Here is a 144,179-nt window from a genome sequence, read left to right as displayed (position 1 = left end):
TGAACACGTCTTCGTGGACAGATTTACAAGTTCGTCCATCTTCCCATCTTTAACTTCAAACTCCACTCGATTGATAGGCTTAACCATAAAGCGATGTGCATCATTGAACCATTTGCTCAACTGCCTAGCAACTCAAAGGCTGAGGGGCATGGTCACCTTGACGGCCTCCTCGTACCGGTCATGGAACCAACGTTGGAACATGTCTCTGATGAACTCAATCAAAACAGTGATTGGCATTTGTCTTGCATGCTTTAAGCATGAGTTAACACATTTCGCAATGTTGGATGTCATCATTTGGTATTGCCTTACCGGTGAACAGGCACATGCTTATCTCTTAGGGCCTATTCTCATAAGGTCAGCGTGGGCTTCCGTGTGAATCTACTTGAGCTGGTTCATATGTTTGTTGAAATGGAAAGCCTTATAGTAATCTCGAGCGAGGGTGAAAATCATAGAAACATCGTCGGGCTTGAACTTGTTTTTAAAGTTTTTCTTCTAGTGGTACCCACATAAATTGTGGTGTGCTTCTGGGTATACATTTTGAATTACTTTCTTAATGCCGAGATGCTTATCAGAAATGAACATAGTGTTTTCAGGACAACCAACCGTATCATGCAGCTTGCTAAGAAACCACGTCCATGAGTCTTCATCCTCAACATGACCGATTCCAAAAGCAACTGGATATACACACTCGTTCGCATCTTTGCATACAGCGACAAACAGAACACTTTTGAACCTGCCTTTTAGATGTGTTGCATCAGTTACAACCGTAGGACACATTACATCCCTAAACCCCTAAATACAAGCCCCGTATGCCTAGAAACAATATTTGAATCTTTTTACCTCACCAGTAGCCATTGTAGTAACTGTGTCAAGATTTTCTTGTTCCAACATATAAAAATACGAGGGTAGTAGTTGAAATGACTCCTCTGGGGGATCGAAAACAAGCCTCTCCGCATACTTCTTCGCTTGCCAAGCCTTACCATACAGGCATTCCAATCCCCACTGAACCTTTATCTCACCAATTATGTCCTTAGATCTCAATGCTACTCCATTAGCCTGAAGCTTGTGTGACATAAGTTCACCAATTATCTTCGCACTCGCGGTTGCAAATCGCCCTTGCAAACCATCGACAGTACATGTGTGTACTTTGTGGAACATCCAAACTTGCCAATATTCTCCTCCTTCAAGTAACTTCGTTGCACGTATACTGAACTTGCATGTCTTGTCTGTAACGACCCCTTCCTTGGTCGCTATCGGCATCCGAGACTTTCAAAGAATTTTCGCTAAGTCCCGAACAAGCCTCATTTAAAACTTTCGCTAGATTCATTAAATACATATAATCACGTGTGTAAGTGAATATATAAAAATTAAACTACTATCTACTCCATTCAAAATAATAATAATTCACGTTTATGAGTTGACAACATTTTTCAACACCTAGTAAATTTCGTTTTAACATAACACTAAACAGCGGAGCGACTAAGAGCGAGGCTAAGAGATGCCTTTACCTACTCTGCGGTGGTCCGTATGCATCGATGGTTACACATTAGACTGATCTCTATCTGCAAAAAAAGAAAATAAGAGGGGTGTAAGTCTCATAGACTCAGTGATAATCATCGACCCCGTGAGTAAGCGAAGAAGAGAAACAACATAAAGGTGGAATGTTTATAAACTCAAGAGTAAGGGTAGAAAATACATTCCATAAAAATGAGAGATTTTGTTTTATACCTTGCAATTCTTAAAAATAATAATCCCCAAATAAACATGTATGAAAACAGTTGTATGTAGGATACAAAAAAAATCTTTCAACATCGACATCCAATCATCATTAAATTCAATGACAAGTGAGAAATGAAAATTCTCAAATATAAAAAGGTGAATTAATTGATCACCAATGAATAGGTAAATTTGCTTGCCATTAAATAAATAAAAATTTTCAAGTATTAATGCCATGCATAGTAAAATAAAAAATCTACAAATGACCATCATACTCGAGTAGGTTTAATATAGCCCTTAGGCTTACTATCTCAGACATCATCACCTACTCATGGGAACTGTCCACGCCACCATATAAATTAGGGCTTCAGGTCCCCCTTTTACCTACTCGTGGGAACTACCCACGTCACCAAATATAAATCAGGGCTTCAGGTCCCCCTTTGCCTACTCGTGGAAACTACCCACGTCACCAAATATAAATCGGACCTTCAGGTCCCCCTTTGCCTACTCGTGGGAACTGCCCACGCCACCATATGAATCGGGGCTTCAGGTCCCCCTTTAAAATCAAATATAAAAAATCATTGCAATTTGAAGCATTTGTAAATCATAATAGTTTGTAAACAGTATAATCATAAATCAATGTTGTGCTTATTTTATCTCAAAGCATGGTATATTTACCAAATCAGCTTGTCACATGAAATAAATAATTTATCAAGTTTTATAAACTAACACAAAGGCCATTGGCCCAAACATCTCACAAACTTGCAAGGTACGATTTTTGAAGTGATATTTAAAAACATGTATATATATATATATATATATATATATATATTTATATTTATATTTAAAAAAAATAGATATAAAATCCTTATCACAAGCACAAATAANAATAGTATATATATATATATATATATATATATATATTTATATTTATATTTAAAAAAAATAGATATAAAATCCTTATCACAAGCACAAATAACCTAAGGCATTCTACCAACTTATGTTATCCACAATTTCGTCAACTATCAAATGTCACCTATATAATATATTATAAGGAAATAATTTTAAAATCTAGCACCCACTTACCTCACAATAGCGGGACGCTACTTCGCTATTATTTCGCTCGTGTACTTAGCTATTCTCTCTTCTTTTTCGTTTTTCTTCTTCTTCTTTTTTTTCCTTTTGTGCCGCTGCTCTTTTTTTCCTTCTTCTTCTTTTTCTTTTTCTTCTTTCTTCCCCCTCGTCGCAGTGCTCCTTATCTCATTCTCCTTATTTTTCTTTCTCTTATTTCTTCTCCCTTGTCGCCGTGCTCCTTCTCTCCTTCTCCTTCTTTTTCTTTCTCTTATTTCTTCCCTCTTTCTTCTCCCTTGTCGCTATGCTCCCTCTTTCCTTTTTTTTCTCTTTCTTTTTTTTTTCTGCTCTGCCGTGCTCTCTCACTCTCCTTTCTTATTCTCTTTCTCTTGTTATTCTATTTCTCTTCTCTCTTTTCTCTTCCTCGGGCCCCCCATTCTCTTCATTCTCTTTCTTTTTCTCTTTCTCTCTTGTCTTTTCTCCCTTTGTTTTTGGCATCATTGACTTTTCTTCTTCTCTCTCTTTTCTTTCTTCTCCATTTTGACCGACCCCTCTTTTTCTTCTTCTCTCTTCTTCTTTCTTTTCTCCTCTTTTGTCTCTTATGAGTGGGACATCACATTGTCCTTACAACCAACCTCATAACGAGCTGTACATGACCTTTTTACTCTTATCCCAAACTGCTCTTTTAGAGCCAATACGTTCAAAGCTCGTTTCAACTCGGCCTTTGAGGAAAACATTCTTCCTTTGTATAAGCAATCATCGACACATCTCAACTCCTCAATTGTAATTGTTTAGAAGGAGAACATTTCTGCACCTGAAATTATTCACGTACGAGATATCCCTGCATTTCCCATTTCTTGATAACTATCATGGAGCAATGTACTAGGGGAACGAATCCCGTTCTCATCAACGATAGGGTTATTATATATGGGGTCATCACACTGAACATCTCATACATCAACACCTCAAATAGGTTCCGTTTCGCCTTAAACATTATTGCAAATTGGAATGTCACTGTCATAAAGCCAGTCCTCGTTTGAACTCTCATCATGCCATTCATCAGGCCCATCATCCAAATTGTCATCAAATCTATGTTCATCGGCAGGGAACAAATCCTCATTTCCCTCATCAGATGTAGTATTATCCTCGAGCGTTGTAGTGTCACCCTCCAACGTCGTAGTATTATACTCTAGTATTGCATTCTCATTTGAAAATGCCATTACACTCTGTACAGTTTCACCCGATTGTTGCATTTATTGGATATAAGTAACTAATTGGTTCGATGCACATCCTGATCGGAATTGTGTAGCCAACTGTTCTATGAATGTCGTGTGTCTACCGGGCTGCTCAAACTCTTGTGCATACGTCAATTGCCATTGTTGTGGGTTACGGACTGAATGCTGTGGTATATGTGAAGCATTGTATATCTCATTTTGATTGAGCTTATTACCATGTTGTTCAGCTTTTTCATGTGACATAACATTTGTTTGGCGTCCCTTAATGCTGACATACACAGCCGGAACATTCATTTGTTCTAGCAGAATTAATGCAACATCTTCATCGTCCTTGATAATTGGCCGTGATAGCTTTCCAGGTGTACTAATCAATGCATGTAACTCAATCTCGTTAATTTTTTAGTTTACCCCAACAATATCTTCAACCAACTTCATCAATCTCACAAACGACAAATCACTCATAACCCCTAGCATTCGTGACTCGCCACCCTTGTAAATGCCATCCATCCACTGACCACCGTGTCTTATCACAAGTCGCACAATTGAAACCCCACTGAAATTTTGAAAACAACAATAATTTGTCAATCATTTAACACATTACATGACATGCCGTGTTCTAGAATTTGTCAGTCATGTTGTAACACGCCATGCATATAACATAACGTCATGCATATAACATAAAATATTGTAATACGCCATGCATATAACGTAAAATGTTGTAACACGCCAATGCTGACACGCCAATGACTATAATTACTATGTCTTTACACGAACTGGCCTAAAATGCCCATGGCGTGTGACACGCCAATCAATGTAATTATTAACTCGTTACACGAACTGCCCTAAAATAACCAATGTCGTGACATGTTAAAATAACGCTAACACATGTTATAGATGCATGGCGTGTAACAACTCTGGGCAATGTTTCTAATCCATATTCTAATTTACACCAAATGTTTCAAAAATTTAAGTGTTACAGCAATAAACCCAATAACATACCTTGATGTCATCTCTGCTATAGGGTCTGTTAATCTACGACAATATGGCTAGATATCAAGAGATAGACCACAACCCGATGACGATGTTGCTTAACAGAGAGTTGACAGAGCTTATATAGTTCAGAGAGCTGAGAGAGTTGATGACGATGTTGCTCAATAAAGAGTTGGCAGAGTTGAGACAGTTTAGAGAGTTGAGAGAGAAAGATGTCGAGCTCAAACAGCTGAGCATTTATTTATTTCTATTTTCTCTCTGGTGGGAGAGAGATATCGGGACCTTAATTTGAAACGATATTTTTAAGGGCATTTTGGTCTACTCATGCTTCTTTTTGGCTAGAAATAGATAACTTTATATGAGTGTTTATTGCTGAAATCACCTTATCAAGAGATCCATTTCTCACAATTTTCTCTTAACATATTTGTGTTTTCCTTGGGTACTAAATGCTGAATTATTTGGCTTTGCAGGTATGAGGAATACATTGATTACGTATTCCCAGAAGAAAATCAGACCATGAATCTCAAGATTTTGGAAGCTGTTACAAGTGGAAAAAGCACAAGATCTCTTTTGATGAGGATTAGGAAGACATTTTGTTTTAACTTTCTCGCAACCCTTGCAAACGTAAATACAAGCATGCCAGCTTAGCTGTGTTATTCAGTTGTGCATGCTTTTTAAGGGAAGAAGTGTCTTGATAAATACAATTTGTTGGAGGTAGGAATCACAGCTGGAACTTGGTTCTAATTTGGTTTCTGTTCATTCCTTGTTTTAACAACTCCTCTTAATTGATTGTAGTGATTGATATACAAGTCTTTTGGCCAAAAAAAACTTAAATAGGACTTCAACTCTATGTGCTATTGGAACTTGGAACAGAAATGAAGCATGTTCAAGAGGAAAAAGCAAAACCAAAACATGGCAACCGATGGGAACAATGATCCCAAAAGGAAGCAGTTAATAGTACCATCTCTTTCCTGAATGTAGTACTATCAAGTAACAGTTGAAATCTTGGCATCAAAAGTTATGGATCCTTCTCCCGAGGTCAAACTCCCTCAGGTTACTGCTGAACAGATCCTCCTGGAATCTCGAAAGCAGCAAGAAGCAGAAATCCAAGCACCAAAACAAAAGCTTACAAACTCAATAGAACTCCTCGAGTATCATCTCCTCAAATTTGAAGACGAAATTTCCCGTGAAAGCTGGAACATCGGTGCCTGGATCAACTATGCCAAATGGCGCGAGTCCCTAAAGGATTTCATGGGAGCACGAATCGTGTGGCATCGCGCTGTGAAAGTTAATGATCAGAACTGCTCTCTTTGGCTCAATTACGCTAAATTTGAGATGAAGAACAAATTCTTCAACCACGCAAGGGATGTTTGGAACCGTGCCGTCACAGTTCTCCCACACGTGGACGTGCTCTGGTACAAGTACATCCACATGGAAGAGATGTTAGGGAACATTGGTAGAGCTCGCCAGATTTTTGAACGCTGGATGTCTTGGATGCCAGACCAACGAGTCTGGCTTTCTTACATCGATTTCGAGCTTCGCTGCAATGAAGTTGTTTATGCTCGTTTAATTTACGAGCGTTTCATTGAGTGCCACCCCAAAGTCGGAGCTTGGATTACATATGCCAAATCTGAAATGAGGAATGGGGAGATTGTACGAGCAAGGAATGTTTATGAACAGGCGACGGAGAAGCTGGCAGATGAAGAAGATGTGGAGCCGTTGTTTATTGCGTTTGCTGAGTTTGAGGAACAGTGTAAGGAAACAGAACGAGCTCGTCGTATATACAAGTCTGCTCTTGATCATATACCAAAAGGAAGGGCGGAGAATTTGTATGGAAAGTTTGTGGCTTTTGAGAAGCAATATGGAGATAAGGAAGGGATTGAGGATGCCATTGGAGGGAAGAATCCGCTGAATTATGATGGTGGTGCGGTCAGGTATGTGACTCACCATTTACTTGTTCCAGTTGCTTGGATCCATCATGTTACTGTCTTGCTGCAGCTTCAGTTGTTTGGTTTTTTGAATCAAGCAATTAGGGACTGTGGGGCTAAAACCACTGGGCATGCAAGTCAGTATAGCTTCTCATGTTCCATAGTCCCATAAATTTTGGGGCTCGTTTTTTCCTAGTTGTTCCTTAAATCCTCATAAAGGTGTTTTTCCTATTACCATAAAGGGTCTGTCTACTTGTGTGCCCTATTGGCAAGTTTTCATTTCCACATTTTCGTTCAATATGTTCTTTTTCAACGAACAGATGCATTTACAATGTTAGCATATTTGTGTTTTCCTTGGGTACTAAATGTTGAATTATTTGGCTTGGCAGTTATGAGGAATACATTGATTATGTATTCCCAGAAGAAAAACAGTCCATGAATCTCAAGATTTTAGAAGCTGCTTTCAAGTGGAAAAAGCACAGGATCTCTTCTGATGAGGATTAGGAAGACATTTTATTTTAGCTTTCTCGTAGCCCTTGCAAACGTAAATACAATCATGCCAACTTAGCTGTGTTATTCTTTTGTGCATGCATTCAGTTGTGCATGCTTTTTAAGGGAAGAAGTCTCTTGATAAATACAATTTGTTGGAGGTAGGAATCACAGTTGGAACTTGGTTCTAATTTGGTTTCTGTTCATTCCTTGTTTTAACAACTCCTCTTAATTGATTTTAGTGATTGATATACAAGTTTTTTGGCCAAAAAAAACTTAAATAGGACTTCAACTCTATGTGCTATTGGAACTTGGAACATAAATGAAGCATGTTCAAGAGGAAAAAGCAAAACCAAAACATGGCAACCGATGGGAACAATGATCCCAAAAGGAAGGGAAGCAGTTAATAGTACCATCTCTTTGCAAACACGTCACTTGTCTATGGATCCTGTAAGCAGAAGAAACATCACCCCATTTTTTTTATTTTCTTCCATTTTGTTGTTTGCATGTCATTTTGCTATCTAAATACCTTTTTGCTTAACAAAGTTGTTTTTATTTATTGTGTTTATGTAATGGGTTCTACTTCAATTTAGTTATTGTGTACTTATGTTAGCTTTGGTTGTTGAGTGCTGCAGTCCTTGGGAAGTTGATAATGGGCTTTTAATTTTGCCACCTAGCATGTTCTTGCCTGCTTATTTAATTGATGTAAAGGACGGAATGGTTTTATGTATTCGAATTTCGAAATAAGTATGCAAAAATTTTACATACATTTGCAATCTCGTTAGCTATACTTTATTCGACGATATACGGAAAGATCCCAGAAGAAATTAAACCAGAGCATGAATCTCAAGATTTTAGAAGCTGCTTACAAATGGAACAAAGCACAACATCTCTTGTGATGAGGACTAGGAAGACACCCCTTTCAATTGTTAACACAAGCTCTGCTGCTTTTTAAAGGGTAAATACAACACTAGGAATCACTGTTGGAACTTGGAATAGAAATGAAGCACATTCAACTTTTTTTCTTATTTGGTTTTCTCTTCATTCCTTGTTTTAATTTTAGATTGTTATAACAATCTTTCAGGGCAACTTCAAATCTTTCTCCTCCAAATAATAATAATAATAAAAAAAAGCACTCCCTTGTTAGCAGCTCTATTTTCTGTGCTTACACCAAGATTTCATATAAGGTTGCTCGTACGTATTTATTAAATTACAAAATATATATACCGAAAATATATTTTAATAACTATAAGCTAAGATCTAATAAAGAGAAGAGAAGATGCTTATATATACAAAGAAGTTTTGCATGGTGTGTCAGGCCTCATACTAGCAAACTAGAATGCGATAAAGATCACAAATAGTAACCTTATCATCCGATTCGACAAAAGTATTTCTTAGTGCAAAAAGGCTGCAATGATTAATTGCAACAATAATTTAAATGAAGAAACAAAGTTTGATGCGTCAAATTAAACTGATGTCTTCTGCTTCCAACTTGAAGCGGTAAAAAACGTGTTAAACTAGCATGCATGGAAATTAAGCAGCAACTCAAATGGCAGAGAGAGAAATAAGCATGCATGGAAGATTGATTCAGACACACAACACAAGAGGTGAAGCGGCCTGTAATTGTAAATAGGACTCAGGCTAAACGTACGCACCGTTTTGATACAAAGGCAAAGGGCAAGGAAGCATAAACGCAGAGCAACGTAACGTTTGGACAAATTTAAAACAAGAATGTTACCGTTAATCCTTCATTCTTTAATTGGTAGTTGTTAGTTATACAATTTAATTTTGTGGTCTTCTGTTCTCCTTTGTATATAAAGACCAAAAGCTTTGTAATTCTTCTGAATGAAAAGAAATTCTCTCTTTCTTCGTCATCATCAAGAGAAACATCAAGAAGGAAGATCCAAGATTACAATATAGCCTTACCCTTTTGGACTCAAAAAGATGATTGCTTTAGGTAGATAACATAGTCACCAAGCAGATTGAGGAATGAGACGCACCGTTTCTGCTTGGAGAAAATAAACTTGTCTAGAGTTACTATTTTTGTTTCTCGTCTTTTTCCGCTTTGTGCCTTCGCTGTACTCAACAGAACGGAGCAATACAAACTTTCTTGTTCTTATAATTTCTCACGAAGAAGATGGAGATACTAGGGGTAGACCGAATAAGCAACTTGCTAGATGAACTTCTACCAGACATCTTGTCCATCTTAAATACGAAAGATGTCGTTCGAACGTCTGGTTTATCTGAAAGGTGGATAAATGTATGTTTGGAGAGGTATGAAATCTTTGAATCTTGAAGGGTTTATAATGAGACGAGATAATTTTGATACCAATATGTTTTCAAGTTGCTCAAATGTTGAGACTCTGAAGGTTAATGATGTTCTGCTGGAAGCTAGCTTCAAAAGCTTCAGAATTTTTTCTTCCAGTTTGAAAAACTTAGTCTTTTCATATTCAACAAGTGAAGCACGCAGTTGTACGGTCCACTCCAAACCAAATTAGTTTTAGATACGAGGGTTATCCTTCTAAGATATTCTGGACAGTGAATCTTGATTCTCTAGAGGAAGTTTACTTTGATTCAAAGTGGAGCCCAAATAACCGACATGGATTTCATGTATTTGATGATGATGGTTGACAAATTTAGTCGTGCAAAATCTGCCACAGTATCTCTCTCTACCATTAAGGTAAATTTAGATTGATCTTGTTCTGATTTCCTTTTCTGGTGTCTTTATAACCATTTCTATTTCTGCAGATTATGTCTGAATTTCATAACTAAGTACTTCAATATCCAAAGCCATATACTGCTTTAAAGACGCTAAACTTGAAAGTTGGTGGGCAGGATGATGATTTTGAGATACCTCCCGGCGTGCTGGAGTACTTTATCAGCAGCTCAATTTGTTTGAAAATGTGCTAGAGGGGTGCAGCGTAAACACTAATTTCTAATTATGGACAATTAATATTTTTATGGGTGCTTTTCCTTTTTTATATGTGTATTTTATTCTACTTTCTTTTATTCTTAATCAAATTCATGTAGGTACCCATTGGGTTTTAGGTAGTCCAAATTTTGTTTTGAGACACTTGACTTAATAGAAACAGGTTTAGATAATTAAAATTGAAGCAAAATAGATCAAACTAAACAATAGGATTAAAACTGATAATCAAGGATTAAAACTAAATGAAATAAGCATGCATGGAAGATTGATTCAGACACACAACACAAGAGGTGAAGCGGCCTGTAATTGTAAATAGGACTCAGGCTAAACGTATGCACCGTTTTAATCCCCCAACAGCCAACAAGTGTAATGATGGTAAGAAAAATAATTCTCATCTGCATTTATTACTCTAGATTGTAGGAAACACTGCGTTTGTGAATGAGAAACTCTGAAAGCAGTTCCGAAAATGGCCACCTTAGTGCATTAATGTTTGTTTTTTTACTCTCATGATTCTCTAGAGTATCTGGACAAAAAAAATGGTATTGGATAGAGATTGTCATCTTTAATATTGAATAGCTTCAACTTTTAGTCAATGTCTTTTGTTAATGAAAGAAAAGCTTTCTCCTTTCATTTACTTTATTTATAGCACAAACTGCTCCAAGTCCAACTAGGCTGTGTCATAATTTGGTAATTTACATTTCTTTTCATTTGGTTTGATGGTGGTGGTGTTAGAAGGAGGATCTTTTGGCACTGCACAATGGCTGCACATGCTGCCAAAAGAAAGACTCGAATGGAAGTTAGCATGCTTGTACAAGATCCTGCAGTTTGCCAATCCATTAATGAGAACCATTGTAATTGGTGGGGTTTCCTTTATTTTTTCCATTCTTTGAATTATGTCCCGCTTTACAATTATATGATGATGTTACTCATGGAGTTTAGTTGACCTTGGAACCTTATCTATCTTCTCTGTTCTCAGGAAATACTTCCCTGAACACAAGCTACCAGAAAATGTGATTGCAACCGTTGATGCCAGAACTGCTGTTGGATATTTTCAAATAAAAAAAATATATGATTTCGTATCTTAATAAAAGAAAAAATTGTGACTGTTGGAAATTAAATTAAAAGAAGGGTTGTGTATGTTGGAAATAAATAAATAAGAAAAAGAGTTACATTTGTGGGAAAATACCAACAGGAAGCAACTCTTTGAAACATACACAAACAGTGTCTGTTGGGAACATGCATTTATGCCTATAAAAGAGACTCCCTTTATAACGTACATCAGAAAAACAAAAAACTTTCCTTCCTTTATCAAATTTCTCAAGTTTTCTTCTATACTATTTTCCTGCAGAAAAATATTATAAAAGTTTGATAATCTTGTTATATTCCGGTGAGTGCTCAGTGGATTGATTTCGTCAGTACAAAACGTCGTCAATCATTGGGCTTCATTGTATCTTCAAGGTTTATACACTAGAAACTCTTTTGCACACTACAAGTGGGGGCGAATAAAACCTTAAGAACAGTGGCATTGATACACGCCTTGAAGCCAATTTCTAAGTTTTTTAGTTTGGTGTTCTAACAATCTTAAGGTTTTATTTCTGTTCCAACAATGGCTGCTGCAAGTGGGACACTAAGAGAATTGGCTTCTGACTTTGTAAAATTGGATCGGTTTGATGGTGGCAACTTTCTAAGATGGCAAAAGAAGATGCATTTCCTACTATCAACCTTGAAAGTTGTCTATGTTTTGACCACACCTAAACCAGAAGAAGAAGAAATTGAGTCTGTTGTTGCAACCAGAGAAAGGCAAAAATGGGAAAATGCCGATTATATGTGCAAAGGTCACATCTTGAATGGTTTGGCTGATGGCTTATTTGACACATACCAGAATGAGGCTACTGCAAAAGAATTATGGAACAAACTGGAAGCCAGGTACATGACAGAAGATGCAACAAGTAAGAAATTTCTAGTTAGTCGCTTTATTAATTATCAAATGGTTGATGGGCATTCTGTTATAGAACAACTACGAGAAATTGAAAGAATGCTTAATCAGTTTAAACAATATAAAATGAAAATGGATGAAACTATAATTGTATCCTCTATTATAGACAAACTTCCTCCATCATGGAAAGACTTTAAAAGAAGTCTAAAACACAAAAAGGAAGAAATAACTCATGAGGCTTTGGCAAATCATCTTCGAATTGAAGAGGAATATAGGAAACAAGAACAATTTGCTATTTTTGGTGAAGCCAAAGTGCATGTAGAGGAAGGACAAACCACTAAACTTGCCAAAAAAAAGTTCAAGCAGATTGCTAATGGTCCGAAATTCAAAAGACAAAATAAAAGCACATGTTTCTATTGTGGAAAACCAGGGCATTTCAAGAATGAATGTTGATTATTGAAGAAGAAAAATAATTCTTGAAAAAGAATAGCTTCTGAAAATTTTATAGCTATGATTTCTTAAATCAATGTGCTTGAAGAAAATGATGCTTGGTGGGTTGATTCTGGAGCAACAAAACATGTGTGCAATGATAAGAGTCTTTTCAAGAATTTCGTACCAAGTGAGTGTGAAAATTTTCTGTACATGGGAAATTCTTCTACAACAATGATTAAAGGTAAAGGGACTGTTGAACTTCAATTCACTTCTGGAAAAACTTTAACTTTGAAAGATGTATTCTATGTTCCAGAAGTTAGGAAAATTTTAGTGTCTGGAAGTCTATTAAATAAGTTTGGTTTCAAGCTTGTATTTGAGGCAGATAAATTCATTCTGTCCAAAGGGAGAATTTTTGTTGGGAAAGGTTACATGTGTGATGGAATGTTCAAACTAAATATTGTCAATAATAAGATAGATGTTTTTGCTTATATGGTTGAATCTTCTTATTTATGGCATTATAGATTAGGACATTTAAATTATAGAAGATTGGATGACATGTATAAAATGGACTGAATTCCAAAATTCAATCCAAATATTGATAAATGTAATACATGAATGCTAACAAAAACAACTAGAAATCCTTTTCCTAAAGTTAAAAGAAATACCAAATTACTTGAATTAATACATAGTGATGTGTGTGATATGCATAGTACACTTACATTAGCTGAAAAGAAATATTTTGTCACATTCATTGATGATTTCTCTAGATATTGCTATGCATATTTGTTGCATTCTAAAGATGAAGTACTTAATAAATTTAAGGTTTGTAAATCAGAAGTTGAATTACAATGTGAATCTTTTATCAAGTGTTTAAGATCGGATAGAGGTGGAGAATATTATAGTCCAAGTTATTTTGCCTCCATTGGAATAATCCATCATATTTCAGCACCTTACACACCACAACATAATGGTGTAGCAAAAAGGAAAAATAGGGTCTTGACTAAAATGGTAAATGCTATGTTATCATATTCAGGACTTGGAAAAGGTTTTTGGAGAGAAGCTTTGTTAACAGCTTGTCATATATTAAATAGAGTTCCTGTAAAGGAAACTAAAATGACCCCATATGAGCAATGGAAGAAAAGAAAACCAAACCTTAATTATATGAAGGTTTGGGGATGTAGAGCTGTAGTTAAAATTTCGAAACCCAAAAGAAAGAAATTGGGTGAATGAGGAATAGATTGCATATTCATAGGATATGCACAATATAGTAAAGCATACAAGTTCATGGTAATTGAACCAAATGACTCAATTCTTGTCAATATTGTTATTGAATCAAGAGATGCAATATTTGATGAAAATAGATTCAAATCTGTTTTAAGACAACTACAGCCACTACAATCAATTCAGTCAAATGTCATTCCATTGGAACAAAATGAAGATAATGATGAATCTAGACCAGAAATAAGGAAAAGCAAAAGGGCTAGAAAGGTGAAAGATTTTGGTCTAGACTTTTATATGTTCCTTGTAGAAGGAATAGGGAAAAATATTGACAATAAGATTCCTTATTGTTTTAATTTAGAATCAGACCCTGTTACATATGATGAGGCAATGAAGTATCAAGATTCTGCATTTTGGAAGGAGGCAATCAATGATGAGATGGACTCAATAATGGAAAATAATACTTGGATTTTGGTTGATCTTTCACCAGGTTCCAAACCAATAGGTTGTAAATGGATTTTCAAAAAGAAAATTAAAGTAAATGGAACCATAGACAAATTCAAAGCAAGATTAGTAGCCAAAGGATTTACGCAAAAGCAAGGGATTGACTACTTTGATACTTATGCTCCAGTAGCAAGAATTGCTACAATTAGACTTTTAATCTCTCTTGCATCAATTTATAAGTTGGTAATTCACCAAATGGATGTCAAACAACATTTTTAAATGGTGATTTAGAAGAGGAAGTCTACATGGAACAATCATAAGGGTTTGTTGTTTTAGGATAAGAACATAAAGTTTGTAAACTTGTCAAATCATTGTATGGGCTTAAACAAGCACCTAAACAATGGCATAAAAAATTTTATGAAATTGTTTTAGCTAATGGCTACAACATAAATGAATTTGACAAGTGCATATATAGCAAATTTCAAAATGGTAAAGGTGTTATAATTTGCTTATATGTGGATGATATGCTAACTTTTGGTACGAATTTAGAACAAGTCAAGGAAACAAAGGAGTTTTTGTCAAAAAACTTTGCAATGAAAGATATGAGTGTAGCAGATGTCATTTTAGGAATTAAAAATATTTCGAGATGAAAATAACATAACTTTATCTCAATCGCACTACATTGAAAAAGTGCTTGAAAAGTTTAATCTTACTAATTGTATATCAGCATCTACACCCATGGATCCTCAAATTAAATTAGTACCTAATGCCGGTAGGGCTGTTGATCAATTACAATGTGCAAGAGTAATTGGTTGCTTGATGTATGCAATGACATGTACAATGCTAGATATAGCATTTGCTATTGGAAAGTTAAGTAGATATACAAGTAATTCAGGTACTTTGCATTGGCAAGCCATAAATCGAGTACTAAGATATTTAAAGAAAACAATTAATTATGGACTTTGCTATAATGGATATCCATCAGTACTAGAAGGATATTCATATGCTAGTTGGATTACAAGTTTAGAAGATCATGCTTCCACAAGCGGATGGATCTTCATGCTTGGTGGGGGTGCCATTTCTTGGGGGTCCAAGAAACAAACATGTATAACTGATTCTACCATGGCAGCCGAATTTATTGCATTGGCTGCTGCCACCAAAGAAGCTGAATGGCTAAGACATTTACTCTATGGTGTGCCTTTATGGCCTAAACCAATTTCTCCAATTTTATCCGTTGTGATAGTGAAGCAACTCTAGCAAAAGCATATAGCCAAGTGTATAATGGAAAGTCTAGACATATTAGATTAAGACATAGCTATGTTCGACAATTAATTTCTGATGGAGTGATCACTATAACTTTTGTGAGGTCTAGTGAAAACTTGGCGGATCCTTTAAAAAAAAATCTTGCTAGAGATCCTGTAAATAAAACCTCAAAAGGGATGGGACTCAAGCTCATAAATTGAAAGTCACCAATAGTGGAAACTCGACTCAACGCTTGGTATAACGTCAAGTCTTGAGTTCAATGAGATAAAGTACATCATTTGTATGTGGCTGCTAGCACTATAATATAATATATTTTATCCTAAGTGAAGTGCTAGGTACCCATAATGGTAAGGAAATGATGATTTATATATCTTAATAGACCCATAACATAATTTGTTAGAATGTTTTAGTTACGGGGGCATTCATGGGATCTACCTATGTGAGTGTGAAGTGTGGCCGCTTCTAGGAGTTCAAGAGCTTGGCTCTAACAGCACTCATGAAAAGAAGATACAGACTCATGGCCATAAAAGCATCGTCAGATACTGTGCATTCATTGGTATTGAAATCATTGTGTGAGATGTATTCGGTTAACCAAATGGAATAGCTGGTTCAAAGCATAGTCTACCATGCAATTTCGATTAACTTTAATATGTTTTCACTAAGTGAAGGTTCAATCGGAAGACACCTTCATTTATGCAATTGATTGCCAAGATTATCAAAAATTTGAATTAATTTGAAAATGGTAGGGGATTGTTGGATATTTTCAAATAAAAAAAAATATATGATTTCATATCTTAATAAAAGGAAAAATTGTGACTGTTGAAAATTAAATTAAAAGAAGGGTTGTGTCTGTTGAAAAAAAATAAATAAATAAGAAAAAGAGTTATGTCTGTGGGAAAAGACCAATAGGAAGCAACTCTTTGAAACAGACACAAACAGTGTCTGTTGAGAACATGCATTTATGCCTATAAAAGAGACTCCCTTTATCCAACAGAACGTACATCAGAAAAACAAAAAACTTTCCTTCCTTTCTCAAATTTCTCAAGTTTTCTTCTATACTATTTTCCTGCAGAAAAATATTATAGAAGTTTGATAATCTTGTTATATTCCAGTGAGTGCTCAGTGGATTGATTTCGTCAGTGCAAAACGCCGTCAATCATTGGGTTTTATTGTATCTTCAAGGTTTATACACTAGAAACTCTTTTGCACACTACAAGTGGGGACGAATAAAACCTTAAGGACAGTGGCATTGATACACGCCTTGAAGCCAATTTCTAAGTTTTCAGTTTGGTATTCTAACAACTGCTTCGCTTGGGGCAGATCATTGCCTTCATGCTGTACTTGCGCAGGTCTTTCAAGTTGTTTTATTATATATGTTGATGATTCTTGCACTCAAAAATGTGATTTATTTTTCCTTTCTGTTAAATTTTATGCTTACATGTTTTGTAAATCTTTCAAGAAATAGAACAGTTGGAGTTCGTCTTGGATCAGGAGAGAAGCTCGATTATATACTCCATCAGTTCCATGAATCAGTTGCTTGTAAGTTTTTATATTGGTTTTTGATGCTTAAAATCTGGCTAATTCATATGATTAGTACATGCTGTAGTAGCACAAGGTGTACATGCTGCATTGGCCCAGAAATATAAGATAATGTTAAGATGCCGGTCCTGACAGCAGTTGCTCAGATTCTAGACAGTGAGCTAACCCCGAAGAAAGCTGTTCTTGAATTAAAAAAATAAGCTAAACCATTCAGTTTTGTTATCAAACATTTATTTCTAGCTGTTAGCAGTGCATCAATCTGTTGATATTTTTTGTTTACTTTTATCCAACCCAACACATTTAGTTATGTAACTCGTAAATAAATAAATAAATTGCATTTCATTTTTTTTCCCACAATCAAGCAATTACTCTTACCTATCATGCTATTATTGATCAATATGTTGAGAAACTAAATTATTAAATTGTCTATCTCACTGCTTTAGATATTATGTACAACTCATAGTGGAAGATAATACTGCACAAATGGAGTTGGTGGTCTTCGATGGACCAACTGAAAAATTAGTGGGAGTAATAATTACAAGACTTACAGCGAAACCTCAAAGTAGTGAAAACAGGAATTGCCAATTACAAGACATTCGACTATGATGGAATAGGGGACCATTAACTCTTCACTCCAACTCCTCCGATGAGAATTGAACCACCAGAGCAACAACCTCTCCCATCACCAATTAGCAGCCAAGCGCCTTGAGAACTTTCCCACTTTGCACACCTCAAAAATATGCCACCACTAGCCAAGGAGAAAAATCGCCTACCAAAAAATATAAAACCAAGTATAAATAATACTTTGTTCCATACTTAGTCCATCATTGTCATTGAAAAAAATCGACATATTATTGCCATTATCACTTCAGTTAATAAAAAGATTTTGTGTTGACAGCTGCAACAACTTTAATTTCGCTTCTAATTTTTTCCTGGAAAGATTTGCTTCATTCCCAGAAAATCTGGGCCAATAGGAAATTTCTACAATGAGTCACTTAATTCCCACCAAATTTGCATCTGCTCTATAAAAGAATATTACAAATTTATAAAAGTTTAATTTTTTTTATCACTTCAGTTAAAAATTACATTTTAATACTAACTGATAAACAATGCAACAATTAATTAATCTGTCATATAATAAAAAAAAGTGAGAGAATAGGACATTTTATTAACTATTTTGATTTTTATATATTTTTAATGAAAAATATGATAAATAATTGAGAATTAATAGGGATATGGAAGTGAGGAAAAATAAATATTTATTAGGCATGAGAGAAGAGATAGACATTTTATTAATTATTTTAATTTTATATTTTTTAATATAATTAATTATATTATTATTATCAAATTATGGAGCCTATAAAAATTTGGAGCGGTTTGGTGGTTTTTCCTTAAAGCCGGCCCTGTGCACAAACGTTTTTCTAGTTATTCCTAATTGTAATCCAATTTCTTGAATTAATTAATGAAATTATTCTATCCTCAAAGACACTAAATTAGATTTTTTTTTTAAATTACCCGATCTTTCAAATTAGAGTTTAAGAATATATATAATTACTTGTCAAACCTTTTTCCGTAAACTTGAATTATTATTTTTTTACCACCTTAATGTATATGTCATTTACATGTATCACTTTGCATATTGAGAAACTTTATTCTTATCCATAGTTTAATTATATTTACTCTAAATGATACTTAATTCACATGTTAGATACTTACAAAATAAAGAGAAAAATAATATAATTTTTATGGGATATAATAACAAGGTTTAAGACTTCCACATGGGAAAACTAGGGTTGTCAACAAATAGAGTACCGATTAATTTTGAGGTACCTGAATCCGAACCCTATAAAAAATAAACCACCTGAATCCTATTAACTATCCGAATATTTTTTAAAATTACTACTTTGACCCTAATCCTAATACATCTCCACTACCTTATAATTACCCTAATCTGTTTAAAAACCCGATTATGTAAAAAAAATTATTAAAATACTATTCATGGGTACCCAATTACTCGAATCTGAATCCGTACCCATATCCATATACAATAATATTTCTCTTACATATTTCATATAATATACTAATAATTAAATTAATAAAAACACACAAATAATAAAATTTAAATTTAAATAATCAAAAACAAATATCTCAAACATCATTAATAAATTTATTAGTTATAATTTTTGTAATATTAACACAAAATAGAAAGTAAATATGTTTATATTTAAAGTGTATATATACTAAAAGTATTTTAATATATATAATAGTAATTATATTTCTTATAAATGAACCCAATGTATATAAAGTATATATATTAAAAGACATTACAAGTCAATTAATAATCATAGTTTTATTAATTAATTTAATTAACTATATGGATTTATCATTATTTACATGAAATTAAAAAAATAACTAAGTTTCCAAACTATTCTAATCTCACAACTTCCCTTTAGATTTATATATTATAAGTTTATATAAACAAAGATATATATTACAATTAATAATTTTATGAGTTATAATTTTTGTAATGTTAACACAAAATAGAAAGTAAATATGTTTATATTTAAAGTACTGTTATGAAAATATAACTTAAAAGAACAAGTGAAGAAAGAGAAGAAAGAAAGTATTTAGAGAGAGAAAGAAAGATTTTATTCAAGTGTGTATTTACAAATGAAATGAAGGGTCTATTTATAGACAAATAACCATTTATTTCGATAGAATTTACAAGATGAAAATAATACTAAGAGATTAGATATATTAAATCCTAATGTTGACCCAATCTAATTTACATCCAAAACTAGATATAGATTATATAAATGAATATTCACAAAAATGCTCATGACACTCCCCCTTGAATATCCATTGTATTAATAATATGTCTCGTTAAAACTTTACAAGGAAAAAATCTCATGAAAAAAAATCCAAGTGAAGGAAAAAAGTGCATAATTTTTTTCAAGAATACACTTTTAAAATATTATCTCATTAAAAACCTTATCAAGAAAAACCCAATAGGAAAAACCTTCATGAAGGAAAAGAATACAGTGCATATTTTACTCCCCCTGATGACTGCATTATAAAGATCTTTAAAATGATGCATTTCAATCTTGTATATCAACTTTTCAAATGTTGTAGTAGGAATGACTTTAGTGAATAAATTTGCTAGATTATCACTTGAACAAAGTTGTTGAACACTAATATCACTATTTTCTGGGAGAATATGAGTGAAGAAAAATTTTGACAAAATATGTTTTGTCCTATCGCCTTTAACGTATCCTTCTTTTAATTGTGCTATGCAAGCAATATTATCCTCATATAATGTTATTAATATTTCCTTCTTAGTTGACAAGCCACAAGTTTCTCGAATATATTGAGTTACAGATCCAAACACATTCACAACTTGCCTCATGAATTACTAAAATTTCTGTATGGCTAGAAGAAGTAACAAATATAGTTTGTTTTACAGAATACTATGAAATAGTCGTGCCTCCACATGAAAATAAATAACCTATTTGGAATTAAGCTTTGTGTGGATCAGATAAATATTCTCCATCTGCATAACCAATTAAATCTAATTTTAATGCATTTGAATAATATAAGCCAATATCCATTATTTCTCAGGGATATTGAAGTATATGTTTAATTTCATTTCAATATCTTTGAGTTAGAGAAGAATTATATTTTGCTAATAAATTCACAGCAAATGATATATCAGGTCATGTATTACTAGTAAGATACATCAGTACTCCAATTGCATTAAAATATAGTACTTGAGGATCAAGAAGTTTTTCATTATTCTCACGAGGTCGAAAATAGTCTTTTTCACTTCTAGTGACTTTACGATCATTAGTGAACTCAATGGATATGCTTTGTCCATATAGAATTGTTTTAGCACTTTTACTATATACTTAGAATGATGGTCAAAAATTCTATTTGTTAAATGTTTAATCTGAAGACTCACAAAACTTTGTTTTCCAAGGTCTTTTATCTCAAATTCTTTCTTTAAGTAATTTACAGCTTTTGATAACTCTTCGGGAGTTTTAATAATATTTAAGCCATCAATATAAACAGCAATTATCATAAATTCATATTTGAATCTTTTTATAAAAACACATGGGCATATAGGATCACTTTTATGACCTTTTTTCAATAAATATTCACTGCATCTGGATTATTTTAATCCATATAAAGATTTATTTAATTTGATTGAATAAATTTATATATATAATTGTAATTATATTCCTTATAAATGAACTTAATATATATAAAGTATATATATTAAAAGACATTACAAATTAATTAATAATTATAATTTTATGAATTAATTTAATAAACTATACAGGTTTGTTTTTAATTACATGAAATTAAAAAAAATAACTAAGTTTCAAAACTATTTTAATCTCACAACTTCTCTTTAGATTTATATATTATAAGTTTAAATAAATAAAGTTATATATATTATAATTAATAATTTTATAAATTATAATTTTATAATGTTAATTCAAAATAGAAAGTAAATATGTTTATATTTAAAGTATATTTATAAGTAAATAATGATTGACTTTGCAAGGAAGGATTCCAGTCAACAATCAAGCCGAATAAGTGACGTAACCGTCACTCTTAATTATACTTAAGCATTTGGTTCAATTATTGGCACATGATCTCTTCGCTTAAAGAAGAAGGTTTGAATCTCATTTTCTCTAATTATCGTTACTCTTAATTGGCGTTGCAACTGGCATCACAACTGATTGGCCATTGGCCATGTGATTAATAAATAATACAAACTTTAAAAGTAAAGATTTAATGTCTCGTATTTTAATTATTTCAACTAATTTTGTTTGGACTCTTTTAACATATTTCAATCCAAAAACAAACATATTAGCGACCAAAAGTCTAGGCACAAATGCTATATAGACTAAAACATCATTAGTGTGTAATTCTTTACAAAGAATATGGACCAAACCTTTCTCTTTATACTCTATCAAAATATTAAATTTGACTTTTATACAATAATTTCTATAAATCTAATCTTTATATATTCTAAATTTGTTAATATTTATCTAAAAATTTGATTTGTACGAATTATTGAGAACCATATACATAATTTTTACTTTCCTCTACTACTGAACTAGACAAATATGTATAGATTATAGAAACATGTACTGAATCCTCCCTCCAGCTTTTGTGGGCTCATCCCCCGATTAGCAGTACAAAATTAAATTCGACAGGTGTCTTGAGAAAATAGAACAATCCAGTGCCATAATCAGCTTTACGACAAAAATGAGAATTTATGCATTTCAATCCAGTTGAAGGTAGGCAAACCAATCAAGTTCATTATCATACTAACATTCCTCGATATCTTTATCCAAGATCAATTTTAAGGATTGGGAAATCTCCATGTCCAGGATTTGAGACAATGGGTGGATCAAGAGATGATTGCAGGCTTATCACCTTTTGTTTAATCAGTGATTAATGGATTAAAATGCCCAACTTGGAAAGGTCATCGTCGAATGGGACCTCGACACGTGTCTTGGTCCAAAACAAACATCCCATTTTTGTTACCTTATGACACAGATGAGCTTCAAAACGATGCTCTTCACAAAGGTACAAAGCTAGCCTTTTAGATGACAATAACAGTGTTGTGTTGTTTGATTATTGTCAGATCAACAAATCAGAGTCAAGAATATGTTCTGTCACCAAACCCTCTCTTCCTTTTCCCTTTATCAACTTTTTCTCACAAGGAAAAGAATTGGGTAATCCATGTAACAAATAGAATATTAATCCATCATAATGTTCTCAAAGCTAATCCCAATCGCGTATCGAAATTTTATTTTTAATTTTTTGGTGGAGGAATCATCCTGTCAACGTACATCGGTACGTGTTATGAAGTCGTTCTAAATCGTACACGACATTAGGGATATTTTCCCCTTTGTGAAAGTGCAAATTCTTTGAATTATACAAGTTAATGACATTCTTGATTGTTGCTTAGGAACCCCACTAATCCAGCAACAAAGGACAGGTGTGTGGTGGCAGCTTGCTATCTTTCATTTCCCACTTCAAATTGCCTGCCCCCATTCCTTTGAATTCTGGTCTACGCACACAATCAAGGGCACAACCAGAATTCTGATGCATGGCACAGCTTTGTGACATTATTTCTCTTTATTATGAAGCTTTAATTTTTTGTTCTATGGGGAATCTTATTTGATTGGCCAAAGCTAGGTTGTAAACAATATCCCAGCACTAAACAAAAGCTAATATCCTTAATAGGGAAAATATGCTAAGTGCCTGTTTCCTAGACTTAATTAAATGTTTTAACCATACCCTTTTTTTTTTTGTTTATTAACATTTTAGTTTGACACCTCATCTAATCGCACTCAATTATCCTCAAGATTACCACTAATCTAATCTAATTTCGATTACAGCCAATATTAATATGAATCTTATCTAATGGCAACTAAAGTAAAGTTTTATAATATTTAATTTTTCAATTATTTATACATGAAAAGGAATCATATAAAAAAGAATCACTAAAAAAAACACATCGAGAAAAAAATTACTTAAAGATTAGGAAGCATAGATATTTAAAAAATTTAAAGATTATTAATGATTGATATTCAGACATTTGATTGAGTAATTACTGTATCATCTTCTGCTTAAAGGGTAAAACTGGAATTTCGTTTTTATGGTTTAAAAAAATTGGGAAAGGTCTCTATAATTGGGGTTAGTTAACCTAGAAAGAGTAGGTGGACCAGTTACAGCCGGCCAAGAAATATAAGGCAAGATGTTTACTTCTATGTCCTCATCGGTCCTCTCACCACATCACCCCCTCAATTTTTCATTTGAGAAGGCATTATTTAGAGGAAGAAAGCGACAAGCACAGATAAAGACCATAAACAAATAAAATTTACTTCCATGGGGTCTCCCTCCCATTTCATTCAATCAAAGAAGCTTTGCATTCACACCTAATTGGGACTTCACACTCAAATTGGGGACACTCACCCTACATACTTGGTGCCATCCACATGTTAAAAAGGGTGTGCATGTCCCAAGAATTGCTGCCCCAAAAAACCAATCTACCCTTTCATAAATACTCACAAAATTGGTAAGAAATTTGTATGCCATACGTTTTCATATTATTTTGAGGGGGGTAAAATTCCGCCGCCTTATAAATTTTACCTTTTTGTTTTTAAGATTCGAATTGGAGAATCTCAAACTATAACCGTTAAAACATCTTGAAATTCAATTTGATATTACATTCATGCAAAACTTGTGAAAAATATTGCTCTTTGTTTCGAATTTGGTAGATTCTTTATATTTTTGAAAAGAGTTGACCTATATGTTCAATACCCAATTTGATTTTATGGTGAGATTCACATGTTTAAGATATACATGGCTTATAAATAACTATGAATATAAAAAAGGGTACTATTTCATATAAAATTGAACCTTTAATCAGTCCAAAACTAAAAGCATATTTGCTTTTGATCAGCCTAAGATATTAATTTGTGATTGAGAGATGAGTTAGTTAACAAGTTGGGTGTGTGTGTGTGTGTGTGGAGGGGAGGATCAAACATCAAATTCTTTACACATAATATGTGTTGGGTTATCTCTAAATGTTGCTTTGTTTACTGTCCCACTTTTGATGCTTTTAAGGCAATAGTTATGACAGATTGGCTTGTTTCAAACACCATTGAACATGCAAAACAATCCCCTTATCTGCAAGTAAAAAAAATATTGGTCACAAATTGTTTAGAATCTTGCTTCATTGCTTGATTGCTTCAATCAATGCTTTGTCTCACCAAAAAATTATATATAGTTTTGCCAATAGTTTGAAAGTTAAAGGGAGATTCCAACTCAAACAAAAAAAAATTCTTCTTTACAACAAGAAATTGGAGTGACCAATTGGACAATGTCTAGCACCCAAATATTGAATTTCAAATTATTATAATAAGAAAAATTTGCAAAGAAGCAATGAAAATATCTATTAAAATGCCCAACAATTTCAGTTGTGGAAGTAAAGTGGTTGCCTACACCATCCATCCATGTCCCAATTTGCTTAAAGTTGAAATATCAATCACCATCTCTTTGACCAAATAGGGTTTTTGGACCCATGACTAGTCTATTTTAACAATGGAAAATAACAAAATAGAAATATGCCCTTTTATGCTTGTCTTTTTTTTCTTGAGAAGGATACAAGGAGAATATTAAAATTAGAAAAAAAAAATTGATAGAACTTTCATTCTAGAAAAGAAAATATGTGTACCGGAATATTTGACTCAATTACAAATGCATTATCTCTTGCCCGATCAAATACGTAAATGAGATATCAAACTAAATAATCAAATTCGCAAAAATATTTACTAATTATCTCTAATATGTGTGAAATGTGAATCCATTTCCTTTATCCTATTTCTTTTTTCTACGAGTCTACGGGTCTTCCAAGATAATTGTCTGAAAAAGACAAAAGAGAAGCCTCTTAAAGTGTTGTCTCCCATGGCGGCCTAAACACGATCAAGTTCAACTGCTTTTACACTTCCATCTTCCCTTGCTTGCTCGTGTGCCCCATTGACTCCAACACCACTCCTTTCTATAGCACCATGCTTGGCCAAGAAATCCGTCGCCCAATCCCAAATGTTTAACACAATGTAAGTTCCAATCCCACCAATTAAACCATAGGCTATTGAATAGGTCAAAGGCATCAAAATCAATGTCACAAAAGCAGGGATTGCCTGCCTCATGTCATCCCACTCAATTTCCACCACAGCTCTCATCATCAACACGCCCACCAGGATTAGCGGCGGTCCCACTGCCCAGGCCGGTATCGACGCCAAAAGTGGGGTGAAGAAAAACGCCAGGAAAAAGTATCCCGCCACTGTCAACGCCGTCAGCCCTGTTCGTCCGCCTTCTCGTATTCCCGTCGATGATTCAATGAATGCCGTCACCGGAGATGTTCCGAGCAATGATCCGACGACGATTGACATGGCATCGGACATGAAAGCAAAGTATTGGCCCTCGAAATCACCATTTTCGTCCGTAAAACCGGCGAATCTAGCCATTGAATATAACGTACCAGTTGTGTCTAATATGTCAACATATAAGAACGTGACCAAAGCCTCCCAAAAGTAACCTTTACCTATAGTTTTAAAACTCAATGCCCCAGCTGTACTTTCAATTAAATGGATATCAACAACCTTTTTAAAATACTCATGGGCTGCATCACCGGCAACAGTGTCGGGAAAAGCCGTAACTTTGGTGTGACGAAACCATGAGACGGCGGTTACAAATACTATACCATAAATCATAGCACCTTTTATATTTTTCACCAAGCAATAAGCTATAATCACAAAACCTACAATTCCAAGCCATAATGTGGGACTCTCCATTCTGTCACGTAAACAAAAAATGTCACCTGATACAGTACCTCCAGGCAATAAACTAACGGTTCCGTTAGCTGTCGTTAAAACCGGGGCAACCGAAGTCCGAGACCAACTCGGGCAGCCTCCAAGAGTCACAAGGGTCGACGGGTTATACCCAACTAACCCGATCCCTTGGTTATTTTGCAACCCGATAAAAGCGAGGAAAAGCCCGATACCCGCGGAGGAACTGATCCGAACCGGTTTAGGAACCAACTTAGCTAACTTGGCCCGGAACCCGACAGCTGAGATGAACAGAAAAATTAACCCTTCTATAAAAACTGCTGCTAAAGCACTCTTATAAGGGACATTACCCGACCCATGATACCCGACCACGGTATAGGCAAAATACGCATTTGTCCCCATACCCGGTGCCAAAGCCAGGGGTAAATTCGCGAAAGCACCCATAATTACGCAGCCAATAAGAGAAGAAGCGACGGTCGCCACTATGAGATCTTTACGTACTTTCTCCAAACACGAAGCGTAACCCGGGTTGACCGGGTCGAATTTACACGACACGTCGGGCTGGACCACTCGTTGAGTTGACCCTGTGCAGTTGGATAACGGAACGGAAGGGTCAGAACACAGAGGGACGCAATCCGAGACGCTGCAGGGACCTCCGGAGTCGGCGAGGATGGAAGCGTTGACGGCTAAGATGTAGGCCATGGTCAGGAACGTGGCGGTGCCAGCCCGCAACTCGGTCGTGAAAGTCGAGTTCCGTTCGGATAGCTTGAAGCGTTTCCCGACCCGGCTATTGGCCACGGCTGAGTTGAGCCGAGTTAGGAAGTTTTTGGGTGGTGGGTGAGGCTCCATGACCATGGAAAATCAAAAGAAAAACGCTTGGTTAAAGAAAAGGGTTTGCTTCTATATAAACATTGAACAAACCAAGATGAAAAAAACTCTGGGTTTTTATGGGAGTGGGGTAATTTCGATGGCAGAAGATGATTAGTGGAGGGAAGGGGAAAGATTCTATAGAGAGAAGGCGAGAAGAAGGGATCTTTTTATATATGGGAAAGTATCTGAAAGCAGATGATGATGATGATGATTCTTCCTGATTTTTAAGTGTGAACCCACGACAGGTTCATCCACACTTGCTTAATATTTTTTCTTTCTTTCTTTCCATATAAATTAAAGCAAAAATCTTTGGCAATGAAGGAAAAAACCTCATAACCATGGCGACTAACCCACGTAGACTCATTTATGCGTAGACTCAGACTAAATAAAAAAGGTAAGGAAAGGACAAGTGTACCCCATGATATTTAATAGAGTAAGGATAATATTTCCATTCGCAGTTCTCTTGGTTTAACATAAAAGTCCATGATTAACATGTTTGGCTTTGCTTTCTTTCTTTGTTTTAATGACATAATTGTAATTTTCTTTTGTCGATTTCGAGTTTTTGATTGGTCTAATTCAAAGGAACCTTTTGATTTATCGACAAAAGTATTAGTATATTTTAAAGTTTATATGTGAAAACGTGACAGAATAAATGGAAACACGACTAGAAATAAAAGAAAAAAAAAAAGAGTCTATCAGGTAATAATGAGAATTAAAGTTGGAATTGGGAAAAGGTTCGAAATGTGCACAGCACTAGTGGGCTACTATTGCAACTTGACGAACATGTTGCCAATTTTGAAAGGAAATATGGACAAACATATTACAACTTCTCAGAGTTGACTTTCTTCTCAGAAACTCTCCATTTTCCCCCATTAAATACCACCTTCTTAATACCCTTTTTTTTTTCCAAAGTGCCAATAGCAATGGACTATGACCTGTTTCACACCTTGATTTTGGGGTCCCACTCTTTGATTTCTGCTCATTAATCCGCAATTTCATGCTCATTACATCAGGTTTGAATTTGAGAATGGGAGGCCATTTAGTGTCAAAATGTATTAATTATATTTTCCCCCATCATCTTAGGATCTGATAAATTTCAGATTATTCCCACACCCTTTTGCTTTGCACCTAGTTCCAAGCCATTAGTCAGTAAACCTAGCTGTCACAGTTGGTTGATGAACCTGGTTTGGTTTTGGGGGTCAACAAGACTTACCCAAATTTCCATATTCCATTTCCATGCACATGGCTTCTCTTTCTTCTTTTCCAACCAAATGGTTAGACTGACTTTTTTGTTTTTTACCTTGTTTCCAAGGGAAAGGAGGAGGAGGAAGATCATCCGCATTATCATTTGGAGATGACTTGTGCAGGCCGCCGGCCAGGGGCCCTGGTTATCATAGATATGTAAGACAATTAAATCTTTTTGCAGCATGGAGGGTGGCAACTTCACGAGACCAATGCCTTCATTGGCCGGACATTGTACTTTCTTTGTATTGAATGCTTCATCTACTTCACCAAGAGCATGATCGCAACTGAAATCAATTGCCTTGAATGTAAGGGTAATGCCTATTTTTGATTGCCATTTCAAGAACAATTGGATCATGCACGAACGATACAAAGATAATAAATAATGTATTCATAGATATTTATTTCTTATGAATCATTGACTGTTCATATTTAAGATATTTTGGACACTCATGAGTTGTTACTTTCTTATTAAATCTTAATTAGACAAAGATGGGGCCAAAAGTTTGGCATGCCTGCACTAATTGGAATATGAACTTAATTGATAACAACTCTTTATTTCTTCCTATTAAATATGAGATTTTAGGTTAAAATTAAGATCTTACTTTTTCTAGCTCTTGAAATCTCAAAGCATGATTCAGTGTGGAATTATATGGACTTTGATGTTGAGACTTTCTTTTGTATGATTATGACAAGCACAAAAGAAATAAAATCTAGTTTGTGAGATATGGTATATATAAAGCAGTAATTGTCTCTCATGGGGGCCAAAAAGAAGTTTGCACAAAAACCTTACCATCTAAGGAAGTTTTTGATTTCTTTAAAGCCAAAAAGATTGCAATGTACATGAATATCGACATATAGTTTAATCTTTACTTCTCTCAACCATTTGTCTCATAATCTATTGAATATCCTTGACAAAAGGCAATGTTAATGGGGTGAATTAAAGGGTTAGATATCTCTATAACATGACCAATTTTGGACCCCCCACACATCTTGTCTAGTTGTACAGTCATGAAAATACTTCTAAGTGCTTTAATTGACAATATTTTAATGCACAAATTAGGTGGGCAAACATTAGTTTATGAAACATTTTCTTATTCCTTAATCATATGGTCTCATTGAGTCCCTACTAGCTATAGACAAAATGATAAAAAAAAAAGTATAATTTTTTTTGCAGTTCATATGATGGCAAAATTAGAAGAAACCAATTAGAAAAATGTGATTTATGGACCCACAACTCTTCCAAATTGTGGTACTTTGAATGGCTCTGAAGCAGTGAATGGCCTTTTAGCTTCTCTTGCATTATGAGTTTCCAAGGTCAGGACAAAGCTCTTGCCTTTGGTTAGTGAAAGGTGATGTGAGTGAAAAGTACAACTAGCCTTCAAATCAAGTTCCTTCTTATTATCAATTACTAATTGGTTGCTTTGGGACTCAAAACATCTTGATATATTTGTGGTACATAAATTTCATAAGATAAATATTTATAATTTTAAAAATATTATATTTACGAGATAATATTTTATATTTAAATGATAATATATATATATATATATATATATATATATATATTATACATCGATGATGTATCATATATAAACTTTTTTAAAAAAAGTTAAATATTTAGTCCAATAGAATAATTTACACATATTATCATTTATTTATTTTTAATTATATACAATCACAACTTAAATAAAATTTTATTATCCCCATAAAAGCTCTCTATAACTTGTGTGATTCTCTCTATCACCAAGTAAAAGAGAATAGAAAAAGGAGTGTAAAGAGTATTATCCTTATCCCAACCTAGTATCTTTCACCCCCTTTTTTTTTCCCCGAGTGTTGACACATATCATGTGAATTTTACCCCACTTTTAGGTCTCCCTTTTGTTTTCCCCTTTGTTAAAGCTACCCTGTGAAGGGACACTGTACTTAAAACCTGTCATTGGACTGGTGGGCTTGTGCACAACTTATAGTTAAAAAAAGAAGAAGGTGGCAGACAATGAAAATTTTTTTAACAGCCTAGACAATGATTGGAACAGAAAAAATCTCCAAGAATCTTGATGAGCGTTACATAAAACCCAAATATCTTATCTTGTATTAGACTTGAAATTGACTGTGGATAAAGAATTAAGTTCACATTAGATGAGAAACGATATCATATTACTGAAAGTGTTAAGAATTCCTTTTCGAGTTATCTTATATATCGAGATTGAAAAAAGTCATAATTCAAAGTGATTTGACACTCCTAATGATAGAATATATATAAATAAGTGAATCACAGGGATACATATAGTTATTGAAATAGGGAACTAGTAGATTCCAAAGCCTCTACCACACAAGGCTAGGGCTTTCTTTGGGTATAAGAGGTGGACGTGGCTAATTTGAACATGAAGACCTATGGAATCTGTTGATAGGGTGTCAAGGCATCAACTGGATATTTTGGAATCTAGGAATCAATTAGTAGGAAGCTAAGGCCAAACACCATATTGTGTCGCTCACATATCATCCATGGCAGAATGTCCCCACACTAGACATGGTTCTGTTTCCTTCAGGCCAAGTGGGCACCCTTCTTGATTTGTGCTTGAGAGGAAAAAAAGTGAAAACCAAATCATTTAACAGAGGTGGCAATTATATCCTTTTGCTAGATCTAGTTGGATTTGGTTCGAGTTAATTTAAGTTTGAATTCAAATTTGAGTTATTTTGAGTTTGAATTTATTTTAAATTAATTGAATTGAAATTATTGATTTTTTTTATTAAATCAAAATCGAAGTCGAATTCAAATCAAATAGTTTTTTCGAGTTTAGGGTACATCTAATGGTTAACTTCTTGGTCAAATAACATTAAGACAAATTATGGATAAAATTGGAATAAAAAATCAATTTGAGAATGGGAAAATGGGTATCTATTGAAAGGATTGTTTGGAATGGTAGTTAAAGGCTTGCAAACTTATTAAAGCAAAGAGATGAGATAAGATGGAAGGAAGGGGAGGAGGATGTCAAATCAGATTTGGAAGTGAATGATGCTTTGGCAAGTGGAAACCTCATCTGAGGGCTTGGATGGAGGCCAAATTCTTTTGTTTAAAGGTGACATCTCCTTTCAATTCATTTGTCTTCATTGTCATGGGAATGAGACAGTGGGCGGGAAGAACAATTTTTATATCTTTGGGTATTTCACCTTTTCTAATTTGTACATTATTTGGACATGTGGGCTCGTCATTGCTTTGCAAACATATTTTTTCAACTTGGCATTAATCTTCATATGAATCATTCCCAATGCCACGCTTTGCCACCATGGTACATCATTCAATAAGGAATATGTAGTGCAAATGGCATATGAAATTAAATTTCATTTCTTGAGAGAGCTCCAAACATTCTCTTTCAAAATTAGGTATGTTTTTTTTCTAATTTTTCCATTATTTTATTTACTTTTTTTTGCCCATTAATCTAGATGCACACTTTTTCTTTTCTCCTTTTATCAATTTCCACGAAGTTGTTGATGCCTTGACCTTTTTTTCCTATTCTAGAAACCCGAAGTAATGTATACGGTTACATTAATTATTTATATTTTTCTTTCATTTTTCGTAATTGCTAAAATATTAAAGGAAAATATGATTGTGACAAGTGATAGGGAAAATTTTATATAGTCAATAATAAGCTCATACTGAACTTTGGTATCAAGAGTCTTGTGTAGAATGGATATTGGATGGAGAGAGGAATACGACGTTCTACCATCTTTCTACGGTAGTTCATAGTAATAGGAATCAGGTGGCTGGTTTGATGATTGATGGTGAATGGGTGACGAACAATGATATTCTTAAACAACAAGCAGTTTCTTTCTATGCAGCCATCTTTGGCTGGTGTGATACAACTCTTTTGGTTGGTAGTTTTGCTCGTTGGCGGCCTATGATGAGTCTAGATGATCACGCTGTTCTGCTGCGACCCTTTGAGATGGAAGAGATTAAGGTAGCACTGTTCACTATGAAGGGGCTAAAAGCTCCTCGACTTGACGGTATTCAACCTTTCTTCTTTCAGAGAGCCTAGGAAACAGTCAAAAATCATATTTTAGTATTTGCTAATCAAGTGCTGAATGATAGATTTTTTCCTTTAGAATTCCCGAAGGCCTTTATTATTTTAATCCCAAAAAAGGACAATCCGATGAATATGATGGGGTTTTGGCCTATAAGTCTGTTGAATCCTACTTATAAAATCTTGACTAAACTGCTTGTGAATAGATTACGTCCGCTCTTGCAGGAGATGGTCAGGCCTTTTCAGAGTAGCTTATTGCCAGGTAGGAACAGTAGTGATAATACTGTAATTTACACTTTTTAGATTAAAAATTTTCACCAAATTGGGTTCTTATAGACCTTGAGTATTAATGGTTCATAATAACATAACTTGATTAACATAAATAGCTCTTTTATTTCTTTTCCTCCTTACCCTTCATTTAAAATATGGGCTTTTGGTTAACAGTTTTCCATATATTTTCTTGTTTCCATAAAGTAGAAATATACATAAAAAAATAAATGCTAGTGGTTTAATCTTTATTATCAAATTCATAAACTTGGTGGTTCTTTTTTGCATTGATTATTTAAAAATGAGATATAAATAATAGCAGTTCATGATAATAGAATTTTCACATAGATTCATACATATATATATATATATATATATATTTATGGGAGATATATGCTTTTAAATCGTGCAAAGAGACATAAAAGAGGAGTAAAACTTGTTTATAATAACACATGTAAACCTTGATGAATGCTAATGATGATAATTTTATTTCTTTACTTTTATATCACATTTATTTGTCAATCAATTTGTATCAAAACGCAAGTAGGTAAGATTTTTAATTCTGAAAAATATAAAACATATACAGAGGGCTAATTAAGTAAAAAAGGTTCAAATTTAAAAACAGCTGTAAAATCTAGTAAAGATAAAATTTGGTTTGGCCTTGTTCTATTTTGAACTTAATAAGAGAGAAGAAAAAAGAGAAAAAGAAGGGAAGAAAACCAGAGAGAGAGAGGAACGGCTGAGAGAGAAAGTTAAAGGAGAAAATAATAATAAAAAAAGAATTTATATGCCCAGGAGCTGAACGGCGTCGTTTGGAGCAGTTACACAGACACCAAACCCTCTGTTTTGAGCCCAGCCTTGTGGGCTTTAAGGGGCATATATGATGCAAGCAAGCTTGGGCCCTCCTCAGACCTGCAATTTGGGCTAATCCTAGCATAGTAAGGTAAAATTTTTTTCCTCTTGGTTTGCAAGTTTATTTTAATTGGCTTTGGGTCTAGTCCATCATATTTAATTAAAATATATTTTAGTTTAATTTAACTCATTTTAGAAAGAGTTTATATATATAATTTATTTTTGTCCATTTTGGTGTTAGAAAATCAAAATAAACAAAATCAACCAAATAATAATAATAATAATAATAAGTGAATGAGAAGGATAGGAAAAAAAGGGGAGAAATATTTATATTATAAATATATTTAGGTACTCAAAAAATAATAAAAAATATACATGATGTAAATATAATTACTATAAAAAATGAAATTGTTATTTTAAGTGATCTAATGACAGAATTTCACTTAAAAAGGGCAAAGGGTTGTCTTTTTTGAGTGGATTTCTTAAATGTAGAGTTTAAGATGAATTTTCATCGAAACGTCGGGATAAATCCGAACTCTATACTCCAATACCCATTAAGTTAAATAATCATTGTTAAAATATAATAAATAAAAAAATACATGATGTAAACATAATTATTATAAAAAATGAAATGATTATTTTAAGTGATCTAATAATAGAATTTCACTTAAAAAAGGGCAAAGAGTTGTCTCTTTCGGGTGGATTTCTTAGATGTGGAGTTCGAGACGGATTTTCACCGAAGCGTCGGGATAAATCCGAACTCTATAGTCTAATACCCATTAACTCAAATAATTATTGTTAAAAAATAATATACATTAAAAATAATAACAAATAATAATAAATATATGAACAAGGTAATAAATCACATTAAATTATTAAACATATTATTGCATGAATAACGAACCAGCTAAATTAAGAAACGCGTTCATGAAGATATCATCCTTCTATCATGTCATAACATGCCACGTTTATCTTATTAATGGAGCGGGAATTCGGATGATGAGATTTCCTTGAAAAGCTCGTAAAGACAAGTTCTTTCTAAGATATCTCTAGGTAAGAAAAATTTCGAGACTTCACCAAAGTGTTGGGATAGTCTACAAACGATTTTTCGATAAAAGATTACCGATCTCATCATTTAAAATTGAACAAATCATAACATCATTTTACGATTGCATCATATGCATTTATGAAACAGAATAAAAGACTCAATCAACTAATATAATAAAGGATTAATTAATAAGCAAGTTATAAGGAAACATAGGATTAAAATCAAGGGTAGGCCACAATAGGATAACTTAAGATTAAATGGTACCGTTCGTGGAACGGGCGCCACAGAGGTGTTAACCCTTCTCAGTGCATAATTGCATTCTCGAATCTATCTTTAAAAATCGTAGACTAGTTCTCGTTCTTTCGACGAACCTAAAATTAATTTAGGATTTTGTCGATTAGGACCAAGTTGATAGATGATCAATCGCACCTAGAAAAAACGATTGGTGGCAACTCCTAGTTATTTTGCTTTCACCCACGTCTAGCGGTCAAGTTTCCAGACCTGCACGTTACGACAAATCTAATCAGGAAGAGGAATTGGATGGAACTGGCTCTATGTACCAAATGTCCATCATCAAGCAACAAGTTAACAAGTTGATAGAGCTCTTGAATGAAAATGGTCTGACTAACAATGATAGTAAGAGCATTTCAACAAACACTCTGCAAACAAAGCATTAATTGGTAAATTCAATTTTTGCAAGTATTATTTTAGCCACTATTGTTTCAACACCATCAATAGTATGCCTCTTAAGTTTAGATATGTAAATACTATCATGATAAAACAAGATTCTTGGATTGTTGACTCAGGTGTAGCTAATCATATCTATTATTCTTTAAACAATTTCATCTCTACAAAACTAGTTACCAACTATTTTGTTCAATTACCTAATAATAGAAAAGCCGTTGTCACTCACATAGGAATGGTCAAATTAACTTCGTTACTAACCTTAAAAAATGTCCTATGTGTATCTAGGTTTAAGTTCAACCTCATATTTGCAAATCAGCTCACTAGCTCTAAGAAAACCTATGTTCTTTTCACTAGCATGTATTATATTGTTCAAGACATTCCCTTATGTATAGTGACTAAGGTTGCCAAAGCTTCTTCAGGCTTGATAAGAAAGATGAACAAAGCTTGTCCAAATATTGTTTTGATAAACTTTTCAAGTTATTTTTTTGTTTTCTCTATCAACGCCTGTAAATGAAATCTATCTTTTGGAAAAGCAAAGAAAGTCTCTTTTAATATATATACGTTTAACATTCATACTCTGTTTCTCTTTATCTTATTGGTGTGGTTGGAATTTAGTGAAAGTAATGACATGCAAATGAAATTTGCTAAACACTGGCTTATCCTTTTGGTTGATATTTTAGATAAATGGCTTTTATATTACTAAGCCTGAATTGTTCTACAATCAAATACATTTTTAGTGAAACACTACAAATATCATTTTTATCATATTTTAAGGTAGTATTTAGCCTATTTACAAAAGCTATTTATATATCATACCATTTTGATAATATTGTAGTACTAAACATAGATGGAACAAATGTAGCTGAAGATCTCAAATCATTGCTATGAGATCACTTTTTGTTATATGAGGTATACAATCCTGCAAATCAAAGTGTGCCTTGTTTTTTGGATTGCAACTTGCTCCTTGATGAATGCAAAATAATTTTTGTACATTTTATAACAAATGTTGTTCGAGCATATGTGTGATACCCCATCACACATTAGATATGAATGCAATTGTTAAGATTTACATAACAAATCCAAGTCCATCACTACTAGCAACTTGATCTTTAGCTTTTGAGGGTCACATGGTTTAAGCTTGAAAAGTTGTTGGACCAATGCTTGGACTTGGGTCGTTATAAATGGTATCAAAGCATGAGCCAACCCGATGTGGGCTTCCACATTGCGCTAGTGAAATCTTAGTCTTGTGAAATGGGCCTTAATCATGATTGTGATGTGATAAGTGGCCTTAATGAAGACATCAAATGTTTGAGTGAGTGGGATTATGATACCCCATTTCATGTCAGATATAAATATTATTGTTAAGACTTATATAACGAATTGAAGTTCATTATTACTAACAACTTTGAGGACCACGTGATTTAGGCTTGAAAAGTTGCTTGGCTAGTGCTTGGACTGTGGTTTAGGCTTAAAAAGTTGTTGAGTTAGTACTTGGATTTGGGTCATTAAAATATGTCAAATAATAATTGAAAGAATTATATAAATGACAAAATTCAAAATTGTTTGCATGGATTCACAATTTTTAACATCAAATGTTTATAAAATTTTCAAACCTCATTGTTTAACACAGGGGTTCTTTTAATTTATATTAAAGATAAGTGAACTTGAATGAATTACAAGGGTTTAAATTTATTAATTTGTTCCATATTTCTTTTGCAATTCAATTTTTTATCAAACTAATTATTAATTGGATCAACAAAAGTGGTTCTTTTATTCCTTTTCTTCCATAAACTTCATTTGAAATATGGGCTTTGATAAATAGTTTTCCCATTTATTTGCAAACCAATTTTTATCGAAACAAACACTATAACTCAATTAATTAAAGTTTATTTTATCTTATTTCATTTGTCACATTGAACTTTAAACACGAGTATTGAGTAATATTTTTACTTTTAAAAAATATAAATATATTCAAAAGACGAAAGTAAAAAATATTCAAACTTAAATCACATTACGTGGGAGAGATAGAATTTGATTTGATGTTGTTTTATTTTACGTAAGTGAAAATTTAAATTGAACTTATGGTTATTCAAAATAAACTTAGAATGCATTTGTTGTTTATAAAAAGAAAAGAACAAAATCTAATCAATGGCAGCAGTAAAGCAAAAACATGAAGCATTTTAAGAGGCACATAGTACTGGAGCTTAGCAGATAAAATGCATAGATGGAATCTTAGGATTGGAAACGACTAGGAACTCATGGAGGTTTGCAAATAGAGAAAATGCATTGGCTGCTTCCCACATGCCTACAAGAATGAATTGATCAAAATGGTGTCAACTCTTAATAAACCAAAAGAAGGTAAAAGAACTCGAGCTAAGGTACGAGATAATCAAGTTTCTTAAAACATTGGAATTTGAAAAGAAAATAACCATTATATTTCTATTGGCAGTGAGTCCATTTGGCTTAGTGAAATTCATCATCAATTCTTTCTTTTCATTGCTTCAATATTGATTTTTTGATTCCTAATTCTGATAGAAGAAATTTTGATACATTTTATATAGAAGTAGGAGGCTCAAATTCGATAAAGCCAAAGAATCTCCATTTTTACCAGGGTTAATACGAACACCATTAGGTTTGATAGTTCCAAACCTCTTGAAAGCCTCGTGAAGTTCTTAAACTTTCGTGTTTTTACATAAGTTTTTAACAAATATGGATGCCTCTTCCAAGGCATTGACTCTATTTAGATTATTCAAACCCTGAGAGACTAAAGTATTTGAATTTTCTACTACAAAAGAATAGGCAACATTATTCTGAACTGCATAACTTGTCTCAATGACTAGCATTGTAGGGTTATTCCAGTTAGCCTATTGATCAAACTCTAAGGAAAGGATCGTTGCGATCTCTTGATCTAGCATAAGCTCAAGTTTGGTTCGCAAAGGATCCGAGCTCTGATTAGCATGAATGTTCATGGTTTCTTCATCACTAACAAACATCAAAACATCATTAAACACAAAAAAACCTTCTTCTTGGGGAGCAAGAAAGAATAATTGTTTGAACATTTCGACCTTGTCATTCTCCAAAGTCATACAATCGATGACCAAAACAAGAACTTCACCGTCAAAAGAATCTTGGGAATAACAAGACAGAATGTCATACTTCTTGGCATTCGATGAGAGAAAATGATAATTTATGGCTCCCATGGTTGTCACATTTCTCGTAAACCCATCTTCTCCTAACCAGCTAATCTTGCTTCAATCCTTATTAAACCTGAAAATGAGCATCAAGATATCATGGGGGATGTGGTAATATTCCTCCACAAAGGCTTTAACCTCAACTGCTGTAGCCATCTTTGCAACTACATGAACAAAACAAAAAGCAAACAGAGTAGATGATATGAGAGATTTTGTTTTGTAAACAAGGTTTTACAAATTTAGATTCAAAATTTTCACCTTCTTGGGTTCTTATATATAGTGAGATGACATGACAACCTAATTGGAATGGGATGAATTCTCCCACGGTAGGGGAAAAAATGGAAGAAAATGGAATATTTTCAACAACTGGTCATTAATATAGCTAGAGTTGGTTTGTCTAATATCAATATTATTTGATCATACTTACTCTCTAAAGCTCTTTTTTATTTAAATTTATTATATAATTAAGATTATTTTATTTTTACTTATGATTTATAATAAAAAATCTTTTACTTAGATTTTTGCTTCTAAAAAGTATGAACATTTATAACAAAAAAAAAGGTAAAAAGCAATTCATACTCAAAGTACGTGAACTAGAATGGCAAGAAGGGATTTGATGCCATATTGGTAAATTTCCATAATAAATTGATTTTCCTTTTTTCACAATTCAATTTTAATCAATATAAAATCTTAACATGGTAATAGTAACGATTCATTTTATTTTATTATATTTCTTTTCCTTTATATAAGCGGTGAGTGATATTCATTATAACATAACTTTTTTATATGTTTTTACTTCCAAAAAGTACAATTTATATTACATAAAAGTGAACTTAAATGAATTATAAGGGTTAATGCGAAACTTATAAATTTGTTACATATATCCATTGCAATTCAAATTTTATCAGGCTAATATCTCAACTTGATCAACAAAAAATGGTTCTTTTATTTTTTTCCTCCATACCCTTATTTAAAATATGGGTTTTGGTTGTCAAGAGATACATAATAACTGGAGCATAGTAGATAAAATGCATAGATGGAATCTTAAGATTGGAAAAGAATAAGAATTCATCAAGGTTTACAAACAGAGAAAATGTGCTTTGGTAGTTTCTCACATGCCATGCCAATGCAACAATTTGGTGTCAACTCTTAATAAACCAAAACAAAATAAAAGAACTTAAGCTAAGGTATGACAAAAGCAAGTTTCTTACAACACTAGAATCTGAAAAGAAAATAACCATCATATATCTATTGTCCAAATACTGTCTTGATAAACTTCTTAAGTTTCCTTTTGTTTTTTCTGTCAATGCCTATAAAACAGGACATAAAACCTTTGGTTTTATGGTATTATAGATTAAGCCATGCTCTTTTGAAAAGAATTAATGTAATACATCAACAACATCTAGATGTTAAGTGTTCCAATGAATTACTCTACGAAATCTACCCTTTGGCCAAGCAAAAAAGGCTTCATTTTCCAATTCATACTCAAAGCTCCAAAATTGCCTTTGAATTGGTTCATGTTGACATATGGGGTCCATATGAGACTCCCACTTTATCTAGGCAACATTGCTTTCTCACCATTATGGATGATTTCACACATTTCACTTGGATATTTCTGATGGAAAACAAATAAGATGTTTTGACAATCATTCCTTTTTTAAAAGGTTTATTCAAAAACAGTTTAATCTCTATATCAAATGCTTAAGGTTAAAAAATGGCAAGGAATTTAAACTTACTGAATTATTTGCTAAAATTAATCAATTATCATGTATGGATACCCCTAATAGAATAGAGTTATTGAGAGAAAGCATCAATACATTCTGATGGTGGCAAAGGCCTTAATGCATCAGTCAAATGTTCCCATTCACTTCTAAAAAGATGCAGTACTCACTACAATAAATATTTTTAATAGAGTACCAACAAAAATCCTTCAAAATAACTCCCCATTTGAATTGTTATAGGCAAAACCTCCATCAGATGACCATTTTAAAGGCTTTGGGTGCCTATGCTTTGTGTTTACATTGATACAGTACAAAAAAAAGGTAGACAAAAAAAAAGTTAGTACATGCATTTTCATAAGGTACCTTAACAATATAACAGGGTGTAAGGTTTATGATCTTTGTGCACAAAAGATCCCAACATCCAGAATTGTTGATCTTTATAGCAAAGCATACAATCTCCTAGTTTCATTAAACACCTTATATGCATGTTGGTTATTTTGATGAATTTGACTCAAATTTCTCAAATTATCCTTATCAAGACCAAATTTTTGTTGAACTACACTCACCCGAACATATATCATCTTTTGAACTCCCTTCCACATCAACTACAAGTAATTCTTCTCACAACCCCTTTAACAATGATAGTATGCCTACTACTAGTGATATTAATAAACAAAAAACTAGCAATGTCATCGATATGGCCTTACCAACTAGAAAAGTTCAAGATCTAAACAAACTCCTAAGTACCTAGATGCCTATTATGTTGATTTACAATCTCACACAAACACTGTCACTTTATACCCTATTGCTAAATATTTGTCCTGTCATAATCTTTCTTGCACATAAGACATTCACCACCTTTTTATCACATATACATGAAAAATGCTCTTATCATCAAGTTGTCAACTATTCACATTGGAGAGTTGCCATGGCACTTGCATTGAAAGCATTAAAGGACAATGGTACATCAAGCATAATACATTTGCCCTCAAACTCCCATGCCAGTGGTTGCAAGTGGGTCTATAAAGCACATAGCAACTGGAGCTTAATAGATAAAATGCATAGATGGAATCTTAAGATTGGAAAAGAATAAGAATTCATGAAAATTTACAAACAGAGAAAATGCATTGGTTGCTTCCCACATACCTACAAGAATGAATTGATCAAAATGACATAATGCAGAAATTTGGTATTAACTCTTAATAAACCGAAAAAAGGTAAAAGAACTTGATCTAAGGTATGAGAGAATCAAATTACTTAGAACAATGGAATCTGAAAAGAAAATAATCATCATATTTCTACTGGCAGTGAATCCATTTAACAAAGTGAAATTCATCATCAGTTCTTTCTTTTCCTTTCTCCAATTTTGATTTTTCGATTCCTGATTTTGATAGAAGAAGCTTGGATTGCATTTTGTGCAGAAATAGGAGACTCGAATTCGATAAAGCCAAAGAATCTCCCTTCCTTTGCAGGTTTAACATAAATCCCATCAGGTTTGATTGTTCCAAACCTTTTGAAAGCCTCATGAAGTTCTTCAACTTTTGTGTTCTTACCCAAGTTCTTAATAAATATGGATGTCTCTTCCAAGGCATCAACTCTATTTAGATTATTCAAACCCTGAAAGGCTGAAGTATCTAAATTTTCTACCGTAGAAGAATAAGCAGCATTATTCTGGACTGCATAACAACTTGTCTCAATGATTGACATTTTAGGGTTATTCCAGTTAGCCTCTTGATTTGACTCTAAGGAAGGAACCATTGCGATCCCTTGATCCGAGATAAGCTCCAGATTGGTTCGTAAAGGATCTGAGGTTTGACCACCATGAATATTCATGGTTTCTTCATCACTGAAAAACATCAAAACATCATTAAACACAAAGAAATCTTCTTTTTGGGGAGCAAGAAAGAAAGATTGTTTGAACATCTTGGTTTTGTCATTCTTTAAAGTCATACAACCGATGACCAAAACAAGAACTCCACCGTCAAAAGAATCTTGGGAATAACAAGACAGAATGTCATACTTCTTGGCATCCAAGGAGAGAAAATGAAAATATATGGCTCCCATGGTTGTCACGTTTCTCATAACCCCATCTTCTCCTAACCAGCTAACCTTGCTTGAATCCTTATAAAACCTGAAAACGAGTATCAGGATATCACGAGGGATGCGATAATATTCCTCCACAAAGGCTTTAACCTTAGCTGCTGTAGCCATCTTTGCAACTACAAGAACAAAACAGAAAGTAGAGATAGTAGAAGATATGAGGGATTTTGCTTTGTAAACAAGGTTTTACAATTTGGGTTAAAAATTTTCACCTTCTTGGGTTCTTATATATAGTGAGATGATCACCTAACTGGAATGGGATGAATTCACCAATGGAAGGAGGGAAAATGGAAGAAAATGAAATTTTTTAAATAGTTGGTCATTAATATAGCTAGAGTTGATTTTTCTAATATCTATAAAATTTGATCATACTTACTCTCTAAAGCTTTTTATGATGTAAATTTATTATATAATTAAAATTATTTTATTTTTACTTATAATTTATAATGACAAATCTCTTACTTAGATTTTTGCTTCTAAAAGTATGAAAATACATAACAAAGAAAGGTAAAAAGCAATTCATACTCAAAATACATGAACTAGAATGGCAAGTAGGGATTTAATGCCATATTGGCAAATTTCATAATAAATTGATTTTCCTTTTCTCGCAATTCAATTTTTAGGAGTATAAAATCTTAACTTGGTAATAGTAACGGTTCGTTTTATTTAATTTCTTTTCCTCTATATAAGTGGTGATTAATGATTCATTATAAAGTAACTTTTTATATATTTTTACTTCCAAAAAATACAATTTATATCACATATAAGTGAACTTGAATGAATGATAAGGGTTTAATGCCAAACTTATAAATTTTATTATTAAATTTATTAATTTGTTTCATATTTCCTTTGCAATTCAATTTTTATCAAACTAATATCTCAACTTGATAAACAAAAAATGGTTCTGCTATTTCTTTTCCTCCATACCCTTATTTAAAGGATGGGTTTTGTTTTCAAGAGGCACATAGAAATTGGAGCTTAGCCAACAAAATGCATAGATGGAATCTTAAGATTGGAAAAGAATAGGAATCCACGGAGGTTTACAAACAGAGAAAATGTGCATTGGCAGCTTCCCACATGCCATGCCAATGCAGCAATTTGGTGTCAACTGTCAACTCTTAACAAACCAAAACAAAGTAAAGGAACTTGAGCTAAGGTATGACAGAATCAAGTTTCTTGGAACACAGGAATTTGGAAAGAAAATAACCATCATATTTTTATTGGCAGGAGTCCATTCGGCCTTGGTGAAATTCATCATCACTTGTTTTGTTAATTGCTTCAATTGTGACTCTCTTCTTCCCGATTTTGATAGAAGAAGCTTGGATAGCATTCTGTGCAGAAATGGGAGACTCGAATTCTATAAAGCCATAGCATTTCTTTATCCTGTCATTGTTAACAATACGAACCCCATCAGGTTTGATAATTCCAAACCTCTTGAAAGCCTCCTCAAGTTCTTCTACTTTTGAACTCATGCGCAAGTTCCCAACATATATGGATGTCTCTTCCAAGGCATTGTTCTGGACTGCAGAACTACTTGTCTCAGTGACTGGAATTGGAGGGTTATTGGTATTAGGCTCTTGCTTTGGGTCCAAGGAAGAAACCATTGTCATCTCTTGATCCGGTGCGGGTTCAAAATTGGTTCGCAAAGGATCTGAGGTCTCATCAGCATCAATTTTTGTGATTTCTTCATCTTTAAGAAACCTGAAAACATCATTCGATACAAAGTAACCCTTTTCCTGGGGAGCCAAGAAGAAGGACTGACTAAAATGCCTGATCTCGTCATCGTTCATAGTCATACGACCAACAACCTCAATAGAAATTCCAGTATCACAAGAACCTTGGACATTAGAAGATAGAAGGTCACACTCCTTGGCATCCAAACGGGGGGAAAAATGCTCATACATGCTTTCCATGACTGTCACATCGCTCATAACCCCATCCCGACTTTCCCAGCTAACCTTGCTTGAATCCTTGTAAAATCTGTGAACAAGATTCGGGCTTATAAGGAGGATGTCGTAATATTTGTCTAAAAAGCCCTCAGCCAAATCTTGAGGGGAGAATTTCTCACTGTTAGCCTTTTGCTTCGACTCCTCGGAAGGAACCGATGGGATCTCTTGAACCGGCACAGGCTCAAGATTGGTTGGCAAAGGATCCGAGGTCTCATCTGCATGATCTTTCACGGCTTCTGGATCCGAGGTCTCATCTGCATGATCTTTCACGGCTTCTGGTTCCGAGGTCTCATCTGCATGATCTTTCACGGCTTCTGGATCCGAGGTCTCATCTGCATGATCTTTCACGGCTTCTGGTTCCGAGGTCTCATCTGCATGATCTTTCACGGCTTCTGGTTCCGAGGTCTCATCTGCATGATCTTTCACGGCTTCTTCGTCACTAAAAAACCTGAAAACATCATTCAATACAAAGAAACTTTCTTCTTGGGGAGCAAGAAAGAAGGATTGAGTGAACATCTTGGTCTCGTCATTCTTCGAAGTCACACAACCCGTGACCACAACAAGAAGTCCACCCGCAAGAGAATCTTGGACATCACAAGACTGAATGAGATACTCCTGGGCATCCAAGGACGAAAGGAAATGATCATATATGCCTTCCATGGTTGTCACATCTCTCATAACCCCATCTTCTCCTGACCATTTAACACTGCTCGAATCGTTATAATACCTATCAATGAGACTCTGGTTATCTCGAGGTAAACAGTAATATTGCTTCACAAAGGCATCAGCCTCAACTGCTGTAACCATCTTTGCAACTGCAAGAACAGCAAAGAAAGCAAAGGAACAAGAGATATATTTTGTAAAGAAGGTTTTGCAAAGTCTTATTTAGATTAAATTTTCACCTCCTTGTGTATTTATAGTGAGATAATAACCCAATTGGAATGGGATGAATCTACCTATTAATAACTATCGGTTCTTACTTATGATTTATAATAAAAAAAATATTTTATATTGATTTTTACTTCTAAAAAGTATGAATATACATAAACAAAATGTTAGAAAAATATTCATACTAAAAATATGTGAACTTGGATGGCAAGTAGGGGTTTAATGCCATATTGGTAAATTTCATAATAAATTGATTTTTTTTCACAAATTCAATTTTTGTCAAAATAAAGTTTTAACTTAATTAATAGTAACGGTTCTTTTGATTTAATTTTCTATCCTCAATATCCATAGATCGTTTAAAAATATGTGAGTAACAATTCGTAATAATATAACTTTCTGTATATTATATTATTGCTTTTCAATACTAAATTCACTTTCCATTAAAAAAAAAGAAAAGACTAAATTCTCATGAGGCTGAACTTGTTTATGAACATAATTCTAAATAGAAAGCTATTAAAAAAAGAGAACTGATCAATTTCCAGGTTCATCATTGTGCCTGGTGAGATTATCTTCTCCATAGCCATTGCCAATGCTGGAGCCTGATGGAAGCTTGCTTTTCATCTCTTGGATATAAGCTTTTTGGTTGCCAATCGTGATGGAAGAAGCTTGGATGGCACTTTGTGCTGAACTGGCAGACTCGAACTCGATGAAGGCAAAGCATCTGTTGTGCATACTCGATCTAGTTTTAACCCCATTTGGTTTGATTGGTCCGAATTTCCTGAAAGCTCTGTGAAGTTCTTCAGCTTTTACACCGATGGCCAAGTTCCCGACAAAGACGGACTTTCCCTTATCTGTATCGACGTGCCTTCCGTTTTTCTTCCATCCCAAGCCAGGTTTCCTCACCGGGGGAGCCTTGAACGGAGCATTGTTCTCATTCAATGCATTCACAATAGTTAGAAAAGACTTCTTCGGAGCAGCAGCAGCAGCAGTAGCAGTAGCATCCTCAACTTCTCGAACAGATTCGTTAGGGGCAACAATATCAGCTGGCAAAGGATCTGGGTTTGGTTCAGCAGTCGAATCAACTCTTTTGATATAGGTCTTTAGCAATTCTTCCTCGTCAAGAAATCTCAAAACATCGGTCAAAATAAAATAACCCTTGGGTCTATTCATAGGGGCCAGGACAAATGATTGGATGAACTTTCTCTTGGTGTTGGTGTCATTGTCCATAGTCATGCAACCAATGACCACAACATGAACTCCGAGGCCTATAGACAATTGAGCATCAATAGAAAGAACGTCCCAGTCCTTGGAATTAGAGTAGGAGACAAAGTGATCAGCAATGGCTTCCAAGGTTGTGCAACGATTCATGGCCCCATTGGGTCCATGCCGACTCAATCTGCTTGAACCCTTGTAAAACTTGTGAGCTTGTTCCGGAGAATTGCAGAGGTGGAAGTAGTAGCTCTTCACCAAGGCTTTAGCAAATTCTTCCGGAGCGTTGTTCTCATTCAATGCATTCACAGCAGTTAGAGAAGCCTCTTTGGGAGGAGCTGCAGCTGCAGCAGCAGTAGCAGTAGCATCCTCCTGAACTTCTTCAACAGTCTCGTTAGGGGCAGTAATATCAGCTGGTAAAGTCTTGGGTGTTTCTTCCTCATCAAGAAATCTCAAAACATCGTTCAAAATAAAATAAGCCTTGGGTTTATTCATAGGGGCCAGGACGAATGATTGGATGAACTTCCTCTTGGTGTTGCTGTCATCATCCATGCAGCCAACGACCAAAACATGAACTCCAAGGCCTATAGATAATTGAGCATCAATACCTAAAACACATCCCTTACAATCAAAGTAAGAAACAACATGATCATCAATGGCTTCCAAGGTTGTCCACTGGTTCATGACCTCATCGGGTCCTCGCCTGCTGAACATGCTCGAGTCCCTATAGAATTTGTGAACATCTTTCCGAGCATTGCAGAGGTGGAAGTAGTAGCTCTTCACCAATGCTTTAGCAACTTCTTCTGGGGTCAATGCAACCATGCTTCAAGAAGGGGTGAAAGACAATAAAAGACAGAATCCAAGAATAAACACAGAAAACACAGAGATTTTTCCTTGGTTCCTATAGAAAATACAAGGTCTAACCAGTTATTGTTTATATATAGAAGATTTTTAGGTTTCCTAGTTTTATTCGGCTTCTACCTTTTAAGGGTTACTTGCAAGGAAGGGTTTCCTAGTTTTATTCTAGTATGGGTAATTTGAAGTTTCTCCAGCTATAAAGTTTATGGAAAAAAAATCTTATATAATATATATATATATATATATATATATATATATATTAATGAAAATNTAATTTTCATTAAGCATTAATAGAAGCTTATATACAATTCTTATATATAATATATATATATATATATATATATATATATATATTAATGAAAAATTGGTCATTAATAAAAAATTCGAGATTAATATGGATAAGGATAAGGAAATATATAATCAATTAGTCAGTTATGTATTAAGAAGGAAAGTTTGATGAATAGATGAAAATAAATAAATAGTCAATGTTTTAAATTAATAAAAATCAGCAGTCTTAAGGATAAAAAATAATTTTATAAATTTATAAAGATATATATATGTCTTTCATTATTTACATTTTTTTGAGTTCATGTTTTTATAGATAATAAAAAAAATACATGTATATATATTGATTGATATTGATTATAGATTATAAATAGATAGACAATCATGAAAGTTGCCTTTTTATGAGTTCAATTACACAATTTATAGTAAATTTTAAACCCAAATTCTTCTAAATGAAATATAAATTCATTTTTCTACCTGATTTGTGGTTTATTTATTTCTATTATGTTCTTGCAATCAATAAGCTATCTGTAGCTTTTACCCCTTGACAATAATAAAGCTTACTTTGATGTAAGACTCAAGTGAGTAATTAGGCTAAAAATCCAGTCCTTGGTAATGTTGTGTGTGACAGCAAGGAGAGTGATGTTAATTTAAATTTATTTTAATTGAGTATTTAATGGGTAGTACTTAGTATATTAACGTATGGATTAGAGCAGTAATTCAAAAAATTTAATCAAGTATTTATAAGTTTCGGATATTTTATAAAATAATATGGTTTGGATTAAAATATTTAAAAAATAACGGATATCTACTCGTTAACATTCATATAGAGGAGATATTGAAAAGGTAAGACCAACTCATAGTAGCATTAATTAAATTTGAATACATGAAAATAACAAAGTTATTATCAAATATCACAAGTAGCCTCTACAATGATATTACTCAAAAACACTAAATCTAAATACCTGACTCCAACCATTGGAATAATAATGGAATGGAAGACCTTTAGAACAAAAGAAATTATACAAAATTACTCTCGTTTTTCCCCCAATATTGTTGGATGAATTCAGCTAGCATATTGGCAATGTCTAATTTAATATTAATATATAAAGAAAATAAAGTTTTTCATGGTATCATTCACAACTTCTAAACTTACATTAAAGAAAGTCCTAAACTTTGAATTTGTTTCTCATGATTTTTAATCTTAAAACAAGATAACACAAATTTCAATGTTTCTAATGTTTAGCAGGTCCATTGCCCTTAGTGAAGTTCCTAGCGCCCCTGGAATTGTCCTGGCCATTGCCATTGATGAAACCTTGAGAAGTCTTGCGATTTCCAGAGTCATTGTTGCGTTTCTTCTCTTTGATTTTAAGTGTCCGGTTGCCAATTCTGATAGAAGAAGCTTCGACAGCACTTTGTGCAGAACTTGAAGTCTCGAATTGGATGAAAGCAAACCGTCTGTTATGCTGATCAGTTCTGATTTGAACCCCATTACCTTTAATGGCGCCGAACCTCTTGAAAGCTTCATAGAGATCTTCAGGTTTTGAATCCATGGCCAAGTTCCCAACAAATATAGATGTTTCCCTGACATTGTTCACGTTCCTGGTGTTTTTCTTGCCTTCCAAGCAACTTTTTCCGTTCAGATTCGACTCGCGAGGCGGTGTGCGGATGGATGTTTTCACCGGCGGTGCCTTGAAGGAAGCAGGGTTTTCACTGAGTGCATGCACCATGGAAAGGAAACTCTTCCTCGGCACAGCTTTGTTGGGGACATCGTTGGTTGAAACAGCAGCTGGGGCATCTCCGAGATGCATGGTTTTGGTCTCTTGCTCGTCAAGAAACCTGATAACATCATTCAATACGAAGAAACGATGATGATTGACATCTTCCATTGGAGCAAGGAGGAAGGATTGATTGAACTTCCTGGTCTTGTCATTCTGTGCAGTGAAACGACCGATTACCAAAACAAACACTCCCCCATCAGCAATAAACTGTGCATCGCAAGAATGAATATCATATCCCTTGCAATCCAAAGAGGATTGAACATGTTTCTTGATTTCTTCCATGGTCCTGAAGCTGATCATGGCACCATCAGGTCCCGCCGGCCGACTCACCGTGCTTGTCCCTGAACCCTGATAAAACCTGTGAAGCTCTCCTGGAGAAATACAAAGTAGGGTATAGTACTGGCGCACGAAGGAATCAGCTACCTCTTGAGCCGTGAAAGATGGTAATGGACATGCCTTTGCGGCAGCCATCTCGAGAGAATACAGAACCAGGGGTAGAACAAGGGTAAAGAAAACAGAAGAGAAAGTAGGGGAATCAGAGATTAGAACAGAAAGAAGAGAGAGATTTGATATGGTATGGAAAGCCAAACAGTGCGTACATATTGAAAAGAACTCTTGTCGGTTTGGAAATTCTAGTCCTGATTGGTCTCACCTTCTAGGATTCCTTGATCCAGGAAGGTACCAAATGGTGAAATTCTTAATTGATTTTCTTTTATTATAACTTTGACTTACCATTGAAATTGTTCAAATATTTATTGTGAATATTTTCTTTGGAAAATTTTCGATTTCCTTCCTTATTAGAACTCAAGGTTTCATATGCAAAATCTCATTAAATTTTACCCCTTGAGTAAGAAAGAACTCAAGATTTTATATGAAAAAACTCATTAAATTTTGTACCTTGAACAAAAAAGAATGTCAAGACAAAAATTAACTAACGAAGAATGATCGACAAATATCCAAAAATTTTCGATTCAAAACTAATAATCTCTCGACCATATTCAATTGTGCCTAAATCCTATTAGGAACATGGATAATTAATTTTTTTTTAATTTGAATATCCATAAATGAATTAAGGTTTTTGATATCCAAGCAAAATAATACATATATGATACAAAGGAAAATATAAATATGATTTTTTTGCAAGAAATAACTAAAAAAAGTACCCAAATTCTTTATAAGATAGTATTATGTTATTCATTGTATAAATAATAGAGTGGAAATTAGTCCTATATGATAAATTCCAAATTATCTTGTATTGATTTGCAACACCTTCAAACATTATTGACACTTGATACAAGACTCAACAAGGCTAAAAATCCAGTCCTTGGTCATGTTGTATGTGACAGCAAAGAGTAAGGTTAAGCACTCATTTCACATTTTAATCAAACCAAATAAGGAAAAAAAAAAAAGATGCAATGTGTAACCATTATTAGGTCACTTCAGTTCTTTATCAATCTCATGCTACCACCTACTCACTCTGAGTCTGAGATTGAAACAAAATAGCAGCAAGGCTGGATGTTCTATAACTGCAAAGCTAAGAGCCTTTTCCAAACAAAATATCATTTAACAGAGACCAATTTCTGGCAACTCAAGCAGGATTTCATGCAAGGATGCCAGCTATGGAGAAATTAGAAAAGAAACCACATATTGAACTTTAATGAAAGCAACTAAACACCCAATTGCCAGAATTTTGCCATGGAATTTGGCATTTAAATAGACTTGGAGAAATCCAACTTTGTTTTTGGGTACAGTTATTGAGAAACAAGAACACAACATACTGTGAAAAAACCTTGAGACACTTGGACATGAACACGGTTAGGATGACTGCAGATGCTGTTGTTGTTGCTGTTGCTGCTGCTGCTCACCTTGCCAAGCCCAAACAATATCCTTGAGAGCTGGTCTAACATCCTGTTGCAACGTCTTCCGGAACTCCAATGTATCACCACTGAACTTCCTCAGCTCTACTAAATGGAAAGATGGGGTAAACTCAAATATTTCTGCATCAATAGCCAATGCGCCTTTTCTACCTCCATTTGATCCTTCCAGTTTCAGCAGTCCTCCATCCTTCTTAACTTTTAACTTCAAATGTTGAGCAATGTCCTCTAGTTTAGATGTGATGGTAGAGGCAGTATGCATGGAAGTAAACTGTACGTCCTTCTTCTTATCATTTTCTGCAAACAATCCGGACAAATCAAACCCACTTGATAAGGAAATGATATCAAAGGCATTCAAATTAGTGAGCTTAGCCATGTCTTTCTTTGCTTCAAATGCAATGTGGTTAGTCTCAGAACCAAAAACTGCATCAATATCGACATGTGCCAATTCCTTTTCATCTTTTCTCTGTACTGGTTTGGAGTTGAATCCCTTTTTGAACCAAGGATTTGACATTATTTTTGCAATTGATATTCTAGCTTTTGGGTTAGGATTGAGGATTCTTGACAGCAGCTTGGTCACCTCAGGTGAAAACCAACCAGGAAATTTGTAGTCTGCCTTGCTTATTTTCCTGTACATTGCTATTAGATTTGAATCATGGAATGGCAGATAACCAGCCAGTAGAACATAGAGGATCACCCCACAAGACCAGATGTCAGCCTTGGCCCCATCATAACCCTTTCTGTTTATAACTTCAGGAGCTACATAGGCAGGGGTTCCACAAGTTGTGTGGAGTAACCCATCTTGATGCTTTGACTCAGTAAGGGCACTCAAACCAAAATCTGATACTTTTAGAATTCCATCTTCATCCAGGAGTAAGTTTTCCGGCTTTAAATCCCGATGGTAAACACCTCTGCTGTGGCAAAAATCAACTGCACTGATCAGTTGTTGAAAATACTTCCTTGCCATGTCTTCTCTCAGCTTTCCTTTTGCTACCTTATTGAAGAGCTCACCACCTTTGGCATACTCCATAACAAAGTAAATCTTGCTTTTGCTGGCCATGACCTCATAGAGCTCCAAGATATTAGGGTGTTTAACCAGGCTCATAACAGATATCTCCCGCTTGGTTTGATCAATCATCCCTACTTTCAAAACCTTCTCCTTGTCAATGACCTTAATCGCCACACTCTGACTACTTTCAATGTTCCTAGCATAGTAAACTTTAGCAAAGTTTCCTTGCCCTAACAATCTTCCAAATTCATATTTTTGCATCAACACCTTCCCCGTATTTTCCATTCCAAAGTATGAATCTTAACACACTCCAATAAAGTATTATCTCCTGCAGTTATTATATATATACTCTACAGAGCAGGAGCGTTTATAACATGAGAACTCAACCGTCTTCAACAAGGTCATGCATCAGCATGACAGAAATTTTGTTTTGAATCCTATTAAGCATTTGGACACAGAACATGAATCTGCTGTCTGTTGCGTATCCAACCCCATCGAGAATTAATAAGGAAAATTCAGTGCTAGATTTAACCTTATGGGCTTCAGAGAAAGAATTCACAGCATGCAAGCACATCTTTCTGCATTCCCTGGTCCTGTCTGAATGCTGTCTGAAAGACAAAAATAGGCAAGTAGACAATGATTCAATCAGCAAGAAAGCATCATACATATCTTAATATATCTTCTGAATTTATCCTCATGCTTCAAGTAAAGAATGTATCTACAAATCACAATTTGTATTACAACCAAAGAAAGATAAAGAAACATAAAGATGCATCAAATTTGACAACCATGTGTTGGTAACCATAAATACTATATTAGCCAGAAAACACCAGGCATCAAGTTTTTCCCCTTGGGTCCTAAAAGCTCGACTTTTAGTCCTAAAGGCGACAGGATTACCTTTAGGACTAGAAGTGTAATCATCCCTAATGCAAATTATTATCTGATACTCATGCATCAGATAAAGGAATGTGCATATGAATCATTAGAAGGCTTCTTTATAGCCATATCTTGTATCTTCATAAACTAAATTACGTAGACATGCATCAAATGAAAAATCAGACCCACCGACATCTCCTAGAATCGAAGAAAATTAAAACTTTCATGAGGCATAAACTGCTTAAAACCAACAAAAGCAGCTCTAATGATCTAAAAATGTAGACCAAGAATGTAAGGTGATGACATGTGGAAGCTACTATAGATTCAAACACAAAAACATGCTAAATAACTACAGGACTCTTAATTAGATTAACTAGACATTTGGTACAAATATTTGTTTAGATTTGTGCAGTTATATGCGGAGCCGTTCTGAGTAATAGCACAGAACTGCTTATAATAGATAAGTATGCTTGAACCATGTATTATTCCCTTGGCTCAGCTTGTTGGTTGCAATTCAAGGACCACCATTATTTATAAATAAAAAAAAAGGAAAGAAGAAGCATCTTTCGGATTTAAATTTATGTAACCTGCAAATTAGCATACTTGATGATGGTGTATTCCCCTTTAAATATTCCATAAAGCTCTTTTTCTACTTTTGTATTATCTCTCATTCATGGATTCATATGCAGAAATCATGGTTCACATGGTTGAACAAGATTAATTAATGCATAAGAAATTCAGCAACTTGTCTTTTACAATTTAAATTCCCATCTGGTTTCAGAAAACCACTTATGAAGCATTCTCTCTCTTGGTGAAGAAGGAAAACACTAGCTCAACAATGTTTTAAAGATATGGAAACAAAGTCTCAGGCTAACACAATACAATCTATTGATTTCATCAACATAGTCAATTAATCCCAGCTCATGCAATCTACACAAGATATCCAGTAAAGGAACAACCAGGAAAAGGAAATAACAGGTATGGGAAAAAAATCCTTCTCTCTGCAAACAAAAGTAGATGAAAAATGAACTGGGCAAGGGAAACATATCAGAGAACAGAACAATAATTCTTGATCAAATATAAACTAATATTAGATTAGATTTAGAAACTACCCAGAAACAAACATTTAAAATCCACCAGCTTCACAGAATGCATATGATTCAACCATGAAGAAACTGATTTAAACAAAACTATTGGTCTTATGACCAAGATTGCTACCTAGATCAAGAAACTCATCCCCAAAAAAGAGAAAGAAAGAGAAAAGCCATGAAATTCACGATGAAAGAAAGAACCAAACTTACTTTTGAATGGAAAAGAGAAAGAGATTGTGTTGAGTTTTGAGTGGAAGATAGTCTTTTGAGGAGGAGGTGGGGGATAGAGGTGAAAGACAGAAATGCTGCAAGTACAATGTATGTAAAGTAATGCAAATTTGTCATGTAATAATTGGCATTACTCGTTTTGAACTATATATAGAAGGGCGTATGTAAGGTGTGGTTAGGAGAAAAGCCTGGCTTTTCTATTCTGTTCAAAGGGCATGCAAGCTTTGCAATTGGAAGGAAGCAACGGGTAAATGGAAGGGTGACCAATCATGTGTGAGGGGCATCAACAATGAGGCTACTTTGGGAAATCAGTATCTATTTTTGTAGAATAACCTTTAAATCTCCTGCTTTTGCTTCAAACAAAATTATGCTTTATATAAAAGGAAAAGAGCAGCTTGATCCCAATTTTATTTAAGAATGAAAACAAAAGGTCACCCTAAAAGGGAGGGAGAAAACAAAACATAGGATTTGAGAAATGGCAGGGTCTCTTTCTCTTTTCAAAAAGCAAACTTTTTTCTTTTTCTTGTTTAAAATGAGCTTAAGCCATTAGCTTTTCTTTTAACTTGTCCAAGCACCCAAATGAAATTTGGAACTGTTGAGCAGCCGTATTGATTGTGCAAGTAGACTCCTGCGGCTCCTAAACTATTTGCCATTGCAGACCACTGGGTCACAGGTGACATCACGAAGCATAATGATTGACAAAATGAGACCAGGGGAGTCTTGGAAATATTTGCTTCTTCACCATTTGATGTGAATTGACTTTATTGTAGGTGGTAGGTCTTGAAAGGGTTGATGTTACATAAAACTTGCCTGGACCCACTGTAGACACTCAAATAAAATAAAAAAATTAAATTAAATTAAATTAAATTAAATAAATAAATAAAATTAAAAAATAAAAAATAAAAAAAAATTGGGATGGCTGGGCGTACGCCCAGCCATCCCGTCGCCGTCCCATCCCCCACCCACTACGCGGGATGGGGGGTTCTGGCCACCAACTCCAGGGGTGCCAGAACCCCCTCGCCGGGTTGTCCAAAAAATTGGACAACCCGGCTCTTTAAAACCCTGCACAAAAAAGAAACAAACAACAGCGATTAGCCACAGAAAAGAGAGAGAAAAGAACACAAAGAAAAACAAAGAGAAAAGGGTGAGATCTGAGAGGAGAGAGAGGGGCCGACGGGAAGGGAAGGATTCGGCCAACGGAAGGCGAAGCGATTCGCCGGCTAAGAGAGAGAAATCCGAGAAGAGAGGGGAGGACGCCGGCGCCGGAAGAGAGAAGAGATTTTTAGAGAGAGGGGAGAGGGCGCCGCTGCTAGAGAGAGAAAGTGAGGAGTGAAACTGAAGAGAGAAAGAGAGAAAAGGGGATTAAATACCTAGGGTTCGTGGGCAAAACGGCGTCGTTTCAGAGAGGCAAGCAGAAGCTGGAAGGACCAGGCAAAACGGCGTCGTTTTGAGCGGCTTCGCAGGCATCAAAACGGTGCGTTTTGGACTTCTCCTTGCGGGCTTCCAGAAACAGGCCGGGTGCTGGATTTGGGCTCCCACGGGCCGTCGAGTTGGGCCAATCGCAGCCCAACAAGGTATAACCCTTGTTGTTTTGTTTTGCTTGGGTCTAGCCCATTTTTAATTTAAATGCATTTATTTTTTAGGGAATAAATATTTATATAATATGGGCACTTATATTTAATATTAAAAATCAAAAAATAAAATAAATAATAATAATAGTAATTTATGATGCAAATATATATATATTTATTATATTATATTAAGATAAAAAAATAATAAAAAATATATATAAAATATAAAAATTAAAAGATAATAATAAAATGAAAAATAAATAAATAATAATAATAAATAATATAATTGGAAGAAAATATTTGAGTATTACCGCCAAAAAGGGGGCAAAGAGTTGCCTCTTTCGGGCGGATGTTTTCCGGGTACGAAATTCGAGACGGATTTTCACCGAAGCGTCGGGATAAATCTGAACTCTAAATTTCAAAACCCATTAAGTCAAATAGTCATTATTAGAAAATAATATATGTAGAAAGATTTTGTTAATTCAAATAAATATTACTAAACAAAGTTAAATTAATCATTTAAAAGTTAATTAATTAATTATTTAGATAAGCTTTGTAAACAAGTAAAAATTGACCAACAACAAACATGGATTTAAATAACCAAAAAATAAAGTATATATAAAAATAATAAATAAATAATAATAAATAATAAATAATAAATAAATAACCAAAATTTTTTAAACAATCAATAAACGCGTGCATATAGATACCATCATTTTACACTGTCATTGCACGCCACTCTTACTTTGCATATGGCGCGGGAATCCCGATGATGGGATTTCTCCGATGAGCTCGTAGAGACGAGTTCTTCCGGGGATATCTCTAGGTGAGGAGAATTTCGAGACTTCATCAAAGCGTTGGGATAGTCTCCGAATAATTTTCCAATAAAAGATTACCGACTCCATCATTTAAAATAAACAAGTCACGACATCATTCTACGCTTGCATCATATGCATACGTAAGACCAAGTGAAAAACTCAGTCTGACAATTCAATAAAAGTTTAATTAACAAAATAGGGATTAAACTAAGAAAAGGCTATATTAAGATAACTTAAGATTAAATGGTACCGTTCGTAGAACGGGCGTCACGGAGGTGCTAACCCTTCTCCGTGCGTAATCGCACTCCCGAACCCATCTCTAAAAAACGTAGACCAGTTCTCGTTCTTTCGACGGACCTAAAATTAATTTAGGGCTTCGTCGATTAAGAATCGAGTTAATAGGTGACCAATCACACCTAGATAAAAAAGATTGGTGGCGACTCCCACACCTTGCGATTTTAATTTTCGCCCCGCGTCTGGCGGACGGGTTCCCGGACCCGCACGTCACGACACCCACATCATAGATTTGAAATTTTTTGGCAATATTTTTGTGTGGTTATAGGTTGGTACCCTCCTTGTTGGCCCCTTTGTTACTAACTTCTGGCCTGGAGCATGATGACTGCAAGGCTATTCTTGCATTTATTTTTTTTTCCTATCCTAGTCAAAGAGAAGGGGAAGATAAAAGAAAAAAGCTTGACATCAACTCTCTTTTAAAATGGGGTCTAAGAACTACTAAATAATAATAATAATAATAATAAAAAGTTCAGGTTCTTAATTGAAGCAGGATTTGGAGTTTTACATGCAGTTTAGATATTCATTTTTGTTAAAATGAAAGTTGAAGCAATAAGTAACAGTGAATAAAGAACAAAAGAAGAGAAGAGGGGGGGGTTGAGATATTCTGAATCTGTACAAATTGGACAGGTAGACCTGATCAATCAATGTATAAACCATTTAAAAAGTAGAAAGACCATTGAGGTGGCATGAGCATGTTTGCTGAGTAGAATTGGTGATTGGTAGGTCTGATATGATTCATTTTTCCCCCCAAAGACAGAGAATTCATTCTGGCCTGGAAAATTCAGTGAAAGTTGCCAAGCCGTTTGAACTATATTCTGATATGCCATCAGAATATTCAGTAAGCTTAGAATTCATAACTAGGACACATCATTACTAGCATACAAACCGGTTGGTGAACAACCTATAATTTTGAGCTAAACCCAAATGATGAATGAGGGGTCAGATTCTGTTTTGTGACCCTATTTGATATTATTATAAGCTTAAGCCGAATCTGGAATCTTCATTTCTTTTTTGGCCTGGCAAGGCAACCCCCTCTTTCTGCATACTGACATCATTCAGCATGGCTCAAAGTGACTTTGATCCACCTTTTCCGCTGTAAAGAAGTCCAAATTTTCTCAATCTGATCATCAAAATTTTGTCGTGATGGGATAGAAAAAGATTGTAATTCCTGTTACAGATTTCTATCTCGTTCTCTCAGACCTTTATGTAGAAGGTAGTGAAGAGCACATGAAGGTAATATTTGACTAAAGTTAGATGAGGCACATGATTAGTAACGGACCCCTTCTTTATATTGGAGATTTAAATTAAAGGAATGAAAAGGGCCCCCGCAATGTCTTGGATGAGAAGGATGCCTCCATATTTAGAGGCACTAGATAGCTCAAACCAATAAAATGTTGGCAGGTTCTCTTATAGCAGCGACAGAACCAACACAAACAAACCAAACTTGTCTTAACTTTCCAACTGTTGGTACTCTTCCAATGAATGGTTTGGAACTAAACCTCAACTACTCCCCTCAGCCTTGTCCATATGTACATATATAAGCTAATGCTCATTGGTAGAATATAACTCCATTAGAATAGTAGCAAATAGTAGAAAGAAACTTTGAAAAACTGATTCTGGATTCTAAGTTCATTTTGCGATGAATAGGTTGAACTATGCATCCAAATTCCAAATCCACAACCAGGCATACCTTAACAAATTGAATCAAAGCTAGAATAAGAATGGCAAGGGACAGTGAAGGGAGAGGAGAGTCAACTTTTATCTATACTCCCAGACATTAGGAACCGGAGCTGTCAACAAAATTTTATTACTGTAGTATGTTTCTCCAGCATGAAAAACTATAAATACAAAGGAAGAATCAAGGGCTGGAAAAAAGAACCAAAAGATACGTTAACTCTATTCAGTAGGAAATTAGTTAATCCCATATCGTTTTCAGTATCTGATTGCCTTAGCAACCTCAAAGAAATGAGCAACATTTTCCTCAGGTGTACCTACTTTAATCCCATGACCTAGATTCAATACATGTTTCCCTTTACCAGCTTTTCTCACAGTATCATTTATCCGATTGGTGATGAACTCCTTCGAGCCAAAAAGGACACCAGGATCAATATTTCCCTGCACAGCAATATCATGTCCTAGTCGCTTTCTACCTTCGGCCATGTCAACAGTCCAATCTAAGCTAACTACATCCACGCCTGTTAAAGCTAACCTCTCTAACAAGCCCCCAGATCCACTTGCGTAAAGGATTAAAGGAAGATCTGGCTGGGTTTGTTTTACAGAGTCTACAATTTGCTTCAAATAGGGCAGGCTGAACTCCTCAAAATCCACTGGACTGAGCTCTGTTGCCCAAGAGTCAAAAATTTGAACCACTTGGGCTCCATTGTCAGCTTGGTATCGAATGTAGTTCGCCATGGAGGTTGCAAATTTCTGAAGCAAAGAATGAAGTACCTGTAGGAAAAAAGTGAGGTCAAAGGAATCCAGTTGATAACATTATTCATAAGTACAAAGGGTAGTTGAGAAATGTTTTGGCAAGCAGAAGAAAAATAAGAAAAAAGAAAAGCAATCGATTTCTGGGAATTAACTTAAGGGGTAGCTGATGGAAACCTTTAATGTAGGTGGCTTTAAGTTTGTGGTTTCAGTTATGGATTAGACACTACTATTTAAAACAAAGCCCAGAAGAAAAAACAAATACAAAAAACTTGACATCCTGTTGGTCCTCAATGCTAGAGAAAGACAAGCAAAACCACCTTGGGTTGAGAGAAAGCCAATCTTTTTATTTTGGTGAAGTTCTTTGATGAACCACCTTCAACCACATATGATGCTAAAGTGAATGGAGCACCAACAAAACCCAGAACAGCAGCTTCGTTATCTACCTGTCAAAGGAAAGAAAGGAGTGAGTTTACATTAGCTTTTGAACTCACTGAATGGCAGGTAACACTAATTAGGCAAGGACATTATCAATGTTTTCTAAGTTCTCAAAGAATCAACCAACATCCTTATATAAAATGATAGAAAATGATAGTAAAACTTAGATAATTACTTGCTTCTGACCACAGATAATTACAGATAATTACTTGCTTATGGGATAATTATTTTGAATTCAAACTTACGTCACATTAAGGCACAAATTCTATTGCAGAGAGACCTAACAGCTAACCTTTCTGTTTGGCAAAATTAAGGTTAGCTAACTTCTCTAATTTAATTAACATTGGATGTTTAACTATATTATTAGTCTGCCATTCCTGCCTAAGAACATCCCAAATGCAGAACTGATTGTATGTGGAAAATATCATATGGTACATGGCCACACATAAATGTTTCACTTATGGAAGAATGAACAGAAAATAATGGGAAAAATAAGACATTCAAATTAGGATACTATGGGAAATGTCAATATAGACCTCTCTTCGCAAGATTGTCAATGCTTCACCAACATATGGAACTGACTCCTCAGGATTGAATTCTCTCACTTTATCAACATCAGCAGCACTGCCTAGAGGATCAAAGATAACCGGACCCTTACCTTTCACAATGTTGAAAGGTATGTTCATCCCAGAGAGAGGAGTAAGAATGTCTGAGAATAAAATCACCTGTCATAATACATGATGATTAAAACAGATTAACAACTTGCAATATGCAAAGAGCAACAAGAATGGGCAGGGAGGGGGGGGGGGGGGGGGGGCGGTCGCGGGTGTAGAACATAAAAGTCAACTGAAATTTTTTGATACCCAAAATGTGGAAGGATCGGGTTTTTAACCAACAACAATAAAATAGCAATATAGGGAACAGAACCTACTATCATAAATGTTCATTCAAGAAAAATTATTAAAAGGATTACAAAAAAATTTTCTTACCCCATCAGGCTTGAAAACATTCCATGGCTGCAGTGAAATCTCAACAACAAGATCAACATTTTCTGATCTTTCACGAAAGGATGGATACTTTTCACAGATAATTTGGTAGCTCTACAATATGAAACACTCAAAGTAAGATTTAACTGAAAAAGGAGATGCAATATGAAACCAAACAGCAATGACCTACTCTCTTCTTAGACATACAAAAAGGAGAGATACAAACATGGAACTTACAAGAAATAAACAAAGGATTCAAGTAAAAAAGATCTACATGCATGTGAATCGAAAGTGATATTAAAGATGTCAACAGAGCATAAGATTTGCATAAGGGATAATGTCCTATTTTTAGCCCCAGTGCTTTCACACTTATACTAAAACATGTCCAATGTGGCACCTCAACTTTCATTCATGTATCCATCTACCCCAACCCCTTAACACTGTTAACTGAAGTTGATGACATGGCTGTCAACCAACCAAACTGCGACATGTGGCCAAATAAATGCCATGTCACCCATTGGGACCCTTTCCATTTGTACATGTGGCACACACATCACAAAATTTCTTCCAAAGGGATGCACCAGTAATTTTGTGACACATGGCAGTCACATGGTGCCATGTGTTCAAATGGAAAGTGTCCCAATGGGTGACATGACATTTATTTGGCCATATGTCACAATTTGGTTAGTTGACAGCCACTTCATGAGCTTCCATTAACAGTGTTAAGGGGTTGGCTTAAATTGATTGACAAAATGGAAGTCGAGGTACCACATTGAACATATTTTTAGTACAGACACCACTTTAGAGATTTTCCTAAATTTCAGGGACTAAATAAGACATTTTCCCTTTGCAAAAAGAAGCCTGCAAAGCTAGCATATATAATGCCAACACAAACAATACCACAAAAATATTGGAAAAATATACTTGTCATTTCTGCTTATTTCACAGTAGCATAAAAAGCAAGCTTTTAGATAACTTACTAAAACCTGGCACGTGCTATATGGCTAGTTTTTAAGGAAATTCTCATTCCACTCCATGTAACATACTCTCTCTTTTCTTTTCCTTCCTTTTCTCTTTTTCATTTTTTTTAACGATTAGAACTTGGAAGTTGGACCCTCCTCATAAAGGAGCACTGTGCTAGGAATTTGTCTATACTTTGCCCATACAATCCTCATTAAGTGAAATGTGATATAGCCTACTATTACCCTTCACTTGGATTATTAAAGGAAATCATTGATAAATCTTATTTCTTCTAAAAAGGGTTTGACAGCAGAAACATGAATCAGACATTTAGGAGTTTAGAAGTTACAATCTAGTTATGCAATCACCAAAGTAAATGCAGCAAATGAAAAAAATATTTTCTTTTCAAACCATCACAGATTCAAAACCTGCCTTCATGTACCTCCCTGCTTGCCTCATAAGCCAAACTGGTGGTCGTTCAACATCTTGCCCTCGAACAGCATTGAGCAACAGGGGTTCAGCAGTGGCGGTAGCTTTTGGTTCTACTACAGTCCCTAAGTGAGAATTTTACAGATAAAACTTATAAATCAGCAATTTTCAGCAAACTTAGAAATGGTTCGATATGCAGTCAGGCCTGATAAATAACAATAGTTGGGGAATAGAGAACCATCACAATGTATGATTTTGTAAAAGGAAACATGCTGCTCATATACAAAGGGATGCAAATGTAAAGAAGCTGTCAGGACCTGTATGCTGAAATTATAGAAATTGAAGGTAATTTGAACCAGACCAATATTATTCTCACATACAAGGGGATGCAAATGTAAAGAAGCTATCAGGATATGCCACACTGAAATTAAAGAAATTGAAGGTAATTTGAACCAGAAAAATATTATTCATGCTTTCTCAAACAATTATCAATGTCAAACAGGCCACTATAGCCAGATATAGTGTGATCATGATCATGCATTAGTAACAAGCATGCTACTCGAATTTTGTTATATCGCCAGTAATAACAAATAAATCAAGGACAGCAGACATGAACAAAGAACACAGAAGAAAATTCTTTCCAGCTTTTTTCTTCAATTTTCCCCAAGAACACAAAAAAAAAAAAAGAAAAGTCTCAATGCCTTTCTATGCCATGGTTGTTCTCTTTCACAAGAGGGTCATTGTCTTGTCATAGTGTCATGGTTCCATCAAAGCATAGCTAATGGTGATTTCAACACTGTCCTAGTTCTAGCCTTCAGCAATCTTACTCAAAACAACCATTCCCAAGACTTCAGCTAGAACTTATACATTACTAACTAATCACCATCACATCTAACAATGGCTTCTAATTCTCACATCTGATATTAGCCCATTGACATTTCGAGCAACTTTTCGAAAGAGAAGCCCATACATCAAATGAGCTTCATTCACTAAAACCATAATTGCATCTCAATTTGACCCATGAACCCATAATTGCAACATAATAAATAACGCATTTCAGCTTAGACATAGAGGTTCTCAGGCTTAGGCTCCTAACTTTCTAAGATTCCAAAATTTTGACTGGTCTCTTGCCACTCCCACACCAGAAAGCAAACAAACCAAGAAAACATCCAGCAAGAATGTAATAGATAAAATGAAATTGGAAAAAAAAATGAGTACCTCCACGGGAACAGGGGATGAATCTGCGCTTGTGATTGGAAAAAGATGATTTCTTTGGAGGAACAAAAAGAGAAGAAGTGAAGGAAGAAACTGAGCTGCAAGACATTGTTTCTGGGAATCAATTGGAACTGCCTGAAAAGTTTCAGTCTTTGAGTCTGTCTCCGTAGCTGGGTCTCAACTCTCAACTCTCAACTCATCTATAAAGCTGCTCCAAACCCCTGCTGTGTGTTTGACAGGGTTTAGATAGAAAGGAGGATAAGGAGAATGAAAAAATGTAATCTTAGGAGATGTTCCAAAGGCAAAAGTCGTCCTGTCTTTTTTTTGCCACCTCAGTTTTACTTTTTTAATGCTACTTTATTATTTTACTGCCTTATTTACTTGGGTTTATTATTATTATTATTATTTTACATTTAAAAGAAAAAAGAAAAAAACTTTCTATCCCCAAATCTCTCAATCAAAACTACTGCTGAGTTCAGTCCCCTGGCTGTTTCAGACAAGCTGCGAACTTCAAGTCCTTTTGTTCAAACGATCCTCAAAACCAAACCAACGCCCTCCCAGAAGATCTTCCTACAAAAATGAAACGAAAGAAGTGGTCAGAGCTTGAAGAACAAACCCTTTTGTCCAAATACTCTGATCTTCTCAATTCAGGAACTTTATCTAAACTGAAAACCAGAGAGAAAAAGTTCAAGCCTGTAGCTGACCATGTTAACTCAGTCCATCATCTTCAAGATCCCATTACTTTTCCTTTCAAATGGTCTTGGCGTGATGTGTCTATTAAGGTTCAAAACATGAGGCACCAGTATTTGGGGGTGAAGCAGAAGATTAGGATTTCAAAGGATGAGTTTAATTGGAAAGATGGTGAGAATCATTGGGAAAACTTTTTGAAGTATAAAGAGGTTTTTGGTGATGTGGAACTTGAAGTTAAAGGGAAGAAAGGAAGTGAAAGTAATGGTAATGGGAGTGATTTGTTTGAGGATTGTTGTGACTTGGGTTTTGAAATTGATAGTGAGGATTTTGAGGAGGAAGAGGAAGACGATGGTGTTGATGGGGATGGGGATGGGGATGATGGTGGTGAGGAGAAGGTAGGGAGTGAGGGTGAGTTTGGAGGAGAGAGGGAATTTGGTGATGTTGGTATTTCTCGGGTTCGAAAATCGAGGAAAAGTTTAGGAGGAAGTAAGGGGTTTGGTTTGCTTGGGACACAAGTTTTGGAGTTGAGAGATGTGGTGGTGAGGAGGGAAGAAAAAAGGAAGGAAAGAGAGTTTGTAAGAGAGAAAGGAGAGATGGAGAGGGAGCAAAAGAGGAGAGAGTTGGAATTTGGCAAGGAGAAGCGATGGAGTGAGAGGGAGGAGAGGGTGGAGGATAGGGAAATGGAGTTGGAGGAAAGGGAGTTGGTCTGGGCTAGGAGGGAGGGTGACAGAAGATTGAGGTTAGAGAAGGAATTGGATGAGGAGAGGAGGAGGAGGAGGAGAATGGAGGAGAAGCGCGAAGAGGAAGAGATGGATTGGAAGGAGAGGTTGGTGGGATTGCAGATTGAACATGAGAAAACAATGATGCAAATGCATATGGATGCATGCCAGAACCAAATGCAGATTCTTGGGGTTATGGCTAGACTCTTTTGTCAGTTTTATGGTTCAGCAAATGATGGATTAGGAGCTGGTTTGGGGGGTTTGCCTCCTCAAGTTTTGCAAAATTTGCAGCATCCTGGAGGTTTAGGTGACAATGTGAAGCCTGATTCCAATTCTCCTTCTGAATTCATCTAGAGTATAATTCAATCACTTTTGTGCATAGTATTGTCGCTGAAGCTCAAACAAAATGTAAAGTTAGTTGACTTTTATTTGTATCTTGGATGTTTTCTGGTGTGATAACTGGATAGAATGAGTTGTTACTCTTAACATCTGTTGCATTGATTTATTATGATATAAAATTATGCAATTTTTCCATAGTCTTGTGATATTCTTATTTCTTCTGATATTTCAATTAATACTTTTTTTGACATTTGCAACTTAAGGTTCCTGATTAGTTGCTTTTTCTTGTTAAAATAGATGATGCATAATGGGCATAGCAAATTGATTGATTATGCTTATTTTAAGGAGAAAGGAAATTATGTTATACGCAACTGAAATAAGTTGTTTTTACTTTCCTCTGCTTATTGTTAAAGCAAAAACATAGCTGCTTTTGTTGTATTTTTTGTCCATTAAGCTTGTGTTACTTTTGGTGCTATATTGTTTAATGTTAGAACAGACATACTTTTCATAGGAATTGAATAAGTATTAAACATACAAGAAAGAAATTTAAAAAAGAAAAAAACAACAAAGTGAAAGGAAAATGTGAGATTGTTATCTGAAAGAGATAATAAAAGGAAAAAGTAAATAATTGATGTTGCTTGCCTAAAAATCTGCTTTCGTATGAATAATTTTTCTTACTGGCATTGATTAAGGAATGGACATTACTGATTTCCTTGGGAAGCATGCATGACAATACTTATTTTCTTCCCCATCCACTGCTTTATGCCTTAATCCTTTATGTTTGGTTATTGTGAGGACTCTTGGATGAATGCAATGTTTTCCATGTTTCTTGGTAGTAGCTTGATGTGAAATGCAGCTGAAAGTGCTGTGATTCTTTGGTACTTGAACTGGTAAGCTCTCTCATTAATAATAATAGAAATTGAGCCAGAAATTTCTTGTTTTATTTCATTTGCACAATCCAATTTTAGTTCAACCTAACTTCTATGTCTATGAGTTTTGTGTTTCTGTTCACTGCTTTGAGTGCCGTGATGCTGTTAAAAACAATGAGAGAACTTGTCTGAGACATCGAAACATTTGTCTGCATAAGTGTTCTGAAGTGGTAAAATCTAGTCATTTTGACTGATGAGATAAAATTTCTGAAGTCGGCTCATTTTTCATGCTTTAGTTAGCAGTTTTTTTGTTGTCCTGTTTATGAAACAGCTTTTAATTGTTTCTTTTAAGACAATACATTTATCTTTTGGTTTCAGTGTTGATTTTCCTCATGCCTTTCTTTTTCTGTTTGACATCTGCAGTTTCATTGTCTATGAGGGCTTTCACCTTTGTGGGTGTGTGTGCATACATGGATGTGAGATTGTCTCTGAGTTTTAGTGTTTTCACTTGACTGCAATGCTGCAAATAGAGAAATAAGTTTAAGACTAGGAGGAAATTGGCGAAAGAACATGGCAAAAAGAATTGGAAATTAACAGAATTAAACATGGGGAAGTGATGAAATTTGACAGAGGAAAAGTGACGGAGAATGTGGGGCTCCTAGCAAGTTGGGCGAGGTAACTATTCTTTTAAAAGATGTTCAGATAGAATGTGTATGTGACAAGAAGCCACAGAGGAACGTAATGACAGACGAGAAAAGGGTACTAGAAGAGGATGTAAAGTGGATAGAATTCATGATGAGGTTGCCTGTTTGGCACGAGGCTAATGGAAAAATAATATGTATCACTGTCCCCTCAAGCCAATGCAGATTCCTGAGGTTATCACTTGCCTTTCCTTGCAAGCATTTCTGCCTCTGATACAGAGCCAGAAGCTCGTTTGTATGCTGAGTAGATGGTAAGTAAACTATTCTTTTTCCTTTTGTTGGTTAATTAAGCTTGTATGAGTGAAGGTCAAGTGATTTTCTTGATATTGGACAGTCTCATATTTAGAATGGTCAGAGAGAATTGTAATGACTTTCATCTTCTTTTACAGTGAATTTTGTCCTGAATTATATGTAATTGTCTTACAGTTTTATCTGAAATTATATGCTTTGTTTACATCCAAATTCAACATTTTTCCTTCCCAATTTCTTGATTCTTGATTGTATGAATGTCAACCTAACATGCCAAAAATCTGTTAAAGCTACACCAATTAAGAGATCAATGAGGCTGACAATTTATCTGGCTTAAACCAAAATTTATAGGTTTTTGTCTTTGAAAGGATTTCAAGTTCTTATCTGGTGATTAACTTTAAAGGTTGTGATCGAGTTCTGTAATTTATATTTTGAATCAAATAAACTTGAGTTAAAGAAAATATAAATGTCATCAGTCCTGTTGTCAACTTTTGGCCGTGAGACTTATGACATGGCATGCTGCTTTTAGTCCCAGATAAGCAGTGTGATATTTATTAAATATAAAACTTTTTTGGAGCCCTGGTCTTAGAATAAATCCACCCCAGATGTAAGCATGAACATGCAGTGTCCAAAGGTGAAATTGGACCAGAATGCACTTGAAATTCCTGCATGCTAAGCAGTATCATCATTTGGGAGGTTGGAAGTAGAAAAAGCTTTGGCTAAAAGTATTGCAAGGTAAAAACAGTAAAGCCATAATAGTAACCAGGGAAAAAATGAATAATTTTCAGTGATCCTGCACAAAATTACAACAGCACTCTGGATTGTCCACAGATGCTCGGTCGTAACATTTATATTTATTGTGAAGTTCCACAGTGATGAAAATTGAATTAACCTATCCACTGTACAATCAGATGAATGATGTATGGCAAAACATATTCCTAACAAGAGTATAAAATGGAAACAACTGTCCTACCCACGGTGTTGCTTAATTACAAGGACCAATTTTGAATGAAAGAGAGGAAGGTGAAAAACAAATCAGAATATGGTATCGATTGTAAGCTTCCTTTTCAGAGGAGTTTTCTCTATGATCTGCTTTTGCCGGTCCATGAAGGTAGAACCCTTGTTAGCAAATAATCTTCGAAGATTTATCACTGAAAGCTCGTTGAAGTTAGCAACTGCAAGATCAGCCTGCACCAGATCATACCTGCATGTTTTCATGTCAATCAACTTCTGAATGCATACTTTGTAGGTTTCAGAAGGCTTTCTAACTAAAAGAACAAACTAAATTAAAAGTGCAAAGTTGTGAGAAAACAAGTTCCTTCCTGTCAGATGGTGACTCAAAAAATCAAGCAAGACAAACTAATTAATTTGCCACATCCATTTAAATTGGACCAAATTTGTTACCAAGTAGTAAAGTTATTGCCCAGGTCTCATTTAAGCTGATGTGACAAATTTGCTAACATATCATGCAATGACCTATCAGCTATACTGCCACTGTTCGGTAACGTGCAAGACAACAGTAGATCACCTGCTGTTAAGGCATTCTCCCTACTTTATGTTTGTTTGCTATGGCATTTAACATTTAGGGATCGGTTGTTATTTGACTAAATCTTCTACCTCAGAACATTTTGACATGTAACATGCCTGTTCAAATAACTCTATAGTAAAATGACAATAAGAGTTCAACCCCCAATGAACAGGTCATTTCTTCTTTCCAAATCTCTGCTTGTGTAATTGCACTTCTAGCAACCAAGAATAGTATTTAGAACATAAATAAAAAATTGTTAAATAACTTTTTTTTTTCAAACTATTAACAATTTAACATTCATATATATAAATATACTGAATCCTATATTCTAAATATTAATTTAAAAACTACTCTCAACCATAAAATGCTTAAGTTTACACCCTTTCTTTTTAAAATGTGCTGCCTATAAGCTATAATCGATGTGGTAAGATAGATATATCTCACAATTTCTTGTTAGAAAGGGATAATGAAATATTCGGGTCCAATAATCACATTTGCAATTATAAAGTGTGCATGTAGTAATGATAGCATGTATCTATGTTGCATGAAACACATACGCAGGGTGAGCACCAATCAATGCCACAGCCATCATAGTACAGTTGTGAGCTGCAGTAATACCCCGAGGATCATCCTCAAACACTACACACTTGGATGGTTTACGATCCAGCTGCAAGGAATTAATGGAAGTAAATCAAAAACAGAGAAGAACAAATTAACAAAAAGAAGCTTCTATAATTGACTTCAATAGTGTTTTCTCTGTAGGACATCTATAAACACCCAGACACTTTTAGATTTACAATATAACAACTCAACTACCTTTTCAATAAAATCAATGAGAAATTAAATGCATTCAGATGCATGTGCTTCATCTATATCACAAGAAAACTAAAGCAAAAGGTCTCAAAATTATCCTAACCAAATTGGCATCTATAGTTTTTCTTTCTTTTTGTTTCCTCTTTTTTATCTCTTGCAATTGACATCTATAGTCGCAGCTTCACTGCGTGTCCATGTGCACTAAGAGTCCAACTTTTCCGCAATCGGAAAGCAATGCTTCCAACTGATTCACATATTTCAAGCCTATAATCTGAAATAATCTCAAGCTAGGGCTTCATAAAACAGGTCTCGGTCATGCCAGTTGTGGCTAGTTTGGATAAGTGAACAGACATGACACTTAACTGCCATAGATTGGTTTAAAAGTTCACATACACAGATTGATGGGCAACTTTTCAACATATCCGTAAGACAGTGAAATTCACCTTGTTACTTCAAGGAAACTGAAAATAATATAAAATTTCTGAATATTGCAGTAAACATCTTAAGAAAAGATAAACAAAAATTAAAAAAAATAACCATCAAAGTTGCTCACAGCAATATAACAAATCAATATGTATATCCCAAACTATATTGATAATCCAGAGGACAAAAAATCCAACAATGATAGGTGAGATACATGATGCTGTGATCTTAAATGGACCATACCTTCATAGCTGCTGACAGAAATTTATGAGCCATTGACTCCATACCATCTTCCTCAGAAACTAATCCCTGCATTATGTAATATTATCGTGAGCTGTGAACAATAAAAGAATTTTACTGCAAATGTTATAATTTTATATATGGACTGGAAACATTTTAGGCTGACCGTCTTATCTAAATTGTCATGAAACCATCATCAGAGGATGCAACAAAAATTATACATTTTTCATATCGAGCATTACACAATGTACATGGTCATCCAAATTTTATTCAATTTTTGCCCCAAATGTAATGGTTTTTACACTAACACAAGAAAGAAAAGAATATACTTTCAACAGGAAAAGTAGAATAGCGGCATCTCTGGACAGAACAAATTGAAGTTTAATTGTATGGAACCAAAGTGGTATACAAATTATATGCCGGTCAAGCTCATAACTGCTATTCTCATGCTATGACATATTAAGCATCACATTCCACTGGGCTTTATAACAAAACTGTACCAAAATTAGTTGCCACCATATAAGAGATACATCAAAAATCTTAGAAAGACAATGAACCTGGAAATACTTCTTGAGGCCAAATCGTTCTAGGGCATCAACCATGTTCCTTCGATCAAGACTTGAAACCACAGCACATGGAATGCGAGCAGTACATAAAGCATCAAGCCATTCTTTTAGCCCATCCATTGGTTTTTCTAGCTGATTGAAGATGAAAGTAGCAATATGGTTTGTTAACTTGAAAGATAAATGTAAAACCCATGAAATTAATTGAACAAGCTCTCACCTTTAGAAGATTATCATAATAAATCTGTAAGAGCCTCGACTTCAATCTATCCACTTCACTTTCTGTAGTCTCCCAGAGTAAGATCTAGAAATTTTTGGAAATTGGTAAGAGACCAAAAAGAAACTAATCAGATTGACAGAAAAGGAACAGATGAATTCATAAGAGATTAATCACGAAAGCTGAACATTAGGGTTAATATTTCAGTTCTTATACATTTAAATTTGCCCAAACCGAGAATCCCTCAACTAATATAGCTTTCTTTTTCATTGTATTTGCTGAAAATGAGATTAAATTTCATGAAAGGATAAACGAAGGCAAAGAAGTACAACAAAACAATTCTAACCAACAAATCTGACACCAAATACAATCACAAGTAAGAACCAATAAATTGATGATAAGATTTTTTGCAACTTTATGGCTCTTCAGAAAACATCACCATGAAACTACCCTTACAAATTACATAATTACTCCTATTGACTTATTACTCTGCCCTCTGAGTCATAGAAATAAAACATCAGAATACATCCTAAGAAAGTATGTGTCAAGCTTAAATAGCTATATATCACAAAACATAATCCAAATAATAAAAGACCACGAACTGCCAAACCTTACGCAATACATGATCAGCACCTGCAGAAAGCATCAACCTTTGAAAATCACCCTCATTAGGAATCTCCTTTCCTTCACAAATTCAACAAAGAAACATTGGGATCTACATGGCAACAAAATTTATAATTCAAAAGCTGACTTCAAGCTTAATTAGCAAAAAGTAACTAAATTCAATTCAAGCTAGCGATTCAACTTAGCTAAGATACTCCTCCATTATACAGGAAAAAAAAATTCAAGCCCCTATTCAAGCTTACAGTTGATTTTGATGTTCATAAATCTGAAAGTCATCTTTAACTGTTACGAAGGCACTTAAAACATTTAGAAGATGACCTATCAGACAAATATTGACAATAGCTAATAAAGATTCTCCCATCATCTTTACAAGGTTATGAAGAACAAAATACACAAAAACCATTAAAACTCATCCAACTATCCTCTATCCCCTAGCACTGAATTATAAACACATATATGGGAAGAATGGATACATACCCTCTTCAAAGGCAAGTTGTTTCCAGGCATTTAACTTCAGGGCTCGAGTATCTGACTGAAACATGCCAAAAATGAAATCACATGACATAAAGCAAAATATGCGTGTTAAAATTCAATTTAGCATATTAAGGTGCTTCCATCTAACACACCACTGCATGAAAAGTTTCAAGCATAAACCCAAGTACCTTATTAAAAGAGAAATGAAGCTGAAAAAGTATTTGTCATGATAGTCATTTATATCCTAGTATCTGGTCAAGACTGTTATATCACAAACTTAAGTACTATATATGATCCCAAATCAACAGGAAAAGTATACATAAAAGGTCGACCAAAAGTATATATATCTATGATCATATGACTCTTTGTGAGATGGAAAATATTTAAGACTTACCACGACATTATCCCAAGAGAAAATGAGACCATAAGCTTCATCTGGTTTCATGGCATAGCGAATTCGCTTAAGAAAACCTTCTTGTAATCTATCATTCAAGTAATCCTATTCAAACCGAAAGTTTAAAACACGTAAGCCAATAAGACAGGCATTCATTGAAAACTCTGATAACCAGTCAGCTGAGTGCAGGGTCACTTAAATTCCTTACCACATCAACCTTTAAGGGCCCGTCCAGCCTAAAAGTCTCAAAACCTTCTCCATACTCAGCTCCAATTGCCTGAAGGCAAAACAAACAAGAACAAAACCATAAAATTTATCAACCAAAAAAATTAACACACTAAACCCAGAACTGCTCTTCTCTCTAAATTCACAGAATTTACCAAAAACTATCTTCATTCGCTCAGGAAAAAAACACACATGTACCACAAACCCAGATATCAAAACTGCAACTTTTTAAGTAATACCACATTAATTCACCCAAAACAATAAAAAAACAAGTAAAAAAATGCCCTGAAAAATCCCCAAAAAAGAGAGAGAAAAAAGCTTGCACGAAAATATATTATTGGCCAAATATCTCCTTTCCCATGAGAAAATTCACAAAAACCCCAGATATAAAAATTACCATTTTTTCAACACATAACAAACAAGTAAAAAGAATCCATGAAAAATACTACAAAATAAAAGAGAAAAGGGTACCTCTTGCATGAAGAGCTTGTTGGGTTTAACTGGAAAACCATTAACAGAGCCATTTCCATCAAACCCACTTGAGTTTTTGATTACTAAACGATGTTGAACCAAGTTTAACCGCTTTGATTTCTGTTCAAAAAATAAAAAAACCAAGCAATAATTATCAACAATAAAATTCAATAAACCACTTAAAAGGGTCACCAAAAATGGGGAAAAAAAGAAATAAAAAAAACAAACCGATAATATTAGCTTTGAAGGAGAGAGTGAGTGAGAGAAACATAAAGAAGGTCTCAGTTGAAGTAAAGGGGAAGAGCTTCTCATATTAGTGTTCATTCTTTTGGGCTCCAAGGCTTACAGCAAGAGATGATGAAACAAGGAGGGCTTTATAAACCCTTTTTTTTTCTTTTTTATTTTTTGGTGTAAGGTTCATGTGGATGTCACGTGATTGTCATGTTAAGCTCAGACCACTAAAATGGAAACTTACTATTTTGGATTTATTTATTTTTACAATTTTTGGATTTATTTTCTATAAATTTTCTTTTGGCCCCAGTATTTAAATTAAAGGAATTTTTGGATAAAATAAATTTTTTTTAATAATTGGCTTAAGTTAAATATCAAGAAATTTCCTTTTAATTTACTTACTTTTATCGATTTAGACGAAAGTTTTTCCATAAAATTTACAATTAAAATTTAATAATAATAAATTATTAAAATGATATAATTGCATATAGTAACTTGTGATGAATAGTGAAAAATTTATGGACATTTTTAGTTAATATAGTCATTTAAATAAATATTAAAATTTAATTTTTTTTTATATAACAATGGTAATGGCATGAAAAATTTATTGACATTTTTAATTAATATATTTATTTAAATAAAATATTAAAATTTAAATTTTATTATATAACAATGGTAAGGCCATAAGAGAAATACTCATTGGTAGCTTCAATTTTGAACCCTTAGAAAATTGGATTTAAGAGATCAAAAAGTTCAATAAACCCGACATTGAATCCGAATTGATTAAAAAATCAGATTCAAATCCGAAATAATTTGAACTCAAATGACCTAAATCCGAAACAATATGAATAAGAAATGACTTGAGCCCTAGATTGATCTATCCCAAAGTTGTAATAACCCGAACTTAACACTAATAATGCAAAATTTAATTATCAATTTCATTCTAACCCAACCTCAAACTTAGAATGACCCGAATCTAAAACAATCCGAACTCGTAAACGGAGCACGGAATGATCGACCGGAACCCGCTGCTCAGTCTTTTGCCACCTCTATCATCAGATATTATCACAAATCTAAATTCATACCTAAAATGATTTGAGAGAAAGAGAGGGAGTGAGGGAGGGAGGGAAAGCTTCAACTTGCAAAAAGGTGCTTTGAATATATTTGTATGAAAGAGATATTCTGAGAGGAATATTACAAAACAAAAATATGGACAAAAAAATGCTTCCTCTCAACCCTTCAAGTGTGAAACTCCCCCTTCAACCATGCCAAGTAACAAAACCAGATACCAATCTGTTAGGAAAGCTAAACTCCTACAACTACTTTACAATAGCCAAATGACTTGCCTTTACAAAATGATGAAGTGGCAAAGTTTTTCCACCACTGCCAAGTGTGATAGTCCCCATTGACATTAAACAAAAGGTTTGACAAAATGGGAACCTTTTAAGTTCAGTCCTCAGCTTGAGCTGGAGTGCTCAGGCGGTCCCTGATTGCTGCATTTCCCTGCTTTATGAAGGTCATAACTTAGTAATGCTGAGCACAACATAGGACTGCACTTATGTTAGTTCTGAAGGAAGTCAAACTGAAAAGTAGAAGTACTTCACTTTACACCTATCTTCCATATGATTACAGTTATGTTAGATATGCAGAAAGAATGAAAAGTACCATTCTGTCGTGTTTAAGCTCTCGAGTCCTCCAGACTGGTAAGGTTCATCATTATCAGATGTCCCATAGTACTCACTGTCTTCATAGAACTGTAAATTCCATGAATAAGAAATGATAAAAAAACAGCATGCAACTACTTCGTTAAAAAACGATTAGAATCAGGCAGATATAAATTTATTCACTTGCCCTGTTATAAATATTCATGATGTTTTCTGAGCCCCAAATATACAAACCTGGTCAAATTTCCCAACCATTGCTGAATCAGCCTCATCATCATCCACCTACAGAAGTAAACCTCATTGCTAAAGCTTGATAACATTAGATATGGAAGAATAGATGCAAAGGGTTATTTTATTTTGGACAATCAATATACTGACTTCCTAGTTCAGAAAGCGAAGGAATTAGGCTCAAGAACCCATGAGGGAGAAAGATTTTGATACTCCAATTTATCAAGAAAAATCAATGGGTAGGGAGTGCATGAAAGCCTCATCATGCAACCATATAGTTGCTAAATAAAAAAAGATGAAACAGAAAAGTGCTTTCATATACTGATTTTTACTCCTCTGGGCAAAAAATAAAAAGAGAGAGACGGACTCTTAATAAAACAAACATTTATCGAAAAGAAGTTATGATGACAAAACAATGTTGGAAGAAGCTGAATACTAACGTAAATTATGTAAAGATGGGAAGACCATGGTGTCCAGAATCACATATCTTTGAATAATCTTGTCTTAGTATGGCCTATCCCTTTTTTTCAATATCTATCTTGTGAATGGAATTTGACCCTAACAACATTGTCCCTTAACAAGTGAATCACAGCCGATAACAGTACAAAACAGAATTCACAAACAACTTCCCATTTCAGAATCCACACAACAAGTTCGGTGACCAAGAATTCAAAGGCTACCCACAATTTGATGGAAAGAACAGAAATTGATTACACCAATTATGCCAAGAAAGTATTGATGTTGCTCGAGACACAGTTTAAATGAAATTTATATCCATAAACTCTCAAGTCCAGTTACCTCTTTAACATTTTTCTCCTCTTCAATCACATTTTTTGTGTAGGCTGAGTTCACCTTTTCAGCTTGAGCAACATAAGGTTGCCTCTCCTATAAAGAATAATACAAAAAGGTACAGACATTCAATACAAGATACCAACATACAACTTCCTAGGATTAGCAACAACATTTTCGGATGACCATTACCTCCTTGCACATATTTTTCCAAGTCTCGAAGCCCCTTCTATCAATATCAATCAAATTTCCATTGTTGTTGTCGATCATAAAGCTTTCCCTAGGAAACCCACCAAAACAGAAGCATAATTCAATTTAGTTTGTACTATCTTTTAACTATATATTGGTCATGCAGTTGCTTGTTTAGTTCCTTTATTGGATCTCAGTTCTTTCTAGATCAATTTTCTCACCAACCAAGCAGAATCTCAAATATGATTAACTGATGGTATGTAAATAAGGACTCATAACCAATTATAGTAACAAATTAATAAACCAATTATAGTAACAAATTAATAAACAAAGAATCAGATTCGAATCCCACCTCCTCCAAAGTTGTAACTTTGAACATACAAAAAGTAGACAAATTTGACAGACATATACACAGTATGCTACAAATACAAACTACAAAGTACATAAAGACAACCAATCCTATGTGCATATATAAGCATAGACTTCAATCTACTCAACAATCTACAATAAATAAAGAGTAAATATGCCACAAAAGCAAAGGAAAAAGGTATGCATATGCATGGCCTAATAGTCTACAAAGTTAAGGCTTAAGGTTTGAGGTTTGAAACCCTGTCGTTAGACTTTCTCAAATGTTACCAAACAGGGCAACCAAAAAAATGGATAATATAGAAGAATGACAAGTAAAGAAAGGAATCAGAATTAAGAAGTTTACATGAAAATACTAAAAGCTGATCTGGGTTGCCAAGGAACCATCGGTTTAACAACATTTTGAGTTCCAACAATGCCCTTAAACCTCTTCAGTTCTTTCTTCTCAGTCCCACATTCGTGCATGTCAGCCAAAGCAATTGCCACCATATCACCACAAACATCACTTCAAGATTCAAAATACGTTACAATATCAAAAACCCAAACCTCAAAATCACCCAAAATGAAGCATTGGAAAACCAATGATCATTTGATCAAAAACAGCAATGTCTTTTAGTATATGTATGAATATGGGAATATGAGTATATATTACCACTTCTCAAAGGCGCTACCATCAGGGGCACGGCGTGGGATAGTAGCATGGACCCTTTTGCGGGTTCTCGGGTGATTCGCCATTAAAGCTCCACTTTCAAGCTCTGCAACTTTCTCCACTTTTTATGTAAAACAAATTAAATAATAATAATAATAAGCAAACAATGGTCACGCATCATTTTAGTAGTGGAAGTGTGGAACACGGAAAAGCACTCTCTTTTTGCTCATCGCCTTCGTGGGTCTTGCTATCATACGCCCATGGTGATTGGTGATGTATTGCTACAGACATTCTTTTGGTCCTTGGATTACTACACTCTAGTTTTTGTGTTTATCAGTTGACACCTTTAATTCCCAATTTCAATGTTTTATTAAATTACCATATTAAGTTAATTTAATATTAAATTTTGTCAAATATATTTATCTTTTTAAAAATTAACATGTAATCATATATAGAGACATCAAAACAAAACCGAATAAAAAATAATCAAATTCTTATTAATTAAATAATTAAAAATTCTAATTTAAAGAGATTTTCAAAACAATCTAAACTCGAGATCAATTCATCTAAAATCGTAATAATTTAAACTTAATATTAAAAATACAAATATTTAATTATCAATTTCTTTCTAACTCCAACTCGTAATAACCTAAACGAGTTTTTATTTCAAAATACCCGAACCTGTTATAACCCGAACTCGAAAAGACCAACTACATATGGAAAAGGAAAGAAAAAGAAAATATGAGGGTCTGAATTGTGTTTATACCATAGACTTCTTTTTCGAGTTCGGCGCAAGTTAGAGTAGTTGCTAAAATGCACTCAACTATTTTTGCGCGGGAAGGAAAATGAATTCCACCAAACGGTATAGAAAATTAAAGCGAAAGAAATCCATTTCCTGCGGTCAAAGAGAATTTGGAAAATCTAATTACGACAAAAAAAGGACATACAAATCACAAGATGACACGTAAGATTTATTGCTTCTCAAGTTTTAGTCGTGTCAAATAATGATTGGATAAATGAAATAAAATAGTCTAATTGTGGGAACATTACTTTTAGTTTAAAGTATAATTATTATTAAATAAAAATATTTCACGATAATTATAAATTCAATAAACCAAAATACGCTATATAATAAAAAATTATCACAAAACATATATTTCGAAATTTTTCATCAAACTCGACATAGCAATCATTATTAAGTGGGCTTATAAATATTTTATGACTTACTTAGATAATTTTAATTACTTATCATATCTTAATTTGTCGAGTTACAAATCTCGTAATAAAAATATTTAATATAATAATTGATCAAACTCAACCAATTTTCAAAGTCAATTTAATTTATTGATTATGAAATTTTCTTAACAATTTGATGCGTATTTGTTTAAGTCTGTAAAATATATTTAAAAAATAATTATTTAATAATTAAGAGGATACTTGACAATTTATAAATCCGTTTATGAATTTAAAAAACTCTATATAGATATATAGAATAATAATTTTGGATAATAGTATTGTAATTATGGTCATTTCTCTCTCTCTTTTGTTATTTTGTATTTGAACATTTGATTAGATGATTGATATAAATTGCCTTAGTCAATGAGTAAGGTTAGAATTTGTCCTTCCTTTTGATAAAGAAAAAAAAACCTATAGTGATTGCTCATTATGATATTAGAACCAAACCCAATTGACTTCTCTAATTCTTTCACCTTAAAGATTTCATTAGCTCTAATTATTACCAATTATAGCTTTCATGTTAATTTTCAATAAAGAAAAGATTATAACCAATTATAGCTTTCATGTTCTCTTTATGTTTCCCCATTAATCATAGTTCCAACCCACTCAATTTTCAGCACTAAATTTGCATGAATATCAGTCTGCCACCAGTAATCAACTGTGTTTGAAACTATGCCAGCAACATGAAGGAAAAGACAAAATGGGAGGAATGGAAAATAGTTGCCAAGCAAAAGAATTCATCACCATTTCAATGCCTTGTTTTGATATAGATAACATGAGATTCCAGGGCCCCCATCAATACATTTCAGGGCTGATTGCAGAACACATGGATACATATAAATTTATAGAACACCTTGACAGCAGAGGAAGGTTTCAAACCAGATGCCAACAAACATGAAATGAATCACCCAAAAACAACACAAACAAATTGGAGCAGACAGGATATAATATAAAAAAAAAATGTTTGTATATGACCACAGATTACCAATTTGGTGGGTACCATTTATTCTACTGTATCACATTGTGTTTAAAGCTTGTGGTTTCTTCTTGCTTTGCTTTGCCAATGGGAGAGATATGTGGATGAACCCAAACTTTCTGCGCTGGGTGAAGTACTGCTTGGGATTATCCCCGTGATCTTTTTGATCAGGTTTAGGAGGAAATGTCAGGTCTTCCCTTAGTTCATGAAGCATTTGGCTCAGAGCTACCTTTTGCCTTTCGGTGTGGCCTTCATTATTAGGCCTTCTCACAGCACAGTCTTCAGGAGTAACTTGTTTCCTGCTCAAGATATCCCTCATTGAAACTGTTGGCCTTAAAACAGGCTTTGCTTCATCATCCATTGTTGGGTTTTGATTGTTCAGATCATGCAATGGAGATCGCGGAAGATGCTGATGAGGATGATGTGGTGGATGGAAATTGTTGATCTTCGTAGCAGTATACATTACCTGTTTTTTCTGTTCAGGCTCTGGAATCCATCTCCTGAGAGCCTCTTCAGCATCAAGTTGCTTCCTGCTTGCAATTTCCACTCTGTTAAGAGCCTCTTCCAATACTTCTTTACTGTGTTTAACTTCTTCTGAAGCTTCCTCCAGCTTCCTCAGGATTGCAAGTTTGGAGATATTTTCTTCAGCAAATTTATGCATAGCATGAATTGCTTTCCTGTTAGAAACTTCTTCTGCCCTTTGAAGTTTCGGGGTCCGAGGTGATGGCACCGGCTCTGGCAAGGAAAATCCTGACGAGTTCTCATTGCTTGACAAACCCTTCATCCCAGTGAGGGCATTCATTTCAATAAGAGCAAGAGCCTCTGCTGCCCTGGCTGCTTCCTCCATCTTCTTGGCTGCAACCCACCTCATTTCAGCAGTTTTTATACAGGGCTTGTTCTGCTCATTCCCTGGCAGTGGCATTGCTTTTGCAGGATCAACCATTCTCTTAAACTGCTCAGGCTTGGAATTGTTGTGTAAAGGCGGCCTTAAAATGCTTGGAGAATTCTCAAAATTCCCATTGTTGGCAATCTGCGGCTTCACCCTCACCTGTTTTAGCTCCTCCTCTAGAGATGCCACCCCTGCAAACTTAGAAGTTAGCCTCTCACGGGTCTTTTCAAGTAAACTTTTCTCTTTCTTCATTTTCTTATTTAGAGACTCAACAGAAGTTTGAATCACCCCAAGATCATTTATAGTTTTACCAAGGTTCAGTTTTGCCTGTTTCAACTCCATCAAGATCAAATCAGGAGACGAAACCAGGCACGGACTCGAACTCCCGATCCTGATCTGTTCATAGTGTTCCTTGTTCATTTCTTTGATAGCAGGAGCAGGCATGTGCTGCTCATCCGAGTTCAAGTCTGGAGTGGTCATGCATTTCAGAGCTTCATTCTGGAGCTGTCTCTTTAGCTCTTCCACAATCCTTTTTGTTGTCCCCAGCTCTTCAAGCACATCAAGGGTCTCCAATTCTTTCACAATCAGATCCTTCTCCAACTCTGCTGCTTGCTCCTCCACTTTCTTTATGTCGAACTCCTCAATCCCATGCTGCTCAATCACAAATTCTCATGCCTATCAGAAACACATTGGCAAGAACAAGAAAAAACAGACAACAAAATAGATAGAAAAATTGAACTTCCCATGTTCTTACACACACATTCTATGAATAAATGTTACTTATAATCTAGACAACCACAAACTTACCTATGAATATGTCCAAAACCATGAACAGGAAATACAAATTAAAATAAGAAAACCATGTTTTTGTTTATAATTAGCTAATTTGGGGACTACATGCATATATTCCACTAAGACAAACCAGACCTTTCTTACATCATAGTCAAACCAAAAGCAGAAAAAAAAATAAATACACTTACATATGCCTCTCCAAACTTGTACAACGGCACCCAAGGTCCACTGCCACCAAACCGGGTCACAGCCTCCTTAACTGACCCGAAAGGCGGTGAGGTGTCAATCTCAGCCCTCCAATTCACCCTCCTTATTCCAGGATTTGGGTCCCCGCCCGGAGCACGACATGTCTCAGTGCAAAACCCGAAGTTATCGGAGCCGGACTCGGGCCTCACCTCCCGGATTCCAGGTGTACCCGGAACCCCTTCCATGGGGGAGTCTTGAGGTTCTGATGACATTGCATATATGCAACAACACAAAATAAAATGTTAATTAATGGTGAATGTGAATGTGAGTGTAATGCAAAGAGGAAAGGTGTCCTCTCTTTAAAGGGTGTGCAATTTTAGCTTTAAAGATGGCCAAAAGGAAAAGCTACATTATGAGAAATCAAGAATTCTAGAGGTGAGTTTGTTATGATTGTGTCCATAGTCCCACTAGGTGAAAGAGAGAGAGAGAGAGAGAGAGAAAAGGTGGCAAAGTGAATTTTTTTTCCTTATTTTTTTTCTTGATTTTTCCCCTTTTTTGAGGATTCAGTGAGGATGAATGTTGTAGTGTTAGTGACGTGCTTGATGGGTATTGGTTGTTTTGATGCTGAGTCAGAGTTGGGGGCTTCAAGGTTTGGGAGTTTGGACCAATAGTAACTCAACACATCAGAATGCTACCATGAGATTGGATTTCCATGCAAGGGTTGATTTGTCTATGCCTTTGGCCGTTGATTGCGGTTTTAAGGAAAAGTATATTGGGAATTGCAGTTTGGTAAGGCTTTATGGGAAGGAAAGGCCAAGTCTAATCAAAATCATGCAAGTAAACGACGACGTTTGCGTAAAATTGAAGAAAATTATATTGACATTTGACAACACATCATAAATAGAATCCAAATCTCCTGTTCCCATACCCGTACCCTAACACTCGAAACAAAGCCACGCGCTATTTTTCGAGTGTTCTCTTTATACTTGTTTACGATTGAATCTAATAAAAAATTTACTTTTCTTTTAACAAGTTAAAATTTAAAACCAAACAAAAATTACACGTAATTTATTTTAAGAGTCGGAGCACGAAAAGAGCCAGTAAATGAGGGCGCGAGATTTAGATTCATCATAAATATAGAAGACTACTATCGTGAAAGTACCAAATTAGATTACAAATTTAAATGTTTTGAATTAAGTAAACATAAATTTAACCTTTATCTCGAGTATAGAACAAACATAAAGTGACAAAAGCAAGTGAGCAAAGCAAAGCAAAGGCTGAATGAAAGGTAGGGAGAGGAGGAGGGTGGAAGTGGGGCTAACAAAGGAAGGAAAAACCTCTCTCTTTCAAAGTGCTACAAATGCATGCAGGCCTAAAGTGAGAAAGGGCATCACCATGTCTAATAATTACCATGTATGGAATCACTTTCCTACCCATCATTAAGCTAACAAAGCTTACCAAAAACTTATATCTCTTTCTGCCATGACCAAGCACCTAATATTTGGTCCCCATGCCTAAAATATGTTAAGGATTAGAGGGTTTGGGACAAAAATTTTAGATTCCTTGGAGGATTTTGTTTTCATATAATTGATAATGTATTTATATTTAAATTTAATTAAACAATACATGGAAAGTAGAATCCTTTTTTATCTATAAATTTTGTCTTCCAAATCGAAAAATTCAAAGAGGAGACATGAACTCATCATGATTAATCCAAAATATATAACTAATCTAAATTTTTCGACGAGAATATTATGATTTGAATTTAAAATTTTCACTCAAATTGAGCTAAGCTCGAGTTTGATATCAATCTAAATTTCAAGGAATGGGTTTTTAATTAAATCATAGAAATATACAGCTTATTGTTAAGGTGAAAAGGGAGTTTAATATAGGATATGGCTATGGTTTTTAATAATATTAAATAAATCATTGGCTAATAGTAATTAATACCTTTAATTATATGTTGGTTTAGACAATGTTTTCTAATCTCACACGTGGATAGTATAATATACTGCCTAAAACAATGTGACATGTTCTTTTTCCTTATAGCTACTTTAACTTGTCAAATATATATATATAGCATACTATTTTTAGCATTAATTGCCTTTTTTTTTTTAATTTTCAATGAAATCGAAGCATTGTTCGAGTTTTAATTCATTGATGAGTCGTTTACAAGTAATGATTTGTATCGATACATCGAGAGAGATACCTCTTCTCGGTGTGACCATGTCCATACCCCTTTGTCGGGTCTAACCTACTTTTATTATTATTATTATTAAAATTTTAAAATAATAAAAAGCTAATAAAAAGGGCACGTGATTCAAGGGTCTGCACGTGATTTGTGGTCTCCCCTTCTCCCGTGGAATCCGCAGTAAGACATGGTATCTCGATTAATTCATCCTCAAATCCTGTCTATGAATAAAGAAATAATTGTTAATTAATTTTTTTAATAAAATTTGCTAAAAATAAGTAATAAAAGGTTGTATCGACAACGGATTACGACTAAAAATGAACAAATAATTAAAATATAACTTCAAATTTAACATAACCATTTTAATATAAAAAAATTAAAAATAAAATCCAACGCATTTTTTTTAAAAAAAAGTATAATGCATATTTATAAACCGACAATAGTTGCATAAATGCCGATTCGAATTTACTGTCATAAGCGGACCAACTACAAATTCGGTGCAACATTACAAATATACCGCAACCTCTTCAATTAATTAAGCACGCATTTGGTTTTCGATAACGATTTAAAAATCGTATTTATTTTTATATCGGAACACAATTTTACCCTTTTGTTAAGAAGGATGATACTTTCTTTTTTGGTTTGTGTGTGTTTGTGTGTGGCATGGACTCAAGGTACTTGAATTCGATAAACATTGGTAGTTGGATGTAGGGTTGGATAGTAATTAACAAGATACAATTGTAGAAATGTATGGAGGGTACTGGTATATGCCCAGAGGGATCAGATTTTCACAAGAAAATACTTGAACGTGTTATATGTGCTATATATCTACATCAAACATGTTACATGCTTGACAACAAGTCAACAAAGGTAATCCAATGTCTATCATGTGCCATAAACGAAATGTTATATGTGTTTGATTTCTGTTGCAGATTCAATAATAAATATATGTATATGATATTTAAATAATCGGAAGGTTTTACAGGAATTTCAATTTAAGGTAAACAAGTTAAAATTCTTCTCCCTTTATGGGTGAAGTGGATTGTTGAAGCTTAAGGATTCTCTTTTCTTGTAAGCTTAAATGTTCATTTAATGTACATATTGTATTGTTTTGATGATAGATAAGTAGGAAATATCAACCAATCTTTTAAAAAGGATAAAACCCAAATTTCAATGTCATTACCCAAACTAATTCCACCATTTCCAAAATGCATAATGAAATTGGAGATATATATATATATATATATATATATATATATATATATATATTATTNTATATATATATATATATAAATATATTAATATATATATATTATATATAATATTTTGAATCTTAAGTTTTAATGCTATTGAATTTGGATACCACATACACATATCAAAGTTAGTCCTATGTCAAAATTAAGTAGACAGAAAACATGTTTATCAGCATTTCAATAAGGGACTCAGATCGATATAACTTGATACAATTAGTTATTGTTAGATTATATTATGTAAGTGTTGTGATTTTCATGATAAATTAATTATTGAACGGAGAAGTGATTATTTTGAAAAAAAGAAATATGTCCTTTTTTGTACGGATTCATGAAATCTTGAGAGACAGAAAGGGGAGAGGAATATAAACAGAGACAGAAAGGGGTGCAATTTCCTACTCCTAACAAAACTTCAAAGCTCATTAATTTTTCATGGTTTTGAATTTAGGGTTTGTTTGTCCCTATTTCATGAATTTTTTGTCCAATTTGATCAGTTCTGGCCTGGTGCTAGGTATTTTAATGAGACTGAACTCTTAGCATTTGGAATTTTCACTATTGGGGTCCCAAATTGTAGTGGTAAAAGTAGGTGGTCCATTAATTAAACCATAGTGGTCGTAAGTTTCTTTAGCAACCAAACTGTTCTCAATTGCTCATGTGGGCCCAATAAAGCATGCATTTACTCAATATTTTTTTAAAAATATATATTTTTATATAGACAAATTTTTTTTTAAAAAATCTAACGTTTGTCGATATTTCACTTTAAGATTCGATGTATTATTTTGATCAAATTACGATTTAATCTTTTGAGTTTTATGTATTTAAGGAAAACCGATTACTTAAATTAGTAAATACTATTAATAGGATTACCGGTTGTTACGCGAAAGTAATTTTCTATCGAATATAAATTTGAATCCCTTAATTCTATTAATGATAATTTACTAAGTTTTTATCATCAAATTTAAAAACTTTGATGTCATAGTATATAGGTCTAAGTATGTAAGGGTATATTGCTTTTCCTCTACAATTGAACGGTTAATCAACCCTAAAGCCAATTGTTAAAGCTAGTATACCTATCTGTTCTTCTTTCTCAAGCCAACAGCTTTTGGTGGAATCATGGACCACGACAAGTTCTCATTTATTAGGGCTTTGCTCACCCATCACCAAATTGAACTTTCCTCACTGCTCAACTGTTTTCCCTCTTTCAGATGAAAATGGACAGTCCACATTAACCCACATCAATCTGCCTCATCAATGATTCAGATTCTTACAAAAAAATTATTTGTAAGGTGTAGCTACCTTATTAATTTCCCCACTACATGTTCCTTCTCATTAAATTTCCATTAAAAATTACCAAAGTTAATTTAATTCCCAAGATATCAATCAATTTGAACAAGTCCCACTTCATTAATTTTTCTTTATTTTGATTTAGAACCAGATAATTTGAACCCTATTTTTTGATTTTAAAGACATGTATATTTATCATTGAATTAAATGTTCGGACTTTACTTCATTTCTGAAATGAAGGAAAAGATCATCAAATATTATATCAAAATTTGCATGGGGCTTAATTATTTGCCCACTAGACTAGACTTAACAAGTCCTGTGGCCTTGAAGTATTCTATTCTCTCTTTACCAGCCTTCAACTTCGGATCTTGAGCCCCTTTAGAAATTAGATCTACTAAGTGTAGCTGGCAAGCCCCCCATCCCATCCGAAGAGCAATTAACCCCAACATCAATTCCGAAATGTTGAGTGACAGTAGCCGTGAGCTGCAGCCTCAGAAAGGTCTTCAAATCAAGCAAGATGACAAGTTCTTCTCTAGGCTCATGTCCAAGGAAACTTCCATGGCTAATTCCTCTTGCAGGGTCTACTACGGAGGGGCTTCGGGTGCTGTTCCATTCATGTGGGAGTCACAGCCTGGAACTCCCAAGCATCCTTGTTCTGACACCACCCTCCCTCCTCTGACTCCCCCTCCTTCATACCATTCCTCCTGCAAGTCAAAATCCATGCAGAAAACGAGCATGAAACCAACCCTTTTGAGCTTCATCTTTCCCAGGCTCACCCCAAGGAAAAACCATGCTTCCCCATCCTCTTCACGCTCCTCTACATCATCCTCATCATCCTTCTCATCACGGTCATCATCATTGCATGGTTCCCCATCAGCTCCCAGGAACCAAAAGTTTCAGAGGAGGAGCTATTTTTCATTTTCAAGGTCCCCTGTCCATAACTGCATAGATGATGATGATGAGGAAGGCCTGGGATCACCGACCTCGACATTGTGTTTTGGGGTTAAACGCAGGAACCTGAATGAGTTTGGAGGATGTCAGTCAATGGTAAACATGAAGAAGGCATTGCTATCAATTGTTAGCCATGGCTCAGGTCAAGGTACTGCTGCCTAGAAATCAAACAATAATTAATTAAATTCCATGACCTTGAGATGTTATTAATTTGTTTATCTTTTCTCTTCTCTTTGATTTTCCTTCTTTTCTTTTTGTTGTATTGTAGAGATGTGTTCTTAGTTTCTAGTCTTTGCCCCACTGCAGATGTTTGGTTGTTGTGTTGGGCTATCAAATTTTTATTATTGAACAGTTTGTTCATCTCATCATAATCCAATCCAATGCATATCCTACCAACATTGGAAAAAAATTAGTGTCAATAAAAAGTTATGATGTTTATGTAACCATGGCTACCAACATTGGAATTGGATGATTCCATTCTTTGTTTTAGTACTTTGCCTGAATTGGGTCTTTCTTTAATCTCTAATAAAGAACAAAAGGAAACCCTTATCTCACTACAAGTTTTTAATCATTTAATCATATGTTCATTGATGTTACTTTTGGAATTAACTTTTTCTTTAAAAAAAATATTTTCACCCTTCCTGCTCCTAGCTTCCTTGGATGTTCATGCTTGGAAGAAAGTTAATTAAGAAATTATGTTAGGGAGTTGGGGTTGGTGAAGGTTTCTCTTGGCAACTGGGGCATTAAATAACCATGTGGATGCATTAATTCACTGTGGCCTTCTTTTTCTGCTTTCAACACACGGAACTATAGCATGAAATGAATACAAAAATCAAAATAGAGAAATGTTAAGAATCCTTTGGCAGTATCTTTGTTTCTTTCTTTGCCCTGCTCAGGGAGAATCTCTGGGAGAAATGGGTTGGGACCCTGGGACTTGAACCTAACCTAAAGTTATAGTGGCAAATTTAAAAACAGGGTTTGATTGTTACCTGGCTGACAGTTAATTGGCTTTTCATTAAAAAAAAGAGAGCTAAGAATAGTCCAAATAATTAGAAACAAAAATTTATTACTAAAACTGTAAATAAATTCTTGTATTTTGGCACATACGAAGAAGCTTAACAACGAGAAGAGGAGATTCGAACTCTATTACGTGAATTATAAAAATACGTGGTAAATATAAAATTTAAGTTTTATAAAATTTAAAAGTTTGAACCCGAAATTGTAAATTCTTGTGTTTAAGCTTTAAAGCTTAAATAAGCAAATAAATGAGTTGGTTTTGAACTTTTCTATGATGAGCTCTCAAAGGAGCTTAATATATATATATATATATATATATATATCTGAATAGTTCTGGTGAGATGTTAGAAAAGCTTATATTCCCATAGATAATCAACAATTAGAATTTGATTAGAGTTGCTTGCAATTAATCTTTATTTAATAACTTTTCAACCCAATATGCAATGAATTATCCTCACAATTAATTTCAATATGAATTTTTGTCCTAAGAATTTTGTAAGTAACGTATTGTCTCTTATTGAATTTGGTAAAAAAAATACATTAAATGAAAAACCGATTTCTTAAAATAACAATTTAACTAAAAAAAATATAAACATATGTACGTGTGTGTGTATATATATAGATATTATAAATATTAAAAATATTTTATAGTTACCTAAATAGTATATTAAATATAAAATATTTATAAACAAACGTTGGCCGAATTTATATATTATAAATTTTATTTTAAGACACAAAAATGTGAAAAGAATGGTTTGCCAGGTTAGACCACAACACAAGCCCCAATGAGTTTGGATGGTATGGTATATCATTGGCTGTGATATGAACAGAGAAAAGAAGAAAGCCGTCTTGTCTGCCATCAACAGTAAAGCCTCTAACGACCCTCTCTCTCCTTCTTAAATGCTTTGCAAATCCAAATGCGGCCCACAAAAGAAAAAGAAAAGGGTCATTCAGAAGGACAACAGTAAATGTGTGCCTCGTGGGCTCATCATTAATAAGGTGCCATGTCTGGTTGTTGTCATCCTCTCATCCCCCCCACCCCCAGCCTCTTTATGATGGGCTATGCTAGTTGCTTGCAGAAGTAAGACGGAACATTGAGGTGACAGATAGTACAATGGTAGGAGAAGTAATTGTTGTTGGCTCCCCCATGTTAAAATTGTTATGTGAGTGATCATGGCAATCAAGGAAAGTTATCTTATATATTTCGGTAAAATACTCAGTTTTTTAATTTTTAATCATAATTTTACATAAATTTATTAATTTTTAAAATAAATAGTTAATTTTAAAAAAATATTTTTCATTAGACACATAAGTTAAGTTATTAATCAACTATTAATATTTTCGTTAATTTGATATCATAGTAATATTGAAAGAGCAATTTTACTTTTCATTAATTGGAAAAATTACCACATTATATAAATTAAAATTTTTTATTTTTAATTTTTTTCCTATTCAAAAAAACAAAAAAACTTACCCTTACCTATTGCTGCAGTCGAAGCGTGTAATTTTGACATTTTACATTTACCTATTAACGTCATTTACACATTTAAGATAAACAGTCTATTTCAAAAATTAATTGACCTATGAAGAATTATAACTAAAAGTAAAGAAGGTGAGAGTATTTTACCCTATATATTAGCAATTAATTGAGGTTAGAGGGTTAACACAAGGTCCATTAAAATATGTTTATAAAACCATGCAATAACCCTAATTGTAAAGTCTAAATGTTCCATAATTGATGTATAAAATAATGAATCTTTGAATCAAATTTAGACTAATTCATTCGGTTATAAGATAGACTCCCTCCTTTATAGTAATCGGCTCTATTTTTGGTCCATTCATTGCGTAAGTAAGTTATACATAGAAACCTATTAACCCCATGTAATTCTCCTTAGTCATAGAAACTATCAAAGATGGTTATCTATGTGTGCGCGCGCGCGGGTTCGTGTGCACTTTTATGCATGTGATTACTATTATATGTTCTTGCTATGATCATTATATGAATTAAATGGTATCCTATAGGGAAAAGGCATTAAATTGTGAGGAAACATGATCTTCATGACTTGCCTTTAATGCAGTTATATCTTTTATTAGGGTAACTGCTTCTTGGCTTGTTACTACATCATCATCATCTTCAAATGTTTTTATTGAACTCATCCATCCATTTCGTCAAAGATTAATATTTGATGCAATAACAGTGTATAGTTTCTACACACGACTAGATCACTAAATTTTGATACCTTATTAATGATGAATTATTTTGAAAAAAAAAAATGTTCACAAGATCTCAAAATGACATAAAGTTTTAATATCAACTTTTTATTTCTATCAAAATGATACCTCATTAATAAAGTATCAGTATTTGATAGCTTACTGGTATATAAAAACTATACACTACCAGTACATCAAATATTTTTCTTTCAATTAATTAACCAGTCTCAATTGTAAAGCAAGTATTGTATTTTTTGAGTTTCTTATCTGGGTTTTTCTTTCTCCTTTTAGAAGGGAGACTATTAAGACTACCCACCATTACTAATTCTGTCCAACACAAACTATTCAAACTTTCCGACACCTTTTTAAGAGTTTTAATTTTTCATGCATCTTTAGCTATCAAAATCAAAAAAAAAAAAAAAAAACTTCCCTACTTAGAAAAAGAAGGGTTTGTCAAAAAAGTTGAATAAGAATTGATGTCCAACAACTTCAATGAAATTGAAATGGCCATGGCACTAACAGTTGCCCAACCCCTAGCCCTTATTTTGGTTTGACAAATTGACAGTCAATATCCTGGACTTTTATAACAACTATAGAAAATGTGCTGGAACTTTTGATGCAGCCTTTTATTTCAAGAAAACTTCTTTTTAAAAAAAAAGACCTGTTCATATATATATATATATGCAATGGATGAAGTACATAATGCTGTTACAAGTCTTTAACACAGTATAGGTCGGAAACTCGATGATTTTAAGAAAAATACTTGGGGTAGGATGAAAGTTGATGAATCAAGCTAGTTCATTGTTCATCAAGTGCTTTCTGTTATGAGTAGACAGAAGCATGCATGGTGCACAAACTTTAGAAACTCATAGTCCCAACCAGGGCAACAACCTGAGCTATGGTGGCCAAAATTGGATTCCACCCTCCAATAGTACCTGGACAAACAATATCCACAAATGGAAAAGAAATGAAAGAAAGAAAACCCAAATCAGGTTTAATGTGGCTAGAAAGAAAGTCATCATCTCTGCTTTAATTACAAACCATATTTGACTTATTAATTCGGCCAAAAGATTTTCAAAGAGCTTTTTATGTGTGACAATAACAGTTAGGTCTCAAGTTACTGTATCTTTAATTTTTCAGATATCTATATAGCATTATAGCATGCATGCATTTTGACCTATATAGAGATTTGATAAAGAATGTTGGTTTGGTGTACTATAAGTTGAAAAACAAAGTGGCAGGTCAAGCCTTGGATATCCTAATTAAGACTATCAACTGTGTTTTATTTAGGGTTTAAAGAAGATCAAGGTCCTTGATCTGCATGAGTAAATAGTGAAAGTGGGTGAATTCTGGGGTTTGAGTTCAAGGGAGAGAGAGAGATAGAGAGAGACAGAGTTAGGTTGGGGATGAGAGGACAACGGGGCGATAGGTAAGCCTTAAAATGTGGGTCAAACAAGAATGGATGGTGCCATTTTCCTTAAAACCTAAGCAAATTTATCCCTAGTTTAATCCTCTCCAAATATACCCTATTCTCTCTTCCTTACCTCTCCCCTCTCACTCCCTTTCACCACCCACTTTGATATAACATTCCTCAGAATTACAGATAGGCAAAACCCCACTCTCTCTCTAATTCTCTATGGAAAAATGGACTAATTTTCAATTTGGTTTGTGGTTCATATGACATGTCAAAGCACCTGGCTTATCGCGAAAAGATTATAATAAAAAAAATTAAGTATAACTTATAAAACTTTCAATGTAAAATCAATTGGTTTATTGTGTATTTAGATGTAAGATCGAAAATTTACAATCCACTTAAATTATATATAGTATTGAGCTTTAAAAAAAAGGGTTAAAGTTCTTGAATTGTAATGCTTTCCATTTGTGAAAAATGTAGGTGGGCTGTCTTTCTATGTATGAGCATGTGATCAATCTCCTCATGAAACATTGTTTTGCTATCTAGAAAAGATAATCTTGAGGGTGTCCAATCTCTTTCTGTGAACATCAATGACAGGGAAGTGTGATTTTGAGGAGTAATAAGCTCTTGCAAGCAGCATAAAAAGTGATTGATACCATTTTGTTAGGCAATGAATGACCCTGACTCTAAGAACTGGAAGGAGGAAGGCTGTACATTGCACCTAATTCTTCATAAGGAGAAGACTATAAGAAAAATAGGGAAAGTAATCGGGTCTTGACTCCTTCAAATTCTATTGATATAAAGAGAATTTTCATTCGCCGGTCTAAACTCTAAATACTTATTTTTTTTATATGTGAAAATCTATACGGATTGCATTACGTAATAAAAAAATAATCCTCTCTTATCTCAAAATCACACTCTTTCATTACAAAATTCAAAGCTAGGACTGCCTCTTAATGATAACTCTATTATATAAAGTTATTTTGATATATTTTGGGAGCTTAAGTAATTAGATTTTTGAGATTTTAGATTCGAATCGTAACATTTTAAGTGTTTTTCTAGTTTAAGTTTGATTATATGTTGAGTAGTTAATTTAAGTTATTTTAGTTAAATTTTATGTTATTTTATTTTAAATTACTTTAAGAGTAGTATTGGTAATTTCTCTTATTGCTTTTATAGGAAGTTTAATGAAAAAGACTAATTTCGTGAAAATCTGTGCACGTATGGTAATGGTTTTATTCGTAGATGTTGCGATTTTTTAACCATATCTCTGTATACAGAACTCCAAATGAAGTAATCCTTCAACCAATAAACTTCTAAGAGGAAGGGCTACAACTTTCATATTTACTACTTTACCCAGTTGATTGGATTGTGGTCAAAATATTTATCTAATTCGGAGCACTGTAGCAGTATGCATAGACTGAATATGATAAAGTATTTGGAGCATATCTTTCAATCCAAGAGTCCAATTGACATGATTCTTAATTCATTGGAAAGTTAAGAGATAGAGCTACAACTTTTATGTTTTCCACTTTTCCTAGTTTGGAGCAGATTAGGGTGAAAATTACATTCGAATTTGATAGACCACAGCAGGAGTGGGAGAACAAGGCTGCAGTGCCAGTGAAAGGAAGCTGACCATAAAATTTTCCTGAGAGCTCAGCGCTGCAGCGCTACCGTAGCAAAAAAACCAACGCCGCGGCACCAAGAAATCAAGATTGTGGTGCTGGGTGATTTTTCAAAAATAAAAAAATTGATAGAATTTTGGAAATTAAGATACTTGTTCGATACATATACTTGCACGTGCAAAATCGATAACACGTCCACTGAGAGACTAAACACCCCTTGTTTGATAAAATTCAACACACATTAAGGTTGTATAATTCTGTACTTAGATTAATCACATGCATATTTGCCGCCCAACAATCTTCTTTTGCCTCCACCTATGTATATGCAGATGAAGTTCTCTAGTCAACAAAAGCTGTGATGTTTAAATAATTTAGGGGAATGTAAAAGACCCTTCATGTGCATGTTTGATATGCTTTTAGCTTAGCTTAGGTGTATAAAATTATACAACAGCTTTCAACATGAGGGGCTGCACTGATTGTCAGCAGGGGTCTGCAAAAATAAGGGTGTCAAGGCCATCTTGAAACAACAAATTGCGGGTAGTACACGGCAAATTCTAATAATAATTAAAATTTCATTTTCGGAACTAGATCCCAGATATGGTCCTTTTAGTGGAGATGGGTTCTTGATTTTGACAAGAAACTAACATGCCTGCCCTTTAGAAAGCACATTTCAGTGATCATCAAATACAATTTCGACTTCATAAACCTAACCTTTGATAGCTTCTTTTAGCTTCATTCTTAACAGAAACATGCAAACAGTGTTTTCAAATAATAATAATAATAATAAAATATACACTTAATGGCATGATCATTTGATGAAAAAATGTGAGAATTTTTTCGAATCTTATAAATCCCATCTTTTTTTGATATACAAACTTAATTTTCGAATTGAAAGTGTAAACATTAATCTTTACAGGTTATTTATAAATCATATTTTTGTGATGTTGTAGGCATTTTATAGTGATGATAATCAAAAGAAGGTTTTAATTAGTCCATAAAGGGAACTAGATTTGGGGTCTTATCTCATGAGGAAGAAGCAAAGACCACATGTGGTAAAGCCAATTTGAAAGTCAACACATTTAAGGGCTCGCACGTGGGCAAGCAGTGATAGAGCTGGCATTATGAACTACAAATAACAGGAGTTCTTGAATTCCTCTCACTCTGTCTTTCTCTTCCCCCTTAGCTCCCATTGAAGCTCTCCCTCTCTCTCTCTCTCTCTCTCTCAGGGTACTGGTACTCCTTTTCCTGTCAGCAAATTTTAAATTCCAGGAATCCTCGTACATCAACTTTAACAAGGAAGATCAGGACCCCAAAACATCTTATAAGCAAACCAATACAAAACTTAAGCCTTTGCAGTTTCCTATTCTCAACTGATTGCAGCCTTTTTGTCTATTCCCATTTTATAAACAGTAGTCCACACCTTTCCCCTGTATATCTTGCCTTTTAAGCACTCTTTTCCCCTTCTCTGATTTTTCCTTTTTTTTTTTTCTTCCTTCCTTCCTTGCCTTCTCTTGATCATTTCCTTCTTTTCTTTATCTCTCTCTCTCTCTCTCTCTCTCTCTGTTTTCTCTCAGCCTGAGGAAAATTGTTCCCCATACTTGAGAGCATGCCTGAATGTCCAGAGAAAGGTAAGAAGTAGAAATCTTGAATCTCTATAATCATTATTAGGGGCTAGACCTATTGCCCTTTAATTCCTATGAAGTCTATATAGATAGTAAACTTTTTCCTTGTATTGTGTTGGAAGCATCATTTTCTTTCTTTACTTCTCAATCTAATAATTAAGGCTCGATTGAATATATACATTTAGAGCCCTATATTTACCTCTTATAACAAGAGATTCTTTACTCATTCATTGTTTTTTTTTGCTCTTTCTTCTTTTTGATATCTTGGTGCAATATATATTTAGGGAGAGATTTGATGAGATAGGAAAGAAGATCAAGAGAGAAGCAGATGTTTCTTCTCATCACATGGGAAGAAGACACATGCTGGGTCCTCCTGGAACCCTAAATACTATCACACCTTGTGCAGCCTGCAAACTCTTGAGGCGTAGGTGTGCACAAGAATGCCCTTTTTCTCCATATTTCTCACCCCATGAACCCCAAAAATTTGCTTCGGTTCACAAAGTGTTTGGTGCTAGCAATGTCTCAAAGATGCTAATGGTAATTAAAACCGTAATTCCTATTCTTTAGTTATATGTTAGTCTTGTTTTTCTCTTCTTGGTTTTGTTCTGATGATGCCTTTGATGGTTTAATTCAGGAGGTACCGGAGAGCCAAAGAGCCGACGCAGCGAATAGTCTTGTTTATGAGGCTAATGTGAGGCTAAGAGATCCTGTTTACGGGTGCATGGGTGCAATTTCAGCTTTGCAGCAGCAAGTTCAATCTTTACAAGCAGAGCTAAATGCAGTAAGGGCTGAGATACTAAAATACAAGTGTAGGGAAGCTAACCTTATACCATCTTCTCATGTAGCCTTGCTCTCTTCTGGGGCTGTTTCAGTTGCTGCACTACCATCAGCCCCAACACATCCACCGCCTCCACCACCACCTCCTCCTCTTCCTCCTACATCCTCCTCTTCTTCCATGTACACCCAACCTACCACTGCTGCAGACTATAGCACCATTTCAAATGAAAATGTTTCCTACTTTGGATAAAATATTCCTAGGCTGAATCAAATATATCCCCCCATAGATTTTTCTCTATTATGAAGCAAATGGAATAAAAAGAGGAGAGATGAATATTATTGTTTTCATTGCCTTTGTTTTATTTAGATCACTCAATTACTGTCTAGCTTGCTTCACAATTGAAGTTCACATATTGCCTTTTACCTATATTGTTGGTTGATATGTTTCTTTCTCCCACATTGTTCCTTATCATATATTAAAATTTCTTGTTTTCCACTTCTCTTTACTGTTTTGCTTAATGAATAATATGGCCACTACCATATGGGGAATGGAGAATATTCAATAGCCAAAAGAATTTCTTTTTTTTTTTTTTGGTTTTTTGCCATATGTGACATTTATGTCTAGTAAGTCTATAATACCAACTACTCATTTCAAGCTTTTCTTTCTGGGTTTTGTTTTTGGTTGAAAGAAAAAGATTTCGAATCTGATTCTTAGAATAATAGAATACCTTGTATCTACTATTAAATCAAATGTTTAGACTATGTTAAGCTTCTCTTTTAATATATAATTCTTCTGTGAAGAAAAAAAAATTAGTGAAACTATAAGATATATCAAACCCTACCCTAGAAGTAAACTATGTGGCATTGGCAAAGAGAAGTGAGAATGCATATACTTGTGATGTAAAATTTTGGCAGATCCTAGTTGAATTTTTGATTGTGTGTGTGTTGGGGAAAGAACACGTATGAACCCATTGCATGTGAAGGACAGACTGTTGCACATGCTTTTCTGTGCCATTGAAGGATCTGAGATTACATGAAGTTGGGGGGAGACAAAAGGTGTTGTTGTGATCATCCCAATGTAGGTTAGAAACTTCTAAGGGATTTTTATTTTTTATGTGTGTGGATTTGTGGAAAAGCATGCAAAGAAACTCTGTCTTCTTCTCATTCATAACTCTTTCTTACCTATCTTCTTAGTTTGTAGACAGCTCTTCTAGGTCTAGGCCTCTTTCAATCTTCTTCTTTCTCTTTTATTTTCATGTTATTCAGTATATTATAGGCTTTGCTTGAGGTACCTTCCTTGTGATAACTAATTAATTGAATGTAGCTATTTGGGTCTAATAGACATAGGTATAAATTCCTTGGTGGTCTTTTATTTTCCACCTGAAACTTTCAAAGATTTAATTTACCAAGGAAGAAATTAGTAATTAAGTTTTATTAATTTCCCTTTGACAACACTAATTACATTGCAAATTTTCAACATGTGGAGCTCTTCAAGCTCTAAAGTATTGGGACCTAGCAAGAATCTAGGATGCTAACCCCATTAACTCACTCATGAATTTTGTTCAATATTGGTCGGCACTTCTCAAAGTTGTAGGTATTTAAGTACTGGGTAAAATAAGGAAAATATCCAGAGATTTTTTTTTTGGAAGGCATAGAAATTTTGTTAGGAACTAAAGAGCGTATAATATTTTAAAAGTTCTTTAATTGTTTAAAAAATCTTAAATAAATTCGTTTTCTTTCATTATACTCAATCAAGTTCATATTTTTTATTTTAGATCAAATTATATTTTTTGACTAACTACCATTAATCAAAATGACATATGCCATTTTATACTTACGTAATACTAACATGGATGCTAAAGCTACCATGTGACTATGTAATCATGTCATATTAACGTATCATGTCACCATCTATTATGACATGTTAGCATGTTGCATTAACACCATGCGATATAAAACAATAACTATCATTTTAACGATAATTAGTTAACGGTTAATCAAAAAATTATTTGATCTAAAATAAAAGCATGATAACTAGATTAAACATAATAAATAACAAGAATTTATTAAATTTTTATGAATAGTTTACAAAAATTTCTTTAGGTATTATACCAATAAAGAGAATAGTCTATCAAGCCATAATACAAAGAAACAAAGAAACCGAAAGAGCCATTAGAAAATAAAAATAACAAAAAGGCATATATTTAAATCTCCAATGCAAGACACTCCTATTTAGGCAACTCATCCATCATAAAGTTTGCCTTTATGAAAATATGATTGAAAGAAAGATTCGAAAATTTTACATTTATAACTCTCGATATGATTAGAGGGATGTTTCATCCTCTAAAATTCAGAGAATTTGAATAATGCTTGTACTGAATCTTGTCAAGAAATTGAAAGGCAGCTGGTATTTAGTGAAAAGGAAGCAAATCTTGCTACTTGGGAAAGCTACACTGTACCGTGGGGTTGATGCATATATGGCATTTGTTGGATAGCCAATGATGCTGCCAGCTAGCTAAGTTTATTTTGCTCAACCTTGGGTTTCCTTGGCGTGTGGGAAGAGGGTTTTAGGAACTTTGAATTGTTTAAGTAAGCAAGCTATGGGCAGCTTTATTCCATTCATCACCATTTCCTATTCTCTTTTCTTTCCTCCTTTATACTTTCCTTTCTATGTATAAATACACGTATATATACTTTTCTTTCTACTTCATTGTTGTCCTCTTTATACTTCTCTTCCAATGTATGAGCAGCTATGTGTACATATACTTCTCTGTCTACTTTGCTTTTGTCTCCATTATACTTCTCTTTCTACATTTATGATTTGTATCCTGATACCATCTTACTATTACAATTTAAATATACGAATGATTATGTATACCTTTATTAATGGACATATGCATAAAACGTATACCATAATGTATATATGAACATATAAATAGTATATATATAAAATTCATACATATATATAAATGTATACGTTTATATATATATATATATATATATATATGTTATGTATATTACATTTGATGGAAACAATATAGATCTCCCACTGTTTGAGTCTCTAAGAATCCCAAGAGATGTGCTGGAATTTGGTCTCATGTCACGGTTGCTTGAAATGATGGCATCTCTATCACCTTGTCCACATACATCCCCCTTTCAACTCTTTTTATTGTCCCTCATTAATTTAAGATAAATCAAAAGCATATTCTACTTGTCCTTCTCACTATCTTCCAAGATAAAAAATCTGTGGTCTCAATTCAACAAGGTTGGGAACTGCATTGAAACAAAGGGAGGAGCTAGCAATAAAAATTTTCATTCATTAATTAATGTGACCATAGACTGTAGAGTATACATATGCATGAATGATAGAATAGGCCATAGTAACAAATATTACATAATCCAAAATAGAATGTGTAGATTTGCATGATCTTAAATGATATAATATAAATTTGCTTCTTCTCTTATAGGGGAAGAATTAATTGGAAGGGATTTATTTAAAAAAATTAGCAGAATGTTCAAATAAGTCTCTAAATTATTTAAAAATTTTAAATAAATTTTTATTTTTTTACTGCATTCAATTAAGCTTTTATATTTTTCTTTTAGATTAAATAAGTCTTTATGATTAATGATTGATTAATTATCATTAGTCAAAATACCATTTGACATTTTATATCTACATGGCACCTACATGATATTGAAATGGAATGTGAAAAATGTCACATGGTCATAGTATCATACCAAATTAGTATGTTACCTCATCATTAATTATAATATACTTGCATGATATATCATCATCAATTATGATATGTTAGTATGCTACGTCAGCGTCATACGATATAGAATAACAATGGGTATTTGACTAAGTCAATCATTAATTATAAGAGCTTATTTGACTCAAAATAAAAATATAAAAGCTTATTTTGATTAGAAAACAAAGTATATATACAATAATAATCATAATTTGATTCAATTGCAGTAAGAATCAATAAAAGTATAAGGGTTTATTTGAATCAAATTATGATTACTCGTATATATATACTTTGTTTTCTAACCCCAGTTATATTTTCTTAACAATTTCAATTGTAATATAACAAAAAAAAAATATAAAATCAAATACCCTTATCTCATATATCTCTACAACAACTTTTGAAGAATTTTGAAGTGGCTGGTGTTATATCATTATCTCTATTCCAGTCTCTTATATATACTGCTTTATTTTATATGTTGGATATGAACAAATTAACAGTCATGTGTTTAAGAACTGCTTGAAAATGAAAGTGGATATAATAGTTGATGATGATAATGCAATTTTAGAGGCAGATGTGACCTTTGCTAATTCTAGCATTATGAGAGATTTTCTACCCTCAAAATCAAATAAGGGTGACCACTAATATAAGCACAAATCAGTCAAACCATTCAGTGTTTTGCTTGTAGTCAATGTAGTTAGGAATTTGGTTGGAATGAATAATAGACTTGAGTGGATTAATTTCTGCAGTCATTGGAAAAAGAACAAAATGTTTATAGGCTGGAGAGTGAGTTTGTCAAGAATTGGAGGCTGAAGAAAGTAGGAGGAGCTTATGGCTAAAGGTGGCAAAAAGATGGGTTCATGTGGGGTCATTTTGGGTTCGGATTATAAGAGATTGAATTATTTTAAATTCGAGACTGTTTTATTGTTAAAAATTTTTGAATAAAATTATTTAGAATTCGGGTTCTTTTGAATTTAAATTATTTCAATTTCGAATCATTTCAAATTAAATTCAAGTTAGAATTCTATTGATTTTAAAGCTCAACCAATAGATAGCCAAGACGACATGAAGATGATGGTGAAAAACAGAATCCTAGGCCCTTAATTACCCCAATTGACCTATGTCTCTCCCTCTAAGCATGTCTGCTTTCCCCACTATCTCTAGAAGCCAAAAATGAGAAAAAAAAAAACATTATTGGGAGATTTTCTTTGGTATAGAAACTCTAAAAATTACTCTAGATATATAAAATATGTAGAGTAAGGTAATCAGAGGGGAATCTTGGCAATTTTAGGACAGAAGACAGCTGTTACATGAGATGCTCTTAGGGAATGATGTTTGAAGACTACTAAGATTAGATTATTACAGAAAAATTATTATTGTTATGATCAGAAATAATTGAAGAATATATATAAGAGTTTTTTACTGCTATGGCATTAATGTTGGGCTAGCAACTCCTGATTAGATTAAGTTGTACCACCCACAAACTTCTTCTTTCAGTTGTCAGGTGTTATTCTTACAATAAATTAAGTTTACTTAAGATTCCACAGTTCCAAAGTTCAACATTCAGAAATAAATTAAAACCATACTGACCTCTAGAATTTCTTAAGCTTTCCATTTTTGTCATGAATTAATCCCAATCATTCAATTTTTCTATGGTATCATTTGACAGTTCTTAACTTGTTAATCGCATCGATAAGCATAGTAATTAGAAAATTAATCCTGGTCACGTGCCACGATATCTTGATAAATAACTATTGGTGAATGGTAATATGAATATATAATCAGCATGATTAAGTCAACCAAGGAAAGTGTTAAATCCTTGTAATTGTGAAGAAAATCTAGTGTGCTATTACTCTCAATATCAAACATGTCAATATTTGAATGTCAGCAACATGACATAACTAATATTTTTCTTACTATCATTACCATGTCCTTTTTTCTTTATTGTTCCTCCTGAGAAAGATGCCATTCCCTGTGGGAGATTCGACCCATGCCCAATTTGTTTATTTTTAATTTTTGTGTTAATGGTCTTCCAAGTTGGTATGCTTAACAAGGCCTCATATCTTGAAATTGGGCTTATTTTGTTAGGTCCACAAGCCCCCATCCACTGCCTAAAAGTCCAAGTTTGTTTCTAGGCAGAGAGAGTAGTATTATTATATGGTTTACAATCAACACAAACCTGTACAAAATATGGCATTAAAATGTCATTGAAATTCAAATCCTATACTAAATATGGCATGAATAAATTACTCAAACATGGGGTAGGAGCTTGTGCTTGGTCTGTCAACTTAATTCTCCAATTTGCTTATGGTCTAGAATGGCTAAACTTGAGAATGTGATGTCTTGGGTTTGGTTTATTATGTTTGATCCAATTAGACGATTACGCGTTAATTTTTTTTTAAAAAAATTTAAAATCGAATCATTTATTTTCTGATTTAGTTATTATTAAAAGGAAAATCAACTATGACTAGAGTCAATTAGTAGCTGGCAAAGGTTAAGCTTTCGATTGCCTGTGACTTGCATATGATCACAATGTTGAAAACAGGGTCTAACACAAGAAGGGAAATTTTCTTTTATGCTAATACTGAAAATAATTAGAATTATAAATCAAGCTCATTTCTTCATCACAAAAGTCTCAGCAACTGGTCCTAAGACATTGAACAGCTTGGAAAACATGAACAAACACATAATCATAGTTCTTAACTGATACCACAAGCTTTGAGGAAGCAAAATTTCCAACACTTCTACTTCTTATTCCGAAGACAAAAACATCAACCCATCACTTAATTCACCCTTCTGCAGTTCTTCCTGATCTCTCCCCTTGATCCAGTGAGGGGACTGATGTCTCCCATCTTGATCATGCCGGTGACAAAGTCAGAACTGAAGGAGCTCGGGTTGTTGCTGTAACCCCGCACGATGGAATCCGTGGAGCCCCCATTGAACAGCTGTTGGTCGGAGTGGAGGAGTCCTCTCCTGTTGATGAGGTTCTTGAAGTAGTTGTTGTCAAAAAATGTTGGAGTCTGGATATCAAGGGGTGCCAAGTTGTTGTCCCCTGAGCCTGTTGTCCTTGGGCAGTTTCTCTGCCTTGTTTGAGCAAAAGAGCTGTCGATGTTGCTCTCGTTGTATATCCTAGGCCTGAATGATGTGCACCTTGCTAGTCCAATTGTGTGAGAACCTGAATTTAACAATAGCATTTAGGATAAATAAATGTGACAGACATACCATGTCACATAACAATAGTATGCTATATATGTTTTTGACAATTTCTTACATTAATTTTGAGAATCAAAGTATTATACCCCTATGAATGGTGAAAATATGGGTATGTTAGGATGATGTGAAGAGTCAATGTAACGTAGACGATAGTGTATTGAATATAAACTCTAATTGTCTAGTAGTTCAAATTGATTTTCTAGAAAGGCAGAGAGGAGATAGGAGCAAACCAGATAAAGCAACCATGTCCCTGGTGGAAAGTCCAAGAGCATTGAATCTAGAAATAAGTCTGTTCAAGTTAGAAGTTGGAGGAGGAATGCTGTTGTTGGCAGCAGCCTGGCTAGCAGTCCTAGCATCTCTCCTTCCGAGTTTCACATCCCAGTTGGGGCCTCCAAGCTACAAAACCAAAATGTGATTGTCTCAATTTTAACTTTCTCAATCGAAACTATCACTAAGATCTGCTTAGATGATTGAAAATATATAATCAAAACCAGGAACTTACAATGGCAACAGAGTCTCTAGCAGCAATAGTCAAGATATCAGCACATGAAACTACACCAGGGCAAACATCCTCAACTGCAGACTTGATGTTGTCAACCACATCGAACCCTCGAGCAGAGTTACGATTTGGGGCAGCATTTTTCTCCCCGGTGAAGGAAGATGTGTCGTCGAGTAGCAATGATCCATCACATCCCTACATGGAAAAAAGGATTGCAAAGCAAGGCCATTAGACCAATAACAAAATGGTCAATTTGGTCGGTTTCCTTTGGAAACCAACTGTTTATTTCTGTTCTTTTTGACATAAGTCAAACAAAGAAAGCCATGTTCCTAATAAAAAACTTCAGGTAAAAAGCTTCAGACATAAGACTTGACATCAATAAAATATATAATACTATTATCCTTTCTTTGTATTTGACCTTTTTGTCTAGTTTAGTAAAAGCTGTAACATATAGGACTATGGATATATTTCAGTTTGGAAGAATGGGGAGAAGAATAATTACATTAACAAAACAGTCATGGAAGAACAATCGAAGCAGGGAGGCACCCATCCGGGCCTCTTTCATTATAGCAGAGTGAACAGTGGATTTCACAGTGGGAAACAGCTTGGGGCATGTTTTGGAGTAATAATTTGTTGAAAGTTGAGCATTGCTGCTCCCCAAGGCAAGAACAAGGAGAAGCAAAGTCAGAAGAAACTTGGAAGAAGAAGAAGAAGCCATGGGGAAGTACTAGAATCAGATCAAATATACTGGTTTGGCTTGGAAAACAAACCGTGGCAAAACCTTTGCTTTATATAGAGATGTTCTCAAGGCCGTTATCACACTCGGCAGGTTACCTAACACGTAGACTCTTTGAATGTGCATGGCAATTCTTTAACGTTGTGTGAAAAACAAAATTATCATAAACAAACTGATATTTGACTGATGATATTCAATTGAAAGGAAAAAAAGTGCAGATTAAGACTTACCTGCTTGTCAGAACGCGTTTTTCTTTGAAAAACATCACTTCCTAACGACTTGGCTATGATGTTTCACATCCATTTGTCAAGAAGGCCAGTTTTGTTGGTAGCAAAATTTCAAAGCCATTGGTCCCCCCTCCCCCCCCAATTGAGACAGCTTCAATCTTAATGATTTGGTGAAGACTTGAGCTTATGACAACAAAAACAGCAAAATTTGACTACTACTTTTGAAAAAGAAGCAAGATTATATTCAATAACCCTTAACCGAAGGCATAATCTTTTAGCATCTCGGCTAGCTTTAATGGATTCCATTATTTAATCTTCTGTGACACATGTAACATTAGACTATACATATAAAACAGGTAGTTATCTTTTTTCTCCCGACTTATTTGAAGAATTCAACTCGAAACTTCTAAATTAGCTATCTTTGATGGATTCCGCTACTAATTTATGACATTTAATTTTTTTTATACATGTGATATTAAATTATATATAAAGGGACGTTATCTTTTCTCATCTGACTCAGCCGAAGACTCGCCGGAAGAGTTGAACTCGAAACATTTAAAATGGCGTATTAAACATTGATCGTTGGGGGTGTCCCTCTCGAGTCAATTTACTGCATTTATTAACACAACCCGGATTTTACTTGGACCTGATAATTAAAGCCAGAAGCGTCTCTGAATTGTTCAACTAAGGCTCAGAGAGCCTTAACAAGTTAAAGCCTGGAGGGGCTTCCATATCTGTCTGACAAACATGTCACATATATCTGATAACCTTGGTTAGTCAATAATGAAATTAGATGTGATTAGATCGATAACGATTACTTGTTGTAAAAGTATAATTAAATAGGAATTTTAAGATTATTATTTTGATGTATTCGTCCGTAAATTTAGAAAAAAAAGTAACACTTGATAAAATATAAATAAAATTGTTTAATACGTGATTAGTTTTTATGAAATTACGAGTGCAAATAAAAGTGACAAATCGCGATCAATTATTACATTCAAAATCAATTCCTAATTATCTCGAGAGGAATCTCGGTTAGTCAATAACGAAATTAGATATTATTAGGTCAGCACAATGACTTTTTTAAAATTGTAAATTAAATAGGAATTTGAAGATTATTCATTTAGTGTACAAGAAAGTCTACTTTAAGTCTTTCTTTTTTATTTTGTCTCATATGGCATATTCGTTGTATGTTTAGAACAAAAGCGACACTTGGTAAAATAGACAAAATTCTTCAATACATGATCTACTTTTTTTATGAAATTACAAGTCCAATTGAAAATGGCAATTTACGTTACTATTTAATTCCAAATTACCTCGAGGGGAATCTTGGTTAGTCAATATCGAAAATAAATGTGATTAGATCAAGAACAATGACATTGTGGAAAATTGTAAATTAAATCAAAATTTCAAAATTATTCTTATCCAATGCACTTAAAAGTCTACAATAAGTGTTTCTTTATCATTTTGTCTCACATGACATATTCGTCCGTAAATTTAGATCAAAAAGTGACACTATAGACAAATTCTTTAATACATATGATTGTTCCGATGAAATTATAAGTACAACTAAAAATGATAATCACAATCAATTATTATGTTCATATATTCAATACCAAATTACCTTGAAAGGAATCTTGGTTGGTAATTAAGGAAATTAGACGTGATTAATTCGATCATGCGGACTGACTTGTGTAAAATTATAAACTTAAGTAGGAATTTTAAGATCATTCTTTTCCAATGCACTAAAAAGCCCACCATAAGTGTTTCTTTTTTATTTTGTCTCATATGATATATCCGTCTAAATCTAGAATGAAAGCAACATTTGATCAAATAGATAAACCTTTTTAATAGGTAATCAAATAAATCAAACAAAACAAACCAACATATATGGTAAATAAATTCCAACATAAAATTAGATCAATTGTACATATGATAAGACTTGAATATTGAAGTTGAAAGTTAATAGTAATGATTAATAATAATGAGAATTGAGTGTGAAGATTGGCATCTGAGAAATTAGAGAAAGAACCAAAGGCAGTGTATGTCATTGAATCTTCCAAATTAAGGGTAAAGTTAGGTTGAATAGCTTTCCCTAAAATATAATACAATCTGATATGATTCCCAGTCCAAATATAGCCCCCAATTGTCTTCTTACATGGTGAAAAAAAAATTTGAGTTCAAACCCAAAAATCATTTGAAGATTGACTAAGTAAAAATGTACTTGGAACTTGGTGGCTAAGCAAGCATGCATAAAGCCATAGTTATAAAACAAATGTAAAGGGTGAAAAAGAAAAAGGATTTAAGATAAGGCAAGGAAAAGACCATCTGCTTAACATTTCAAAGCATTGATTCCTTTTACATTGTTCATGTCAACTGGAGTAGTTATGGAAAAGTGCCGACAGCTATGTCTTTCAATGACCAAAGTCGATTCAATTGTCCTCTTTAGAGTTTCTGCCTCAAGCCTGCCTCCACGTATGTATGATTTGCTCCACTTGGTCATTATCTCAAAGTTGGTTCTAGTTAAAATAATTTTAATGCATGGAGGAAAAGAGGGACAACTGGGTTGATGTACTTGCCTATGGTTTTAATGGCTTGGTTGGTAGACATTAAAAAGGAATGGAAATGGTTACATTTTCATGTCACAAAGACAAAGATAAGAGTATGACTCTTCTTGTCACATTATGAGGACATGGCCACACCTTATTTTCGATTACTTTGATTCGAGGAAGGGTTGAGTTATCTATCTAGGTTTGTGGGCTTGACTTGTTTCCAAATCGACTCGAATTTAATTTGATCCGATTCAATTCAATTATTATATTAATAAAATAATAATTAAATAAACGAGTTGGATTAGATTTGAACTAGACTTGTAAAAAAGAAGACCGTGTAGGCTCGATCCACGATAATTCTATATGATATTATGTTAAAAATGTTATTCATTTAGGATTTTATCAGATGCTATATATGTTTTAAGTATATATTAAAAGGATTAATTTCGTCAAAACAGATAACATTTTGTAAGTATATATACATTGTCATATTATTAAACGGACGGTTTTCATAAGTACAGTTAAATGATTATCGTATCTTTATTTAATAATTAATTATTTTATTAATTTTTATAATTATATTCTAATGAGACATACATCAATCTTCTAACCCAATATGTAAAATTTAATAACTTTACCTTCAATATATACAATAATTTTCTTAATATTATTCTATAACAAGCATTACTTTTCATATTCTCTAAAGAAGACCTTGGAGTGGAAGAAAGCTAAGAGCATGAGGTGTTGCTTTTTAATGAAGAAAATCAAAGCTCTTAGTCATATATGTATTATTCAACAATTACATGAAAATGGCTAAAATTTGTCACAAAGTCTACAATTTTCACATGAAATGGATGGATTACCTTTTTGTACTCTTCTGACTCAAGACTTTATACCCAAAGTTTCAAATAAAGCCCCAAATAGAAAAGCTTCTGTTTAGGTAAGGATTGGGTTTTGAATGCTATTTGGTAGGTAAGCTACTACAAAACCATTGAACATGACTTCTTCAATCCCTTCTTTGCCTTGAAATGGAGGAAGTAAAATGAATGGAGCATGGCCACATCCTGGACCTTGCCCTTCTGTCTCGATGGCTTAGGACAGTCTATTTGCCTTGTGCTTTGCCTGGCTAGAACGACCCAGTACTGTAGCACATGGTTCGTGCCAAGCACACGACCCATGTCGCATCAAGGTTAGGGATGTCAATCTCACCAAAACCCAATGTGGACTCAATTGTTCACCTCATCAACGTTTGGTTTGTGAAATAAAAAATAAACACAAGCATAAGAACGAAGATGGGGAAAATGAATTCCCCAATGATGATGAGAGTAACAATGTGGAATATATTCTTCACTTCAATTTGATTATATAGAGACAAAATATTAAATATATTTTTATATAATTATAATTTATAATAATAATATTATTATTTTAATTTAATTTTTAAATAATTTCGTTAATTGAATTGGTGTCACTAAATTGGTAATATCGAACTTGACAATGGCTTTACACATAATATAGATATGTTTTAGTTAATTGATTAATGGCTTGACATTGTTCTAATTTATAAATTTTATTTGGTTAGCTTTTATAGTTTTATATTTATATTTTGTTTTGGTTGTATTTGTATGTTGCATGTTGGAAATTTTGATAATTTTACTTTGTTATTATTTCGATTTTTATTTGAAATTGTCCAAATTTTTACAACAATGTAATTTAAAGAATTCAGTTCAAAATTTTTAATTAATTATATAAGCTAAACATGATAAATTAACAAAACTTTAAATATTTAAATTTAAACTTTTTTAAATTCCAAAAAATAAGTGGACAATTCCCCGTGAGAAGTGAAAATGGAGACAAATTTTCTTCTCAATACGGTATAGGGATGAGGATGGGTACGGGAAGCCAGTTAAGGACAAAGAATGCATCCCATCCCAAAACTAGCATTATTGACAACTTTTATTAAGTTAGGCATGAACTTTTGTCATTGATCTCATCGGTAAAAGATGGAATGAGTGTTGGGATTATAAGTAAGAGTCTTCTCTACCCTAACAAATATGTTTTTTTGGATCGAAAATGTGAGCTTGTGAGGTGCTATCAAAACTTACCTAACTTTTCATGGACGTGAGATCCCTTATAAAAAATATGAGGATCGAGATAAGTTCTTATGAGAAATATTAAAATCGAAATAGATTTCGATTAAAGTGGGTGTTTCTCTTATGTGAAAAGTGAATGTCACAAATTCTACATCAATAAAAGAAACATTCCTTCATTCGATAAGTATGCCTTTTAGAATGGAAATGTGAGTATTCAATCTAATTGCTAAAAACTTTGAAAATAAAAATTTAATGAAATAATTCATACGTAAAACATTCATTACATTTAAAATTTGTATTAATTATATATAATATTTTTATTTGTATCTCATTATTTTTAATTCAGACCATTTAACATATTCTCTAGATAGATTCTAATGTTAGGTAGTAAAACATTTAGAATATTTTTATTTTGAAGAAAAAATATCAAGAAGATTTAATTGAGTCTAATTAACCTACAAAAATTCACACCTACAAAGAAAAATAATTGCAAAATTCAGAACTTTTAAGGGCCAAAAGACTTGTTGGACTGGTTACAAAAGTCACCTTTAAGCCCACTGCCCACCAGTTCAACCAGGCACCCGGGCACCAAGAATACCCAAAGCCCTCGCCCCTCTTCAGGTTCTGCCTCATACGCTTCGATTTGCAACATTTGTTTCAGGTTTGAGCCGTTTAATTTTGCTCCGGCCTCTTGTTATATTGTAAAAAAAGTTGCAAAACCCCAACATCCCTTTCTGTAATTCTTGGAAGAAAAGGATGGTCAAGGCTAGAGAAGGAGAAAGAAGATAACTTTTATGATTTCTTTGTTTTTCTGGCAAAAGGGTATGTCAAATTCTCATGATATTTTTTACTGCCAATTGGGTATTTTTTGTTAATTTCGTTTATTAGATAGTTTCTGAAAAATATTGTTGGAAATTGAATAGAATAAATATTTGATGCCCAGGGAGGTTGATGCACTGAAACCCGAGTTTGGAATTGGAACAAAAAGAGAGTTTATATGGAAGTAATTTAGGGGTGCTAGAGAAAAGACCCAGATTTTTTTGATTGAGTTACATCAAGTGAAATGCTGATAGAGACTTCAATTTCTAGTTCAATTCAAGCTGGCCTATATTATGTATCTGAACACAGGAAACAAGATTCTTTAAGTGATTGGATGCCTGGATATGAAACTAGGCAGATGTCTCCAAAATGTGATGTCCCTTCTCAGAGTGAATGTAAAGAGGCTGAGTATTCATGCCCTCCCTTACCAAGAACTGGTTCTCAACAATCATCTGTGAGTGTAATGTCTGAAGGTCCTGTGCCTACTCTTGTTTACAGTAGGAGAAAAAAACGGCGGGGTAGCAGCAGCAGTGCTAGCGCCGCTGTTGCCAATTTTTGTGCAGAGGCCCCTGTGAATTCAAAGAGAAGTGGGGATTGTCTTTCTGTTGTCAGTTCTGATGCTCTTTCAGTGGCAGTCATGGAGCAAAATGGAGTTTCTCAAGTTGGACATGGAAATGTAGCCACTGGAGATCTTTTGACGCCTCTTGCTTGCAGTAGAGAGCCTCACATTTCAAAGTATGAATTTGCTAATGGATTTTCTGGTGTGGACAACCACGGTTCTGATGATGTACGTAAAACTGTTAGGCAGAAAACCATAGATGTTGACAGTATAAATGATAGTTGCTCATCATCGAAGTCAAATATGGAACTTGCATTAGCTTCTATTAAAGGTGAGATGGATGAAAATGGTGAGTGCTGCTCCTCTAGTGTAATAGCTGCTGAAGTTGTGAGGGAAGATCTATCTGAAAAAGATAGGTGCTTCTCTATTCTTCGGAACCAGGGGAATGTTGAGGAAGTTGGGCCTTCTAGGGCTCCTCTTAATGAGGAAATTGGGACTAGCGGTGCTAGCAGTTGTTCCAGGGTATGCAAAATTTGTGGTCGTTCAGAAACTGCACAAAAGATGCTAATTTGTGATAATTGTGAAGAAGCATTTCATTTACGTTGCTGCAATCCCAGGATAAAGAAAGTACCAGTTGATGAGTGGTATTGTTTTTCGTGTATGAAAAAGAAGCGAATAATGGTCAAGGATACAACTGCAAGAAATTCTTCAAGTATCACTGGTTGCATGGGCAGATGCAGAGGGGTATCATCTGAAGGGGAATCCAGTCCAATAGAATTAATGTTGAGAGATGCTGAGCCTTATAGAACTAGTGTTCGAATTGGCAAGGGTTTTCAAGCAGACGTTCCTGACTGGTCAGGCCCAATTGATGAGTATGTTCAATTAGCTCTCACACTGTTTTTTTTTAAATAATTGTCTATATGGAATGCATAAGTTTAGAGGCTCTCTTATTGTGTACATAGCTGAACATAGATATGAATGACCATTCCATTCTACTTGAAGTTCCATTTATTTTTTTATGTTCCCAAATTATTTTAATTAGGCTTCCTTTGTGAAAGATGAAATTCTGTCTGAAACAAGGCAGTCCAAATTGTTGTTTTATGCTTGGATGTATGAAAATTAAAAGGGAAAGCATGCTAATAGGTTATATTGATTACAAATGTAATTATATTTTGACTTTATATAGTTATATATTGATTATGTATGCTAATAGGTCCTATAGATTCCGTCTTGACCTAGACAAAGGACATGAAATACAGGGAAGCTACATTAGTTTTACCAAGAAAAATAAAACTGAAAAAATTTGACTTTGGTAGTGGGCTAATTGCAACGACCTTGAAGAAACCCAGTGCCAACTAATAGGCTATTTATCTTTTCTTTCTATTACACTGATAGGCTTTCCAAGCCTTTCTTTGATGACTTGTTGTGCTGCCAGTCTAATTACAGAATGGTTGGAAAGATTTGTGTGCCACAATAGCAAAATGATTACCACTTCTATTATAGAATGGGCTACCAGTATGTTGCTATGATCATGTCTAAGCCTGGTGGCGAAAAGAGGGGGGGGCGGCTAGTGGCTGGTGTTGGCTTCTGAAAAACTTCAAATTGGTATATCACTCACTTTGAAAACAGGAAAATTTTTATTTTGAACCCTCCGAAATATCCCCCCCCGCCCTCCCCCTTTATAAAAGTTGTTTAAACTTTTCATTTTGAACTCAATTACTACACTTTGATTTTCTTTAACTTTCTTTTTAGTGTAAATAGGAAATGGAAGGAAGTTTAGACCAAAGGATACATTTTAATGTTGGAATATTTGCATTGAACTAAGGTCGCTAGTTTCGTTTCCAAAGTGGAAGCATGCTTTGAAGTAGGAGAAAGTCAGCTCTTGGAATAGAGGTGCATGAAAGAAGCGGCTTTGGGGATTTATAATGAATATGATTTTCATTGACAAAGCATGATTATGTACCAGATGTAGTCAGTGATACCCATTTGACATTTTAATAGGTTATTGTGAAAGAGAAATTGAAGAAGAATAGAGATGTGGTTTTTGTGTGAATGGGTTGGGATCTGTTAGGTGTTGTTACATGTGATGTCAATTTGTTTTGGGGTTGGTTGTGGCTCTATATTTTGGTTGGGCTTTTCCAACACTTTGCAATTGTTTATAGATTGGATACTTTAGTATGGTTTTAGAGTCCTAGCTGTTTGTTTCCCAGCTGTAGTGGTCCACCTGTTAGGCATATTTTCATCAGTTGCTTTATGGACTGTACATGTGAAAAGGAGTGTAAAATGGTGTTACATCCAGCATTAGTTTGGTTTGACGCTTGTTGTGGTCTTATATTCTGGTCGTACTGCCGATTGGTTTAATTTGAATGCTTTAAGTGAATTAAATCTTCCATCATTTTTTCATCGTTGTTTAAATAACCCTGCAGTAGTCTCATTGTTATATTGATTGAGAAATCTAGGTATCTGTCTTTCCCAAATCATAAGCACTTCTGATTTCAGGGCAAGAACTAATTTTTGGAACAAAATCTTGGGTGAAATAAAATTTATTATTGCTGGATCCTGCCTTGTTCTTGGCCTTGTTTATGATTAGTCTTGTCACCTTGGTCTTGAAAGTTGCCTCAAAATCAGTTTTTCTGATTAATCTTCTGATTCATTGTATGAGAAATTCCAAGTTGGATAACTTAAAGGACTGAATCTTTGGGGTAGGGGCAAAAACTCTTATGAGTGCTTTATAATTAATGTAACTTTCTCCCCTCTTTATGCTTTTCCAATTTTCTGCAATTTGTTTTTTGATTCATCAATCAGTCAGCTATACAAAGTATAATGTAGTTAAAAATTACTCAAATGATTGACTGGTTGGTGACCATGTTTCAATTTTGTTTCTCTGCTGTTGGCTTTCTTTCATATTTGGTTTCAAGTTTCTTCCTCTGTCATAAATTGCATTCAATGGAGGCCTTCTTGATCCACAAATCTTTTTGTTCATAAATAGTTTCTTGTTATATGATGCAGTGATGTTGATACCATTGGTGAACCACTGGAATGGGATCTTTTAGAATTTACTGATTTCAATGTAAGGCTTCAATTTTATGTGTTGGTTAGCATTTGCAGATAAGTGACCATTTCGTTTAAGGAGAATTGACACATCTTTCTTCATAGGAACTGAATTGCAACAAGTCATCTAAAGTAAGCTCAATAGGGAACTGGCTTCAATGTAGAGAGTTCATAGAAGGCATAGGAGGTAGTAATGGAACCATCTGTGGAAAGTGGCGCAGGTATAGTCTGCTTCTTTGGATATTTTGCTTTCTTGCTTGCTTTTTATGTTAGCACAAGTTGGTCTTTGCTAAAACTCTTGGCATTTTTGTCTAGGGAATAGCTTTTATGTCTAAAAGCTTAAATGTTGACTCATAGAATTGTATCTTTAAGTAAACATGTTATATCATGATAAATGTTGATATAGTTGATCCTCTAGTAACAAACAATAAAAACTTTTACTCAAACCAGATTACATGTCACATAGGGCCCTCCTTATCATTATCCTATGCCTAATGATTTGTAGATAATACTGTCTCATAGTAAAAATTGAAAATTGAGGAGATGGAAATTCAGCATATCATGTTTCTTATCAGCTATAAATTGGTCAATGCTGTACACCTAAGCTATTGTAGATAATGATAATTGAGGACAAAAATGATTATGCTGTTTTCAAGAGCAGGAGGAATTCAGTTCACCTTCGTTTTCATTATCCTATGCCTAATGATTTCTGGATAATACTGTCTCATAGTAAAAACTGAAAATTGAGGAGATGGAAATTCAGCATAGCATGTTTCTTATCAGCTATAAATTGGTCAATGTTGTACACCTAAGATATTGTAGATAATGATAATTGAGGACAAAAATGATTATGCTGTTTTCTAGAGCAGGAGGAATTCAGTTCAGACTAAGTACTGAGCATTACTTAGATGAGCTATTGAGCTTTAATATAACATGCACATAAATTTACAAGTTTCTTTCTTGGTGTAGTTTTGGTTTTGGTATTGCTCATGCAAGATGCTTAATTTTAGTTCTTGCTCTTGTAGGGCTCCTCTTTTTGAAGTCCAAACTGATGATTGGGAGTGCTTCTGCTCTGTCCAATGGGATCCATCCCATGCTGATTGTTCTGTACCTCAGGTGATAACCCTTTTAGTAACCTTATTCTATCCCATGCCATTGTTTTTTGATTGCAACCTCAGGTTATGGTACCTGAACATAGAATATGTGATTTTGTATTAATGGGGAATGTCTTCATGGAGCAGTAATCATTTTAGAATTTTGATTGGTTCTTTCGAAACTGAAAAACTAGTCCAAGATTTATGTCAATATGTATCACTTGAAAGTTTGAACTTAAAGTTGGAACATATTTGATGGGTCATTAATTGCTAGCTAATTTTAATGCAAGTACCTATTTAATTACATTGATGTCGACTTAAAACTAAAACTTAGTAAAGTGATTACTATTCATGTGTCATCAATTGCTAGAAAGAATCTTGGTTGTAGTCCATTAATCTGTCTGAAACAGAATTTAAAGCGTCATGTAAATGGTATTTTTACCTGAAGAACTAGTTGTCCCCAATCTAAGGTTTTATAGCATATCGTCTGCACCCACTTCCATCCTCCCCCCTTCTTATCACACTGCTAGGATTCCTGGTCAAGGTACTGCAACTACAGGATGTACTTTCTTTTGTTTTAGTCATTATAGAAAGACCAGTTATTTATTTATTTTAGTCATTATAGAGATATATGTGGTTTTAGTCAGTAATAAAAAGGCTTGAAGCTCAAGAAAATATTTGAGTTCTTTTTTCTAATGTATAAAAATTCAATTTTATTCTGTCATAATTGTTTTGAGCATGACCATATATTTACTTTAATTGAACTGTTTGCTGTATTTATTCCATCAGGAGCTGGAAACAGATCAAGTTTTGAAGCAACTCAAGTATATTGAGATGGTATGTGGTGATGCTCTCATTTAGTTATCTTCATTAATTACTGGTTGCAATTTATTGTCGTTATTTTTGCATATAAAATAATGCAAGAAAGGAGGGTTAAAGAAGCCTTGAGCCATGTTTGCAACTTGGGCTTAGCTCAAGTGGTAATAGTGGAGTGGGGTTGGGTTAGAGATCCTGAGTTTGAGCCATAGTGCTCTTATATGTAAAATAGGTTACTTCTACATTTAATGTTATACATTTCTCCAGGAAGCAAATTTGTTATAACCAAGAGGAGTTATTAATATACCACGCGGCATTTATACATCCAAAACAATTGTGTGTGTGATTGGGATTTATTGGGTGCTCTAAGCGGGATACAGAACCTCCAAAACGAGGCCAACTGGTTCAATGAAGCCTATGTGTTTTGAGCTTGATCACTCCATAATATGCACCGTAAAGCTCGTGAACATTATGAAAGAAAATAATGAACTTAGAAAAATGCTATTAGATTGATATATTGAAGAAACTGCATAATCAGTTGTTCAAAAAAAGAAAAAGGTGGTGTTTGGTAGAATATCTATCTTAAGAATGTAATAGAAGTGCTTTAACATGAAAAGTCACTGCAAATGATAAAAACTGTATGAAATGCCAAATTTATTCTTTTTCACAAAGAAGGAAAATTAAAAAGGAACTCCTGCAACAAGTTGGATTGCATTCTCATCATTAGGTTCAGATATATCTGAAGGCTCTGTATTTAGTATTTTCAGAGAAACAAGGCTTCTTGAGACTGGACGGGTGGGGTAAAATGTGATTTTATAGTTTCAAGTTTTCTTGTAATCTGTTATATAAATGTCTTCTAGCATATTAGTTATTAATTGATTATCCTTCATGGTTTGGACTTGCCTTTGGCCTCAAATCAAAGCACTCTTATTCTTGCATAGAACATTCTGTGGTTTTGGGTTCAGGATGGTTCTCCTAACCATGTGCTCTTACGTTTGTTTTAGTCTCTTTGGAGGGTTTTTTAACATTTCACATCCTGTGCAGTTAAGACCTCGACTATCAGCTAAACGGCGAAAATCACATCAGGCCATGAACTGCACTTCACAAGACCATAAGGATGATAAGAGAAATACACAGAACAAGCGGCTTGCTCGACACTGATAAATTTCCCAGAGTACCTGTACAGATTCCCTTCACAAGATCTTGTACATCCAAAGTCATTACAGACCCAAAGATCTCAATTTTGCAACTAGATATCTTCCTTTGCAGTTTAACTCGCATTCTAGCACGTTGTGTTGGAGAGAATGGTCAAGTTTGAGAAATATTTGGGTGTTGGCTTCCATGCTAGCAGCTCTGTTTCTCCTTTGGTTTGAGTTCATGTTTTGGCTTTGCCAGCAAATTCCTGCCTTCCATTTTCCTTCTTGATTATAAGTTTCTCTGAGTCATTTATAAATGCAATAGAACTCCATAGAAAATTGCAATGATAAAGCCATGGACGGAACCCAAGCAAACCCAAATATCTGCACTTGGTTAATGCTTAATAGCAAAGGAAAATTCACTTAATTGCCTGCTGACAGGATATATCTACAGTTGCAGAGTCTTGCATGTCTGCTCTTTGCCAAATTTGGTACTAGTTCTTTTGCTTTGCTTATAATAAAGGTAACTAAACTCCTCCAAGCAAACCAATAAGAGATTTAAGAGCATCTGTCATCAAGTCTTCTGCTAGGAATGGGAAGTACCTTTCAATATTCTTATTCATTGAAATGCTAATTTGAAACGGGAAAAGTATATCATAGAAGAAGATTATTATTTAATACATTAACGGAAGACCTTTTAAACTCCATAAATTAAATTAAAATGTCATCACATGTTCTTACAATTGATTTTTGATTCTGAAAATTTATTGTAGTTAATATATATTGTTAGACAAACATTGTTAGGACAGACAGAATCATATGACTGATGATCAATGTTCCATAACTCCATCTTTGGAATCAAAATTATGCTAATTTATTCATGCAAAAGTAGTCCTGCTAGGTGTTAACCAGAGGGAATTACACTTGCTTCATTAATATAGAAATTAAAAACATTAATTGCTGCACATATTATACAAAGGCTATATCATGATAATACTTTTTATACCACTTACCATATGTTTTTGCTTTTTTGTTCATACTTGCAATCCTAGTGGAGAAATCTCTAAGGCTTTGTTCTCGATTCCAATACAATCCTCATTCACTTCTTTGGTTTCCCTTTTGTAGACATACTTGCTTGATGCCCAAAGGAAGGCCCCCAAGTTAAGAGTAGATATGACCAGAAGGAATCCGTAGTAGTAATCTAAGTGACAGTCATTCAAGTTGTCTCCAATCCAGCTCTTGTTCTCACCCCTCCCTGTTATTTTATCCACCATTGTTACTAAAAGGCTGTTGAGGAAGTTCCCCACCCCAATCCCACTGGTGAAGAATGTTGTCCCTAGGCTTTGCATTTCTTCTGGTGACTGGTCATAGAAAAATTCCAGCAGTCCTATAGCATTGAACACATCTGCTACCCCCAACAAGACATACTGAGGCAGCAGCCAGAATATGTTCATGGGGACAATTTGTTTAGGCCCTACGATCTGATGCACTCTTATGACATGCATTCTCCGGACCTCCACCGCATAAGCAATGGCAATAGCTATGACTTGGATAACAAACCCAATGCCAAGCCTCTGCAGGAGGGTGATTCCCCTCGGGTTTCCTGTTTTCCTACGCATGAATGGCACGAAATAGCGGTCGTACATCGGCACAGAGATGAGCATAGAGAGAGTCACGAAGCTCCCGAGTGAGGCTGCAGGGATTTGGAAGCTCGAACCCAAGCTTCTATCCAAGGTGGTACCTTGTTTCACAAACAGTGTGTTTATTTGTGCCCATATGGTGCTAGGAATCAAGGTCACTAGCCATATTAAGAGCATCCCAAGTACAAGCTTGGTTCCTTCCACTTGAGTTACCGTACAGGGTGGCCTACCTGATGAGTTTCCATCTTTCACTGCAGCCTTGTCCAAGAATCTGTGAACACGAATGTGTATATGCTTATTAAAAAAGTTCCATTAAAAAAGTGCTTATAAATATTGATTAACATTTTTGTATAAAAAAAACGAGTTACGAAATGACACATAAAATTAAGATAAGATGATTTTATAATTATAAGCACTATGTCATTAATTAGTAGTACTTATCATGGTAATAATTGTTAGGGATGGTGGATCCTAATCATTTTCAAGATTCTAATTCGATGTTGACCTTGAAATGAAACTTATTGCTATGCAATTAAGGATTCCACCAAACGTGTTTCACAAATTATCTGTCTGAATTTGATAACATAATGGTGGGGAGACTTGGGCTGCACCATTTCACTGTGACACCTCATCCATCAGGAAACAGCTTGGCCCCATGGAGATTACGTCCACTGATCAAAGAGAAGGGTATCTAATAGGAGTACTGATGAAACAGTTTCACATGGAAGGAATTTATTGAGCCAACGGCTATCAAGTTTTCTCCCATAAAAGCCCCACATTTGCCTTTGGCACAGGAGATTTCCTAGTTATGCACATGACTTTGAAGGTCCCCCTTGCACCTGTTCTGGCACCCAAGGATTTAAAGCACTTTGGAATTTTGTACGAACTCTAATTGACCTGGCTCTTCAAAGATTCCAGGCCACAATGATTATAGGAAATGAGACAGTGCTGTTTATTCTCATTTCAACTTGTTCTTTGTATCTACACATACTTTTATAAGTTTATATTATCTTCTAATAGTGGAAAATTTTAATATTTTAGTTTGTCTATTATAAGTCAAATTACTATGTTACTTCAATTCGGATGTCATATGTCTGTCAGATATGTGTCGGACACAGATATTTCAAAAGAAAAATGAAGAGTCACCTGAAAATTGGAGTGTAATAGACCTGCCGTTTTCCACTGTTGATGTAATGTTGAGGCTCATGCTCATGGAGTTCTGATGGGTTGTCAGGGAGCTGGAGTCTGCGATTTTTGATGGCGGTAATGGGGACTTGAATCAGGTCCCTGGCAGGGCTTTTGGTCTTCCTTACTTTGTGTCTGTAAATTGGGGTTCCAAGATAGAATACAAACAGGGAGAAGAGGAGGCCAACTGTTGGGATCATATAGCCTAGGCCCCATCCCAAGTTTTCTTGAATGTAGACAAGGCCAAGGGTAGCAAACAAGGCACCCAAGAAGGAGCTAAACATCCACCAATTGAAGAATGAGACCTTGAGCTCCTTCTCATGGGGGTTAAAGTCATCAAACTGGTCTGCTCCAAAGGTTGATATGTTTGGTTTCGTTCCCCCTGCCCCTATTGCTATGGTGTAGAGAGATGTATAGAAAAATGCAATCTGTAAAGTAGAGGCCTTGTTGCATACTCCATCTCTGCAAGTTGGCTTCAAAGATTTCAGTGAAACTGCTGTAGTGAGCATTGTCATTCCCTGTTCATCATATTACATCATCATATATATATATATATTAATCAACACATATAAAGAATTTCCAGGAACAAAAAACTCATGTTCACACACAAAAAAAAAAATGTATGGTATTAAGCAAGAAAATTATGAACCAGTCATTGTTTAATGTGCAGGTGCAAGTCAAATTAAGCACTAACAACGAAGTTATCTGAAGTATCAAACAATTCTCTCTCTCTCTCTCTCTGTCTCTCATCAATGACAAGAAATCTCTCTTCTTTTCTTTCCCATTAGCAATAGAATATTGAATTAATTTTCTGTTTTCATCAATGGATACAGATTACCTGTCTTTTTCATTTTTGTTGCAAATCATTTTCCATAAATTTAAACACTATAACAGCATAGTTTCCCCATATTAAATGCCAAATGAGACAGGGATGGCAACTTCTGTGTGGGTCTAATGAAAATCAGAGCTATGGTTTTTGTGGAGAACAAGGTACAAGCTAATGTCCAAGCTATGTTAATCCCAATGAATCAAAGCTTTACTATTCATCATTGGACCCCCACTAGAGCAAATATAATGAATCTAATTGGCTTCCTGATAGTCGGTATCTAGAACTATGGTCCAAACAAATGGTGTGACCTTCTTGATAGATGAATATAGTGAATATAAACCTCATCAAAATTTGGAAGTTATGGTACTGGTAAATTGCCTTTCAGATCATACAGTTTTGAAAATCACTAAAAATATTGAAAATAAATAAATGAGTTCAAGGAATTTGTTGAGTTTTACCATGACATAGATGAGGGATGACACAGTGAAAGTCCAGAATCGACCCAGGTAAGTATCTGCTATGTATGCTCCAAGGATGGGTGTAATCCAGACGGATCCTGACCAGTTATTCACATTCCTGACAGATGCAACTGTATCTTCATGAAGTTGGGTGGTCAGGTAGTTTACCAGGTTTGAAGCTATTCCATAGAAAGCCATCCTTTCAAATGCTTCATACCCTGTTAAGAAAAAGGCACAAAGATTGAGTCTTCATTCACATATATGGAACAGCAGAAGAAAAACTCCTGAAAATCTTTTGAAGTGTCTGCTTTGCATTGAGAGACAAAGAAAAAACAGTGTGTCAGGTTCTTACCGACGAGGAAAGCACAAGCTTTCCATCTTCCAGTCTTTGAGGCAAGGACAGGGCGGCCACGAAGGTCGACAGTTCCATCTTGGGTGTAACCTTTGGTTTCCATTTGATGGAATGGAGAAGAAGGAAGAGCAGAGAGTAGGGTAGCAAAGCAGAAGGTGGTGGTCTTAGCTTTAGTGTTACGGTAGTGAAGGATTCACTCACAAATTGTTGCTTCACACAAAAGCCTGCGCTTTATATAGCCGCATTAATTTGATTTATGACTGTACAAAGATAAGTGTTCTGCTTTTTTTCTTTCTTTCTTTGACAGCTCTTTTGACTACCAATAATTTATTTATTATAAATGTGAAAACTTTTCAAATTTAATAAGAGTGAGAATTTGGTCGGTCGCTTCAATTTAAAATTTTGAAAATCAAATTAATAAATTTTTGTAAAAAATAATCGAAATAAATTAGATTATAATAAAAATAATTAAAACCGATTTATCTTGATTGGTTCGATCAATTTGATTGTAAATATTTAATATCAAAAATCGATAAATAATCAAATAGACTATCTCTTGTAATCAATTAATTTTAAAACAGGAAAAAACCGATCAAAATTAACTAAATTTAATCAATTTTGATCAATTATTGTAATTTAAACAGATTAATACTCGACCCTATTCAAGTTAGGTAACGAAAGAATAATTTTTGTCTTTCTCGTAGATATTAATCACACTTCACTATTCTTAAATTTTAACCACAAACCTAGTTAAGAGGTTTTAAGGTGAAACTACATTTTATAAGTTTTTGTAGTCTTCAAGAGCTATTAATACAATAACAACACAACGAGTTTTACACAGACTCGAACCACTGTTTACCGAAAACACAGTCTCTTGGCAAATTTGCAAGACCATGTATATGACCAGTGATGCCTGACAAGTGTTGGAAGATCAAGGAAGTCAACCATTCAACATCGGAGGATCGAGTCGATACCAAAATTCCTTGCTTGGCACCCCTAGCTCTGTTTGCCCCACTAACATCATCTTAAGGTGGTATCAAGATTTTCACGTGTGCCGGCACTCCTAGCCCCGTCGACCCCCACTAGCATCGTCTATGGATGGTACCGGGATTTTCACATATGTTACATGTGACAACAAACACTAATTTTTTTTAAAAAATATAATCAACTGTTAAGTCAAATTTTAATTACGATAAGATTTAATTTAATAATCTCGCATTTTTTGCTCTAATATGCAATGTAATTAAAAGGGTTATTGCTGATAGACATAGATGGGTCTCAAAGGGACACTCTTCCACGGTGGAAGAAAATGGTCCATGGTGGGATCGAGCCAAAGCTATAAATTGTGAACGCATGGCACTGAAACCGGTGCGCCACATCAAGGTAAAGTGGGCGCCCCCTCGGCCAAACCCAGTTAGCTGGGTTGGCGAACTTTCCTTGAAGCAAAGGTAACGAGATACAGAGATAGGGACACACCTAGAATTCGTACAACTTGTGCTTCTTTAAGAGTCTCACAAAAGCCAAACCCATCCAATCAATGCATTGCTGCCATAGAAATCCATTCAAAAAAAAAAAAAAATCGGTACAAAGTCATTAAAGAATAAAAAAATCAAAAAGGAGTTGACTAGAAAGACCACCTAAGGTCTTAGTGGCAAGAATTAAATATTCTTTCCAATGGTGTCATATAAAAACCTAGCATTACATGAAAATGATACTTTGATACCTTGAATAATTTTTAAATTTTAATTTAAGATATTAAAATGAATATATATATATATATATATATATATATATGATCTTATTAGTATGATGNAAATATATATATATATATATATATATATATATATATGATCTTATTAGTATGATGATTGAATAGTATATATTGACAACGATTGAAGCTCATTATTTTAATTTATGGGTTTCGATTAAGTAATGTTAAGAACGAATCTAGAGGTATATAACAAAAAAAAAATTTATTGTTTCATAATTGTTTTCTATTGGTGGTTTGATGTATATTGTTAACAAAACCTTGCGTACATGAATGTCTATTTAAAATAATTAAATAATCTCACACAAGTTTAATTAGTCTAATGAATGAAAAGAAAAAATGGGATTTGAAAGATTTGATTACTCAACTTGCTTGAATTTTCAAATGATGCATTGCATATTCAGCAAGATGATGCCAAATACATGAACTTCATCACTTAGAAAAAGTGTTGAAAAGAAACTGATAGTGTACACACAAATTAAAGCTAGTCCCCCCCTCTTCTCAATCACCTTGATTAATTTTTGCAAATAGTAATTTATAAGTGGATGATTATCATCACTTGCCTTTATTTGTATAGAAAACATTGATTATGCAACTAAATAAGCTTTTTTCAATAATAATAATCATTAAGTGTGAGGCTTCTTGGCAACACTGAAAACATGCTTCTACTCATCCCCCACCATTCCAAGCATATATATATTGCAACTTGGATTTGGTTTTGATATGACTTCCCCTTCTGGCCAATCATTTCTTTTATATTGTCTTAGACTCAAGCTCTCTTTTGAATATAATCACCCTAAGCTGGGTTAGACATTAATATCAAGTTTAAAAATAGTAACATTTCAAATTCACGTGTGGTATCTGATTCGACTCATCTTTATCCTTTTTTATCTAGTAACTCTTTCATTAATATATTCAAAAAGTTCACAATTAATTTACAGACTTCACATATATGTAAATGGTAATTATGAGAATATTGAAAAGAAATGGCGATCGCAACTCCCGTATTTGTATTAAGCCAGATTTTCACCTTAAAAATCTATATCTAAACTTGACTCAAAATGAATTGACGTAATGATCTTGGACAAGTGATTTGACTCTTGAACACCTCTATTTATATCTAATAATTGAACTGTTTTTAAAAAAATGGGTTTGAGGGGTTTCTTCATATTGTGATGATGGATATCATAATTATGGAAATTTGGTCGATATTTATCATGTCTTTTCGGAAATGTTTCACCTTAACGTCATGCTGGCGGCTAGCTTTGGCATCAAATCTTCCACTCCATCAAGAAATTAATTTTAAAAAATAATAAAAAAAGTATAATCTTCCACATGATTAACAAAAGCCTTATACAGAGACAATGGCAAATTGATACAAAGCAAATCCACCATTGGACAAAAACTGCAATTGATCCATCAATTCACCAACTTGCTCGATCTGTCGTTTTCTTGCTTAAACCATTGTTGTTCCTAAGGGTTAGAAAGGCAGTCGAGAGAGGGCATAGATGCCAACCATCCCGAAGGGTATTTCTTCTTCTTTTTTGTAATTTATTCTTAATTTATAACGTTACCCAAGAATGAAAGAGAAAGATAATACATACAAGCAACCATTGAACAAATTAATCATTGTAATGTTCATTGAAAACAAACAAATCACCATGGAGAGAAGAAAGCTATTCGATCTATCTAGAAACTTTCTCTGGGGCCGAACCATTGATGGACTTAAAGATTGGAAACTTGACCCCATCAAGGAAAGAAACTAGCACAAGTGCAACAAAGACATTGAGGGTACTCCAGAGATCAACAAACGTTAGGATGTGTTAAAATTATAATAATTAATAAGTCTCGTGTTAATTAAATTTATGGTATTTTAAATTTATGTTAATTAAATCATAAGCTCGACTCAATTCAAATTGGCTTTGAGTTTAGATTCTTCACGTCACTTTTGTTTTTTTTTAATAAAATTATCATCCATTATTAACTTATTTTAAGTTGAATGCCCTGCTTATAATTCAACATGATATCAAAAAGAAGTCATCATTGGTTGTTCCCCAATGCCCGACAATAATTTCATTATTTTAATATTTAAAATATTCATATCACATGATAAATTCATTATTTTTATATATAAAAAAATATTACATAAAAAATGTACTAAAAAATGTATTACATCGAAGGAATGATAAGTCTTGTGTCCTTTAAATTCAAAAATATCTTAAGCATATAAATTGGCTGTACCATCTTAGAGACATGGCAGGCCTTGGCTTGGCCATCCCGGGCATTGTTTACACTCAAGTAGCCTACCCTTTGCCACACCGACCGCACTAACTTTAGCCTTGTCCAACTACAACAAGACCTTTTCTCTACGGTACTATCACTATGACGACTATGCCACCGACATTATCTTGGTTCTTCCGAAAGAGATTGTTCAACACACAGGTAAAAAGGTTTGAGATGGAATCTTGGAATTAATTAGGTTGTAGAGGTTAATAGGGTAATCCCAAGTTGTTACGTGATTATCTTTCGTTTGAGGGCTGTGGTCATGTAGTCCATACTTTATGGCCACCGCGTATTTGGGAAGTTTGACACCAAAATGGGGGATTTGTCGTTTCCAGGAGACAAGATAGAGTGGACCTAGATGGCTCCTTGATCAACCATCACCCCCAGCCTCAGGCCTGTGGTCTCAAGGGAATTGACTTGCATACAGTCATCCTTTCAAGCAATAGGAGCAAAACCAAAACATATTTTGGCCATAGAATTCCTTCCAAGGTTTGATAAACTTCCATACAAGAGTTTCCAATCCCCTCTGGTACTTGTATTAGGCGATCACAAGCCTTTTAAACTTGATTCGATATTTATGTAATCTTATTTTCAATAGATATATAAAAATACGACTTTAAAAAAGAAGTTGATTGATCCTTGATTATGTGTAAATTAGCCATCAATTCTCTGACCTAAAAGGCTAGGTTTGTTTTATATATAGTTATAATTAATTGATTAAGCCAGAGAATGTAATCACTAAAAGAAAATTATGGGTCAATTTTTATTGAACATGACCTCAAATTCGGTTTTAGCTTTCATTGAATGTGACTTGGAACTTTTCCAAGTAATTAGGGGTAACTATTGGCCGGTTTATGACAAGTCAAATAGTAGTGAAGTAGTGAGGTTTAGCCCCTTTATGCAGGAAAGAAAACCAATCAAAACACATGATAATCCCACCAGTATTTTATGGTTTACATGCCGACTAAACAAAAGTCCACCTTGTAATAATTATTAACTATTACTCTATGTTGGCCTAGACTTTTATTGTTGATTTTGATTGTTGGGTGAAAGGGAAATCTTTAGGTACAATCAGATTCCAAGATGGATGACAACTAGAGCTAATGTATGTTATTTCAATATATTTTTATTTTAAGGTATTATATGTAAGTTATTTCAGAATATTTTTATTCTACGGTATTATATATACAAGATCCACATATATATAGAAAACACGTCAATTAATAGGGAGCAAGATTATGTATTAATTAATGAGACAAATGCAACACGTCAATTAATGTAAGAGTTTATATTTAAAAAAGTATTAGATGTATTGACAGAGTATAGATTTTATACATTATCAGGTCACCAAATCTTAACACCTCATTAATGAAGTATTGTTTTAAAGAAAATAAAAAAATTGATATTAAAACATGATGTCATTTTGAGACTTTATCAACTATTTATTTCCTTCAAAATAATACCTTATTAATGAGGTATTAGGATTTGATAGCCTGATCGTATATAAAAACTATATATTGTCAATACATTAAATATTAATACTTATATTTGATGCCACTATCGTTGCATCAAATATTAATCCTTATATTTGATGCATCGTTAATGTTTAACCTTCATATGGCAGCACTTGATGAATGTATGAAAGTCCTTCAAAATTCTTTTTTCTCGAGAAGGAAAATATAGCCCTTTTCGTCTTAAATTTAAGCATTTCATGCTTGCATTCCTAGCTAAAAGTTACTATAAATTACTACCATTAAGATTTTTTTTGATGCAAGAAATAGTACTATGACTGGAACTTAAGATTTTTATCCAAATCCCAACATTTTTACTATATGAGCTAAGCCCACATGGCAAGTCAACCTTACATTTTCACCTATATATGTATACGACAATATAAACTTTAAAGGTTTGGGAAGATTGTATGTCTATCATTAGTCCAAGACTGTCAAAACAATTTGTGGGTAATGTTTTGTTCTAAGCACGACGTATACGTTTCTCAAAAGCCTATATGTTCACATAAATTGGGTGCTAATACTATTTTCTCGTAAGCATAGGAGCAAGTTTTCAATGTCATTCCCCCAGAAGATATTGGTAAGAATAGGACAGAATGCAGTCTTGGTGTCCAAAGCTGAAGGGAATCTCAATGCATATGATGTTGACATTGATGGCTATCTAGCTAGTTAGCAGGGATAATCTTACATTAACCTACCCCATTGCCAATAGCAGAACAAGCAATAAAACATGAGATTCAGATTGCCATAACTATTGGATTCGTTTCATAAATTCTGGCCAAACAATTGGTTCATGAGTAATTATTAGGATTTATGAATGATTCAGATTGTTCAACCCTCTGAATATTCAAAGGTGGCTCATAACCACAGAACTTGGAACCGTACATATGATCTTTGTTTATGCAGAAACAGCACGCGGAAATATCTCTGACAGCAATAACATGGATTCCTAGTATGGTTGGGAGTTAATTTGTTGTACCAGTTTTTCTTTTTCTAGGGGTAGAAACTGATGCAGTTCATTGAAAGTTGAAAAATGAAAGAATCTGGAGAACACGTTAAGCATGTACAGCAAATTCTTTGTGGCTAAAATTTGAGCTGAGGGCCACCAACTTGCTTGGCAGAATGGTTTGCAAGCAAGCGTAGGGGCCTGACTAGACATGGGCGAATCATCTTACAAGGTTAAATATCATTTCGGAATCTTCCATCGAGCAGGTCCAGGTCCTTTGCAATGGCAATGTGGTGATGATGGAAATCTAGATTCCCATGAATGATTGGTTTTCTGCATTAACTTCACTAGTTACGGCCTACCTATATCAGTAACAATATGTCATGAATAATGGAGGTACTTTTGTCCGGTATCAAAATCAACCACACAAATTGCATGGAAAGATATGCCTGCGTAATTAGTTTTCATATATTTCTTCTTTAGCTACCCCAGATGATACCTCGAATTCATCGAAGCTTCTATTGTTAAATTTAATGTCTGTACGGCCTCAATAAATCATAAATATCTAGTTATTTTATACAATATCAATAAACTAAATATTGTTACCTTATCAGTAAACATTTATTTTGAAAGAGTTTTAAATTTTTATCTTCGCATATTTATGAGACGGTATTTTGTAATTAAATGATAATATATAAATATTATACATCGATTATATATCATATATAAATTTTAAAAAAATTATAATATTTTAGAAAATCTCGAATCTTATTAAGTAAATTTTAGTTTCCTTACACCCGAGCATTTAGCTTATTAATTGATGCATTATCTCCCTGCTTAAAGAGTAAGGTTTGAATTCTCCATTTTCCAATTATAAAAAAAAAAAAAAATTTGATTTCCTTGAATCAAACTCAAGGTACTTATACTACGAATTAGGTGACAGGATAAGGGAAATCTTAGCAGGATCAATCTTATCTGTGTTAAATGTGCTCGTATAACAAAGTGAATGGAATCCTTTATCAGATATCTTCTGACACAAGGCATTGCTGCTGAAAATGCATAGATATGCAATGCCATTTTTATGAGCTTTTCCAAAACAAATGGATGAATGGTTTTCTCCTTTTGACCATCTGAAACATCGCATTCAGGTGCTTCACGAGGGAACCTTTTCGGCAAGTATGGCTTTTTCTTTGGTGGGATGGGGGGCTTGGAATGCTAACTCTGTTGCATAGCAGTGAGGGAAAATGGTATATCAACGATTAAAAGCAACAAAAAACCAAGGCCTTAAGCTATAACCCTGGCCGGTGTTCACACCCTCATAAGGTTTGGCATCAAACCTAGGTACTATCGATGCCCTCTCCAGCACGCTCACTAGGACAAAGATTGAAAGCAACTGGGGTCAAATGCCAGAGAAACATCGATCTCGACATCCCTTAAAATGGCCCACCATTGGAGATTGCGATAAGGCTCCATCTGTCAAATTGATGTTCAATAACATTGGAGAAATTATTGGGAAGAATCTATCAGCGATTCATAAATCAAGACATTGAAATTATACGGGCAGAAAGTCCAAAGAAGAATCATAACAGGCTTCTCAATTGGCTGTCACGAAAATGTAGTACTGTTGTATTGAAAATTATACAAGGCTGTTATGAAACCATGATAACTAGACAGATGGGTATATTCCTCTTTACTGTGTCCCTCAAGATTGCTAGTTTCCTGGTGGAGAATACAGGCAATCTGAGGGGGTAAAGTCCTCAACTATGTTTTGTCCATGGATAGGTGCTTGAGCAGTGATTGTGCTCTCGTAAACTTGGTGACCTATCAATGACGTTTTCTTGACAGTGAAGGGAGGGGAAAAAAAAAAAAACTCTAAAAGATTCCTTGTTCGGAATTAACTAATTTTTATTAGGAGGTCAAAGATGAAAAAACTATAAAAGTTAAAATTTTTTAAAATTAACGCGTTGAATTTAAGAAATAATTAAAAGATTTATGATAAATAATAATTTTTTATAATATGTAAATCAAATGAAGTAAAAAAAGAAAGATTTACAATAGTTGTATAAGAATCGGATTTTACCTGAAAAGTATCTATTTCTTCAAGATTAAGCCTAAGATGTTTTGATTTATATTACTCTTGTTTATAATTTGAAGCATTGAAGCTTGATTGCTCAAGTTTAAAAGAATTATTTGGATGATTTGCACATTTTCTTTTAAAGAATTTGTTAATTATTTTCAATTTATTCATATTTTAATCAAACTTGAATTTTTTTTAAAAAAATGTTTTTATTGAACCTCTGATTGACCAAAAATTCCTAGACCTAATATGGATGTGAAAATATGTACAATTACATAGAAAAAGCCACTCGAAAAACTTGATGTATGCTCAAAGGGAACAAAAATGCCCAAAAACAATAGAAAGGATAACACATAAGACCACTAACATAAAAAAAACCTAAGACCATATCCTAATCAATGTGTAGTTAACATTTAATATTTTTATTTTATTTCTATTTAAACTTAAAGTACTAAATATAAAACTATATTGTATAAAATATAAATAATTAAATACAATGTATAGGATTTCATATAATGATTAAATATATAAATAGTTAAATAATATAAATGGAAATAAGAAGATAAAAAAAAATTTTATCTTCTCTTAATTTTACATAATAGTGGTGAGTGGTCCTCGTCATTCTTTATTTAAGCTTAGAAGCTTATAAATCTTTTTTGAGAAATGAAGAGTGTTTTAATGGTGAGTTACAAAAAAAAAAAAAAAACTAAAGTAAAAATAAAAGCACAAAAGAAAAGAGAAAGAGAAAAAGAAAGAGAGGGAGAGAGGTATGAAGAAACTTAAATTAGGATAAAGTTGAATAGGATTTATAAAGTCATTTTATTATTTTTTATTTGTATTAATATTAAATAAAATTATTATGAGGAAGTTATCAAAAATATATATAATAAATAAAAAATTCCATAAATTTTAGAGAAAATCATTAAAGAAATATAATAAATAAAAAATTCCATAAATTTTAGAGAAAATCATTAAAGAAATATAATAAATAAAAAATTCCATAAATTTTACAGAAAATCATTAAAGAAATATAATAAATAAAAAATTCTAAAAATTTTGAAGAAATTTTCAAAATATATAAAATAAAAATTTTCAAAAATTTTTGGGGACCGTGATTGCATTACCCTCTGCTCCTGATTATGGTTGACCACCTTTGGCTTTAAAGATTACAATTGAACTGTCAATTCTAGCTGACAATTGAGTTGTCTACTTGTCTACATAGCTAGTTGCAGGAGTGGTGCCAAGGTAAGTAACTGATCATGAACAGATTTTGATTGTAAGAAGGATTCATCCCAGCTAAACAAACAATGGTAGAATCAAACCCTTTGTAACATGGAATGAGTAAGAGGTTCAGAAAGTGGAAGAAAAGAAATTTAATTTAATGAAAAAGCAAATTAAGAACTTCATCAAGTGGACCAACAGGGAATAAAAAGAAAAAAAGACAAATAGAGGCTTCCTATTCATTTGTGATGGAATTAGACATGGAACTCACGGGTGCAGGTTCAACCAGTGAGAAGATAATGTGGCTACAGAAAGAGATAGGCCTTCTAAACAGATAACTTGGAATCTTCATCTTCCTGGTAACATGGAAATGGAGTGGAAATACATTATTGTAATCACAGTGAATGCACCATGGATAGCTCAGATGTTCTCATCATGGCTCCTTCGTACAAGTAGTACGCTTGAAGGTGGTGGACAGATGGATCTCAAGTTCTCAAACAGATGTGGTTTTGTCTTACATATAACCTCATTTTTGCTTCATCTTTGATTTCACTTTGTTGTTTAGCTAAAAAGTCGCAAAGAAGAACTACCCTGAGTCATAGCTTCAAAGATATAGAGTCATTAGAGAAGATCAGCATCCATCACTAGATCATCATCTTGCAACTACACACTTCACATGATAAACTTGTAAGCTTTGTGCATATGTCAATATATAGTTAGCTTTGTTTGGTCGTTTGCAGATGCATAAATCCTGATAAAACCCCCTGATTATGGAAGGGTCTGTTAGAATTTTGTCTAAATTTGGCAGGATCAACATTTTACTCATAACATTATGTTAATTTTTACCCACTGAAAGTTATTTAAGGAAAGAGGCTACAGGAGAAGCTAGGTCTATCTTACTTTCTCATATAAAATATATTATATTTAATATATTATAATCAACATATAATTGATTGATTCATTTGTTAAGATGGGTCGTCCTGAAGTAAATGATTTTAAATTCGAATCTTATTACTCCTATGACTGAGAATATTCAAAGTATTTTGGGTTGTCACATATCGATTGAGGCCCACTTATTTGGACTGAATAAAGGCAACACTGTTAGAATTTTTGGAATACCAGGCAGAATCAAAGACAAAGAAGAGAGAAAAGGCTAGTTGAGAGCAAACACAGAACTTAGTATTTACATTCATTAAGTCTGTTAAATAAATTACTGGAGCATATAAGAAAGAAAAGCAAACTAAAGCCTAAAATGGCTGACAGTTTCTGCTAGCTGAACCATGATGTGTACCATTACTTGTCAGAACCTTGTACATGGTAGCGGTCACATAGCATACATGTGTAGAGTACAGAAAGTGCTATAACAGAAAATAAGATAAAGGCAAATACCAAGAAATAAAATAAAACTTAATTCTTAAAGTAAATCATTGCCATTGAAGGGTTAAATGGAGATACATTTCAAATTCAACACACCTCTTTGGAATGTATCTCTCCGATTCCAAGCTTAGTCCTGAGATGTGCAAACCTTTCCTTGCTTAGCCCTTTTGTCAGAATATCTGCTAGCTGTTCATTTGAAGAGCAGTGGAGCATTGAAATTTCTTTCTCTTTAATAGCATCTCAAATGGCATGATATCTGACCCTAGTGTGTTTGGTCTTCCCGTGATGCACTGGATTGTTTGCTATGTCAATATCAGATTGTTTGTCCACCCAGAGAATAGTTTCCTTTCCTTGTTTAAACCCAATGTTATCAAGGATTTTTCTCAACCACAAGACATGGTTTGTAGCAGCAGTAGCAGCTATGTATTCGGCTTTAGCAGTTGATTGAGCTGCAATATCTGGCTTATTGTAGTTCCAAGTAAAGACCGCAGTCCCAAAGGAGAAACAAAAACCTGTAGTGCCTTGTGGAATTTGACACCCAAATCAGTGCTCTGTTCTTTGTAGAATTTGAGACCATAGTTGAATGTACGTTTGACATATCCCAACACTCTTTTGGCTGCAACAAGATGAAGTTCAGAAGGATCCTTCATAAATCTAGATAAAATGCTAGCAGCATACATAATATCATGGCGAGAAGCAATTACGTACGATAAACAAGCCACACGACTTCTATAGAGAAAGCCATTTGCACCTCCACTTCCATAATTCTAGTAGAGTTTAATACTAGAAATTAATGGAGTATCTACTGCTTTACAACTTTCCATCTTGTAACGTTTCAGCAACTCCCTTGCGTATTTAGTTTGATGAATGCAAATATACTCTGGTTTTTGGATGAACTCCATCCCCAACAAGAATGTCATCGCACCAATGTATGTCATTTCAAACTCCTGCTTCAGCTGCATATTAAAGTCATTCAAGACATAGTTATCAGTAATTCATCCACATACAGTAAGACTATCAAGTTTACAAAACTATCAGAGCTTAAAAATAAAAAGTTGGCTAGTTTATGCTTCGATTCAATCCTATGCTTCTCAAGTAGTTGTCAATCCATTCATTCTAGTCTTCTGGTGCTTGCTTAAGACCATAAAGTGCTTTAACAAGTCTGCAAACCTTGTTCTCATTGCCTTTTTCTACAAAACCTTCAATTGCTCAGTGAATACATCTTCTGTTATAAAACTATTCAAAAATGCAGATTTCACACCTAAGTGTCAGATCTTCCAATTTCTTTAGCTGCCAAGGCTATTAGAAGTCGAATAGTATCATGCCTAGCCACTGGTGTGGAAGTCTTAGAGGAATCAACTCCATATTCTTGCATATATCCTTCAGCTACCAGTTGTGCCTTGTATTTGTTAATTGTCCCATCTGCATTTAGTTTAGTCTTGAAAACTCACATAACTCCTATTACCTTTTGATTTTTTGGTCTGTCATCAAGATGCCAAGTTTGGTTCTAGTTGATCATTTCAATCTCATCAGACATTGCCTTGACCCAATTCTTACTTTTAGCAACATCAGAATAAGTGTTTGGCTCCAACACGACCATATTGCATCTTTGATAAACATAATCTAAGGATCTTGTTCCTCTCACAAGATAGTCATAAACATTATCATCTCCAATCTAGTTCTCCAATTGAGTTTGACCCTCACTTACTATGTTCAAGTCTTTTAAGCTCTTAATTGATTTATTATCCCAATTCTATCGATTATATTCATCAAATTTAACATCACGACTAACCAGAATTTTCTTGTTTTTCACAGCATATAATCGACACTCCTTAGAGACCTCACTGTAACTTAGGTTTATAACTACTTGAGACATGGCATCCAACTTCGATCATTTGTCATCAGGTATTTTACATATATAATGCATCCAAAGACCCTTAAATGCAAGACTGACGGTTTCGAACCAAACCATGATTCATAAGGAGTTTTAAAGTTCAAGCTTTTTGTTGGCAAGAGGTTCAATAAACGTTCATGAGCATTTCAATACAAAAAATTAACTATTATCAACGAAATAAATTCTGTCGGTAAAATTTTCTGAAAATTACGGACAAAATTAGACTGTAGTAAAAATATCGATGGATTACCAACGGAACAAATTCCGTTTGTATTTTGTTCGTAAAATGATGGTGCGAAACTTCAGCAGATGGCACCAACCTTATCAACCGAAAGATTTCGTCGACATTACCTTTGTTGATGGAATTTACCGACCAACATACCGACAGAACAACTTGTTGTTAATGTGGTTGGAAAGTTGATTGAATTACTGACGAAAATGTGGTCTGTAATCGAATTAAAAAAGGTTGCAAGCTTACCGACCATATTACTGACGAAATGTTCTTCAATAAATCTGTCGGCGCGTTCAATTAAAATTGTCGACCCCTTTATTTCCCCCAATTTTTCCCAACTCTTTTTTCCTCTCTCTCATCTCTCTGTCCTTCCTTCCCTTGCGCCTACCGCCTTTCTGCCCCTTTACCCATTCGACCCAGCCCCTTCGGCCATTCGGTCGTGCCCCTTCTCACATAGCTACTACTATACTTGATGGTGCCGATCGAATTCCTTCTCCTTGTGTAGTTGCTGCCGTTCATTTATGAGGAAGCTCTAGCAATCGGATTTCATCGGTTTTGCTACCTATTTTGCTCTAGTCGGTGGTACTCAAGGCTGCCGATCGAATCCTCTCCTTGCAAAGTTACTACGGTTCATTTTTGGTGAAGCTCCTGTCGTTGGATTTCGCCAATTTCGCTGTCCATTTTGCTCCAGCCTGTTGTTAGATTTTCGCTGTGCAAGTGTACGTATCGCAACAAGTAATATAGAGTTAAATAGAGTGTCGAATCTCATAGGAAATCTAACATGAGTAAAATATTAAAATTAACGTAACTTAGTCTTATTCAAACAACTGAGTTAAAGTGATTAATTAAAAGAAAAAGTAAAACTAAATAATAACAAAATTAAATCTAAAAAAACTTATGGATAAAATTTTATTAGAAAAATTCAATTAATAAAAACCTAAGATTATGATATCCCTCAACACTTCATTTGAATAATCTTTTTTTCTCTAAATTTACTTGAATAGATTGAGTTATTAATCTAGAGTGCCAATTTATTTATAAGTCTCTATTGAGGTTCTTATAAAAATATCTCTCATAATTAATTTATTATATGTCTATGTAAATTCAATTGAAGATAGATTTATTAAGTTTTTATTCTAATCTTGGCTACAAGCGACACATAAGCATATGTTTATCCTATATGCAAATCAAATCACCTAATTAACTAAGTAAATTTGAGCACATGCTATTCCATTTATGGCCTAATATAAACTCTCTTCGTCAAGTTATATTTAGATATCCAAAAAAATCTAATTGGTGATCAAGAATTAGAATCATTAAACACAAAATTGCAACAAGCAACTCATACCCATTGAAAATAAGCAAAAGAGAGATAAGATATTCGAATTACACATTGAGTTTAATCATAATCCTAAAAAAAGTAAATTAGTTCATATATTAACTGAAAACATCATTAAAAAAAATTAACTATTTATCCAAGTCAAAGAAAGTAAGAGAAAAACAAAAGTAGAGAGAGAAACTAAGAATTGAAGTTTTTGAATCTCAACTCTTTTGGAATTCCCTTGCTTTCTTGTTTTATTTTTGGCTCTTTTTCTCCAGAATAGCTGCTCTTTATCTCCTCTTGAAAACTTTTGAAAAAGGTCCTTTAAATACTTTTGTTTGGTATTGTGTGTGTAATCTGTTTGTTGAGATGTATTATGTTTAGTATTGTGTGTATAATATGTTAATATTGTAGGTGTAATCTGTTGGATTTTGCCTTTGTTGCTAGTATGTAAGGTTTAATTAATTTAGTAAATATAGTAAAATTTATAATTATTTAAATTAATTAAGATTATATTAAATTAATGAAATAATTTAACTAATTATCATATGCAAATAATGTTTTAGTAATTAAGCAAATAAGCAATTTAGTATTATTCTTAAAATTAAAAAATCTTTAGATTAGTGAAGGTGTTAATGAGTTAATAATAGTATATAATATGTTAGGGTTTGAAAATTAATTAAGGTTTAATGGAATTAATGACATAATTAACTAATTAAAAGGAATCATGTATTAATAATTAATCAATTTATTAAATTATTAAATTTAGTAAAATTATTTAATTTTTAAATTAATTGAGGTTTCATTAAATTAATTAAATAATTTGATTACTAGAATTGAAAAAATGTTTTAGTTATTAGGCAATAAATTAAATTAGTAATATTATATAATTTTTAAAATATCTAAATTAATTATTAAGTTGCTAGTTATGAGTAATGTAATGTGTTATAAGTAATTAAGCAATTAATTAAATTAGTAATATTATTTAATTTAAAAAAATATTTAAATGAATTATTAATGTGCTAGTTATGAGTAATATAATGTGTTATAAGTAATTAAGTAATTAATTAAATTAATAATAGTATATAACATTTTATTCATTTAAAGTAATTAATAATATTATAGAATCAATTAATTATAATATTTAAGTTAGTTTTTGTGTTCAATTGATTTTTGTGTTAACATTTGATATCGGATGACATCATATGCCCATTATAATTTTTCTTCTTAGAGTGGATTCAAGTGGATTTTTTAGGATAGAATTTTTGAATGGTGTAGATGAATTTTTTTCATTTACGTTCAATCAACCAAGATTCGTGATTGAGAATAAGATCAGATGTCCTTGCTCTCGGTGTATGAATAACAAGTTCTTGGTTGCTGATAAGGTTTGGAAACACTTGTTTCGTAAAGGGTTTACTGGCACGTACTCAATATGGGATGTACATGGCGAATCCTTCCATGCCAGCCAATCATTGGGACATTTTGTTGGTGAGCAGAACGAACTAGTTAATGAAGTTAAAGTAGGAAATCCACATGCTGAAATGGCTATGAATACTTTACAATCGGAGTTTTAGTTCAATGATGAGACCCCGAGATGAACCAGTTATTTTTGAAGATCCAAGTCCGAATGTTTTATCTTTCTTCTCGTTGTTAAATAATGTTGATGTAGCTTTATGGGTCGTATGTGATAAGCACACAAAATTGTTAGCTATGTCCCAATTACTGCATGTGAACTCAATAGTTAACATGAATGATGCATGCTTTAATAGTCTGATGCATCTACTGAAGGAGATGTTGCCATCCGATGAATCATTATCGAAAAACTTTTATAGAATGAAGACACAATTAAAGGAACTTGGGCTCTGTTATCAGAAAATTCATGTATGTAAGAATAATTGTGTGTTGTTTTATAATGAATATTCTGAGTTGTCTTATTGTCCATGTTGTGGTCATCTTCGGTATAAACCAGATAAATCATCGAGAGGAAGGGAGAAAAAAAATTCATTTTAAGATGTTACAATACTTTCCACTAACACCGAGATTGTAGAGGCTATATATGTAAGGCAAAACTACATAACACATGACATGGCATGCCACACACCAATCTAATGATGTGGAGTGCTTAGGTATTTTGTTGATGGTAAGGCTTGGCAACATTTTAGTCTCACCCTTCAGTATTTTGCCTTCGAGTCTCGCAATGTCAAACTCGATTTATGTTTAGATGGTTTTAGTCCATTTGAGCTGATAACAAAATCGTATTTTGTTTGGTCGATAATGCTCATTGTTTATAACTTACCTCCATTGATGTGCATGAAGCAATCGTACATTTTTCTTAGCATGGTCAACTCGGGAAGACAAGTCCCAAATAGAACATTGATGTGTTCCTTCGACCTTTGATTAATGAATTAAAAGTTATGTGGGATGAAAGGATGGTCATTGACGATGCCTTTACTTAGCATAATTTTATTCTATGAGCATCACTTTTATGGATCATTAATGACTTCTCTATATATGGTACGTTGTCTGGGTAAAGCACTCATGGACATTTATTATGTCTATATTGCATGGAACATGGAAAGAGTTTCATCATAGAGTACAAGAGGAAGCCTTGTTTTTCTTATTGTCATTGGTAATTTTTGCCGATGGATCATCCTTTCGTCATAGAAAAGATAAATTTAAGAAACGTGTTAAACGAGACCCTCCAATTTGTTGGTTATCTAGTGTCGAGATCTTGAAACGATTTGAGTTAATTCCAAATATCACATGTGGTATAAAGGTGGGTGACCAGAAGTTACTAAGTTTCAATCAAACCCATAATTGGACAAAAAAAAGTATATTTTGGGAGTTACCGTATTAGCAGACGAATCTCATTTGTTACAATTTAGATGTGATGCATATTGAGTGTAACATATTTGAAAATATATTCAACACGATGATTGATGTTCTGGGAAAGATGAAAGACAATATCAATGTTCGTCATGATTTGGAGGTATGTTGCAGGTGTTCGGAATTGCACTTAATTGAAAATAATGGTAGACTTTTTAAATTGAAAGTCTCATATACTTTGACTAAGGAGCAATGGAAAGTTGTGTATGCTTAGGTGAAATAGTTAAGATTACCAGATGGTTCACCTTTAACATAACAAACTGTATGAATTAACAGGATTGTAAATTTTTTGGGATGAAAAGTCATGATTGTCATGTTTTCCTACAACAATTGCTCTCAATTGCCTTGTGTGATATAGCCCATTATGCTATTTGTAGTGCAATTGTTGAAATCTCACATTTCTTTCGTGATGTATGTGCAAGCGAACTGCATCTTGAGCATATCAATGCATGGGAAGGGAAAATCGTGAAAACCATTTTGCAAATTAGAAAAGATTTTCCCTTTGGTTTTTTTTTGACTCAATGGAGCATTTGTCGATCCACTTACCATACGAAGCTAAGGTTGGAGGACCGGTCCATTATTAATGGATGTTGTTAATGTGTTTTTATGATTACAAAAGGAGGAAAAGCAACACCAGCTGACATTCTCCAAGCTGTTTGAATGCACTTATAAGCGACAGAAGGGTACTACAGAATTTGTGGACAACAAGTCCATGGCTGTATGTGTAAGTAATACGTGTGTTTATATATATTCGATATATATATATATATATATATATATATGTTGCTTACCGATTAAATTACTTAATCATTGTAATTACTTTTCTTTTTGTAGGAATCATACACTTTGGCAATATCGCAAAAGTATAGTGTGGAGCCTTCGAGCCAGCCCAAGTTTGATCCAGAGGTTTGGATCGAGGCCATTGGAGGGCCCACCGATAGATTTGACACCAAAGTTTTCATTTCAAGACTTCTAGCTGCAACCGCGACGTCCTAGTTTACTTGTGGCCCTAACGATGCACCACCTCTTCTACGAATTTGAGCTTGAGGGATATCGATTATTGCTTACCGAAGTTAAGACCTTGATGACGGGTTTCAACACACTTAATCACTTGTTGATGGAGGTAATTGGATCAAAGAGATCACAGCCTAAGCTAGATGCCTCCGGGGTTCCTTATCATGGTAGTCAGATTCGTAGCCTCCACCACAGCAGAAGTAGCAGCCACCCCACCCTCTCAGTGAGATTTGTATTTATATTAAATGTTTACATTTGAATTATTATCAGATGTTTACATCGAAACTTTTTTTTATTAATAATGATTTGTATTAGATTTTCATATTTTTTATATGCATATATATATAAATATATGTTTACTTTATCGATAACAACATCATATAATAATTTTATTATGGACAAGACAAAATTTAATTCTTTAAAAAAAGCTAGCTCTACAAGTATTTCTGACAGATTTCATCCATTAACTATGAAATTCATTAGTTATCGATAGAATCATCGATGGAGTTCATATGAAATATCTATGAAATACTGATGAAATTATTGTCATTGTCGATAGATACTGATTGTAAGCTTCATAGTCAACTTCATCAGTAATCGTCTACAGAACTATTGATGGGATGAAATTCCATCAATAATGTTACCAACGAAATTTGCTAACTGATTTTAATCAATATTGATGGCTACCTTGTCGATGGACTCGAGTCTTTACTATCAATATGGTTGACTAAAATTTTGATTGTTAATGTATTAACAGATTGCTATTGTCAATGACAACACTTTCAATTGACTACCATTGGAATTTTTTGTTGATATTTTCGTCAAAAATGTAAAATACTAACGAAAAATTTCGTCGGTAATACCCTGTTTTTGAAATTTTCTATTGATATTTTCATAAAAAATGTAAAATACTAACGAAAAATTTCGTCGGTAATACCCTATTTTTTGTAGTGTTTATAGCTTTGGTCCATAAGTTATTGGGTAACTTTTTTTTGAAATGGGAGATATCAAGCCATTTCTAAGATTGTTCAATTCTTATGCTCACTAACCCCATTCTGTTGGGGGGTTGTATGGCACTATTAGCTGACATTTAATGCCATTACATGACATGAATTATCAAACTCCTTTGACACAAATTTTGCACCATTATCAATCCTTAAAATTTTTATTTGCAAACCAGATTTCTTCTCAACAGCAAACTTGAAGACAAGAGACTTAGCATAAACATCAAATTTGTTTATAAGAAAAAATACCAAACAGTACCTGGTAAGATCCTTAATGAAGATAAGATAATATTGACTCCCATTTAACGATTTAGTGTTCATCGGTCTTGTAACGTCTGAGTGTACAAGATTTAGTTTAAAACCCCTAACTTTTATATGAGGATAGTTGGGTAAATCCTTAGATGGGCTTTTAACATCTATTCTGCATGATATTGTTTATTGGATATAGTCCCTTCCATGTATTCATCTATCCTTTGTGGCAACCATTTTGGTTGGCTGTCACTGTTAAAGTAAAAATTTTTCTAAATCTGGAAAGGGTCAAAATATTTTATTTTTTTATAATGATTTAGTAGGAGTAAAAATATAGTGGTATTGATTACTTTGATATTGAAATGGATTAGAATGAATTTTCCATAATGTTAGAAGTATGTTTGCTATGGTAAATGAGAGCTCAAAATTGAATTTTAGTCAAACTTTTTCGATTTTGTTCTTGAATCCAAAATTTAGATTTGATTATTTTGAAATTTGATTTTTTTGATATTTTTATTGAATTCAAATATGGGTTATTTGCTTATTTACATTAAATATCTTAAGTAAATAGAGAGTAAAAAAAGAAAAAAAGTAAAAATGAGGACATTTACTTGAATGGTATGAAATGTAAATAAGCTTAATAGGCTTTTCTAGACATCTTGGAACCAAGGTATCGAGACCTATCCAAGCAATATCGAGTCCTTGCTACCCAGAGAGAAATCTCAATACCTTCATGTAAAGTATTGAGACTTGAGTCAAGAAACCTCCAAAACAAAACTATTTTCCAAAAGTATCGAGACCTGAGCATCAAACTTAAAAAAATAAAAGGTTGAACTTGTCATTTCACCCCTAAACTATAAATATGTCACAAATTCTGTTCCTTAATCGTTTTTCTTGAATACTCAGCTACCATCCACCATTTTCTTAGCTCTCTCAACTTTCTCCACACTCTCCAAGGTTCAAATTCATTTTTCTTGAAAAACAAAATGGTTTCTAGCCTTTAAATTGGTTTTCAACATTTTGGAGGTAAGAAAGTTATTTCCAGCATCAAAAGTTTATGGGTTTTCATTTTAAGGTTTTCTTAAATCTTAAAAATATGATTTTTATATCTAATGTTAGGTTTCAAGCATATTTCAGCTTTGAAAGCTCATCAAGGTAAAGTTGTCAGTACCTAAAAAATAGGTTTGGAAGGGTAGATCTTTAGTTTAAGTATGAACAACAAGTTTGATGGAGATTTAGACTAGTTGGTTGAAGATTTATGTTCAAGATTATGCTTAGAATGCGATTTTAAGATGCTAGGAATGGTATTGATACTTATTTAATTGTTGTTAGGCACGGTAGAAAAAGTTGTATTTGGAGAAGCCGAGTAGTCATCGAAAGTTGAGAAAAAGTTTGAGATGCTCCAAAAAGGTGAATGGATACACCTTTTTAAAGTATTTTATATGGCAAAGTTAAGCATGGTTTATCAACTTGATTGTCTCACATGATTTGTATGCTATATTGATTTGATTAAATCAAATTGGATGAGAATAAATGTTTTTAATGAAGTTTTCAATCTACTATGTAGTAATTAACCCTACTATATATTAGTTTTCAACAAAAGGGGTAAGCCCTTTGAAATGTTTTCATTCAAAAGTTCCTCTGTGAAATGTATGAAGCATGATTGGTGCCTATTAGATAAATGCCTTGGTAGTTGATGTAATACCCAGCTAATATGCATGAAAGTGTTTGCTAGAATTGCCCATTAAATATAGAATGTGAGAGTGAATGAGTAAGTCTCCACCATTGAGGATTATTCGTTGATGTATAGATGCCCACCAAAAAATCCATTGGATGAATAATTTGATGTGAATTGTGGAATACGAATGTGTTATACTATGTATAAAATCCTTGCTCATGAATATTGATTATTGCCCAACGTGGGGATAAGAATACCACTTGATTATTACCCATCGTGGGGGTAAGAATACCCCTTGATTATCGGCCATCATTGGGGTAATAATACCACATGAATAGAGTCCACTATAGGGGTAAGAATACCATATGAATAAAGTCCACTATAAGGGTAAGAATACCATATGAATAGAGCCCACTGTGGGGGTAAGAATACCACCTTTATATTGTGAAATGTAAATGCATAAATGTTTTGATGATAACATATTTAAATGTTTGATGATGTTGATGATTGTTTAACTTAGTGTTTGTGGTATGTATGGGTGACTTGGTGTAATGAATACAATGATCAAATGATACTTTCAAATCTTCAAAGAAGGAGGTAACTCTTGATGACCTGGTTGTGAGTATGTATGCTATTGCTACTCACAGTGAATTTATTAATTAGTACCCATGAAGGGAATTCTCTTGTTTTTCCTTGCAAACATTGATATTTAGAACTATCAATGTTTATCAAATTCTTATGAATCATGAATTTCACATGTCTTTATGGAAAATGTTTGAAATGAGAATTATTGACATTTGAAAGGATTATGATGAAGTTTATGAAATTCATGTTGTTTTTGTAAAGTATGGTTTATTGCAAAAACTCTTCTCCTTGGCTTATCCCTTTCCTTGTATCTATTTATGGAGTTTTTGTGACTCACTCATTATTTTTTCTAATTTTTGTTTTACAGAGCGGTAGCTCGCTTGGCTAGGTGCCTTGTGGAGGAGTAGTCTAACTCATATTTGGTACGTGTGGTCAAGCCTTCCTTCCAACCTTTCAGTGTCACTACATTCTGTAGTGTGTTGAGTCGAGTCTTACGTTGTTTATGATATGTCCACCACTTGGTTATGTAAATAAATGTTAATGCTCTCATGTTTGTTTATCATTGTGAATATTGTGTTGAGCCTCAAAAATGGATGCATATGGCTGTTGAGCCTATGGTAAAAGGACCATAGGTGATATAGGCACGGAATGTGTGCCGGACCATGGATGGTATATGTGTGATGTGAATATTGGTATGAAATGAGATAGAAAACACACATTATGTCGAGAAGTTCCATAATGGTGTGGTGATGTCTATTTATTTGTGAATGAAATTGTGTATGAGTGCAATGGATGACAAGCTCATACATTGTTGGTTAAGGCTTGCTTGGGTTTAGTAAGGTACACCGATGTAAGACCTCACGTCGGTCATGGTCCCCCAGAAACGGGTTGTGACATTAAGTCTCTCATTGGCTCTTGACAGACTTTGTTTAGGAAAAGAAGTCTTGTTCTGTTTTCCCAGTTGACATATACCACATACACGATCAATATGTTAATACTTGGAAGCCCTTCCACCATCTACGATGAGGCCATTAACGTTAAAGGATTGTAATTAATATGCCTAAGAAACTTATGCCATAGTTCAGCGTCGGTGGAAGTATACTAAAAAACTTGATGTTTATTCTTCATAAAATCAAGAGGAAAACATTTGTTCCTCATCATAACAATGATAACATCTTTACCAAGTAGATCAAATAATTATCTTCTAATAATTGACCAACACTTAACAAATAGCAACAGATTTGTGGAGAATAAAACACATGAGAGATTGACTTCATAATTGCTTGTGCTTGAACCCTAATT

The 144,179-nt window shown here is 34.0% G+C and overlaps 14 protein-coding genes and 2 long non-coding RNA genes across 21 annotated transcripts; 6 read left to right on the top strand and 10 right to left on the bottom strand.

Annotated features, from left to right (window-relative positions):
* Nucleotides 6,033-7,444, top strand: LOC18587421 (crooked neck-like protein 1). Its single transcript, XM_018128929.1, has 2 exons — nucleotides 6,033-6,946; nucleotides 7,330-7,444. Exons 1-2 carry the CDS (start codon nucleotides 6,033-6,035, stop codon nucleotides 7,442-7,444), a joined length of 1,029 nt encoding a protein of 342 aa, XP_017984418.1.
* LOC18587420 (adenine/guanine permease AZG1) lies at nucleotides 25,402-27,794 on the bottom strand. The gene has a single exon (XM_007011184.2). The coding sequence runs from the start codon at nucleotides 27,417-27,419 to the stop codon at nucleotides 25,689-25,691; it is 1,731 nt and encodes a 576-aa protein (XP_007011246.1). The 5' UTR covers nucleotides 27,420-27,794; the 3' UTR covers nucleotides 25,402-25,688.
* LOC18587418 lies at nucleotides 41,803-42,675 on the bottom strand. The gene has a single exon (XM_018128928.1). The coding sequence runs from the start codon at nucleotides 42,673-42,675 to the stop codon at nucleotides 41,803-41,805; it is 873 nt and encodes a 290-aa protein (XP_017984417.1).
* LOC18587414 (CBL-interacting protein kinase 18) lies at nucleotides 51,024-54,858 on the bottom strand. Of its 3 annotated transcripts, none has more exons than XM_007011178.2 (2): nucleotides 54,595-54,858; nucleotides 51,024-53,025 (listed from the first exon to the last, which is right to left on the bottom strand). In XM_007011178.2, exon 2 carries the CDS (start codon nucleotides 52,700-52,702, stop codon nucleotides 51,350-51,352), a length of 1,353 nt encoding a protein of 450 aa, XP_007011240.2. In that variant the 5' UTR covers nucleotides 52,703-53,025; nucleotides 54,595-54,858; the 3' UTR covers nucleotides 51,024-51,349. The 3 variants fall into 3 exon arrangements, with proteins under 3 accessions (XP_007011240.2, XP_017984675.1, XP_017984676.1); XM_018129186.1 differs by lacking the exon at nucleotides 54,595-54,858 and adding an exon at nucleotides 54,512-54,558; XM_018129187.1 differs by lacking the exon at nucleotides 54,595-54,858 and adding an exon at nucleotides 54,406-54,488.
* On the bottom strand, nucleotides 59,087-64,183 carry LOC18587413 (uroporphyrinogen decarboxylase). The gene is made up of 6 exons (XM_007011174.2): nucleotides 63,754-64,183; nucleotides 62,539-62,660; nucleotides 61,150-61,260; nucleotides 60,697-60,885; nucleotides 60,043-60,168; nucleotides 59,087-59,743 (listed from the first exon to the last, which is right to left on the bottom strand). The coding sequence occupies exons 1-6, from the start codon at nucleotides 63,857-63,859 to the stop codon at nucleotides 59,228-59,230; spliced, it is 1,170 nt and encodes a 389-aa protein (XP_007011236.2). The 5' UTR covers nucleotides 63,860-64,183; the 3' UTR covers nucleotides 59,087-59,227.
* Nucleotides 64,185-67,478, top strand: LOC18587412 (stress response protein NST1). The gene is made up of 2 exons (XM_018129188.1): nucleotides 64,185-66,388; nucleotides 66,791-67,478. The coding sequence occupies exon 1, from the start codon at nucleotides 64,329-64,331 to the stop codon at nucleotides 65,511-65,513; it is 1,185 nt and encodes a 394-aa protein (XP_017984677.1). The 5' UTR covers nucleotides 64,185-64,328; the 3' UTR covers nucleotides 65,514-66,388; nucleotides 66,791-67,478.
* Nucleotides 68,077-73,656, bottom strand: LOC18587411 (beta-phosphoglucomutase). Its single transcript, XM_007011172.2, has 11 exons — nucleotides 73,518-73,656; nucleotides 73,290-73,409; nucleotides 72,802-72,870; nucleotides 72,594-72,698; nucleotides 72,203-72,257; nucleotides 71,712-71,785; nucleotides 71,105-71,188; nucleotides 70,879-71,019; nucleotides 70,325-70,390; nucleotides 69,403-69,512; nucleotides 68,077-68,521 (listed from the first exon to the last, which is right to left on the bottom strand). Exons 1-11 carry the CDS (start codon nucleotides 73,611-73,613, stop codon nucleotides 68,353-68,355), a joined length of 1,089 nt encoding a protein of 362 aa, XP_007011234.2. The 5' UTR covers nucleotides 73,614-73,656; the 3' UTR covers nucleotides 68,077-68,352.
* LOC18587410 (high mobility group B protein 3) lies at nucleotides 74,660-77,559 on the bottom strand. 2 transcript variants are annotated; one of them, XM_007011171.2, is made up of 7 exons: nucleotides 77,409-77,559; nucleotides 77,103-77,261; nucleotides 76,394-76,481; nucleotides 76,211-76,297; nucleotides 75,419-75,466; nucleotides 75,186-75,274; nucleotides 74,660-75,070 (listed from the first exon to the last, which is right to left on the bottom strand). In XM_007011171.2, exons 1-7 carry the CDS (start codon nucleotides 77,489-77,491, stop codon nucleotides 74,977-74,979), a joined length of 648 nt encoding a protein of 215 aa, XP_007011233.2. In that variant the 5' UTR covers nucleotides 77,492-77,559; the 3' UTR covers nucleotides 74,660-74,976. The 2 variants fall into 2 exon arrangements, with proteins under 2 accessions (XP_007011233.2, XP_017984217.1); XM_018128728.1 differs by having other exon boundaries at nucleotides 74,660-75,023.
* LOC18587409 (WEB family protein At2g40480) lies at nucleotides 79,359-81,875 on the bottom strand. Of its 2 annotated transcripts, XM_018129618.1 has the most exons (3): nucleotides 81,487-81,875; nucleotides 80,818-81,157; nucleotides 79,359-80,697 (listed from the first exon to the last, which is right to left on the bottom strand). In XM_018129618.1, the coding sequence occupies exons 1-3, from the start codon at nucleotides 81,754-81,756 to the stop codon at nucleotides 79,658-79,660; spliced, it is 1,650 nt and encodes a 549-aa protein (XP_017985107.1). In that variant the 5' UTR covers nucleotides 81,757-81,875; the 3' UTR covers nucleotides 79,359-79,657. The 2 variants fall into 2 exon arrangements, with proteins under 2 accessions (XP_017985107.1, XP_017985106.1); XM_018129617.1 differs by having other exon boundaries at nucleotides 79,359-81,157.
* Nucleotides 86,450-87,652, top strand: LOC18587408. The gene has a single exon (XM_018129591.1). It carries the CDS (start codon nucleotides 86,669-86,671, stop codon nucleotides 87,320-87,322), a length of 654 nt encoding a protein of 217 aa, XP_017985080.1. The 5' UTR covers nucleotides 86,450-86,668; the 3' UTR covers nucleotides 87,323-87,652.
* On the top strand, nucleotides 94,583-96,382 carry LOC18587407 (LOB domain-containing protein 15). The gene is made up of 3 exons (XM_007011168.2): nucleotides 94,583-95,055; nucleotides 95,334-95,586; nucleotides 95,684-96,382. The coding sequence occupies exons 1-3, from the start codon at nucleotides 95,042-95,044 to the stop codon at nucleotides 96,074-96,076; spliced, it is 660 nt and encodes a 219-aa protein (XP_007011230.1). The 5' UTR covers nucleotides 94,583-95,041; the 3' UTR covers nucleotides 96,077-96,382.
* LOC18587406 (peroxidase 4) lies at nucleotides 102,122-104,061 on the bottom strand. Its single transcript, XM_007011167.2, has 4 exons — nucleotides 103,787-104,061; nucleotides 103,288-103,479; nucleotides 103,016-103,181; nucleotides 102,122-102,747 (listed from the first exon to the last, which is right to left on the bottom strand). The coding sequence occupies exons 1-4, from the start codon at nucleotides 104,000-104,002 to the stop codon at nucleotides 102,356-102,358; spliced, it is 966 nt and encodes a 321-aa protein (XP_007011229.1). The 5' UTR covers nucleotides 104,003-104,061; the 3' UTR covers nucleotides 102,122-102,355.
* On the top strand, nucleotides 109,477-116,794 carry LOC18587405. 2 transcript variants are annotated; one of them, XM_007011161.2, is made up of 7 exons: nucleotides 109,477-109,714; nucleotides 109,836-111,142; nucleotides 113,280-113,340; nucleotides 113,427-113,542; nucleotides 114,347-114,437; nucleotides 115,205-115,252; nucleotides 116,276-116,794. In XM_007011161.2, the coding sequence occupies exons 2-7, from the start codon at nucleotides 109,956-109,958 to the stop codon at nucleotides 116,390-116,392; spliced, it is 1,620 nt and encodes a 539-aa protein (XP_007011223.2). In that variant the 5' UTR covers nucleotides 109,477-109,714; nucleotides 109,836-109,955; the 3' UTR covers nucleotides 116,393-116,794. The 2 variants fall into 2 exon arrangements, with proteins under 2 accessions (XP_007011223.2, XP_017984792.1); XM_018129303.1 differs by having other exon boundaries at nucleotides 109,477-111,142.
* LOC18587404 (protein NRT1/ PTR FAMILY 5.1) lies at nucleotides 117,217-121,055 on the bottom strand. The gene is made up of 4 exons (XM_007011158.2): nucleotides 120,832-121,055; nucleotides 120,480-120,697; nucleotides 119,154-119,710; nucleotides 117,217-118,278 (listed from the first exon to the last, which is right to left on the bottom strand). The coding sequence occupies exons 1-4, from the start codon at nucleotides 120,932-120,934 to the stop codon at nucleotides 117,402-117,404; spliced, it is 1,755 nt and encodes a 584-aa protein (XP_007011220.2). The 5' UTR covers nucleotides 120,935-121,055; the 3' UTR covers nucleotides 117,217-117,401.
* Nucleotides 131,908-134,468, bottom strand: LOC18587403. Its single transcript, XR_001929645.1, has 2 exons — nucleotides 134,387-134,468; nucleotides 131,908-132,970 (listed from the first exon to the last, which is right to left on the bottom strand). It is a non-coding gene; the product is annotated as an uncharacterized LOC18587403 (long non-coding RNA).
* On the top strand, nucleotides 134,772-137,374 carry LOC108663558. The gene is made up of 2 exons (XR_001929646.1): nucleotides 134,772-134,859; nucleotides 136,872-137,374. It is a non-coding gene; the product is annotated as an uncharacterized LOC108663558 (long non-coding RNA).

Source organism: Theobroma cacao, chromosome 10 (assembly GCF_000208745.1).
Source record: "Theobroma cacao cultivar B97-61/B2 chromosome 10, Criollo_cocoa_genome_V2, whole genome shotgun sequence".
In the NCBI taxonomy this organism is placed as follows: domain Eukaryota; kingdom Viridiplantae; phylum Streptophyta; class Magnoliopsida; order Malvales; family Malvaceae; genus Theobroma; species Theobroma cacao.
The sequence above is the reverse complement of the archived record's forward strand: the minus strand, read 5'-3'. Positions and strand labels throughout refer to the sequence as shown.

Excerpts from the sequence above, each read along its gene's own strand:
- LOC18587421 (XM_018128929.1), top strand. The coding sequence starts at position 6,033 with ATGGATCCTTCTCCCGAGGTCAAACTCCCTCAGGTTACTGCTGAACAG. Across the intron at positions 6,947-7,329 it reads TATGATGGTGGTGCGGTCAG|TTATGAGGAATACATTGATT; the intron begins GTATGTGACTCA and ends TTGGCTTGGCAG.
- LOC18587420 (XM_007011184.2), bottom strand. The coding sequence starts at position 27,419 with ATGGTCATGGAGCCTCACCCACCACCCAAAAACTTCCTAACTCGGCTC.
- LOC18587418 (XM_018128928.1), bottom strand. The coding sequence starts at position 42,675 with ATGGCTACAGCAGCTAAGGTTAAAGCCTTTGTGGAGGAATATTATCGC.
- LOC18587414 (XM_007011178.2), bottom strand. The coding sequence starts at position 52,702 with ATGGAAAATACGGGGAAGGTGTTGATGCAAAAATATGAATTTGGAAGA.
- LOC18587413 (XM_007011174.2), bottom strand. The coding sequence starts at position 63,859 with ATGTCTTGCAGCTCAGTTTCTTCCTTCACTTCTTCTCTTTTTGTTCCT. Across the intron at positions 62,661-63,753 it reads CATCCCCTGTTCCCGTGGAG|GGACTGTAGTAGAACCAAAA; the intron begins GTACTCATTTTT and ends ATTCTCACTTAG. Across the intron at positions 60,169-60,696 it reads TGACAATCTTGCGAAGAGAG|GTAGATAACGAAGCTGCTGT; the intron begins GTCTATATTGAC and ends TTCCTTTGACAG.
- LOC18587412 (XM_018129188.1), top strand. The coding sequence starts at position 64,329 with ATGAAACGAAAGAAGTGGTCAGAGCTTGAAGAACAAACCCTTTTGTCC.
- LOC18587411 (XM_007011172.2), bottom strand. The coding sequence starts at position 73,613 with ATGAACACTAATATGAGAAGCTCTTCCCCTTTACTTCAACTGAGACCT. Across the intron at positions 70,391-70,878 it reads GCCTCAAGAAGTATTTCCAG|GGATTAGTTTCTGAGGAAGA; the intron begins GTTCATTGTCTT and ends TACATAATGCAG. Across the intron at positions 68,522-69,402 it reads TTGATTGGTGCTCACCCTGC|GTATGATCTGGTGCAGGCTG; the intron begins GTATGTGTTTCA and ends GAAAACATGCAG.
- LOC18587410 (XM_007011171.2), bottom strand. The coding sequence starts at position 77,491 with ATGGCGAATCACCCGAGAACCCGCAAAAGGGTCCATGCTACTATCCCA. Across the intron at positions 77,262-77,408 it reads GGTAGCGCCTTTGAGAAGTG|TGATGTTTGTGGTGATATGG; the intron begins GTAATATATACT and ends TGAATCTTGAAG. Across the intron at positions 76,298-76,393 it reads GGAAAAATATGTGCAAGGAG|GAGAGGCAACCTTATGTTGC; the intron begins GTAATGGTCATC and ends TATTCTTTATAG.
- LOC18587409 (XM_018129617.1), bottom strand. The coding sequence starts at position 81,756 with ATGTCATCAGAACCTCAAGACTCCCCCATGGAAGGGGTTCCGGGTACA. Across the intron at positions 81,158-81,486 it reads ACAAGTTTGGAGAGGCATAT|CATGGGATTGAGGAGTTCGA; the intron begins GTAAGTGTATTT and ends GTGATTGAGCAG.
- LOC18587408 (XM_018129591.1), top strand. The coding sequence starts at position 86,669 with ATGTTGAGTGACAGTAGCCGTGAGCTGCAGCCTCAGAAAGGTCTTCAA.
- LOC18587407 (XM_007011168.2), top strand. Across the intron at positions 95,587-95,683 it reads ATGTCTCAAAGATGCTAATG|GAGGTACCGGAGAGCCAAAG; the intron begins GTAATTAAAACC and ends GGTTTAATTCAG.
- LOC18587406 (XM_007011167.2), bottom strand. The coding sequence starts at position 104,002 with ATGGCTTCTTCTTCTTCTTCCAAGTTTCTTCTGACTTTGCTTCTCCTT. Across the intron at positions 103,480-103,786 it reads TCCATGACTGTTTTGTTAAT|GGATGTGATGGATCATTGCT; the intron begins GTAATTATTCTT and ends TTTTCCATGTAG. Across the intron at positions 103,182-103,287 it reads CTAGAGACTCTGTTGCCATT|CTTGGAGGCCCCAACTGGGA; the intron begins GTAAGTTCCTGG and ends TTGGTTTTGTAG.
- LOC18587405 (XM_007011161.2), top strand. The coding sequence starts at position 109,956 with ATGCTGATAGAGACTTCAATTTCTAGTTCAATTCAAGCTGGCCTATAT. Across the intron at positions 113,341-113,426 it reads TAGAATTTACTGATTTCAAT|GAACTGAATTGCAACAAGTC; the intron begins GTAAGGCTTCAA and ends CTTTCTTCATAG. Across the intron at positions 113,543-114,346 it reads ATCTGTGGAAAGTGGCGCAG|GGCTCCTCTTTTTGAAGTCC; the intron begins GTATAGTCTGCT and ends TTGCTCTTGTAG.
- LOC18587404 (XM_007011158.2), bottom strand. The coding sequence starts at position 120,934 with ATGGAAACCAAAGGTTACACCCAAGATGGAACTGTCGACCTTCGTGGC. Across the intron at positions 119,711-120,479 it reads CATCCCTCATCTATGTCATG|GGAATGACAATGCTCACTAC; the intron begins GTAAAACTCAAC and ends TATGATGAACAG. Across the intron at positions 118,279-119,153 it reads TATTACACTCCAATTTTCAG|ATTCTTGGACAAGGCTGCAG; the intron begins GTGACTCTTCAT and ends TCGTGTTCACAG.